Genomic DNA, 144,179 nt, shown 5'->3' with positions numbered 1-144,179 from the left:
CAGACAGACTCTTAAACAAAAAACAAGGGAATGAAGCCAAATAACTTTTGGCTATTTGTTGTATTGGCTTTTTGTGAATGTTTCTTCAGGCAAACTACACAAAACAACATTCATCGTCTGTTTTTATACCCTCCACCATAGGATGGGGGGTATACTAATTTCGTCATTCTGTTTGTAACTACTCGAAATATTCGTCTGAAACCCCATAAAGTACATATATTCTTGATCGTCGCAACATTTTATGTCGATCTAGCCATGTCCGTCCGTCCGTCTGTCTGTCTGTCGAAAGCACGCTAACTTCCGAAGGAGTAAAGCTAGCCGCTTGAAATTTTACACACATACTCCTTATTAGCGTAGGTTGGTATTGTAAATGGACCATATCGGTCCATGTTTTGATATAGCTGCCATATAAACCGATTATCCGATTGGCATGAAAATTTGCTCGTCGTGTTTTGTTATGATATCCAATATCCAATGTGCCAAATATGGTTCAAATCGGTCCATAACCTGATATAGCTGCCATATAAACCGATCTTGGGTCTTGATTTCTTGAGCCTCTAGAGAGCCCAATTCTTATCCGATTTGAATGCATTTTTGCACGAAGTATTTCGCTATGATATCCAACAACTGCGCCAAGTATGGTTCCAATCGGACAATAACCTGATATAGCTGTCATATAAACAGATCTGGGGACTTGACTTCTTGAGCCTCTAGAGGGCGCAATTCTTATCCGATTGGAATGAAATTTTGCACAACGTGTTTTGTTATCATATCCAATAACTGTGCCAAGTATGGTTCAAATCGGTTCATAACCTGATATAGCTGCCATATAAACCGATCTTGGGTCTTGACTTCTTGAGCCACTAGAGTGCGCAATTCTTATCCGATTTGGCTGAAATTTTGTACGATAATCCCTCTCATGACCATCAATATACGTGTTTATTATGGTCTGAATCGGTCTATAGCCCGATACAGCCCCCATATAAATCGATCTCTCTATTTAACTTCTTGAGCCCCCAAACGGCCGATCAGAATCTGAACCGATCTAGGCCAAGTTTCAGAAAAATGTCGAGAGCACAATTCTCTGTTCCAAATTTCGGCGAAATCGGGCAAACCTTAAATTGAGAGATCGGTCTATATGGCAGCTATATGCAAGTCTTCATGGATCTAGTTCAAATTGCAAACATATGTCGAGGGGCATAATTCACTGTAACTCACTGTCCCAAATTTCGGAAACAATAAATACAATAAATAAATGCACCCTTTATGGGCCCAAAACCTTAAATCGACAGATCAGTGTATATGGCAGCTAAATCCAAATCTGGATCGATCTGGTCCAGAAGAATGACTTCGAAAGGCCTAACACAACTCACTGTCCCAAATTTCAGCAATATTGGATAATAAATGTGGCTTTTATGGGCCTAAGACCATAAATCGGCGAGTCGGTCTATATGGGAGCTATAGGAAGATATAATCCGATATAGCCCATCTTCGAACTTACCCTGATTATGGACAAAAAAGTATCTGTGCAAAGTTTCAGCTCAATATCTCTATTTTTAAAGGCTGTAGCATGAATTCAGCAGACGGATGGACATGACTAGATCGTCTTAGATTTTTACGCTGATCAAGAATATATGTACCTTCTATGCACAGTTGTTGGAATTCTTAATAGAATACTATCTGCAAAATCGGACAAAAATTGCGGTTTCCAGAAGCTCAAGAATTTATATCGCGATATCGGTTTATATAGAAGCTGTAACAGGTTAAATACCGATTTAGACCATACTTTTCTCCGTTATTGGAAATCATAACAGAATACTATGTGCAAAATTTCAGACATATCAGACATAAATTTAGGTTTCCAGTGGCTCAAGAGTCACATCGGGAGATCGGATTATATGGGAGCTATATCAGGTTCTTGACCGATTTAAAACGTACTTGGCGCAGTTAATGGAAGCCATAACAGAACACTATGTGCAAAATTTTAGCCAAATCGGACAAAAATTGGGGCTTCCATGGGCTCAAGAAGTCATATCGGGAGATCGGTTTATATGGTAGCTATATCCAAATCTGAACCGATAGAGCCCATTTACAATCCCCAATGACCTACATCAATATAAAGTTTCTGTGCAAAATTTTAAGCGGCTAGCTGTACGTGTTCCACCGATATCGTGATTTCGGCAAACGGACGGACGGACATGGCTAGTTCGAATCACAATTTCGAGACGATCAAGAATATATATACTTTATGGAGTCGCAATATTTATCTAATTGCGAGGTATTACAGAGGGAATGACTAGATTAGCTTACGCCCATACTAGTATGGTGGGTATAAAAAGTATTCTCTTTTACTAATTGCAGACATTGCCATTTCCAAAGTTCGGTATCTGTATGGTCCCTAAAGAATCATATGGAAAATTCCATATAATACCCAAATGTAATACCCAAAACGCACACACACACACATATGCCTAACTGTCATAAGTGTTTCCATGTGTCTCGAACTAATTGAAGGCCTCCTACCAATACCAAAAAAAAAAAAAAAAAAAAAACAGGAGCCTATCTGCTAATATGGCCAATTAGTCAATGGCAGGTGTGACAAAGACACTTAGACTGATTGCAGTTATTTTCGCATTTAGAATTCGTCACACCATCCACATATATGGCTTACAGGGCCATGTGTTGTTACTGGTGTTCTATTTAGCCACACAAAAAAAAAAAAAACTCACAAACTTGATTCACTACAATACAAAACAATTAAGGATAGGTTTAATTCGGGCAAAGCCGACATTTTAGAAGTTAAATTTGCTTTAATTTGATATGTAAAATTTCGACCGAAATCCGTTCACTTTGTAGGAGTCATTGAGGAAATCGTGAAAACATTGAGAGGGTCGTTTGATAAATGCGTTTGCAAGTCGGGACATACATGTAATGGGAGCTATATATCTGAAACTAAACCGATTGATTTGCAGTTCACCAATGATCTGAAGAGTCATAATGAAAACCTTCGTGGCAAATTTCGTCATGATCTGTTAACAATTCAACAAATTATTTCAGTTTTATTCAATATCGGATGAACAATTATATGGAAGCTATGTGTACATCCAAAGCGATTTCGATGAAAATTCGAGCCAAATTTTGTGTGGATCGGTTAAAATATTAACAAATTTTTATAGTATTAGCCAAAATCAGTCAAAAACGTATTGACAGCTATACCTAAATCAATTTCAACCAAAATCGGCACTCATAGTACAAGTCTTTAAAGAAGATATTGTGAACAAATTTGAGAAACTCTGTTATGATATACGTTGAAATCTGAAATCGCTGAAAAATCGATTGACATATATGGTACATGGTACCTTTATCTAATTCTGAACCGATTTTTTAAGAAATTCAACAGCAGTGCCGGGAAATCTAAGGGAAATCAGCCAAATTTTTTAGAATCGGTTAGCAAATGGCCACAAGATTGCAACATTAGCCCAAACCCGAAGAATATATGTTCTTCCTCTATATTGGGAGCTATATCCAAATCTGAGCTGATTTCGGCCAAAATCCGTATGGTATGTGGTAGTTGTAGAAGAAAACGTATTGCAATCATAGGCCTGCACAAGACCATTCAATTCTGCTTTCAAGACACACTAACAATCATAGAATATTTCAATAACTGAACTCCTCGTTAAAAAATACAAAATTTTATGAGACTAAGTAAAACAGATAACAAGACACCAAACCAACCAGGCAACATGGATGATGTGGCAAAAGCATGGGTAAACACACACACACACGTATTTTTTATAAGAGAAAACAAAGGTTACAAACGATTTGTGCGATCAGTTCATCTTTTGAAAATGATAGCGAAACAGTTTCATATACAGCGAGTAATTTCTCATATCTTAGTGAGGCATCGATAAATTCGAGATAAAAATAATGCATATACAAATTAACGTGGACAGACAAACAGACGCACAGACAAACAGACGTACATAGCAAAATTTAATCAATAAGAAGTACCTGTTAAAAAATGCATGGCAACGTTAACTTAGAACTCCAAAACAATCCATATTTCTAGATGTTATAAACGCAATATCTAGCTAAAACCCCTATTCTATGGTAGTGGGTAGAAAAATTGGACCATAAACAAGTAAAAAGGCGATACCCACCACCTCGGGTATATATGTAAACCCCCTTTCGTCAAAATCCGGTGAAAAATGCATACCTTATGCCCCATAGCAGCTATAATGAAATATGTTCCGATCTGGACCAAATACTAATAACTACAAGTAATTGTTCAATTGTGTATAACAAAATATTAGTCTTTTAAGTAGCTATATCTAAAAATAAACCGATTTGAATCATGTACTACACGGATGTCGAAATGGTTAACATAAGTCACTGTGTAAAATTTCAGTGAAATCGTATTATAAATGCGACTTTTATGGGATCAAGACTATAAATCGAGATATCGGTCTATATGGCGGATCTGAACGGATCGGGGTCAAATTTGAAAAAATTGTCGAAGGGCCTAACACAACTCACCGTCCCAAATTTCGGCGTCATCGGAAAATAAACGCGCCTTTTATGACCCCAAAACCTTAGATCGAGAGATCGGGCTATATGGCAGCTATATCGAAATCTGAACCGATCTGTTTCATATTGCATAAGTATGTCGTGGTGCTTAATTTAACCCACTGTCCCCAATTTCGGCCACATTGGACAATAAATGCGCCTTTTATGGACCCAAAACCTTTAATCGAGAGATCGGTCTATATGGCAGCTATATCCAAATCAGGACCGATCTGGATCAAATTAACGAAGGATGTCGAAGGGTTTATCGCAACCAACTGTCCCAAATTTCAGCAAAATCGGGTAATAAATGTGGTTTTTATGGGCCTAAAACCCTAAATCAGGTGATCGGTCTATATGGCAGATATATCCAAATCAGGACCGGATTATTATAATCCGGATTAATCGGATTATAAATGTGGCTTTTATGGGCCTAGGACCCTAAATCGGAGGATCGGTCTATATGGCAGCTATATCCAAATCTGAACCGATCTGGTCCACATTGACGAAGGAAGTCGAAAGACCTTACACAACTCACTGTCACAAATTTCAGCAAAATCGGATAATAAATGTGGCTTTTATGGGCCTAAGACCCTAAATCGGAGGATCGGTCTATATGGCAGCTGTATCCAAATCTGAACCGATCTGACGAACCGACCAAATTGACGAAGGTGGTCGAGGGGCCTAACATAAATCACTTTTTCAAATTTCAGCAAAATCGGATAATAAATGTGGCTTTTATGGGCCTAAGACCCTAAATCGGCGGATCGGTCTATATGGGGGCTATATCAAGATATAGTCCGATATAGCCCATCTTCGAGCTTAACCTGCTTATGGATAAAAAAAGACTCTGTGAAAAGTTTCAGCTCAATATCTCCATTTTTAAAGACTGTAGCGTGATTTCAACAGACAGACGGACAGACGGACGGACATGTCTAGATCGTCCTAGATTTTTACGCTGATCAAGAATATATATACTTTATAGGGTCGGAAATGGATATTTCGATGTATTGCAAACGGAATGACAAAATTAATATACCCCCATCCTTCGGTGGTGGGTATAATAAATGTACTTTATTGAGTCACAGAACAATATTTCGAGGTGTTAAAAACAGTGGTCATTCCGTTGTTCGTAAGTTATACCAAAAAACCCTGTTTTTTTTAAAACCTACACCACCACTGTGGTGCAGGGTATTATAAGAATGTGAATTTTTTTGCAACGTAAAGAAGGAGAAGAACTGCACCCATTAATAACTATACCGATCGGCTTAGAATCACTTACTGATTTTAGCTATGTCTGTCTGTCCGCTGTCCGTCTGTCCATTTATTCTTATGATCAAGGTTTAGGTCGCATTATTTGCCTGATTGTCCAAAAACGAACGTTATTGATTTTGAAAAAATGGGATCAGGTTTAGTTATAGCTCCCATATAGTATATATTTCATCCAATATTGCCTTTTAAGATTTTAAAAGCCACAATTTTGGTTCGATCTCAACAAAATTTAGCCAAATCGGAAAAAATTAATGCTTCCAGGGGCTCAAGACGGAAGATCGGTTTATATGGGAGCTATATTAGGTTATAAACAAATTTCAACCGTACTTGCTACAGTTATTGGAAGTCATAACACAACTATATGTGCAAAGGTTCAGCCAAATCGGATGAAAATTGAGGCTTCCAGGGGCTCAAGAAGTCATATCGGGTGATCGGTTTATATGGGAGACATATCAGTTTATGGACCGATTTGGACTGTACTTGACACAGTTGTTGAAAATCATAACAGAACACAATGTACCAAAATTTAGTCAAATCGAACAAACAATGCGGCTTCCAGGACCTATATCAGGATCATGACCGATTTGGACCGTACTTGGCAGAGTTGTTTGAAATCATGACACATCACAATGTGCAAAATTTCAGCTTAATTGAATGCAAATTTCGGCATCCAGGGGCTCAAGAAATCAAATTGGGAGATCGGTTTATATGGGAGATATATCAGGTTTATAACCGATTTGGACCGTACTAAGAATAGCTGTTGGAAGTCATAAAAGAACACTATGCCCAAAATAGATGAAAATTGAGGCTTCCAGGGTCTCAAGAAGTCAAATCGGGATATCGGTTTGTATAAAAGCTATATCCAAATCTGTACCGATATGGTTTAGATTTGGAGATTGCACCAACGACATATATCAATGTAAAGTATATTTGCAAAATTTTAAGCGGCTAGCTTTACGCGTTCGACCGCTATCGTGATTTCGACGGACGGACGAACATGGCTAGTTCCACTCAGAATGTCGATACGATCAAGAATGTATACATTTTATGGGGTCCTAGATCAATATTTCAGGGTACTACAAACGGAATGACTAGATACGTATACCCCTATCCTATGGTGGTGGGTATAAAAAGTTGCTAAAATACCTTAACTTTTTCTATTTGCTTTGTAACGAAGACAGGCAATTTTTATACCCACCACCGAAGGAGGGGCTGTATTAATTTTGTCATTCCGTTTGCAACACATCGAAATATCCATTTTCGACCCAAAAAAGTTTATATATTCTTGATCAGCGTAAAAATCTAAGACGATCTAGCCATGTCCGTCCGTCTGTCTGTTGAAATCACGCTATAGTCTTTAAAAATAGAGATATTGAGCTAAAAGATTGCACAGATTCTTTTTTTGGCTATAAGCAGGTTAGGTTCGAGGATGGGCTATATCGGACTTTATCTCGATATAGCCCCCATATAGACATATTCGCCGATCTGCCCTTGGACATCCCTCTTCAATTTGGCCCAATTCGGTCCAGATTTTGATATAGCTGCCATATAGACCGATCCGCCGATTTAGAGTCTTAGGCTATGGGCCTAAAAGCCACATTTATTAGCCGATTTTATTGAAATTTAGGACAGTGAGTTGTGTTAGACCCTTCGGTATCCTTTTTCAATTTCGCCCAGATGAGTTCAGATTTGGATATAGCTGCCATATAGACCGATCTTGGTTTTTGTTTGTCCTCTAAATACACAACGCAAGAAATTGTTTGTACAAAACAGTATTTTACAAAAAATTCAGCTTTTCATCGTCATCGTTTCCCGATATGGTTTTTTTGGATTTTTGTGAAAAAATTCGGCAGAAATTATTTTTAAATTTTGTACCCTTCGTCATTGTATGGGGCTATACTAATCTGGTCTTTCCGTTTGTAACACTTCGAAATGTTGATCTAGGACCCCATAAAGTATATAAATTCTTGAACGCCTCGACACTCTGAGTCGATTTATCCATGTCCGTCCGTCCGTCTGTCGAAATCACGATAGAGGCCGAACGCGTAAAGCTAGCCGCTTGAAATTTTCCACAGATACTTAATATTGATTTAGATCATTGGGGATTCCAAATGGACTATGTCGGTTCATATTTAGATATAGCTCCCGTATAAACCAATCTCCCGATTGGACTTCTTGAGCCCCAGGAACCCGCAATTTGCATCATATTTGGCTGAAATTTGGCATATAATGTTCTGTTATGACTTCCAACAACTGTGCCAAGTGCGATTAAAATCGAACAAGAACCTGATAAAACGCCCATATAAACCGATCTCCCAGTTTGAATTGCTAAGCTCTTAAAAGTCACGATTTTCATCCGATTTGGCTGGCATTTTGCATATAATATTCTGTTATGACTTTCAACAACTTTGCTAAGTACGGTCTAAATCGGTCGATAACCTCATATAGCTATATATATAAAACCGATTTGACTTCTTGAGCCCTTACAATGGATTACAATAGATGGATTTATGTGGGAGCTATATCAGGTTAGAGACCGGTTTGAATCGTACTTAGCACAGTTGTGATAACTTAGAACAAAAGACCACATGCACAATTTCAGCCAAATCGGACAAAAATTGCGGCTTGCACGGACTCAAGAACTCAAATCGGAAAATCGGTTTATATGGTAGCTATATCAGGTTACAGACCGATTTCGACCGTATTTGATACAGTTGTTGGAAGTCTTAGCAAAACATCGCATGCAAAATGTCAGCCGAAACGGGCAGAAGTAAATTTTGTTGGGAATCATACCAAAACACTTCTTGCAAAATTTCAGCTAAATCAGTTAAGAGTTGCGCCCTATAGAAGAACAAGAATTCAAGACCCAAGATCGGTTTAAATTCCAGCTATATCAAAACATGAACCGTTTTGGCCCATTTACAATCCCAACTGAAATAAAAAGTATTTGTGCAAAATTGCAAGCGCCTAGCTTTACTCCTTCAAAAGTTAGCGTGCTTTCGACAGATGGACGGACGGACATGGCAAGATCGACTTAAAATCTCATGATAATCAAGAACCTGATTTAGCTCTCATATAAACCGATCTCAAGAAAAGTATGGTCCAATTCGGTCTATAACCAGATATAGCTCCCATATTTTAGCAGAATCTATAGTGGTGGGTTCCAAAGATTCGGCCCGGCCGAACTTAGCATGATTTTACTTGTTTTCTCTCAATCACCTTTCGCTTGAGCTCTTACTATCGTGATTGGTTGGAAAGACGGTTTTTGGACGGCCCTGAAGTACCCGGTCCCAACCATAGAAGCCATGTTTTGTTTTGACTGTGAAAGTGCAAAAAAAATTTCGAACAAATTTCATTACCAATCTCCAAGATCTCGTGTTTTTGAAAATTAGGGTAATGAGAAGTGCTTTTCAGGCGTTTCGAATCAAATATGGATATCATATTCGTGCTCCCCTCAGAAATCCCTTTAATTTGAGCCCCATATTGCCATGGTCGAAAAATATGAATCGTTTGGAGGGTGTTTTGGGGCTGGGGCGGCCACCGGCACTTTGCCCTGAACACTTGGCTCCAGTATTGAATATCAAATTCGTTTTCTACTCTCAAATACCTTTCATTTGAGTCCCATATTATCATAATTGGTCAATCAACCTATTTGACTTATGTATAGAAGGAAAAGCATCACCTAGACATGAACCCAAATTTTATTGTCATATTCGAAATCTGGGGGTGCGGCGACCTTCCATTACATGGACCTATTGTATTTTTATACCCACCACCGAAGGATGGGGGTATATTCATTTTTTCATTCCGTTTGCAACACATCGAAATATCCATTTCCGACCCTATAAAGTATACATATTCTTGATCAGCGTAAAAATCTAAGACGATCTAGACATGTCCGTCCGTCTGTCTGTTGAAATCACGCTACAGTCTTTAAAAATAGAGATATTGAGCTGAAATTTTGCACAGATTCTTTTCTTGTCCATAAGCAGGTTAAGGTCGAAGATGGGCTATACCGGACTATATCTTGATATAGCCCCCATATAGACCGATCCGCCGATATTTAGGGTCTTAGGCCCAAAAAAGCCACATTTATTGTCCGATTTTGTTGAAATTTGGGACAGCAAGTTGTGTTAGGCCCTTCTACGTCCTTCGTCAATTTGGCTAAGATCGGTTCAGATTTGGAAATAGCTGCCATATAGACGGATCCTCCGATTTAGGGTCTTAGCCACAAAAGCCATATTTATTATCAGATTTTGCTGAAATTCGGAACAGTGAATTGCGTTAGGTCCATCGACATCCTTCGTCAATTTGGCCCACATCGGTCCAGATTTGGATATAGCTGCCATATAGACCGATCCTCCAATTTAGGGTAATAGACCCATAACAGCCACATTTATTATCGGATTTTGCTGAAGTTTGGGACAGTGAGTTGCGTTAGGCCGTTCGACATCTTTCTTCAATTTGGCCAAGATCGGTTCAGATTTGTATATAGCTGCCATATAGACCGATTTCTTTATTTAAGGTTTTTGGCCCATAAAATGCTCATTTATTGTCCGATGTCGCCGAAATTCGGGACAGTGAGTTAAGCCCCTATACATACTTCTGCAATATCGCACAGATCGGTCCAGATTTGGATGTAGCGCCATATAGACCGATATCTAGGTTTTAGGTTTTGGGGCCATAAAAGACGCATTTATTGTCCGATGTCGCTGAAATTTGTGACCGTGAGTTTAGTTAGGCTCTTCGACGTCCTTCTTCAACTTTGCCCAGATCGGTCCAGATTTGAATATAGCTGCCATATAGACCGATCTCTCGATTTAAGGTTTTGGGCCCATAAAAGAGGCATTTATTGTCCGATTTCGCTGAAATTTTAAACTGATACTTAAAAAGGTTTCTCGTCATCTAAACTAAATATTATTGGATATTCCTATAGATATAGTACTGGATAATATACTTATCTAAAAGTAAATCCACTAAATCCGGATTTATAGCCTTTTCGAGATTCAAGTGCTAAATCCTGTGTTTTTTACAGATTTTATGATACAAAAATTAATCATATTAAATTAATACACTTAAATCCCCAAAAACGCAGTGTAAACGGACAAGATTTGTAAACGTGCTATAAGGTTATGGGTGTGATCTTTGAATCTGCAACGCTGAACTTAATGCGTATACGTATAAGGTCGCTATTCCGTTCCCCATAAAGTATATATTGGGTTGCCCAAAAAGTAATTGTCGGTAATATAGTAGTAATATAGTCGGCGTTGACAAATTTTGTTTACATTTGTTTGTTTGGCGTCAATTTTAATATGGGTACCACATGTATTGAAAGAAATTCATTTAACAAACCGAATCAACGCTTGTGATATGCACCTTAAACGCAATGAATTCGATCCGTTTTTAAAACGAATCATAACTGGAGATGAAAAATGGATTGTTTACAACAACGTTAGTCGAAAACGATCATGGTCCAAGCATGGTGAACCAGCTCAAACCACTTCAAAGGCTGATATCCACCAAAAGAAGGTTATGCTGTCTGTTTGGTGGGATTGGAAGGGTGTGGTATATTTTGAGCTGCTTCCAAAGAACCAAACGATTAATTCGGATGTTTACTGTCAACCATTGGACAAATTGAATACAGCCATAAAGGAGAAGCGACCAGAATTGGTCAATCGTAAAGGTGTCATATTCCACCAGGACAACGCTAGACCGCACACATCTTTGGTCACTCGCCAAAAACTGACTGAGCTTGGCTGGGAACTTTTGATGCATCCACCATATAGCCCTGACCTTGCACCATCAGACTACCATTTATTTCGATCTTTGCAGAACTCCTTAAATGGTAAAACTTTCGGCAATGATGAGGCTATAAAATCGCACTTGGTTCAGTTTTTTGCAAATAAAGGCCAGAATTTCTATGAGCGTGGAATACTAAATTTGCCAGGCAGATGGCAAAAGGTTATCGAACAAAATGGCAATTATATATTTGATTAAAGTTCATTCTAAATTTTATTAAAAATGCATTTACTTTCTTTTAAAAAATCCGCAATTTCTTTTTAGGCAACCCAATATGTTATTGATCGTCATGACATTTTAAGTCGATCGAGCCATGCCCGTCCGTCTGTCTGTCTGTGGAAAGCACGCTAACACATCGCAATATCAATTTCCGACCCTACAAGGTATATATATTTCGGATCGTCGTAAAAAAAAAGACGATTTAACGATGTCCGTGTGTCTGTCCGTCTATCCGAATGTCCGTCCGTCTGTTGTAATCACTCTACAGCCTTCAAAAATAAAGATATTGAGCTCAAATTTGGCACAGATACGACTGCACGCTGGATAAGTTCCTGAACGGGCCAAATCGGACCATATTTGGATATAGCTGATATAGACCGATTTTCCTATAAAGGGTCAAATCCCATAAATGCTTTATTTTTCATCCGATTTCGCTGAAATTTGACACAGTGAGTAGTTTTAGGTCTCCCGACATCTAACTCAAATATGATCGATATCAGACTTTATTTATATATAGCTGCCCATAAAAGCTTTATCTATTACCCGATTTCGCTGAAATTTGAAACAGAGGATAGCCTGATATCCGACCTAAATATGGTCTAGATCGGACTATATTTAGGTATTGCTGCCACATAGACCGATCTCTAGATCCATAAAAACTATATTTTTTAACCAATATCCAGTGAATAGTTTTGGGCCTCCTAACATATAACCTAAATATGGTCTAGATCGGACTATATTTAGGTATAGCTGCCATAAAGAACGATCTCCCGATTGAGGGTCTGAAGCCCATTAAAGCTTTATTTTTTAACCGATTTCGCTGAAATTTAAAACAGTAAGTAGTTTTACGCCTCCTAACATAGGGCCCAAATATGATTAAGATCGGACCTTATTTAGATATAGCTGCCATATAGACCGATCTCCAGATAATGGGTCTAAAACCCATTATAACGTTTTCTTTTTAACCGATTTCGCTGAAATTTGAAACATTGAGTAGTTGTACGCCTCCTAACATAGGACCCAAATGTGGTTTAGATTTGACTATATTTGGATATAGCTGGAATATAGACCGATGTGCTGATAAAGGGTCTGAAGCCCATAAAAGCTCTAATTATTACCCGATTTCACTGTAACAGTGGGTATTCTTAGTTCTCCTGACATCCGTCCAAAATATGGTTCGGATCGGACTATATTTAGATATAACTGCCATACAGACCGATATCCCGATAAAGGGCTGAAGCGAATAAAAGCTTTAATTTTTATCCAATTTCGCTGAAATTTGAAACAGCAAGTAATTTTAGGCCATCCGCTATCCGACGCAAATATCGTAAAAATCGGGCTGTATTTAGATATAGCTGTCATATAGATCGATGTGCCGATTAAGGATCTGAAGCTCATAAAAGCTTTATTTATTACCCGATTTTGTTGAAATTTGAAATACAAAATTCAACAGTGACTTCTATTTATTAGCCAACTCAATATCCGTGTCGAATTTTGGTGCATAAGTTATCCAATTTTCACCGGATAGTGCCGAAAGGGGGTTTTCATATATTCCCGAGATGGTGGGTATACAAAGTTCGGCCCCGTCGAATTTAGTGCCTTTTTACTTGTTTTTAGCGTATGTCAGTTGCGATTGTAAATGGGCCATATCGGTCCATATTTAGAAATATATCCCATATAAACCGACCTCCCGATTTTACTTCTTGAGCCTCTAGAGGGAGTAATTCTTATCCTAATTTTTGCTGAAATTTGGCACAGTCACTGTATCTACGAACTGTAACAAATTTTTGTTAGAAAATTTTGCATAGTGTGATCTACTATTGTCTTATTTTAACTTAACAAATACGATCCATGGTGGATGGTGTAAAAGATTCGGCCCGACCGAATTTAGCACGCTTTTGCTTGATTTCTCTTCATATGGGGGCGTGAGACGCTTCTCTTTCTTCTTCTTTCCTGAATGCCAACTGATTAAAGACCTTAGGACCTATATATGGCTGAATTCATAATCGTCCCGTGGCTCTTCTTAATTAGGTTTTATGTCTTCCTTTTCCAGCTGCCTCAGCTTGTTTTTAAGTTAAATGTTGTTCTTTTACTGAGTTAAGGGCGTTTCTGTTTTGTTTTTTTTTTTTTTTTGTTTTTTTTTTTTTTTTTTGGGCATGTGTCCTTTCAACCATAGCAGCTACACATTTTAAGTGGCCCCACACGTGTGTTGTTTTGGCTCTTACTCCTCCTACTTCTCTGACAGACAAAATTAATATGGGCACATGAGTGGCCGACGACAGATATCCCTTAGGAGGAAAATTTAATAGCTACAGAAAAACATGAGAAATTGTAGTGGCTTCATCCTGACAGTTCCTTCTTTTTGGCCTTATTACTTCCTGTAGCAATGGTATGCGATATTATTGACAAACAATGTTTGCAACAACATCCGGTCCAAGAAAAAAATGTCTGGTATTAGAGGGCATTTGTAAAGGACACATCAAAAAACACCACACTAGTACAAATGTTAGGAAGTGGTCGCCATGTTCTTTTTTGTTTGTGTCTCATAAACATGTTTTATTACTAAAATGTCATCCTCTTGTCCTGTATTCCTAAAATATTTATTCGATTAATGATCATTAGATAGATAGGAGTAGTAGTCTTTTACAGATCTAAATTTTATCTCTAGATTCATATATCTTTAAAACTTTTACATATGTATTGGTGCATACAAGCATGTCTAATAATGTTGAAGTTACCAAACATGGAAAAAAAAATTGGGGAAATTAACTATTCTCGTCCACAAACAAAATTTCAAATTGCGACCTAATTTAAGCCTTCTAAAGGCCTACAAATCAAATATTGGTTTCGGTTTATATTCAACTATATATGAATCTACAATCGACATTTGCAGTTATATCCAAATGGTTAGGGTAGGTTGAAAAGAGGGTGCAGATATTAATCCGCCCCATGCCACTATGGACATACGCCTAAGCCAGTAATCGGCTTGTTGTGCGCTCTATATAATAAAAAGTAACCTCGGAAAAGAAAATCTTGGTTAGGAGTTCCGTGCTACTTCCAAAATCCTTAGTTGTTTTCCATGCCACACCCCTAAGTTGGTTCGTGTCTGGTATTGTGTCCCCACCTAAGAGCCGGTATCTGTTAAACGCCTCATCATCTTCCCCGCATGCCCTACACATGCTATCACTTGCCTCAGTGATTTTACATAAGTGAGCCCGTAGTCCTTTGTGTCCCGTTATGACACCGAAATCTATTCTGACTTCATTCGTACTTCCTTTCAGTAATATCCTCCACTTCTCACGATCTAGACCCCCCATAGGATCTTCGTCGTCCTACCAACCGTTTCGCTGTTCTGTAGAGAGAATTCGTTGCTCACGCCCAACGACCCTAAAGGCTTCGGGTTAACCAAGTTTATTGACGGCAGTTCTCTGGCCGTCACTGCCCATTCGTCTTTCTCATTACCAGTTATTCCGCTATGGCCCGGCACCTTAACGATGCGGATAGTGCTATCTTCAGAGATGGTGTAAATCAGAAGGAGATTAACGAGTTCTCTGAGGCTGTTCGTGATCTTATCGTCCAGGTTGTTACTTATTGCCCTTATGGCCTATTTATTGTCCATAAAGATGTTCATACTCGACGTCCTCGCGTTAGCACTACACCACTTCACACATTCCATGATCGCCCGGATCTCCGCCTGCAGGAGCGTATTATGGTCAGGCAGACTAAAGCAGAGCTCAGCCTCCGGGTTCTCAATATGGGAGCCCACCTTGCCCTCTATCTTTGATCATTCGATATAACATGGCAATACTAGGGTTTCGTCAATCTTAGACTGTGCCGCAGGCAGCAGTGCCTCGCACTCGACCTCAAGTGTCATCTCAGGTATGCGATCAGAAACCTAATCCATTCCTTCCAGGTTTCCTATCGTCGCCTCGATTATACCGCGATGGTATGAGCTGCTCCTGTCCTCAATCCATTCTTAATCTGTATGTCTATGGGTCGGATATCTAGAATAGTCTCCAGTGCTCTAGTGGGCGTGATTCTCATTGCTCCGCCTATGCCAAGACAACAAGTCCTCTGAAACTATTGTATTAACCTTACGAAGCACTTTTTCTCCATCGCAATCCACCAAACTACTGAGGAATAAGTAAGCATCGGTCTAAGGACGCTCCTGTAGAGCCAGTAGACAATCCTCGGATTCAGGACTCATTTCGAGCCTATGGCCCGTCTATATAGAACCCAAATATCTGTTAGCCTTCTCAGTACGCTCCTGAATATGACACTTCCAATTCAGTTTCCTGTCCAAGATCAACCCTAAGTATTTGGCCTTGTCAAATATCAAAATCGTTCTATTGAGGAAACGTGGTGTGTCAAATTGGCTCACCTTTGTCTTCTTCCTGAACAGGCAGATATCAGTCTTTTCTGGGTTAACATTGAGACCCGTAGGTCTAGCCCAGTCATATGCCATATGCAAGACCCTTTCGGCCCTTCTGCATAGCTGTTTCGGATCCTTGTCTCGGAGAAGTATTATAACATCGTCTGCGTAGCAAAAGGGTCAAAATCCCTCCTCAGTCAGCATACGTAATAGGTCATTTATGGTTGTCACCCATGGAAGTGGCGATAAAATGCCCCACTGTGACGTTTATGTTCCATGGCTTTGAGTTGAAAGAACGTACGGCTTAAAGGTCGGTACGCCTTTGGTGTCGCATAACTTGCCTTGCCGGGCTTGGGTATAAAAACCACCCTTGTGCGATATGAAAATAGTGGACAGATGAGGTAGTCGGTCTCCTTTTGTAGTAACGCCGGAAATATTCCATCCGGTCCGGGAGACTTAAATGGTTTGAAGCTCCTCATGGTTCCATCAATATCATAATTCCAAAATTCCGGTGTCTCCGTGAGTCCCGTCGTATCCTGTATCCCTTTTCATCTTGGCGGCGGCATTAATGCTATCGACCTGTTCACAGAAAAGCTTTCAGGAAGCACGTTTTGCCGCTCTGGTAATCTTATTGTATTCCTTGAACCGTGTGTAATACTCATCCCAATAAACTTCCGCTTTTTTTAACGACCTGCTCTGTTATAAAGTCTGCGGACCTCTTTCCCAATATTACGAATCTTCCCGGTCATTCATGGTTTTTCTTGGGCTGATTTCCTTTCTCGAAGAGGGCAACTATCTTCAAAAGGCTCCCATAGTGCAGTCGTAATCCTACAGACATTGTCGTCAATGTCTTCTATGCTTAGATAATCAAAATTCTTCTTCTGAGTAGTCTTTCGGATTTTGGCCACTTGGTTTTCAACTTATTAGGGAAGCTTATCGGATTCGGCCATGCTGGCCGTGCTATTCTAAACCTAATGTAGCGATGGTCTGAGAAGTAATGCTCCATGGAGACTCTCCAATCTTAAACATATTGTCACATCGGGGGGGATTGTGGGAGGTGGGGAGGGGTGCTGGCATGGTCTTCCCAGAGTACTTGAAAGTAAGGAGCTCTTTTTCTTCCTCAGCGTCTTAGCAGCGTCTTGCTCTCCGGAAGATCGGATTTTCTTTCCAGCTTCCGAAGAAGTGCCTACAATGTATGTTCTATCCCTTCCTGCATCCTCCATTTTCGCCTGTTTGTACTGCCTGTACATACTCCTCTATCTCGTGAACCGGATCGCTTTCTCAATCTGCTTGTGAGCTTAGCAAAGCCATCGCTCACTTCTGCCGTCATCCCGTTATCCTCATCTCTCGATTCGGCTGCGATGACTGTTTCGTTGAAACTGTCGCTGTCTGAATCTGAATCCGAAACACCACCTTTACTTAAAGGCTGGGGACGAACTATGTATTCTTCTGGTTTATTGGTCTCTTTCTCATTTGTTAGTCTGACTACAGGTTGTCCGCTTGAATCATTACTTAGGAGGCACCCACACCACCCATCCTATGGTGGTAAATATAATAAAAAGTAAAATCTAATTAAAAAAATTGAATACGGAATACATATTTTTTTATTCCGAATTTTCTAAAATAATCTGACTAAAAGATCGTACCATATATGGCTGTCATATATACCAATCTACCGATTTATGATCTTTCACTCATAAATTGCGTTTTTATTCCCCGATTTCGCTGAACTTAGGCACTGTGAGTTTTATTAAACCCCCACACATCCCTACCGCATATGGAGCTGATCGGATATATATAACTGCCATATACACCGATCTCCTGATTTACGGTGTTTCACCCATAACTTGCGTATTTCTTCGCTTAAATTTAGTACAGTGAGTTGTACACATCCTTCTCGAATACGGTGTTGATAGAATCAAATTTGGATATAACTGCCATATGCAACGAACTCCCCGAATTGCAAGACATCAGATGTATGGGTTACAGTTAATTCGAGGCTTGGTTAGTGCCCTTCACAAATACAAATACAAATTCGATTTGATATACGAGTACATATGAATTGCCAACTATTTTGTTTATGCAGATTTTTATCAAATCTTCATTACTCAATTAAAATATGAAGATATGCAATTCTTGCAGCACAAACCAACAATCAAAAGGCAAATTTTATTGAACCTGCGAATTATTTTGGGAAAACATAACCATCATTTCCAAGATAGGACTATTTATTAAATGGAACAAGTAAAAAGGCATTAAGTTAGGCCGGGCCGAACTTTAAATACCCACCGCATCGGGTATATATGTAATCCTCCTTTCGTCACAATCCGGCTAAAATTGGATAGCTTATGCACCCAAATTCGGCACGGACATTGAGTGGTCTAATAAATAAATAAATAAAAGTCACTGTTCAATTTTGTAGAACAAAATATTGATCTTTTTGGTAGGTATATTCAAATATAAACCGATCCGAAGCACATAGGACACGGATGTCGTAAAGCCTAACATAAGTTACTGAGTCAAATTTCAACGAAATCGGATAATAAATGCGCTTTTTATAGGGACAAGACTTTAAACCGAGAGATCGTTCAATATGGCATTTTTAACCAAATCTGGACCAAATCAAACAAGGATATAAAAATCATCGAATTTTATTTTAACACCACTACTATATCTGTAGTTATATCTTGATAGGTGTTGGTCTCGATCACATTTTTTTCAGGTCCTGTGAACTCTATATGAGTTACCATTTTCAAGACAATAAATCTACTGGTTATAGGTTTAGAAGATCGGTCTATATGACAGTTATATCTATATAGTCTGATCTGACTCATATGTGGGTCGGATGTCGGGAGGTTTAAACCAACTCTTTATTTCAAACTTCGACAAAATAGGGTAATAAATAAAACTTTTATGGGCTTCAGACCCTTAATCGGCATATCGGACTATATGATAGCTATATCTAAATACATTCCGATCTGTACCAAATTTGGGTCAGTTGGCGGGTGGCTTAAGAGAAATCAATGATTAAAATTTCAGCGAAATTGGGTAATAAATGCAACTATTATGGGTTCCAGACCCTTAAACGGCAAATCGGTCTATGTGGCAGCTATATCTTAATATAGTTCGATCTGAAACATATTTAGGGCGGATGTCGGGAGGCTAAAAACCACCCACTGTTTCAAATTTCAGGGAATAAATAAAGCTTTTATGGGCTTCAGACCCCTTGTCGGCAGATCGGTGTATATGGCAGCTATATCTAAATATAGTCCGATCTAAACCATATTAATATCACATCTCGGGAGGTCTAAAACTACTTACTGTTTCAAATTTCAGCGAAATCGGGAAATAAAAGCAGCTTTTATAGGTTGCAGACCCTTAATCGACACATCGGTCTACATGGCAGCTTTATCTAGACCATCCGATCTGAACTATATTAAGGTCTGGAGATTAGGAAGCCTGAAACTACTCACTGTTTCAAATTTCAGCGAAATAGGATAACAATTTAAGCTTTTACGGGCTTCAGACCCTTTATAGGGAGATCGGTATATATGGCAGCTATATATCAATACAGTCCGATCTAATCCATATTTGGGTCAGATTTCGGGAAGCCTTAAAAAACTCAATGTTTTAAATTTCAACAAAATCGGATTAAAAATAAAGCATTTATGGGCATTAGACCCTTTATCGGTAGATCGATCCATATAGCAGCTATAACCAAATATGGTCCGATTTGACCCGTTCATGAACTTAACCAGCGTGCATCAAAAAGACATATCTGTGCCAAATTTCAGCTCAATATCTTAATTTTTGAAGGCATAAGAGTGATTACAACAGACGAACAGATACATGGACATCATTAAATCGTCTTAGAATTTTACGACGATTCAAAATATATATACTTTGTAGGGTCGGAAATTGATATTTCGAAGTGTTGCAAACGGAATGAAAAACAGAATATACCCCCTATCCTACGATGGTGGGTACAAAAATGCATATACAAACACAAATCCCATTCAACATTTTTGTAAAAAGCACTGCTGAATTCAATCATTTCCATAAGCATATAATAATTTTCCCAAATCTTGTGCTTTCCAGTCAGATTTTTACAGATAATGATAATAATAACTTTGAATGAATTGAATTGAATTCTTATGCTATGTTACACTTGTAGGAATTTATTTATTATACCCACCATCATAGGATTAAGGGTTTATTCATTTAGCCATTCCGTTTGCAATACATCGAAATATTCATTTCCCACCCTACAATGTAAGAATATTCGACCCTAAAAATATATATACTATATATACCAAATACTGTCCAAATCAGTCTATAGCTGCCATGTAAACCGGTATCTCAATCATCCTTGTTCGGTTCCTTTTGGTAGTTTGACAGAAGTTTGGTATGTAGAAAAAAATTATGCCCTTCAACTAATTTTTTTATTGCAAAAATATTTTAGCAGAATCCATGGTGTTGGGTTCCCAAGATTCGACCTGGCCGAACTTAGCACGCTTTTACTTTTTTTCAAGAATTTATTTTTCGGTAAAACCCTATAATTACTTTCACTTTTATTAAAACGGAAAATGTGTCATTTCATCTTTTTTTATCATTTTAGGGTCTACCACTGTTACACATTTTATTCCTTTTCATGAATAACCTTTTCGAAGCCTTACAAGTTGTGCTTTAATTAAAAAGGAATTTCAGATACTTTCTGGTTTTTGAGCATGTAATTATTTTCATATCTCTTTCAGATATCTTCATTTTATGTGATTTTTCTCCCAAGGTGGTTTATTCTATAGATCCGGACTGGCAGTATGGTATATGGGAATTCTTTGATTTCTCACTGGAGCGAGATGTTCAATGCCAATTGGTTGCTGTAATACATGAGTTGGTATATGTTGAAATGACAAAGATTGATATCAGTGAATGAATGGGAGTACAGCATGGTATTCATAACATTTGAAAATCGTTTGCAGTAGTTCTAGGCAAAAAAGCGGCCATTGATTGTGAGTCATGTTCAATACGAGCCGTTTGTTATTCAAATAACTATGGTTTTCATTACGGTGGAAGGCATTCACAAAGAGCTTCATCAACCAAATGCTCAAAAATATGTGGAATTTCATACGGAAATAAAAGCCAGCAAGGAAAGGCTAAAGCCCGGCGGAGCCGACTACATAATACCCTACACCTACCCTACAATTATATATTCGAGCAAAATCCATGACAAATTTTGTGCATATCGGTTGAAAATTGTGTTTACTACGGCCTTAGAAGTGAAAATCTGGCGAAATATATATAGGAGTTATACCCAAATGTCAACCGATTTAAATGAAATCTTGCAGATATGCTAAGATCAGTAACAAAACAATCCGACCAGTAGCTTGATTACAAGAACACATGGACTCACAGACGAATAGACGGACGGACAGGCGGACACGGCTAAATCGAATCCGAAAGTGCATCTGAGTAGATCGGTACAGTTATCAATGGGTATAGCTCTTCTCTTTCTTAGCGTTGCAAACAAATACAAATGCAAATGCAAATTTTGCCCATGAACATTCCACTAAGGAACCGGGGCAAACTTCTCACATATCAATGTGTGCAGTCCGATTCAAGTTTAAGCTCAATGATAAGGGGCCTCCTTTTTATAGCCGAGTCCGAAAGGCGTGCCGCAGTGCGACACCTCTTTGGAGAGAAGTTTTACATGGCATAGTACCTCACAAATGTTGCCAGCATTAGGAGGGGAAAACCGCCGCTGAAATAGGAATAGGATACTTAGTTTTTTTTTTTCTTTCAGACACTTGATCAGAGGCGTTAACCCAGTTAAACACCAGGGCTTCATCGAAGCGGCAAAGTGGTACGAGAAAGTCCATTGAAGCCTATCTTCCAGGCATTTCTAACTGCTGAGAAGAGTAATAGTTCATGAGGAATCACAATGGGTCACAAGATGGCGTACGCTGATGCTAAGATAAAAATCTTGGCGTTATGCTCTTCCAACATAACCTAACCTTTCGGTCCATATCGGTCTATAATCTGATATAGCTCCTTAATAAACCGATCGCCCTATTTTACTTCTTGAGCCCCTGGAAGTCTCAAATTTTGTCCTATTTAGCTTAAATCTTGCATTCGATGTTCTGTTTTGATTTTCAACAACTGTGCAAAGTACGATCTAAATCGGTCTATAACCTGATATAGCTCCCATATAAACCAATCTCTCGATTTGACTTCTTGGGCACTTACAAGACGCAATTTTTCTCCGATTTGGCAAAAATTGTGCCTGTAGTGTTTTCTTATGACTTTCAACAATTGTACCAAGTACGGTCCGAATCGGTCTATAACCTGATATAGCTTCCATATAAACAGATCTCCCGATTCGATTTCTTGAGCCCCAGGAAGCCGCAATTTTGCATGTAGTGTTTTCTTATGAATTCCAAAAACTTTACCAAATCATTCCATAGCTCCCATGTAAACGGGTATCTGAATCATCCTTGTTCGGTTCCTAGAAGCTTTAATTTTTGGTTGTTTGACAGAAGTTTGGTATGTATAGAATAAAATTATACCCGTCACCTAATTTTATTTTGTAAAAATTTTTAGCAGAATCCATGGTGATGGGTTTCCAAATTCGGCCCGGCCGAACTTAGCACCTTTTTACTTGTTTTTTATACCCGCCACCTAAGGATAAGCGTATATTCATTTTGTTATTCCATTTGCAACACTTCGAAATATCAATTTCCGACCCTATAAAGTATATATATTCTTGATCAGCGTAAAAATCTAAGACGATCTAGCCATGCCTGTCCTTCTGTGTGATGAAACCACGCCATGTGGGGAGCATACGGCGGAATAAATGACCAGCTAAATCCATGAGTTGCATATTTCTCCGCGAGGAACCTTCCAGCAACTTGTAAAAACTTTTGGTGCTCTTTGAGGAGTTAATAACTTGCCCCGACGAAGTTGCGACCACTGTTCGAAAACATTGTCTTGGGGAGATCGCGCCTTCCAGGGATCCGAGCAAAGGTGGCTAAAAACCCTTCTGCCGACATGTTGGAATAAGCTTCAAAATGTAAGGCCTTCGTGGCAAAGCACACGAAAACCGCTGGGTAACTTTTTAATATTTTGGCATTCCGAATGGTTGAGGCTCGTATATTAAACGGCCCAGCAAAATCAACACCGGTGTAAGTGAAGGGTAACGAGAACGAGACACTTTCGGGTGGTAGTGATGCCATTAGTTGATTTTGAAAACGATGTTTAAATATTGTACATGATTTACAACTTCCATACATACATTTCCGTATTAGATTTTTTACGCGTGGCATATCATATCCCTGCCAGATTGCACGAAGCATAATATGATGCTCGGGATGGAGAAGAATCTGATGCGTAAATTGAATCAAAAGCTCTGTGAATTTAGACTTTCCTGGTGATTCCTATGATTGGGTGCATTTCATTGTATCTTAAGCCGGAGTTCGTTAGTCTTCCCCTGACTCTTAATAGACCGTTTTTATCCAAAACAAGTAAGAGCGTGCTAAGTTCGGCCGGGCCGAATCTTATATACCCTCCACCATTGATCGCATTTGTCGAGTTCTATGCGCGGTATCTCTTTTTAGACAAACATAGAATATTGAATAAGAACTGTTATCCTATTGGAGCTATATCAAGTTATAGTCCGATTCGGACCATAATTGAATGCTGATTGACATTGTAGAAGTCATTGTGTAATATTTCAGTTCATTCGGATAAGAATTGCGCCTTGTAAGGGCTCAAGAAGCAAAATCGGGAGATAGGTTTATATGGGAGCTGTATCAAGCTATTGATCGATTCATACCATACTAGACACGTATGTTGAAGGTCATGAGAGATGGCCTTATACAAAATTTCAGCCAAATCGGATGAGAATTGCGCCCTCTAGAGGTTCGAGACGTCAAGATCCTAGATCAGTTTATATGACAGCTATACCAGATTGTGAACCGATTTGAATCATATTTAGCACAGTTGTTGAAAGTAATACCAAAACACTACGTGCAAAATTTTAGTTAAATCGGACGATAATTGCGCACTCTAGGGGCTCAAGAAGTCAAGACCCAAGATCGGTTTATATGTCAGCTATATCAGGTTATGGACCGATTTAAACCATACTTGGCACAATTGTTGCACATCATAACAAAATACGTCGTGCAAAATTCCATTCCAATCGGATATGATTTGCGCCTTCTAGAGGTTCAAGAAGTCAAGACCCAAGATCGGTTTATACGGCAGCTATATCAAAACATGGACCGATATGGCCCATTTACAATACTAACCGACCTACACTGATAAGAAGTATTTGTGCAAAATTTCAAGCGGCTAGCTTAACTCCTTCGGAAGTTAGCGTGCTTTCGACAGACAGACGGACGGACGGACAGACGGACGGACATGGCTTAATCGACATAAAATTTCACGACGATCAAGAATATATACACTTTATGGGGTCTCAAACGAATATTTCATGTAGTTACAAACAGAATGACGAAATTAGTATACCCCCATCCTATGGTGGAGGGTATAAAAAGGGCTCACGGTTAGAAGTTTTCTTTTCCGGCTGATTCTCTGATAAGTTTTGTATTTCCTTCCGATAAAATCTTTGTTGGGCCAAGTGAATAATCCGTACTTTTGCAAATTCTATCTCTTCTGATCTTAACGTTAGACCATCAGGTATGGATTCTTTTTTGCAGGACTTACAAAACCGAAACGCGTAGCAAAAGACGCGCAAATAACGAGTGTAAGATGAAAATCGGTTAAGAATATCATCCCCATTTACTTCGATATGAAAGTTGGCGACTCGTTTACGTTCATGTTCAGTGGGTGTCTGTGGTTCAGGCCAATTCTGTGTTGGCTGCGAATGCCAAGATGGGCCGTGCCACCATAGTTCGGACTGTGCTAGTTCCAGAGGAGCGCATCCTCGAGAGTTCAGATCAGCAGGTTTATCGTCGGTATTAACGTACCTCCATTGATTGATTGGGGATTTCTGCTGCCACCCCAACACAATTGACGAGTCCGTCCACAGAAAAAGTTCATAGTCGAACTTAAAGTCCTCAACTACTGATCCTAATAACTTCGTGAGAAATCGTGCTCCGCATAACTTCAACTTTGGGATGGTCAACCTTTTCAATGGAGCAACTTTGGTCCTCGCGATAAGCAGGTGAGAACTTATAGAATCTTCAAGGTCGATTGTTCGGGTATAAAGTGCGTCACAATAGGCTTTCTCCGACGAGTCACAAAAGCCGTGTACTTGGACTGACGCTCGGGCCGAAAATTTGATCCAACGATCTATTTTGATGGTTGGGATAGACAATAGGCCTAGGGTGAATAAATCCCATCTAATTTTCACACGAGGTGCAACAATTTCATCCCTTCCGACTTTTTCCTTCCATAAATCCTGCATAATAATTTTGGCCACAACTATTGTGGGGGGTCAAATAATTTCGTGATTGTTGAGAAGATTTTCCTTTTCGTCGGTTGATTCTCCTGTGTAAGGGAGTCCATTGTATAAAAGAAGGAATCTGTGATGGCGTTCCATCGTATTCCTAATGTTCTCATGGAGCAGTATTTCTCTATTCTCAGAAATTCTTCGTTCAGAAGATGTTCCCGGGGCCAATTTTCAATGAGCGCATCATCGTTTGCCGTAAGTTTTCTCAGAAGAAATCCTGCAACAGAAAGATCTTTTAAAATTTGATCCTGTTTCTCCTTGGTTTCTTCGAGAGTATGGCCTCCCGATAGTATGTCGTCTACGTATATCTCATTTTGCAAGATATCCGTGGCTTTAGAATAAATCTCTCGGCTTTCATCACCGAGTCTTAAAAGCGTTCGAATCGCGAGGAGTGGTGCTGCGACGTGGAATGTCCGCGCTTGCTGGTCCAAACAAATACCATCCAAAGTGAGATTCACGGGCTTCGATGCCATTTCGTATTGATAAGACCACCCCTTGTTTGTGTATGAAAGGAAGGTAATCACTGCCGACAATGAGATCGATTTGTGCAGGCTTGTAAAAGAATGGATCCGCCGGATTCAAATTTGTAACCTCCTCCAAAATATTATCGTGTACTGCCCTCAATGGCAGTAGTTTTGCTAGACTAGGCACATGACTGCTTTGATATAAATTTTGAATTCTGATTTTTGAGAGCGGAGCGTTAGAATGTGTGGAGGCATTTTCATTATCGCGAAGATCGGAGGCATTTTCGCGTTGGCCTGGATTGATTTGGGCCTAGGGTACCACAGAGAACACAGCAGTACCTGTACTCACATTGTCTTTATTGCGTGAACATACGTGAAGCATGACCTTCTCCTTACAAGTCTGGTACCGCTTGCTTGCTTCCTTAAACTTCAAACCATTCACGTCCCCAAAATAGTGCTCATCCTTCTCATCTCCTAAAACTACTGTCTCGTAACTGGCAACCAAATTAGGCCATCTTCGTTCTAGTTCCAAATCCTTTATTTCTAACAATGGGGTAGCAGTGCTGTCTCCTAGCGCTTCTATCTCTTCGCACAATGATATCAGATAGTGAAAGTTAAATTAAAGTGGCTTTAATGGGCCTAAGGCAGGCCACCGTAGCGCGTAGGTTAGCATGTCCGCCTATGACGCTGAACGCCTGGGTTCGAATCCGGGCGAGGCCACCAGGGAAAATTTCCAGCGGTGGTTTTCCCCCTCCTAATGCTGGCAACATTTGTGAGGTACTATGCCATGTAAAACTTCTCTCCAAAGAAGGTGTCGCACTGCAGCAAGCCGTTCGGACTCGGCTATAAAAAAAGAGCCACCTTATCATTGAACTTAAACTTGAATCGGACTGCACTCATTGATATATGAGAACTTTGCCCCTGTTCCTTAGTGGAATGTTAATAGACAAAATTTGGATAGCATTGGCAAAAATTTCCTTTTTTTATGGGCCTAAGACCCTAAATCGGCGGATCGGTCTATATGGGGGCTATATCAAGATATAGTCCGATATAGACATATCTTCGAACTTAACCTGCGTATGGGCAAAAAAAGAACCTGTGCGAAGTATCAGCTCAATATCTCTATTTTTAAAGACTGTAACGTGATTTCAACAGACAGACAAACATAGACAAACATAGATCGTCTTAGATGTTTACGCTGATCAAGAATATATATACTTTATAGGGTCGGAATATTTCGATGTGTTGCCAACAGAATGACAAAATGAATATACCCCATCCTTCGGTGGTGGGTATAATTATATATTTGAGAGTAGAGTACGAACCTGATATCAACTTTTAGCACCAAGTGTCTGGATGACCCCCCAAAACACCCCTAATAATGGATACATTTACCAACCATGGCAATATGGGAATCAAATGAAAGGTAATTGAAACGAATTGCAAATCTGATAATTCCTTTCGGACCGAAGTACTACAACAAAAATGCACATGTCAGTATACATTTTATCGTTCTAGGACTAAATTTGCACTTATATAAAAACACAAGCTGAACAGGGCCCACTCCGCTGCGCCTTCCTTCACTCTCTTAATTTATCTGAGCCCTATACTGGCATGGTCAGGGAATAAGTCCTGTTTTGGGGTGCTGGTACGGCCTTTCAGATATTTCACCCCAATGTGGATATCTTTTTCGTGCTCTATTCCCAAACACCTTTCATTTAAGCCCTATATTGCTGAGGTAGGTAAATACATCGGGTATGGGAGTATTTTCGCAGGTGAGGTGGACGCCCATATATCAGATTCGAGCAATTTTTTGTTTTATTACCCCATTTGGAGGGTATTGGAGGTGGCGCGGCCCCCTAGATATCCCACCCTAAATAAGGATGCCAAATTTCTGTTTTTGAATTATTATAAACAAACTAAATTAGCCCTACTCTAATATACCATACCATATATAAAAGCCCCATATTGATATTGGTTTAAGGAGAGTTTATAGGATGAGGCCCAAATTTGTTTTCTAATCTCAAATACCTTTCATTTGAGCCACATATTGTCATGGTCGGTAAATTTGTGCTTTTTGTGGGGTGTTTTGGGAAAGGGGCCGTGCGCTAAGTACATAGTCTCACATTTGGATATCAGATTCGCATTCTACTCCCAAATACGTTTATTTAAGCCCCATATTGGTATGGCAAGTAAATAATTTCTGTTTGTTTTGGGGAAAATTGGTTTCGAATGTGGGTATAAAATTCATGCTAAATTCGTTTTCTAATCTCAAATACCTTTCATTTAAACCTCTTATTGCAAAAGTCAGCAAATATGTCCGGTTTGGGGTATGGGCCCTAAAACATCGAGCTCCACTATGTTTGAGACCCAAATGATCATGGCGAGCAAATACGTATTATTTGGGGTTTGTTATGGGGGTGGGACGTCACCTAGGTCTACTTCCAAATACCTTTCATTTGAGCCCCATATTTCCATAGTCGCCAGACATGTTGGGTTTGGGGCTGTTTTGGGGGATGGGGCGGCTACTCAGTGACATGGCTCTGAAATTGAGCCCCATATTGCAAGTGTCAGCAAACACGTCCTATTTAGGTGGTGTTATGCGGGTGGGGTGATCCCATTGACACTTTTTCCTAAAGATTGATATCAGATTCCTGCTTTAGTCCCTAATACCTCTAATTTGAGACCCATATTGCTATGGTCGTAAGTTTGTCCTGTTAGGGGGTTATGTTGGGAGGGCCACCCTCCCAAACTCTTGGATCCACATTTGGATATCAGGTTTGTGTTCTACATTCAAATACCTTTTATTTGAGACCCATTTTGCCATGGTCGGTGTATATGTCCGATTTAGGGGTGTTTTCAGGTTTGGGGTGGTCCACCAAACACTTGGTCGGATAATTGGTTATCAGACAAGTTTTCCGATCTAAAATACCTTTCATTTGATTCCCATATTGTCTTGATTGGTGTATATATATATTTGGTAGGTATTGGGGGTGGGGCGCCTAAAATTACATACCTTATGTCCCTTAGCAGTTATATCGAAATGTTATCCGATTTGGACCAAATAATAATAAGTACAGTAGCTATATCTAAAAATAAACAAATCGGAACTTTATACGACGCGGATGTCGAAAAGCCTAACATAAAACACTGCGTCAAATTTCAGTGAAATCGGATTATAAATGCGCCTTTTATGGGGCCAAGACTTTAAACCGAGATATCGGTCTACATGGCAGCTTTATCCAAATCTGGACAGATCTGGGCCAAAATGAAGAAGGACGTCGAACAAACAAACAACAAGTAAAAGCGTGCTAAGTTCGGCCGGGCCGAATCTTATATACCCTCCACCATGGATCGCATTTGTCAAGTTCTTTTCCCGACATCTCTTCTTAGGCAAAAAAGGATATAAGAAAAGATTTGCTCTGCTATTACAGCGATATCAAGATATGGTCCGGTTTGGACCACAATTAAATTATATGTTGGAGACCTGTGTAAAATGTCAGCCAATTCGAATAAGAATTGCGCCTTTTGGGGGCTCAAGAAGTAAAATAGAGAGATCGATTTATATGGGAGCAGTATCGGGCTATAAACCGATTCAGACAATAATAAACACGTATGTTGATGATCATGAGAGAATGCGTCGTACAAAATTTCAGGCAAATCGGATAATAATTGCGATGAAGTCATGAAGTCAAGTCCCAAGATCTGTTTATATAACAGCTATATCAGGTTATTAACCTATTTGAACCATAGTTGGCACAAATGTTAAAGGTATCATAACAAAATACTATGTGCAAAAATTCATTCCAATCGGATAAGAATTGCGCACTCTAGAGGCTCAAGAAGTCAAGACCCAAGATCGGTTTATATGGCAGCTATATCAGGTTATGAACCGATTTGAACCATACTTGGCACAGTTATTGGATATCATAACAAAACACGTCGTGCAAAATTTCATTCCCATCGGATAGGAATTGCGCCTTCTAGAGGCTCAAGAAGTCAAGACCCAAGATCGGTTTATTTGGCAGCTATATCAGGTTATGGACCGATTTGAACCATACTCGGCATAGTTGTTGGATATCATAACAAAACACGTCGTGCAAAATTTCATTCCAATCGGATAAGAATTGCGTCTTCTAGAAGCTCAAGAAGTCAAGACCCAAGATCGGTTTATATGGCAGCTATATCAAAACATGGACCGATATGGCCCATTTACAATACCAACTGACCTACACTAATAAGAAGTATTTGTGCAAAATTTCAAGCGGCTAGCTTTACTCCTTCGGAAGTTAGCGTGCTTTCGACAGACACACGTACGGACGGATGGACAGACGGACAGACATGGCTAGATCGACATAAAATGTCGCGACGATCAAGAATATATACACTTTATGGGGTCTCAGACGAATATTTCGAGTAGTTACAAACAGAATGACGAAATTAGTATACCCCCCATCCTATGGTGGAGGGTATAAAAAACAGACGCGTAAAGCTAGCCGCTTTAAATTTTGCACAGATACTTAATATTGATGTACAATACGTTGTCGCGAAGTGCAAATAGGCCATATCGGTTCAGATTAAGGTATAGCTCCCATATAAGCCGATCTCCTGATTCGACTTCTTGAGCCCCTGGAAGCCGAAATTTTCGTCCGATTTGGCGGAAATTTCGCACATAGTATTTTTCTATGACTTGCAACAACTGTGCCAAAGCACGTCAAAATCACTCTATAACCTGATATAGCTCCCATTTAAACCGATCTCGAGATTGGAATAATTGAGCCCCTGCAAGCCGCAATTTTCATCCGATTTGGATGAAATTTGCAGATTAAGGTATAGCTCCCATATAGGCCGATCTCCTGATTCGACTTCTTGAGCCCCTGGAAGCCGCAATTTTCGTCCGATTTTGCGGAAATTTAGCACATAGTATTTTTCTATGACTTGCAACAACTGTGCCAAAGCACGTCAAAATCACTCTATAACCTGATATAGCTCCCATATAAACCGATCTCGAGATTGGAATAATTGAGCCCCTGCAAGCCGCAATTTTCATCCGATTTGGATGAACTTTGCACATGGTGTTTTGTTAAGACTTCCAATAACTGTGCTAAGTACGGATCAGGTCGGCCAAGAACCTTATATAGCTCGCATAAAAACCGATTTACCAATATGACTTCTTGAGTCCTTCAAATCCTCAATTTTCATCCGATTTGGCTGAAATTTTGCACATAGTGTTCTGTTACGAATTCCAACAACTGATTTGCTCCCATGAGAACCGGTCTCTCAACCATCCGTGTTTAGTTCCCAGAGCTTCAATTTTTGCTAGTTTGACAGAAGTTTGGTATGTAGGATAAATTTATTCAACTCAATTTATTTTGCATACATTTTTAGCTGAACCCATGGTAGTGGGTTCCTAAGATTCGGCCCTGCCGAACTTAGCACGATTTTACTGGTTATTTTCAGGACACAAATCGTCTTAAGAAAATTCACGTAGTTGATCACGGTATCACCCTTTCTAATTTGAAACCAATTTGTGCATAATTTCTCTGACAACTGTCACCCAGGTTTTTCCGCTCCATACCATTGCAGATAAGCAAAAAATTCTGATCTATATTCATAAGAATGATTCCATTCAGGTTGGGTATTTGCATTTTGTTAATAAAACAAGATTTTGTGGTGCACTGCAAACTACAATTCCAGGAAAATGAATACAAACAATCATTTGAATAATTGTCAATGGATTGTGTGAGTCCTTCGATAGTAGATTTGAAAGCCTATACCAGCTTGTGGATAAACTGTGTATTCTGAAAATACCTGCTCAGTTGCTTATCAAGACTTGTGTTCATGTAGCAGCCACACATGTAAAAATAGATCGAAATTGTACATCGGATGCCATACCAATAGAAAATAAATATGGTCTAATAAGTATAAACAAAGGATGTTGAAATAAAAAAATAAAATCAACCTGACAGCATGGAGAAATGACCCAAGACAAATAGTTGATAACATTTTTTGACTTTGAAACCATATTTTGCATCTTAATTAGAGGCAAATTCATGTAGTAGAAATTGGAAAATTCACATTACACGGGGGAGGTGGAGGTGTGATTTCATATGCATATGAAACATGTTGTGACATACAGATATGAAACAACATAATCACTTCGGGAAATGTTGGGCTTATTAAGCCCTAATGTATCTTTCAATTCCTGGCGGACCAATTGAGCCGATGTTACATCATTAGCCTCATGCAGATGCAATTCTGAAATTCTTACCGTAGTATTCTGTTACGACTTGTTTGTGCCAAATATAGTCAAAATCGCTGTATAACCTTATATAACTTTCAAATAAACCGAAAATTTGAATTATTGATTCCTAAGAAGCTGCTTTGGCTGGCCGTTGGCTGAAATTTTTACACATAATCTTTGGTATTCTCCAAATCGGCCTTTAGCCCTATATAACTCCCATATAAACTAATCTCCCGATTAGTCTTCTATGAACCATAGGAGCTTCAAATTTTTTTTTAAAATTGATGGTGTTTGATGGGTATCCACCACCATATGATCGGGGGTATATTCATTTAGTCATACCGTTTGCAACACATCGAAATATACATATACGACCCTACAAAGTATATATATTTTGAATAGTCGTAAAATTGTAAGACGATTTAACGATGTCCGTGAGTTTGTCCGTCCGTCTGTAGTTATCACTCTACAGCTTTCAACAATTGAGTTATTGAGCTGAAATTTGGTACAGATATTTCTTCTTGATGCACTCAGGTTAATTTCTTGAACGATCCAAATCGGACCATATTTGGGTATTGCTGCTTTATAGACTGATGTGTCGATATTGGGGCCCATGAATTATTGAAACAGTGAGTAGTTTTAGGCCTCCCAATATCTGCCCAAATGTGGTTAAGATCGAACTATATTTGGATATAGCTGTCATATAGACCGATCTACCGATTAAGGGTCTGAAGCCCATAAATGCTTTATTTATTGCCGGATTTCGCTGAAATTTGAAATAGTGAGTTATTTTAAGCCTCCCGACATATAACCTGAATATGGTTTAGATCGGACTATATATAGATATAGCTGCCATATAGACCGATCTCCCCATAAAGGGTCTGAAGCCCATAAAAGCTTTATTTTTTAGCCGATTTCACTGAAATTTGAAACCGCATATAGTTCATATCGGATTATATTTAGTTATAGCTGTCATGTAGACCGATATTCAGATTAAGGGTCTGACGCCCATAAAAGCTTTAATTATTACCCGATTTCACTGAAATGTGAATCAGTGAATTGTTTTAAGCCTCCCGACAAACTACCCAAATATAATTCAGATCATATTATATAGATATATCTCTCATATCGACCGATCTTCCAATTTAGGGATTTCGCTGAAACTGCTACTTGTATATGAGTTCTCGGGACTTGAATAAAATATTTGTGGACATTTAACAAAACAACATATCTCGAAAATAGGCATTTTACAGCAGACCGATAAAACACATAAAATAGCACACAAAACTTTTTGTGTATGAATTTAAGCAAATGTGAACAGCTAATAAGATAGACTAGTCTTTGATGGTTCTTTTACGCCAAGTTTCAAATTTACAGCACTAACCGCTTTTGAAAAAAACTTAGAAATACTAAAATATACTGTTTTGTAAAATTTACTTTAAGCAAAACAAGTAAGAGCGTGCTAAGTTCGGCCGGGCTGAATCTTATATACCCTCCACCATTGATCGCATTTGTCGAGTTCTATGCGCAGTATCTCTTTTTAGACAAGACATACAAGACATACAAGACAGACAAGACAGACAAGACAGACAAGACAGACAAGACAGACAAGACAGACAAGACAGACAAGACAGACAAGACAGACAAGACAGACAAGACAGACAAGACAGACAAGACAGACAAGACAGACAAGACAGACAAGACAGACAAGACAGACAAGACAGACAAGACAGACAAGACAGACAAGACAGACAAGACAGACAAGACAGACAAGACAGACAAGACAGTCAAGACAGACAAGACAGACAAGACAGACAAGACAGACAAGACAGACAAGACAGACAAGACAGACAAGACAGACAAGACAGACAAGACAGACAAGACAGACAAGACAGACAAGACAGACAAGACAGACAAGACAGACAAGACAGACAAGACAGACAAGACAGACAAGACAGACAAGACAGACAAGACAGACAAGACAGACAAGACAGACAAGACAGACAAGACAGACAAGACAGACAAGACAGACAAGACAGACAAGACAGACAAGACAGACAAGACAGACAAGACAGACAAGACAGACAAGACAGACAAGACAGACAAGACAGACAAGACAGACAAGACAGACAAGACAGACAAGACAGACAAGACAGACAAGGCAGACAAGACAGACAAGACAGACAAGACAAACGAGACAGACAAGATCGTCTTCACATTCTGCATGACCTACAGATGTAGCGTATTAACAATGAACAAGTAAAAGCGTGCTAAGTTCGGCCGGGCCGAATCTTATATACCCTCCACCATGGATCGCATTTGTCGAATTTTTTTTCCCGGCATCTCTTCTTAGGCAAAACGGGATATAAGAAAAGATTTGCTCTGCTATTAGAGCGATATCAAGATATGGTCAGGTTTGGACCACAATTAAATTATATGTTGGAGGCCTGTGTAAAATTTCAGCCAATTCGAATAAGAATTGCGGCCTTTGGGGGCTCAAGAAGTCAAGATCCCAGATCGGTTTATATGGCAGCTATATCAGGTTATAAACCGATTTGAACCATACTTGGCACAGTTGTTGGATATCATAACAAAACACGTCGTGCAAAAATTCATTCAAATCGGATAAGAATTGCGCCCTCTAGAGGCTCTAGAAGTCAAGACCCATGATCGGTTTATATGGCAGCTATATCAGGTTATGAACCGATTTGAACCATACTTGGCACAGTTGTTGGATATCATAACTAAACACGTATTGCCAAAATTCATTCAAATCGGATAAGAATTGCGCTCTCTAGAGGCTCATGAAGTCAAGACCCAAGATCGGTTTATATAACAGCTATATCATATATGGACCGATATGGCCCATTTACAATGACGTTAATTTAAATGTTAGTTCTACTCGCTTAGAGTGGATGATATGGTATGGTGGTTGTCTATGAATGACTATTTACCATATGACTACCTATTAAATAGACATCATTTAGTCTTTTTTTATACCCACCACAGAAGGATGGGCTCCTAGTACAACTTCCTGTTTCAAATTTCATTAAAATCAGGCAAAAAATTAGGCTTTTATGGTCTTAAGACCCTAAATCGCCAGATCGGTCTATATGGCCGCTATATCCAAATACAGTCCAATTTGCCCATTCAAGAACTTGAATAGCGTACAGAAGAAATAGAACTATCTGCAAAATTTCAACTCAATACCTCAATTTTAGAAGACTGTAGCGTGATTACAACTGACGGACATACGGAAATACGGACAACGTAAAATCCTCTTAGAATTTTACGACAATCAGAAATATATATTCTTTGTAGGGTCGGAAATGGATATTCCGATGTGTTGTAAACGTAATGACTAAATAAACATACCCCCCATACTTAGTTGGTGCTTTACCTCCTAAAATTGTCTCGAATAGGTCATTTGACAATGGGGCATCAAGTGATAGATATTTTTAAGTGGAGTTCCTTATTCAAATTTGTGCTCAAGTGGCAGATGGAGTGAGGCGCACAATTGCCCTACGCCCAATGTTTTAGGCGCTAAGCCGCTCCAAGCGAGTAGCAACAAGTGAAAAGGCGTTAAGTTCGGCCGGGCCGAACTTTGGATACCCACCACCTCGGATATATAAGTAAACCGCCTTTCATCAAAATTCGGTGAAAATTGCATACCTTATGCCCCATAGCAGCTATATCAATATATGTTCCGATTTAGACCAAATACTAATAAGTACAAGTTATTGTTCAATTGTATATAACAAAATATTGGTCTTTTTAGAAGTTATATCTAACAAGTAAAAGCGTCCTAAGTTCGGCCGGGCCGAATCTTATATACCCTCCACCATGGATCGCATTTGTCGAGTTCTTTTCCCGGCATCTCTTCTTAGGCAAAAAAACGGATATAAGAAAAGATTTGTTCTGCTATTAGAGCGATATCAAGATATGGTCCGGTTTGGACCACAATTAAATTATATGTTGGAGACCTGTGTAAAATGTCAGCCAATTCGAATAAGAATTGCGCCCTTTGTGGGCTCAAGAAGTAAAATAGAGAGATCGATTTATATGGAAGCTGTATCGCCTACAGACCGATTCAAACCATAATAAACACGTATGTTAATGGTCATGAGAGAATCCGTCGTACAAAATTTCAGGCAAATCGGATAGAAGTCGCTACAGGCTCAAGAAGTCAAGATCCCAGCTCGGTTTATATGTGGTCTTGTACTTGTACTTTATTTGACATAGTTGTTGAAAGTAACAATAAAAAACGTCTTGCGAAATTTCAGCCAAATCGGATAGAAATTGAGTCCTCTCAGAAGCTCAAGAAGTCAAGTCCCCAGATCTGTTTATATGACAGCTATATCAGGTTATGAACCGATTTGATCCATATTTGGCACAGTTGTTGGATATCATAACAAAATACTACGTGCCAAAATTCATTCAATTTGGATAAGAATTGCGCCCTCTAGAGGCTCAAGAATTCAAGACCCAAGATCGGTTTATATGACAGCTATATAAGGTTATGGACCGATTTCAACCATACTTGGCACAGTTGTTGGATATCGTAACAAAACACGTCGCGCAAAATTTCATTCCAATCGGATAGGAATTACGCACTCTAGAGGCTCAAGAAGTCAAGACCCAAGATCGGTTTATATGGCAGCTATATCAGGTTATGAACCGATTTGAACCATACTTGACACAGTTGTTGGATATCGTAACAAAACACGTCGTTCAAAATTTCATTCCAATCGGATGAGAATTGCGCACCCTAGAGGTTCAAGAAGTCAAGACCCAAGATCGGTTTATATGGCAGCTATATAAGGTTATGGACCGATTTGAACCATACTTAGCACAGTTGTTGGATGTCATAACAAAACACGTCGTGCAAAATTTCATCCTAATCGGATAAGAATTGCGCACTCTAGAGGTTCAAGAAGTTAAGACCCAAGATCGGTTTATATGGCAGCTATATCAAAACATGGACCGATATGGCCCATTTACAATACCAACCGACCTACACTAATAAGAAGTATTTGTGCAAAATTTCAAGCGGCTAGCTTTACTCCTTCGGAAGTTAGCGTGCTTTCGACAGACAGACGGACGGACGGACGGACAGACGGACGAACATGGCTAGATCGACATAAAATTTCATGACGATCAAGAATATATACACTTTATGGGGTCTCAGACGAATATTTCGAGTAGTTACAATCAGAATGACGAAATTAGTATACCCCCCATCTTATGGTGGAGGGTATAAAAATAAACCGATCTGAAATATATACGACACGGATGTCGAAAAGCATAATATCAGTGTGTCAAATTTCAGTGCAATCGGAGTAAAAATGTGCCTTTTATGGGGCCAAGACTTTAAATCGAGAGATCGGTCTATATGGCAGCTATATGCAAATCTTGATTTGTTCCAAATTTCGGCAACATCGGACAATTAATGCATTTTTTATGGCTTAAAACCTAAAACCGAGAGATCGGTCTATATGGAAGCTATATCCAAATCTGGACCGATCTGGGCCAAATTGACGGAGAATGTTGAAGGGCCTAACACAACTCACTGCCCCAAATTTCAGCAAAATCGAATAGTAAATGTGGCTTTTATGGGCCTAAGACCCTAAATTGGAGGATTGGTCTATATGGCAGCTATATCCAAATCTGAACCGATCTGAGCCATATTGACGGAGGATGTCAAAGGGCCTAAGGCAACTCACTGCCCCGAATTTCAGCAAAATCGGTTAATAAATGTGGCTTTTATGGGCCTAAGACCCTAAATCGGAGGATAGGCCTAAAGTATGTTTACGCAACTTGGCCCAAATCGGTCCAGATTTGGATATAGCTGCCATGTAGACCGAAATCTCGATTTAAAGTCTTGGCCCCATAAAAGACGCATTTATAATCCGATTTCACTGAAATTTGACACAGTGGCTTATGTTCGACTTTTCGACATCCGTGTCGTATATAGTTCAGATCGGTATGAGGTATATGAGTATAAGGTATGAAATTTTCACCGAATTTTGATAAAAGGTGGTTTACATATATACCCGAGGTGGTGGGTATTCAAAGTTCGGCCCGGCCGAATTTAACACCTTTTTACTTGTTCCACATTCAGTTGAGGGTTGTGCATCGAATTGTCTGTCTGGTAATTTTAACGTGTTGCTCTGTTTATTTGTCGTTTATCTACCCTTGCCATTTGTATTACCATTTGTCATATGTCAATGAACCAAAAAGATAAATGCTTTTTTAAAAAATTGTTATACCATACAAATTATTAAAAATATATCATATTGTAAGTACTGCAATGGCCAAAAATATCTTTTGTCAATCTTGATTAGGTGTTTTCTGGTTGCAATAGCACTTTTGGCGTCCAAAACATCAGTTGTTGACGGTTAAACCCTAAACAATGTCGCACAACACAGAGTGGTTATTCGTGGTGCTTGTTGTGGTTCAGGCAAATTGGGCAATAAAAATTAAGTTCACCAATTTGCAGTGTGACGAGTACGACAAGCCATTCGCCAACTTTGAGAAATGTCGGCTTAAGGCAATAGATCGCCATAGAGTGGCCTTAAATGTTACCGTCGCCTTGCATCAGATACCTGTAAATAATGTTTCAGTGAGTAGAAAAGCCTCTGTATTGGTTTTCTTTAAAAAAAAAAATTAATTCCAGCTTAATGTACAACTACTGAAGAAAGGCAATGGTTACAGGCCCTTCATGTATAACAACACCATGGATTTTTGTCAGTTCTTAAAAACACCATCGCGTTATATGTTTTGGAAAATTGTATTCTTACGTATGGTGAGACCAGCCTCGAATATTAATCACACCTGTCCATTCGATGTAAGTGAGCTCTGAGATACATATAATGCTCTATGTCATATACGAAAACAAGTAAAAGCGTGCTAAGTTCGGCCGGGCCGAATCTTGGGAACCCACCACCAGGGAAAGGGAGCTATATCTAATTATACAGGGTGGCTGATGAATATTGCTACAATGATGAATATTGCTACATTTTTTTTTCGGTGTATGGAATACATTTTTCTTTTATTCATGTTAAATTAAATTATTAAATTAATTATTAAATTATTATTAATTAAATTAATTAATTAATTAATTAAATTAATTATTAAATTATTATTATTAAATAGAAAAAAAGTTATTACATTTTTTTTTGGTAGCGGCTTTCATCAGCCACCCTGTAGAACACTATGTGCACAATTTCAACCAAATCGGACAAAAATTGTGGCTTCCATGAGCTCAAGAAGTCAAATCGGGAGATCGGTTAATATGGGAGCTATATCAAGTTATAGACCGATTTAGACCGTACTTAGCTCAGTTGTTAAAAATCATAACAGAACACCATGTTCAAAATTTCAGCCAAATCGGACAAAAATTGTGGCTTCCATGTGCTCAAGAAGTCAAATCGGGAGATTGGTTACTATGGGAGCTACAGGGTGGCTGATGAAAGCCGCTACCAAAAAAAAATGTAATAACTTTTTTTCTATTTAATAATAATAATTTAATAATTAATTTAATTAATTAATTAATTAATTTAATTAATAATAATTTAATAATTAATTTAATAATTTAATTTAACATGAATAAAAGAAAAATGTATTCCATACACCGAAAAAAAAATGTAGCAATATTCATCATTGTAGCAATATTCATCAGCCACCCTGTATATCCAAATCTAAAGCTATATGGGCCATTTGCAATTCCCGATGACCTACATCAATATAAGGTATCTGTGAAAAATTTTAAACATCTAGCTATACGCGTTCTTACACTATCGTGATTTCGATAGACGGACTGACGGACGGACGGGCATGGCTAGTTTAGAAAGTCGAGACGATCAAGAATATATATACTTTATGGGGTCCTAGATCAATGATCCTGTGGTGGTGGGTATAATTAAGGTTATACTTGATGTTTAATTAAGGATTAAAATAATTTTTTTTCTTTTGCATAGCATAACATCATTGTCCAAAATTTAATTTTGGATAGCTCCATGTTGGACCTTATACCATTTCCTGCAGACGATTACATGATGCGCTTTAAAGTTGGTGCCTACAATCACTACAAGGCCGAAGTTCGTGCTTTTATTCAAATTTATAATTGAACATAATAAGTTGACTTGTATAGAAGTTAAAAAACTTTATTAAAAATAGAAAAAGACAAAGTCAACATAAGAAGGGCAATGTTAACTTTTCTTCTTAAACATTTGTGTTTGTATGTTGGTTTGTTTATTTGAGGGTATGTTAGTATGATCGTTCCTTTTAGGCTCAAAAACGGCTGAACCTATTTTCTTAAATTTCACAGAGGTACTCAATAAACCGGCTTTTTCCTAAAACCGTTTTTCAAACATTTCAAACAAATGACCTTTTTTAAAAAAATTTATTTAAGTTCTTTAATTTTTTTTTTATTTTTTATTTTTAAAAACCCGTTTAAACCGGTTAATTCTTTATTCACGAAACATTTTTTACATTTTATAAATAAACTTTGAGATTAGGTCAACCAGCATCTCCTTTTTCAGTTTCTGAGACAACATTGAAGTAGTGATCGAGCACATATTGGGTTACCTAAAGTATTGCGGATTTTTTAAAAGAAAGTAAATTCATTTTTAATAAAACTTAGAATGAACTTTAATCAAATATGTAATTGCTATTTTGTTCGATAACCTTTTGCCATCTTCCTGGCAAATTTAGTATTCCACGCTCATAGAACTTCTGGCCTTTATCTGCAAAAAACTGAACCAAGTGCGATTTTATAGCCTCATCATTGCCGAAAGTTTTACCATTAAAGGAGTTCTGCAAAGATCGAAATAAATGGTAGTCTGATGGTGCAAGTTCAGGGCTATATGGTGGATGCATCAAAAGTTCCCAGCCAAGCTCACTCAGTTTTTGGCGTTGTCCTGGTGGAATATGACACCTTTACGATTGACCAATTCTGGTCGCTTCTCCTTGATGGCTGTATTCAATTTGTCCAATTGTTGACAGTAAACATCCGAATTAATCGTTTGGTTCCTTGGAAGCAGCTCAAAATATACCACACCCTTCCAATCCCACCAAACAGACAGCTTAACCTTGTTTTGGTGGATATCAGCCTTTGAAGTGGTTTGAGCTGGTTCACCATGCTTGGACCATGATCGTTTTCGACTAACGTTGTTGTAAACAATCCATTTTTCATCTCCAATTATGATTCGTTTTAAAAACGGATCGAATTCATTGCGTTTAAGGTGCGTTGATTCGGTTTGTTAAATGAATTTCTTTCAATACATGTGGTACCCAAATATCAAGCTTTTTCACCTGTCCAAGACTTTTTATGTGTCGATAACGCGCACTGGACCGCCCTATGTATTAAGCTCCGACATTTTCTTCTCCATGTCCAGAAATTTCTTATCATACGTCAGGAACTTCTTATTCAGTTTCTTAATTTGGCCTTCTACATTTTCAACACTTTTTTCCATAATTTTAAGTTTCTGAAACAGAAGTGAGGAAGTTTCGCTTAACTTCGCATCCACTTCATCTAGTTTTTTCCAATTTTTCTTCCATCCTACGAGATTTTTTTTCCAACTTTCTTGAAGTGTCTTCCATCATTTTCTACCATCTTAGAGAGATTTTCTTCCATCTTACGAGAGTTTTCTTCCTTTTTTCCGGAAGTGTCTTCCATACTCTTATCGATATATCGAGAACACCCTTACTGATGTCAATTTTACGGCGCTCAAATTCCACTAATAGTTTTGTAGTTCCTCTAATAACCGCTTTTGTAGTTTGTGCAATTTGCACAAATTTTTACTGAAAGTCGTTAGCGTTCTTTATTTACCAGCAGAAGAGAGTGCGAGAAAGAGCAAATCCGAACGGCGTGCCACAGTGCGAAACCTCTTTGGAGAGAAGTTTTACATGGCATAGCACCCCACAAATGTTTCCAGCATTAGGAGGGGAAAACCACCGCTGAAAATTTTTTCTGATGGTCTCGCTAGGATTCGAAACCAGGCGTTCAGCGCCATAGTCGGACAAGCTAACCTCTGCGCAACGGTGGCCTCGGTAGCAGAGGTAAGTAAAAAATATATAAAATACAGTTTATTAGTACGTAATAATTAAATTTTTTAAATTTATATTTACTTTTAATGAAGATTCAACTCGCCAAATGATGTTGTAATTTTACCTCAAGTCGTTTATTCTACATTAGAAGGAAATTGTAAAATTTGCAGAATTATTTGGAAAATCTTGAAAAATAAATACATTGTACTATCCTTCCAGACACCGGATTCTAAAGTGTTTTAATAGAATCATTCTCATTGTTGAGCTACGATGAAACCAAAACCGTTCCTTTGAATTTGTTAAGGATGGAAGATGCTGCTATGGGATTAAGTGGGTCTGGCTGGGCAGTTAAAAGTGACGCATAATTGGGTTGGAAAAAATTAGTACAAATTAGACTGTCAATTGTGAACGGATACAGACAGATATCTTCAATCATAAAACAGTGTCGGTAGCCGCCACATCATCAAATAGAAAGGTCACTTAGTCTCACATCAGTGGTCGCAGCAATTTGTCTAGCCACAATATCCAGAAGCATAAGGTGGTTAGTCCAAGGTTTCTTTGTCAGCACATCAAGTGCAGCCGACAAGGGACTTGAGAACTCTGTTTCTATTTTTGTGTACGGTGATGTTACGTGAAGCAGTTGTAGTCCTATACAGACTTCGAAATGCATGATGATGCTCGGTGTATGGAAATTGATCAACGGGAGGACCAGGAGAAGTAGACCCTCATACTGATGAGAGAAGGCAGATCGGTCTATACGACTTCACCTTGCTCGTGTCCTTTCCAGGTTTTTCAGGGACCACACTGCCCATCTTCAAAACATCGGATTCTATTATAGTGTTCAGACAGGCTGAGTACAATTGGTTTCCTAAGCAACTAAATACAAAACCAACCAAAACAAAAATCAGCTGTTGTTCTGCAAATTTTCACTGGAAGTCGTTCGCATACTTTTGCTTGCAAATTTTTTAAAGAGAGTAAAATGGTTCTCACTCTCCTGCAAAGTTTTACTGCAAAACTACGAAAACGGACCTAATATAAACCAATCTTTCTTAAGGGAGAATATCAAGATGGTATATCGCATTAAGTATAAGCTATATAAACTCTTTAAGCTATGCGCCATAATGCCAATAATTCTTATCAGAAGTTAGTGGACATTTTCAATTAAAAAACAAGTAAAAGCGTGCTAAGTTCGGCCGGGCCGAATCTTATATACCCTCCATCATGGATCGCATTTGTCGAGTTCTTTTCCCGGCATCTCTTCTTAGGCAAAAAAGGATATAAGAAAAGATTTGCTCTGCTATTAGAGCGATATCAAGATATGGTCCGGTTCGGACCACAATTAAATTATATGTTGGAGACCTATGTAAAATGTCAGCCAATTCGAATAAGAATTGCGCCCATTGGGGGCTCACGAAGTGAAATAGAGAGAACGATTTATAAGGGAGCTGTATCGGGCAATAGACCGATTCAGACCATAATAAACACGTTTGTTGATGGTCATGAGAGGATCCGTCGTACAAAATTTCAGGCATATCGGATAATAATTGCGACCTCTAGGGATCAAGAAGTCAAGATCCCAGATCGGTTTATATGGCAGCTATATCAGTTTATGGACCGATTTGAACGTTATTTGACACAGTTGTTGATAGTAAGAATAAAATACGTCATGCAAAATTTCAGCCAAATCGGATAGGAATTGGGCCCTGTAGAAGCTCAAGAAGTCAAATCCCCAGATCTGTTGTTGGATATCTAACGAAATACTTCGTGCAAAAATTCATTCAAATCGGATAAGAATTGCGCACTCTAGAGGCTCAAGAAGTCAAGACCCAATATCGGTTTATATGGCAGCTATATCAGGTTATAGACCGATTTGAACCATACTTGGCACATTTGTTGGGTATCATAAGAAAACACGTCGTGCAAAATTCCATTCCAATCGGATAAGAATTGCGCACTCTAGAGGCTCAAGAAGTCAAGACCCAGATCGGTTTATATGGCAGCTATATCAGGTTATAAACCGATTTGAAGCATACTTGACACAGTTGTTGGATGTCATAACAAAACACGTCGTGCAAAATTTCATCCCAATCGGATAAGAATTGCGCACTCTAGAGGCTCATGAAGTCAAGACCCAAGATCGGTTTATATGGCAGCTATATCAAAACATGAACCGATATGGCCCATTTGCAATACCAACCGACCTACACTAATAAGAAGTATTTGTGCAAAATTTCAAGCGGCTAGCTTTACTCTTTCGGAAGTTAGCGTGCTTTCGACAGACAGACGGACGGACATGGCTAGATCGACATAAAATATCGCGACGATCAAGAATATATATACTTTATGGGGTCTCAGACGAATATTTCGAGTAGCTACAAACAGAATGACGAAATTAGTATACCCCCCATCTTATGGTGGAGGGTATAAAAAATCAAGTCAGCATGGCTACAACAGCATATCAAAACGCAATAAATTCAAATTTTTGCACTTTTGTATACATTCGATACCCGATATTCAGCCAGTCGCAAGTTTACTATGACGCAATTATCGATATTGTTGTTGATGTGCATTTTAATTCTCCCCAGTGAAATAAAAGGCCTGAAGATTAAGATTACAAACCTGCAATGTGAGGAATTTGACAAGCCATTTGCCAATTCAGATACAGATCTACTTCCTATATATATCTTTCATCCGATATGGACTTTTAAAGCTGTAGCAGCCACAGTTTTGGTCCGATCTTCAAAAATTTTGCATGACGTCCCAATATGTGTGCGATATTTCTGCAAAATCTGTCCAGATTTAGATATAGCTCCTATATGTATTGGACGCTACAGATGCAGCATGAATCAAAAGCTGGATATTGTGTTCGTGTTTTGACGACACTTTCGAAGCAATCTTTTTCTTTTGTCGCTAAGTTTCCTCGCTATAACTAACATATGGACGACCTCTTTTCCTTAAAACATCGCTATTTATTAGTTTAACGATGGTCTCAGTATATAATCACACTCTTTTATTTTTGAGAAAAGGACTTTCTTTCCTGCCATTTTCATACCCACCACCGAAAGATGGGGTTATATTCATTTTGTCATTCCGTTTGCAACACATCGAAATATCCATTTCCAGCCCTATAAAGTATATATAAATTCTTGATCTTCGTAAAAATCTAAGACGATCTAACCATGTCCGTCCGTCTGTCTGTTTAAATCACGCTACAATCCTTAAAAGTAGAGATATTGAGCTGAAACTTTGCACAGATTCTTTTCTGTGCAAAGTCTCCTCTTGATTTCCTTCTTCAATTTGGCACAGATGGGTCCAGATTTTGATATAGCTACCATATAGACCGATTAGCCGATTTAGGGTCTTAGGCCCATAAAAACCACATTTATTGTCCAAAATTTGGGACGGTGAGTTGTGTTAGTCCCTATTTGATTTCTTGATTTTTGTACGATTTGGTTGAAATTTTGCATGTAATGTTCTGTATGGACTTTCAACTGTGCCGCGTATGATTTAAATCAATCTATAACCTAATATAGCTCCCATATATACCGATCTTTCGATTTGAAATTTGGCAATTTTTTCACAGAATGAAAGTACACATTAATACATTTCAACACATATCTATTTTTTCACGGATACACCCCGATACCGAAAGTTCTACTCCAAGCAACACACGGACAACGATACAAACTACACCAAAAAGATATCACATGCTAACTCAAAATTATATATTGAAAAATTTACTTTTGGCCTCGAAAACCTGTCCTACAGTGCATAGCATGACATTATAATTAATTGAGAATCTTATCATAGATGGCTCCATTTTGGAATTGAAACCTTTCTCCTTAGACGATTACATGACACGGATCAAAGTTGGCGCTTATAATCATTATAAAGCGGAGGTTAAGACTTATATAACAAACTACGATTGAAAAAATATGACGAATTTTTAAAAAATGTTTTCTTAAATTTGGCAAATTATATACATTTGATTAAAAACTGGGGGAGACGTCCAGCACGAAAGGGGGCCGCTTCAATGAGATAAGAGTATGTCGATGGTTTGGATGTTATCCAAGCTATTTCATCAACTGGTTGTGGACTGTATTGTGGGATCACAGACTCACAGCTCTCACCAATATACCAAGGTGAAAGAGGTTACCCTTAGCGCGGAATAAAAAAAGGGGGAAAGTTAGGCTGATTTTACCAATTTATTGGCGACTCGAATGCTGCTGCTGACGAAGTGGCCGAGTTTAGCTATTTAAGCCCGCCAAGAAGCCTTCGAGTATCGGCATTTGTATCTTTTTTTAGTAAATTTTCATGACATTTACATTTCGTTACGTTAATTTCAGTGCCTTTGTGTTTTTAGACTACGAATTCATGATTTTAAAACTAATAATTCATAAGCATATACAAAAATAAGTATAAACTTTGAGCTTATACAACATTTAAATTATGGTTTTTGGTAATGAAAATATTGTTTGTCAATACTCGTTTCTTAGTAAGTAATGTAAGACATAGCCCTGCCCATGCGAACGTCTGCGTGTTTTTTTAAATTCGCGAAATTACACTCACAAATCAATGAGTGCAGTATCTAAGAAGTTTGGGCGAAATTGGTTCATTTCACATATATATGTTGTTCAGATTTTGGGAAATTTGCAGTAATGTTGTCATTTGTCAACCGAAATTGTTACAATTTGAACATATTTGCTCGAAAAATTATAAAAATTGTTTAATAACACATCTGAAAACATCCGGCGAGATCCATTGAAATTAGTTCAGTAGGGTATTATACAGTCGGCACCGCCAAACTTTTGCCTTTTCTTACTGGTTTGTTATTAAAAAAAGGATGTTGAAAATGTCTGACATATTTGCATATGCCATTGCTACACGCTCCAAAGAGATATTGTATCTTTCTTGGTAATTTCGTAGCTTGATGAACGCAGACTTTAACAGGGAAAAAATCAACAATCACATATGTATGCTTTCAGCTAATATTTGCCTACCGTTCCCGGTAAGGGGGTGGTTATTAAAAACCAGACAAATATATACAAATGTTGAATCGAATAAGCATACATATGACAATATGAGTCATTTCAGCCATTATAGGAATTTTCCAAACGAATTATTGAAAATTATAAAAAAGAACAATTAAAAGCGTGCTAAGTTCGGCCGGGCCGAATCTTATATACCCTCCACCATGGACCGCATTTGTCGAGTTCTTTTCCCGGCTTCTCTTCTTAGGCAAAAAAAGGATATAAGAAAAGATTTGCTCTGCTATTAGAGCGATATCAAGATATGGTCCGGTTTGGACCACAATTAAATTATATGTTGGAGGCCTGTGTAAAGTGTCAGACAATTCGAATAAGAATTGCGCCCTTTGGGGGCTCAAGAAGAACAATAGAGAGATCGATTTATATGGGAGCTGTATCGGGCTATAGACCGATTCAGACCATAATAACCACGTATGTTGATGGTCATGACATAATTCGTCGTACAAAATTTCAGGCAAATCGGATAATAATTGAGCCTCTAGAGGCTCAAGAAGTCAAGATCCCAGATCGGTTTATATGGCAGCTATCTCAGGTAATGAACCTTATTTGGCATACTTATTGAAAGTAAGAAAAAAATACGTTTTGCAAAATTTCAGCCAAATCGGATAGGAATTCCGGCCTCTAGAAGCTCAAGAAGTCAAGTCCCCAGATCTGTTTATATGGCAGCTATATCAAAACATGGATCGATATGGCCCATTTACAATACCAACCGACCTACACTAATAAGAAGTATTTGTGCAAAATTTCAAGCGGCTAGCTTTACTCCTTCGGAAGTTGGCGTGCTTTCGACAGACAGACGGACGGACATGACTAGATCGACATAAAATGTCGCGACGATCAAGAATATATATATACTTTATGGGGTCTCAAACAAATATTTCGAGTAGTTATAAACAGAATGACGAAATTAGTATACCACCCGTCCTATGGTGGAGGGTATAAAAATGTTTTAATTGAATTGAATTGATTTGTTTTTGATTTGATTTGATTTGATTTGAATTTAATTTTATTCAATTTTTTGTGTGTAGATATTAATATTTGATATTGCTTCAATTTATTTACCATACCCTACACCCCTACCGTGGCACAAGCCAAATTAATATATTTGTTTTTAATGTGTTTGTATTATTTGTACCTACGAGCAGTTTTGGTTTTTGCTAAAACCCCCAATGCAAATTGTTTTAGTGTTTTATACAGCAAATGAATTTAATACAAATAAAATGAATTGTTGATATAAATTAAAATTTATTTTAATATTATACTTACTACAATTTTAAGTTAATTTAATGTCACTCTAGCTTTCTATCTATATGTTTAGTTGTATTTTGAATCTTGCGTCGCTTACAATGAATATTCGCTTAATATGGTGGACGGTTATAGCCACTTTGGCTTCTAAAAGACTTTGTGGTTTTAAAACAAAATTTACGAACTTACAATGTGACGAATTCGATAAACCATTTGCCACGTTCAAGACATGTCGACTTAAAGCCCTTTCCCGTCACCAAGTTTCTCTCAATGTGCACGTTCAATTACATCAGGTTCCGGTCAATAACGTAACAGTAAGTAAGCAAATGCTATCAAAGTTGAATTGAGAAAAACACTTTCTCATTGATTGACTATCTTTTATCAGATCAATGCCCAATTATTGAGAAAGGGCTATGACAACGGCTACAAGCCTTTTATGTACAACAACACAGCCGATTTTTGCCAGTTTTTGAAATCATCTTCACGGTATATGTTTTGGAAAATTATATTTTTCAAAATAGTTCGACCGATATCGAATATTAATCACAGCTGTCCGTTTGATGTAAGTGCAATATAAAGAATTACATAACACAATGGCCATACAAAACACATACATTTCTTTTTTTATAATTTCTGTTTTTTTTTTTTTTATCCATCATGATATAATTGTCAAAGATCTTATTTTGGATAGTTCTATGCTTGAGTTAATGCCATTTCCCACAAATGAATACATGGTGCGCCTAAAAGTTGCCGCCTACAATCACTATAAGGCAGAAGTTAGAGTCTATCTCTCAATCTATGACTAAAAACAATAAATATTAAACTTCAATATGTAAATGCGGTAAAAGTGTTGTAATTGAAGTCATGATCATGCACCATTTAAAAGACAATTAAATGTGTTTATAAAGCACTTTGTTTTAATAATTAAAATTATTTTTGATTCAAGCTTTTAGATAATGTTAGTTATACGTACCATTGGTGCATAGTAGTTTTCATACGGTATAAGCTAACATACAAAAATAATAGAAAATAGTATAAAATAAAATAAATTAAATAATAAATAGTATAAAATTAAATACAATAAAATAAATTAAATTAAATTAAATTAAATTAAATTAAATTAAATTAAATTAAATTAAATTAAATTAAATTAAATTAAATTAAATTAAATTAAATTAAATTAAATTAAATTAAATTAAAATAAATTAAATTAAATTAAATTAAATTAAATTAAATTAAATTAAATTAAATTAAATTAAATTAAATTAAATTAAATTAAATTAAATTAAATTAAATTAAACTAAATTAAATTAAATTAAATTAAATTAAATTAAATTAAATTAAATTAAATTAAATTAAATTAAATTAAATTAAATTAAATTAAATTAAATTAAATTAAATTAAATTAAATTAAATTAAATTAAATTAAATTAAATTAAATTAAATTAAATTAAATTAAATTAAATTAAATTAAATTAAATTAAATTAAATTAAATTAAATTAAATTAAATTAAATTAAATTAAATTAAATTAAATTAAATTAAATTAAATTAAATTAAATTAAATTAAATTAAATTAAATTAAATTAAATTAAATTAAATTAAATTAAATTAAATTAAATTAAATTAAATTAAATTAAATTAAATTAAATTAAATTAAATTAAATTAAATTAAATTAAATTAAATTAAATTAAATTAAATTAAATTAAATTAAATTAAATTAAATTAAATTAAATTAAATTAAATTAAATTAAATTAAATTAAATTAAATTAAATTAAATTAAATTAAATTAAATTAAATTAAATTAAATTAAATTAAATTAAATTAAATTAAATTAAATTAAATTAAATTAAATTAAATTAAATTAAATTAAATTAAATTAAATTAAATTAAATTAAATTAAATTAAATTAAATTAAATTAAATTAAATTAAATTAAATTAAATTAAATTAAATTAAATTAAATTAAATTAAATTAAATTAAATTAAATTAAATTAAATTAAATTAAATTAAATTAAATTAAATTAAATTAAATTAAATTAAATTAAATTAAATTAAATTAAATTAAATTAAATTAAATTAAATTAAATTAAATTAAATTAAATTAAATTAAATTAAATTAAATTAAATTAAATTAAATTAAATTAAATTAAATTAAATTAAATTAAATTAAATTAAATTAAATTAAATTAAATTAAATTAAATTAAATTAAATTAAATTAAATTAAATTAAATTAAATTAAATTAAATTAAATTAAATTAAATTAAATTAAATTAAATTAAATTAAATTAAATTAAATTAAATTAAATTAAATTAAATTAAATTAAATTAAATTAAATTAAATTAAATTAAATTAAATTAAATTAAATTAAATTAAATTAAATTAAATTAAATTAAATTAAATTAAATTAAATTAAATTAAATTAAATTAAATTAAATTAAATTAAATTAAATTAAATTAAATTAAATTAAATTAAATTAAATTAAATTAAATTAAATTAAATTAAATTAAATTAAATTAAATTAAATTAAATTAAATTAAATTAAATTAAATTAAATTAAATTAAATTAAATTAAATTAAATTAAATTAAATTAAATTAAATTAAATTAAATTAAATTAAATTAAATTAAATTAAATTAAATTAAATTAAATTAAATTAAATTAAATTAAATTAAATTAAATTAAATTAAATTAAATTAAATTAAATTAAATTAAATTAAATTAAATTAAATTAAATTAAATTAAATTAAATTAAATTAAATTAAATTAAATTAAATTAAATTAAATTAAATTAAATTAAATTAAATTAAATTAAATTAAATTAAATTAAATTAAATTAAATTAAATTAAATTAAATTAAATTAAATTAAATTAAATTAAATTAAATTAAATTAAATTAAATTAAATTAAATTAAATTAAATTAAATTAAATTAAATTAAATTAAATTAAATTAAATTAAATTAAATTAAATTAAATTAAATTAAATTAAATTAAATTAAATTAAATTAAATTAAATTAAATTAAATTAAATTAAATTAAATTAAATTAAATTAAATTAAATTAAATTAAATTAAATTAAATTAAATTAAATTAAATTAAATTAAATTAAATTAAATTAAATTAAATTAAATAAATAAAAGTTTGATACAAATTATGTTGAAACAAAATTATTTTTCTTACAAAATGACTCATATATTAATTTATCCATAGACCTTCGAGTATTTGTTATTCTAAACATATAAATACATACAAGTGTCTGTGTAAATTGGTTGACATATTATTTTATGAGTGCTTAGGCAACAATCATTTTGATTGTGTTTTTAATTAAGACAAATACTGACAACGACAAATAAAAATGTTTTATCATGATAATGTTTTGTCATTAACTTAAGAGGGGAGTCCTTTTAATTATAATCAAGTGGAAAAATTCCATAGCGAAACAGCTAAGATGTACGAGTATATGCGTGGTTATGGAAATTGGAATGGTTTAACATATTAAGAAAAAATCAAATTTAATGTTGACAAAAATTGCTGTCTAAAATTCGGGAGTGAAAGTGGGCCATATCGGTTCTGATTTTGATATAGTTCCCATAAAAAAGTTTCTTTCGATTAGACTTCTTGGGTCCTTAGAAGCCGCAATTGCTAAATGAATTAAAATTGATTACTTTTGAACAAAGTTGAACTTCAAATGGCGCTTAAGAAATTTTTATTCGTTTTTACTTAATGTACATAGATCTAAAATATAATTACATCAAATGAACTTCGTTATGGTTCAACGTTAAATAAATGGAATTAAATTATTCTTTACTCAGTGCATACGATGAACAATCGTGAAAGATATTTTGAACTGAAATCAACACAATTGATGGAATAAAATATCCGAAATATTTACTGTGTGGTAATCCATTTGAAAAAAAATTTGGCAAAATCTGGGTTTCTATTCCGTTCAGATTTAAATAAATGTTTACCAATACGGTAATATGGGGCTCAAAAGAAAGGAGTAGAGTAAAAATTTGCCCAGGAACCGAGCAGGGGCAAACTTTGCATATGTCAATGAGTGGTTTTCGATTCAAGTTGAGTTTATCAACAATAAGGGACGTTTTTTATAGCCGAGTCCGTACGGTATACGGCAGTGCAACACCTTGCATGGTATGGTACCTTGCAAATGTCGCCAGCATTAAGAGGGGATAACCACCGCTTTAAATTTTGTCCGAAGTTCCGTCAGGATTCGAACGCAGGCGTTCGGCGTCATAGGCGGACATAGACTACAGTAGCACGATATCCACATTCACGGCGAAGTATCCCTACCCTAAATAAATATTAGAGAGTTAAAGAGGGCGCAGCGGAGCGGCTCCTGTCCAGCTAGTACACAATATTTTATAGACTGAAAGAAATGAATGTGTTGAGTATAGATACGTTATTTTATTTTCAATCTAATACTTATCATCAAAGGTGTATGTCCGTCTGCAATTAGTAGTATAAAGCGATTAGAACTAATTTCTGCTATGCTACTGCAGCATATTAAATTTCCTCCTGTAAATATATTCTGAGACAAGAATGGAAAACATTATTTTAACAGAAAGAAGAGATGAATATCGTGACTCACTAATTTTACCTTTGTCATTTATTTCATATTTGTGCATTTTGAATTTTTTCTTGCTTCCGTCCACGACATTTCTTGGAAAATGCGTACATCATACTGAGCGTTTCTGCGTCACGGGAATGGTTTGCAAGGTTTTCAGCAGCAATCTGAGTGTGTGTCGCTGACGCCTTTTTGTCGGCGGCACATGCGCATGATGCTTAACTGCACAGCCCAGGTAAGTAGAGGAAAATGTAAAAGACTGATTTCGTTTTTAAATAAGAATTTCTGTAAGTAATAAACCTGTAAAGGTTTCTAAGGGCATTTTATTTAGAGTTTCTTACATGGATCTATTTATACAAAGTGAAGTCACTAATCAAACGTTCTTGTGTTATAATATTCTATGTTTTAAATTATTCGATTATTACATGACTGACAAACAACGTGTTTAAAAAGCACCTTTATAATTGCATTAAGGCCATATTTGGTATTACTGAGACGGAAACTAATTTGAACGATTATTTATTCAAATTGTGGAATATAGGTTTATAGGAAGCGTTGAACTTTATATAATTACATGTTTTTATTTGGTAAATAAAAACGTTGTTTGCTATAGAATTATTGAACTTGTTGAGAAGATACTTGAACTATAATAATGAATGATAATGAACTATATGCCACTAATTACAGCTGAGTAAAACTTTCTAAAAATGTTGCTTTTTTTCCATGTTTTTATCAAAATTTAACCAAATTAGATTAAAATTGCTAACTCATTTAGAATAAGTGTTTTACTTTATTTTATGCGGACCATTTTACTGCGTGTAGTGTTCTGTTACGACTTCAAACAACTGTGTCAAGTACGGACCAAATGGGTTTATAATTTAATATCATTTTGAGTCACCGGAAAGCGCAATTGGTTTCCGATTTGCATGTGATATTTTGCTATGACTTTCAACATCCACAGTGAGTTTTGTCAAAATCGGTCTATTACCTGATGTAGCTTCTATATGAACCAATCTCCCGATTAGTCTTCTACAGTACCTTAAAATTGCAATTTTCGCCTGATTTCACAGAAATTTGGTACGTAAGGGGAAACATGCCTTTCAACTAAGTTTATTTATGTACATTTTTAGCAGAATCCGTGGTGGTAGGTTCCCAAGATACCATCCGGCTTCACTTGCTTCTATACAATTTTCTGATATAATTCGTTAGGTTATTACGATAACATAAAGAAAATTCTTTAAAATTCTTTAAAATTTTCTTTATCCATTGTATGTATATGAAGATGAATTCCCCTGAGGTGTAGAAAAACTTTCTTGCCTTTTTTCATCAACTTAAAAAAAATTATTGACATTTCTTTATCTGGGCAAATAAAGGTTTCACAAAATTGAATTTTTTACACATGTGTACTGTGTAAACATGTATGCGGCTGAATAATACCAAAGCAAATTAACGCACACAGAATCACAACACAACACATCTAAACTCAACACAAGTAATAAAAAAAGTCACAAGGAATTGAATTTTGTTGTTTTGCCAGCTTAATAATATTTATTTATTGGGTTTTGGATATGTATTTAAGACAATCTAAGCATCATTTGAATGCCACCTACAAAACAGAAACAGAAAGTAAAAACGTGTTAGGTTCGGCCGTGACGAACTTTGGATACCCACCACCATGGATAAAATAACCATCCTCTTTTATAACAACTCTGCTACCGTGTCCATTGGGCAACAAACCTGCTCTTTATGGGGCTAAGTCCCGAAATTGAAAGATCGGTCTGTATGGCAACTATATCTAAATATATTCTGATCTGGACCATATGCTAGTCGGATGACGCACAGTGGGATGCAAAAAAAATAATTGGAAATAAGTCTGCCATTTTGGAACGGATAGAGATGTCTTCATGAAGTTTCACACGGTTATAGCTGAGGTATTATCTAGTTTATGTGCAAAATTTCAGGGCCCTAGAAGTCCCAAGGGCCCATTGGAGGGCCTTCAAAGTCGGTCGCCCTACAAAATTTTATTGGGGTTGGGAAAATCACACTTATGGTCTGATTTCTTTAAATTTTTTGGATTATCAGAGGTTACAGACATGTCCTTGGGATTACCTGGAACATTTACGAGAATGGAACCGTTGGAAGTGTTGAAAATCAATATTTCTTGTCTCTTGGGGTTCTTCTGTGAGAATGAGGATATTTTAAACATCTATTGTTATCTTCGCAACCTTTGCCATCAGCGTGTAGGGACCGATGGATTTTACAGGCCTTTAACCTGTATTAATCCAAAAAATTTAAAGAATTTAATCTACATTTTAGATCTGGTTTCCAACACAGACGATTACTTTATTGAAATCAAATAATTTAGAGTTACATTTTTCATAATTAAAAAATAGAACTGCCTTCGATACTCCTTTACGTTCAAAGGTACCTCACGTCATGTCTGAGTTTGGTATCCCTGCAGAAATAATAAGACACTGCAGGATGACATTTGCTGATACGCGTTCCTCAATAAGAATAGGAAGGAATCTCTCCGAACCATTTAATACCAAACGAGGTTTCAGACAAGGAGACAGCCTATCGTGTGATCTCTATAATATCCTGGTGGAGAAGATTATACGAGATTTCAGATGTGAATAGAACACATGCTACTCGCCTATGCCGACGACATCGATATCATAGGTCGGTCACCAGAAGTAGTAACTGCAGTCTTTGAAAGAATCGAAAGAGAATCAGTGGAAATGGGTCTGGCAGTAAATGGAGATAATACGAAATGGATGGTTTCCACTCCCAAAAAGCCTTGCACAACCGAGCAGATAAAGAACATGGAAAAAGTTGGGAACCACAACTTTGAGATAGTCTGTAACTCTATCTACCTCGGCGCCGCCGTAACCCAAACGAATGACACCAGTTTTAAGATAAAGCGAAGAATAATACTGGCAAACAGATGCTACTTTGGACTAAGTAAGCAGCTTAGAAACAAGGCCGTCTCTCGACAGACGAAGACTACACTTTACAATACACTGATACTACCCGTGTTGTTCTATGGTTCTGAAGCATGGGTACTTGTGGAAGCAGATGAGGCAGTGCTTGGAGTATTTGAGAGAAAGATTCTTCGTAAAATATATGGACCAGTTTGCGTTAACGGAGAATATAGGCGACGTATCAACCACGAGCTGTATGAACTGTATGACGACGATAGCATAGTTACACGCATCGAAATACAACGGCTGCGTTGGCTAGGTCATGTTGTCAGAATGGATGAAGAAGCTCCAGCAAAGAAGTCTTTTGAAGGCAAACACGGTGGTACACGCAAACCGGGAAAGATCAAGTTGTGGGAGACACAAAATATGTTATAAAGTTGGGGGTCTCAGCTTTGCGTTTTGAGAAGGGGTTTCGCATTTTTTTTTGTTGAAAAACGCCAATATTGTACTTCACAGATCTCCTATTAGAGTTAACACAATTTATAACAAGTAAAAGCGTGCTAAGTTCGACCGTGTCGAACCGTACAAAAATTGCGGCTAGTAAGGGCTCAATAAGTCAAATCGGGATATCGGTTTATATGGGAGCTATATGAGGTTATAGACCTATTTGAACCCTACTTGGCACAGTTATTGGAAGTCACAACAGAACATAACGTGCAAAATACTAGCCAAATTGGAAAAAGTTGCGGCTTCCAGAGGCCTAAAACTCAAATCGGGAGATCGGCCAATATGACAGCTATATCTAAATATAGTCCGATCTGAACCCTATTTGAGTCGGATGTCTGGAGACTTAAAACAATTCACTTATTTCAAATTTCAGCGAAATCGGATAATAATTGCAGCTTTTATGAGCTCAAGACCTTTAATCGGCAAATCGGTCTATATGGTAGCTATATCTAAATACAAAGATAATCGAGAGATCGGTTTATATGGGAGCTATATCAGGTTATAAGCCGATTCGGAGCACTTTTGTTAGAAGTTATAACAGAGCACTACATGCGGAATTTCAGCCAACTCAAACAAAAATTGCTGCTTCCAGGGGCTCAGGAATTCAAATCGGGAGACCGGTTTATATGGGAGCTATATTTAAATCTTTTGCAATCCCCAACGACCTTCATCAATAGTAAGTATCTGTGCAAAATTTCAAGCGGCTAGCTTTACGCGTTCAAACGCTATCGTGATTTCGAACGACGGACGGACGGACAGGGCTAAATTGACTAAGAAAGTCGAGACGATCAAGAATATATACACTTTACGGGGTCTTAGACAAATATTTCAAGGTGTTACAAACGGAATGACTATATTAGCATGCCCCCATCCTATGGTGGTGGGTATAAAATTGAAAAGCAACGCTAAATCCTTCAATATGTAGACACATTCATGGCAATAAGAACCGTTGGAATATTCTTACATTTACACATACAAGGATGGCAATGGTGTTTTTTGTTATGCCACACCATGTACTCACCCACAAGTGAGTTAACCTACAACAACCATCAATTCCTTGAAATCCCTTCCTGATAGACAGACACCAATGAAATGTGTAACTCCTAGGCAAGAAGGCATAGGACATCTTTCTCCTTTGCCATCAAGTGTACACTCATGTGTGCGGCAGAGAGAAAACAAAGAAACATTCTGTTGTATTTAATTCGGCCTATTATTTCCTGGTATTCATTCGCTTGGGTATTTGGTATGGGCTTTGCAATGTAAATACACTCGCATTTTAATGTATGAGTTTAAGGACCCTGGGGTGTATAGGTCCCATTTCTATGAAATAAGCCAAGAAAAAACCGAAAATAAAAATTCTAAAATTATTTCCCTTAAGAAAATTTGTTTAGAAAATTTCATCAAAATTGAATTTCTATAAAAAAATTTTTACAAATTTCTTTTTTTATTGACAAATATTTTCAAATTTTATATCCACCACCATAGGATGGCGGTATACTAATCTAGTCTAGTCACCTAAAAATATTGAGCTGCGAATTGTCTGATCTGGGATTTGTGTTATGACTTCCAGCATCCATGCCGAGTATGATTCGAATCGGTCTTTAAACAGTATAGCCAATATCAAAATTGATCCACGGATTTGACTTCTTAAGCGCCTCGAAGCCTCAATTTTCAACCGATTTGGATGAAATTTGGAACAAAAATTTGAGTTATGCCATGTATAATCCGAATCAATAAACAGATATAGCCCCCATATATACCCCGGATTTTACTTCTTGAGCCCCTAGAAGCCTGAACTTTCATCCGATTTGTCTGAAATTTGGAACTAGGACTTGAGTTATGACTTTCAAGCCAAGTATGACCTAAATCGGGATATAAAAAGACATAGCCTTTATATAAACCCATCCCCGGATTTTAATTCTTAAGTCCATAGAAGCCTAAAGTTTTACCTGGTTTGGCTGAAATTTGGCCCAAAGCCCTATTTTATGATTTGCAGCATCAGTGCTAAGTTTTATCCAAATCGGTCAATATGGAAATAAAGGCCTACCTAAGTACCGATATCCGGATATGACTTCTTAAGACCAAAATAATTTACATACCAATTCAGGTTATAAGGTTAAATTTTTAGTGGAATCCATGGTGATGGGTACCCAAGATTCGGCTCTATAGAAAATTTCAAAAAATTTTACATTTCAATAGACAATTTTGTTGAAATTTTATTTTGTAGAATTTGCAGAATTCTACAAAAATCATTTGTAGAATTATAGAATTTTGTAATTAGTATACCCCCCATAAGATGGGGGGTATACTAATTTCGTCATTCTGATTGTAACTACTCGAAATGTTCGTCTGAGACCCCATAAAGTATATATATTCTTGATGGTCGCGACATTTTATGTCGATCTCCTGCGCAGTTTGGGTTCAGAAAGGAACATAGTGCAGTCCACCAAAATTATGCAAAATTATTTTGGACTTCTTGGAATCAAGATCTTTTATTGTAACCGTAAACCAATCCCGATCATGAATACAGGCTTACCCCAAGGATCAGTGCTATCTCCCTGGCTCTATTCCATCTACACTGCTGACTTTAAACCGCCTTCTTTCGTGAAAACAGCATACTACGCAGATGATACGGCGTTAATAACTAAAGGGTGATTTTTTTGAGGTTAGGATTTTCATGCATTAGTATTTGACAGATCACGTGGGATTTCAGACATGGTGTCAAAGAGAAAGATGCTCAGTATGCTTTGACATTTCATCATGAATAGACTTACTAACGAGCAACGCTTGCAAATCATTGAATTTTATTACCAAAATCAGTGTTCGGTTCGAAATGTGTTCAAATTTTGACAAATTTTGTTCAGCGATGAGGCTCATTTCTGGTTGAATGGCTACGTAAATAAGCAAAATTGCCGCATTTGGAGTGAAGAGCAACCAGAAGCCGTTCAAGAACTGCCCATGCATCCCGAAAAATGCACTGTTTGGTGTGGTTTGTACGCTGGTGGAATCATTGGACCGTATTTTTTCAAAGATGCTGTTGGACGCAACGTTACGGTGAATGAACACATTTCGAACCGAACACTGATTTTGGTAATAAAATTCAATGATTTGCAAGCGTTGCTCGTTAGTAAGTCTATTCATGATGAAATGTCAAAGCATACTGAGCATCTTTCTCTTTGACACCATGTCTGAAATCCCACGTGATCTGTCAAATACTAATGCATGAAAATCCTAACCTCAAAAAAATCACCCTTTACAAGCAAGTTAACAACTGCACTTTTTAAAAAAATGGAAACCGGGTTGCTGGCTTGTAATAAATACTTTTCAAAATGGAAAATTAAGATTAACCCGAATAAAACCCAGGCCATTATTTTTCCTTTTAACAAGTCTCCTAAAAGATTGCCTATCAGAAAACTTAACTTCGGTACTGAAAGAATTGATATTGCTGACAGCGTTAAATATTTGGGAGTTACGCTCGATAAAAAACTTAACTTTGGAAAGCACATCGATGAAGTCTGCAAAAAAAACATTAAGAACGATTCGTTCACTATGGCCTTTAATCCACAAGAAGTCCACACTCAACTATGCTAACAAAAATCTTTTATTCAAGAGTGTAATAAGGCCCTCTCTTACTTACGGATGTCCTGTTTGGTATAGGACTGCAAAATCACACTGGAAAAAACTTCAAATTTTGCAAAACAAATGTTTAAAAATCATAAAAAGGAGGCACTGGAGGTACTCTACGGCGCTACTTCATGACGAAACTGGATACATTTGTCGATAGACTTAATGATAATTATTTCAACAAAGTAAAATATTCGACTTATCAATTGATAAGGTCATGCAACGAATTAACATAAATTTACGGTCTTTTCTTATTTCTCCCTTTTAATCATCACATGGAAATCGTATGCTTACCTTGAGTATTTTTATTATATTTTTGAGTATGTATATATTTTCTTCCAATTGTGTGAATTTCATAGAAAGGTTTTTCCCCTTTATTTTTCCTTTAAACTCATTATCTTAACTGTGCTTTTGTAATTTAATATCTTTAATCCTAAGTCTTATATGCAGTAATATCCAAAAGATAAGATCTCATAACTCTGCTTTGTAAATATGAACATAATAATGAACCAATAAAGATGAAATTGAAAATTGATTATGTTGATCTAGCCATGTCCGTCTGTCCGTCCGTCCGTCTGTCTGTCGAAAGCACGCTTACTTCCGAAGGAGTAAAGCTAGCCGCTTGAAATTTTGCATAAATACTTCCTATCAGTGTAGGTCGGTTGGTATTGTAAATGGGCCATATAGGTCCATGTTTTGATATAGCTGCCATATAAACCGATCTTGGGTCTTGACATCTTGAGCCTCTAGAGTGCGCAATTCTTATCCGATTGGGATGAAATTTTGCACAACGTGTTTTGTTATAATATGCAACAACTGTGCCAAGTATGGTTCAAATCGGTTTATAACCTGATATAGCAGCCATATAAACCGATCTTGGGTCTTGACTTCTTGAGCCTCTAGAGTGCGCAATTCTTATCCGATTGGAATGAAATTTTGCACGACGTGTTTTGTTATTATATCCAACAACTGTGCCAAGTATGGTTCAAATCGGTCTATAACCTTATATAGCTGTCATATTAACCGATCTTGGGTATTGACTTCTTGAGCCTCTAGAGGGCGCAATTCTTGTCCACCTGATATAGCTGTCATATAAACAGATCTGGGGACTTGACTTCTTGAGCTTCTAGAGGGCTCAATTTCTATCCGATTTGGCTGAAATTTCGCAAGACGTTTTTTATTGTTACTTTCAACAACTATGTCAAATAAAGTACAAGTCGGGTCATAAACTGATATAGCTGCCATATAAACCGATCTGGGATCTTGACTTTTTGAGCGTCTAGAGGTCGCAATTATTATCCGATTTGCCTGAAATTTTGTACGACGGATTCTCTCATGACCATTAACATACGTGTTTATTATGGTCTGAATCGGTCTATAGCCCGATATAGCTTCCATATAAATCGATCTCTCTATTTTACTTCTTGAGCCCACAAAGGGCGCAATTCATATTCGAATTGGCTGACATTTTACACAGGTCTCCAACATATAATTTAATTGTGGTCCAAACCGGACCATATCTTAATATCGCTCTAATAGCAGAGCAAATCTTTTCTTATATCCTGTTATGCCTAAGAAGAGATGCCGGGAAAAGAACTCGACAAATGCGATCCATGGTGGAGGGTATAAAAGATTCGGCCCGGCCGAACTTAGCACGCTTTTACTTGTTTCTGCCTAAAAGAGGAACTGTCCAAACAAGATAAGATTCCGCTCAGACGAATTTGTTATGCTTTTACTTTAATTGCAATTTTTTTTCTTCAAACATTTATCCTTGTAGATGAGGATTAACAACAAGCTATCGTTACACTCTGTTATACGCTCCAGCTCGAGCATATAGCAGTACTTAACATTTGCATGATTTTCAACAGTTGCTTGTAAGCAAATATTCATAAACGAATAAATATTTAAAGAAAAACAGAACAACAACCTAAAGAACTGAGGAAGAAGAGGCAAAAAACGTAGAAAATAAACAGGCAGGCAAACCATTGTTTTTGTTGAGAATTGTCAAGAAAGGTAAATCTGCGGAGACATTAATAGCACGGTTAATATTGCAGGATTGTTCTTCAAGGTAAAACCGATTATACTTTGATGGTAAAAAGAATTTAGTTACAATATATTTTGACAACATTTTCTAAAACTAAAATTTGGAAAAAAAACATTTTGAGATATACAGAAGCACTGGAGAACCTTACTTTTTTGGAAGTCACTAAAAACAAATGTACTTCAGTTATTGTATCAATTCCTATTATACCCAAAACCTAAGGATGGGGGTATACTAATCTAGCCAAAGGATGGGGATATACTAATCTAGCCATTACGTTTGTAATACCTCAAAATATTCGTCAGAGACTCCATAAAGTATATATATTCTTGATGTCTCGACGTTCTGAATCGATCTAGCCATTTCCGTCCGTTCGTTTGTCGAAATCACGATAGCGGTCGAAGACAAACAAATTCCGCACCGGTGCTTTATATTGATGTAGGTCCGTGGGGATTGCAAATGGACCGTATAGATAAAGCTTCTATATAAACCGATCTCCAGATTTGAGCCCCTGGAATCCGCAATTTATTTCCGATTTGGATGAAATTGGGCATGTCGTGTTCTGCTGGGACTTCCCACAACTGTGCCTAGTACGGTTCGAATCGGTCTATAATCCAATATAGCTCTCATATAAACCGATCTCCCTATTTGACTTCTTGAGCCCTTACAAGTCCCAATTTTTGTCCGATTTGGCTTAAATTTGGCATTAAGCGTTCTATTATGATTTCCAACAACTGCGCTAAAAGGGGTCAAATCAGTCTATAACTTGATATAGCCCCCATGCAAACCGGTCTCTTGAATATCCCTGTTCGGTTCCTAGAAGCTTTATTTTTTGCTGGTTTGACAGAAATTTGGTATGTAAAATAAAATTACCATACACCACTACTGTGGTGAATTATAACTTAGTGCATTTGTTTGTTAAACCCAGAAGAGAGATAGACCCATTGATAGTAAGTATACCGATCGACTCAGATTCACTTTGTTATTCGATTTAGCTATGTCCGCCTGTGTGTCTGTCTGTCCATGTTAATTTGTGTACAAACTACAGATCGCAACTTTCATCCGATTGTCTTAACATTTTCATCCGATAGTTTTAAAATGGTCATTTGTTATCCGATTCTCTCGAAATTTGGCACGAAGGATTTTCTAGTGACTTTTGATATTACTCTTGAATTTCATAGAAATCGATTCAATATCTAAGAAGCTTGCTAGAAATCGATTGAGATTAGTGTAGGTCGGTTGGGATTGCAAATGGGCCAAATCGGTCCATGTTTTGATATAGCTGCCATATAAACCGATCTTGGGTCTTGGTTCTTGAGCCTCTAGAAGGCGCAATTCCCATCCGATTAGGCAGAAATTTTGTACAACGGCTTCTCCCATGACCTTCAACATACGAGTCTGAATCTATCAATGGCTTCATACAACTCCCATATAAACTGATCTCCCGACTTTGCTTCAAGGCGCAATTCTTATCCGAATGAACTGAAATATAACACAATGACTTATACAATGTTCAGCATTAATTTATGGTCCGAATCGGACTATAACTTGATATAGCTCCAATAACATAACAGTTCTCATTCAATGTTCTTTGTTTGCCTAAAAAGAGATACCGCGCATAGAGTGGTGGACGGTTCAACCTTGTGTCCAGATGGGGATGGAGCCGCGAATTGGAAAAAATTAACCAGAAGGCATGTGCGGATTTACTTTTGTCGATTACGCCTTCAGAATTGGGGTTGATTGCCGAATGTTCAACATCGAGAGGAATATGGCTGAAGCTAGAAGATACATTGAAATCAAAAGGTCCAGCAAGGAAGGCTATATTGTTGAAACGGGTTGCTCTAGTGCGTGTGAAGGATGGTGATAATGTTGGAGACATAGAAGGAAATAAAAGTTGCCATAGTAGACGCTATATTGCTGTTACACAGTTTGCCTTATTCGTTCGAGACTTTCTGTTGTTCCCTGGAGACCAGGGACGAATTACGGAAACCAGAAATTCTATGGGTGAAAATTTTGGAGCAAGACCAGTCTCGTCGTGCAGAAGTGCAGAGAGAAGAACAAAACGCACTGTATGCAAAGCCAAAAAGAAATGGGGTCAGTTCAAAATTCTCCAACCGGTCAACAGAAAATAGGACACACAGAGGTAAGCAAAAGGAAGGCTGTTTCAAATGCGGAAAATCCGGAAATTACGCCCGGAATTATCGGTGAAAGCAGAATGCAAATTTGGTTCAAGAAGGAAAACAAAAAATTTTAATGTTCAATTGCTTCGATTCTTTGTTTTTGACATTTCGCATGAGTGGTGTCTGGATAGTGCTTGTACCGCCCACATGTCATCGCATAAAGAAGGATTCTCAACAATGAAGAAAATGGATAAGAATTTGTGCTTAGCCAATGGTGAACTGAGCAAGATAACAGCCGTGGGTGACGTGAGAATTAAAGTTGTTGGAGATAGACAAGAGGAAAGCTTTATTGTTAGAGATGTAATGTACGTCAAGGACTTGCGAACAAATTTATTCTCTATTTCGAAGCTGGCAGACAAGGGCTATAAGGTAAAATTTAACAATGATCATACACGTATCCTAAAAGAAAATAAAGTAATGTACAAAGCTGAACGAAGAAGTAATCATCAGTTGTCACAGTGCAAGGTATGTTTGAGCGAAAAGAAAACTCGAGGATGTTTTGAAAATGGACGTGAAAATCGCACTAGTAAATGTTGGAGGTGGTCCACAGTGATGTTTGTGGTCCTATAAAAGTTAACTCACTATCCAATTCAAGATATTTCATCACATTTATTGAGGACTATTCAAGATATTGCGAGGTTTATTTTCTCAAAAAGAAATCCGAGGTTTTCGACGCATTTAAGAAGTATAAGAATTCAGCTGAGCTTTTCACGGGTAAGAAAATCAAACATTTGCAATCAGACAATGGAACAGAGTATATCAACGAGGACTTTAACAAGTATTTGGAACAAGCTGGCATAAAAAGAAGATTAACAGCACCTCATACAGCTCAGAAAAACCTTATACACCTTCCTTGCAGAAAGGAAGAACAGAACTCTTATTGAAGTGGCTCGGTGTGTATGATAAAGCAGGCCGGTATTCCAGAATCTTTTTGGGCTGCCGTATTTATAAATACGGCATGTTACTTGCGGAGCAGATGCCCACCTAGATCTCTTAACGGACAATTGCCCACAAAAATTTGGACTGAAAGAAGAAGACGAGCAAGTGGAAGATGTGCAACAGGAAATAGATCAACGGTCGCGAAGTGATGAAAACATTTTACCACAACAACAAATATGCAATAGAGGAAGAAAACGGATTCTTAGAACTGGCGGGCTAGGTCGACCACGGAAGTTAACAAAAATGAGTACTGAAATTGTTCATAATAATGAACCAGAGAAGTCTGTGGATGATAATGAAAAAGAGGATTTTTTCATGGATTGTGAACACAGCAATGTTGCTTTTACAGATGAATATGTTGCCCAAATTTTGAACGGAACTTGGAACGGATGAATATGTTGCCCAAATTTTGAACGGAACTTGGAAAATAACGGAAAGACCTCAAGGAAAAAATGTTATTGATAATGGTTTCGTGCTTCCAACCAAAGCAAACAACAAACGGAAGGCACGCCTAGTGGCAAAAGGGTGCTCCCAATGGCCAGGGGAGGATTTTTCCGAAACATATTCTCCAGTAGTAAGATCTGGCACTATTCGTATGGTAGCAGCTTTGACAGTCGAGAAAGATTTTCAAATTCATTATCATCAAATGATGGAAATTCCTGATTATCTGGAAGACGTAATGCAGAATTTGAAAAATGGCGAGATTGTTGGGACATGTGAACGAAAAAACAAACTGACTAAAGAAATAGCGAACAAATGGATGAAAAGTTTACACAAATTTCGAAACCCAGTATGCAAAACTCCAAAAGGCTCTTTATGGGTTGCGCCAGTATGATCTGAAATGGTATCAGAAGCTTAGTCAAAAGCTAAAGGGAATGGAAATGGGACCATCGAAGTTAGACCAATGTTTGTTTTTAAGCAGTAATAAAAGTATTTTGGTAACAGTTTATGTGGATGATCTGCTTATAGCAACGAATGATAAAAAGCTATTGAATCAAATAAAGAAGTCATTGGCAGAAAAGTTTGAAATGAAAGACCTTGCAAAGGTTATCAAATATGTTGGAATTGAGTTCAAGCTAGATTTGAAACAAGGGAAAATAACGATAAATCAAAAGGAGTACATTGAATCAGTTGAGATGCAAAATTGTAAGCCGACTACGATAACAATGGAGTTACAAATTAAATTGGAGTACCCATATAAAAGTTAAATCGGCGCACTTATGTATTTAGCGGTTAATACAAGGCCAGATATAGCTTATCCAGTGAATTTTTTGCATGAATTTATTTCTATAATGCTAAACACTGGGAAGCGGCTAAAATAATTTTGCGATACTTAAAAGGAACAATCAATCCAGGGCTTCAATACAAGAAAAGCAACGTTCCCCTGTATGGGGTAGTAGATGCTGATTGGGGATCAAATTTAACAGATAGACGATCGTATTCTGGATTTTCCTTTATCATGTCTGGAGCGGCAATCACATGGGAAGCTCGTGAGCAGAGAACAGTGCCTCTTTCTAGTACCCAGGCTGAACTTCTAGCAATAACAGACGCTGTTAAAGAAGCATTGTATTTAAAACTGTTTTTCGAAGAATTAGGAGCAACAAAAACACCAATACATATTTTCAATGATAGTGAAAAACTAATGCTCAAAAACTAATTCAAAGTATTGGCCACCACTCGCGAACAAAACATATCGACGTTCGGTACCAATTTATACAAGAAATTATACACGGTAATGAAATCGAATTGGAATATCGAAGATCAGAAGACATGGCGGCTGATGTACTAACAAAAGCGCTTGGATTTACCAAACACCGTCAACACATTCAAGAGCTAGGTGTTGCTGAAGTCGTATAGTCGTCGTACTTCGAAGGGAGGTGTTGAAGTATTCGAAGTACTCTGCATTAATTGTACTGCATTTACTTTTGAACATATTTATGTTCATATAGTATGCTTTGATTGTTATGTATGTAGTTCAACTATTTTCTTGCCTGCACACATACATTTATTATTTGTACATTTAAGTCTTTAATAAAATCTCTCGAAACTAACAAGAAAAACCTTAGTTGAGTTAATTGTGAAAATATTTCAGCCAAATCGGAGAAAAATTTCGACCTATATCGTTTTACGAATTAAAACCGGGAGATTGGTTTATATGGGGGCTATAACAGGTTATAGACCGATTCCGATAATGCTTGGCAAGTATGTTGCAGGCCATAGATGTAGTTATTGTGCAACATTTCAGTCGAATCAGATAAATATTGCGCCCTTTAAGAGCTCAAGAAATAAAATCGGGAAATCGGAATATATGGGAGCTATCGCAGGTTATAAACCTATACAGACCATCCTTGGTGCGTATGTTGAAAATCATAAGAGGCTTATATCGACAGGGCCTCTAATTTGGTTAGTGTCGTACTAACATCACAATAGCGTTTTCGCAATGAATTTGATGGAAATATAACCGGGAATTGGTTTATATGGAAGCTATATCTGCACATGTACCGATTTCGCCCTATTTATAATCCCAAGCGACCTATATTTATAAGAAATATTTGTGCAAATTTGTCAAAAGGCTAGCTTTACTCCTTCGCTTTCGCAGACGCGCTTTCACCAGACGGACAGACATGGCTAGAGACCGACTTAAAATGTCATGAATTTAAAATTTATGGGGCCTTAGACCAAAGTTTTTAAGTGTTGCAAGCAGAATGACGTAATTAGTATACTCCCATACTGTGGTGAAGGGTACAAAATCTGCTCCGCAATCCTTATGTTCAGCTTAAACCTTGTAGCTACAAAATCTTTATTTACACATTCATGCATAACCACTCTAATGAAACAAGAAAAAAATACAATGATTTCGTTTTCATCATTTTATGTTATTAGAAACGTTTATGGCTAAGCCCAGCCCACAAAAAGAAATAAAAGATGAACTCTTTAAGTTTTAAAAACATTTAAAGACTTGTAATACAGAATGAAAACAACAACAAAAAGAATTCCAAATAACATGCACAGACTAAGGCAAGTACAAGTATCTGTGAGTTTATGAATACCCTGCAAACATTTTTGATCGCTAAATAATCTTCCGCCAATCTTTTAGATAAGTGATGAGCACACTAACACAGTTGGAAATCATTAATTGCGCTTGTATGAGGGGCAGTAAATCCCGACCAATCAACCAAGTGTAAAATAACAATAATGATATGTAAAATAACAACAATGAGTCGATCGAACGAACACTGCAAACATTTTTGATCGCTAAACAACCTTCCGCGAATGTTCTAAAAGAAGGTTACGTTATCGGGCGAGCTCGTTCAAAAATCGTAGACGTGAAAACTTGTGTCCTCAAGACGAATCTTCTGGAAGAGTGTTCTGCGAATCTTCCACATGAGTTACTAAATAGTATGTCAGAAGAGTCTTGGAAGATCTTAGAACCGCGCAAGAATCGTGTGGACGAGTAACAAGCTTTATAAAATACTCTTCTGTAAGAGTTGCGCTTTACTCTCCTGGACGAGTAACAAATAAGTGTTTTAGAATATTTATTAAATATGGTTCTAAAAGAGTTGCGCATTATTCGGTTGGAAGATCTCAAAGTGCATATCAAGACTAGTTGTTCGTCAAAAACGTAGCAACTACGAAACAGCTTAATTTTTATACCCACCACCGAAGAAAAGGTGTATATTCATTTTGTCATTCCGCTTGCAACACATCGAAATATCCATTTCCAACCCTATAAAGTATACATATTCTTGATCACCGAACAATTTAAGGTGATCTAGCCATGTCCGTCCGTCTGTTTGTTGAAATTACGATACAGTCCTTAAAAATAGAGATATTGAGGTGATACTGATTATTTTTTTGTCCATAAGCATGTTAAGTTCAAAGTTGGGCTATATCGGACTTCATCTTGGTATGGTCCCCATATAGACCGATCTCTCGTCGGATTTCGCCGAAATTTGGGATAGTGAGTTATGCTAGGCTCTTCCACATTCTACTATAATTTGACTTAGATCGGTTCAGATTTGAATATAGCTGCCATATATACCGATCTCCCGATTTAAAGTCTTGGTCCCATAAAAGAAACATTTATAATCCGATTTCGCTCAAATTTTACACAATAACTTATGTTAGGCTTTTCGACATCCTTGTCCTTTATGGTTCAGATCGGTCAATATATGGATATGGCTACCAAAAACACCAATATTTTGTTCAAAAAAATTGAACAGTGACTTGTACTTATTAGACCACGCAATATCTGTATCAAATTTGGTCCAAATCAGACCATATTGCGATATAGCTGCTATGGGGGCAAACATTTTATATATTTTTCACCGGATTATGACGAAAGGTGGTTTGCATATATACCCGAGGTGGTGGGTATACAAAATTCGGCCCAGCCGAGCTTAACGACTTTTTAATTGTTTTTTATTAGTCGTCATATTTGTCATACTAATCGTCATATAAACCAAGTGAGAATTCTGTTTGGTGTTGTGGAAGATGTCTGCTCAAAACAAAACATCGAATAACACAATTCAATACAAATCATAAACACACGAGGTATGAAAACAAAAACCAGCGCCAAAAGTTAACTAAGGCGATTTACAAAAAAATCTTCTGGACTATTATAATGCAATGGTTTGCGCAATAATGGTCGCGAAGAGTTGCTAAAATTCCGCACACGCAATGGATTGTCTAGTGATAACCCAGAAGAGGGTTTCACGACTCATACGGAAAATTATAACGCAGAAGGGTCTTGGAAGATCAAAGAATCGTGTGGACGAGTAAAAAATTTGTGTTTTGGAAGATTAATAAAATGCTGTTGTGATTACTCGCCTAGACGAGTAACAAATAAGTGTTTTGTAATATTTTCTAAATATTCTTCTGCAAGAGTTTCACGTTATTTGTTTGGAAAACATAAAAATGCATTCGTTTTTTAATCAAAAACTCCGAAAAAAACTTTTCAAAAATATTTTGGTTTTACTTGTCATATTCGCCATACGAAGTACCAATTGTCGTATTAACCAAGTGAGAATTTTGTTTGGTGCTGCTGATTTCTAAAAATTACTACAAATGTTTGCAGTGTATGTATCTATGCCATAGGCATTTGTGGTTTTGGTTTGAACACAGCTGTTATGTTGAAATTGTTCTCTCCTTCTCTCACTCTCATTTCACTTCAAAGAGTTCTTACAGCAGAGTGTCTGTTCATTGAGGATTTCTTTGCATTCCGCTTACTCCATTTATTTGCTTCCTCATATGGCAACAGCCGTAGTCTTTAGTGTGTGTACATGTGTAAATAATCATAAATATTCAATTTTGTTTGAAATTGGACGTTCAGATGTATCAGTTGGACATGAGTTACTTTTTCTGGCGTTTCACATATGGTAGTGTTTTTATACCCTCGACATTCTGTTTGCAACTCCTCGAAATATTCGTCTACGACCCCATAAAGTGTATATTGGGTTGCCCAAAAGTAATTGTGGATTTTTCATATAGTCGGCGTTGACAAATTTTTTCACAGCTTGTGACTCTGTAATTGCATTCTTTCTTCTGTCAGTTATTATATTCTTGATCGACATGACATTTTAAGACGATCTAGCCATGTACGTCCGTCTGTCTGTCGAAAGCACGCTAACTTTTGAAGGAGTGAAGCTAGCCATATGAAATTTTGCACAAATACTTGTTGTTAGTGTAGGTAGGTTGGAATTGTAAATGGGCCATTTCGGTCCATGTTTTGATATAGCTTCCATATAGAGGGCGCAATTCTCATCCGTTTTGGCTGAAACTTTGCATGAGGTGTTTCGTTATGATTGCCAACAACTGTGTTAAGTATGGTTCAAATAGGTTCATAACCTAACATAAACCGATCTGGGGTCTTGACTTCTTGAGCCCCTAGAGGGCGCAATTCGGTTTGACTGAAGTTAAGCATGAAATGTTGTGTTATGTCTTTCAAAAACTGTCTTAAGTATGGTTCAACTCGGTTCATATCATGAAATAGCTGCCATATAAACCGATCTGGGATCTTAATTTCCTAAGCCTCTAGATGGCGCAATTCTTATCTGATTTTGCAAACATTTTGTAAAACGGCTTCTCCCATGACCGTCAATAGACATGTTCAATATGATCTGAATCGATCTATAGCCTGATACAGCTCCCATATAAATCGATCTCCCGAAAATGCTTCTTTAGCCCCTCCAAGGCGCAATTCTTATCCGAATGTACTGAAATATTACACAATGACTTCTACTATGGTCTTCAACAATCAATTCAATTATGGTCCAAATCGGACTATAGTTTGATATATCTCCAATAGCATAACAATTCTTAACCATTATTCTTTGTTAGCTTAAAAAGAGATACCGCGCAAAGAACTCGACAAATGCGATCCATGGTGATACCCTCCACCATAAGATTCGACGAACTCAGCACGATCTTACTTGTTTTTTTTACACCCTACCCCACCACTGTGTTACAGGGTATTATAAGTTTGTGTATTTGTTTGCAACGCTAAGAAGGAGAAGAGCTACACCCATTGATAAGTATAGCGATCGACTCAGATCTTCTTCTGATTAGTAACTAAAATTTTCAACCGATCTGCACAAAATTTGGCATGGATTGTTTTGTTTATGATCTGAACATATCTCCAAGTTTCATAAAAATTGGTTAAGAATCGGATATAGCTCTCTTATATATATATATTTTTCGCCTGGTTGCACTTATATGGCCGTAGCGACAACAATTTTCGACTGATCTGTTATTGTTACTCATTTCATCACAATCGGTTCCAATAGATCCCATATATATTTATCGCCGGATTTGCACTTCTATGGCCGTAGTAACAACATTTGCCAGAATTTATAATTGAAGGGTAGGTGTATTGTACTACAATATATAGTCGGTTCCGCCCGACTTTAGCCTTTCCTTACTGTTTTTATACCCTCCACCATAAGATGGGGGGTATACTAATTTCGTCATTCTGTTTGTAACTACTCGAAATATTCGTCTGAGACCCCATAAAGTATATATATTCTTGATCGTCGTGACATTTTATGTCGATCTAGCCATGTCCGTCCGTCTGTCCGTCCGTCCGTCCGTCCGTCCGTCCGTCTGTCTGTCGAAAGCACGCTAACTTCCGAAGGAGTAAAGCTAGCCGCTTGAAATTTTGCACAAATACTTCTTATTAGTGTAGGTCGGTTGGTATTGTAAATGGGCCATATCGGTCCATGTTTTGATATAGCTGCCATATAAACCGATCTTGGGTCTTGACTTCTTGAGCCTCTAGAGTGCGCAATTCTTATCCGATTGGAATGGAATTTTGCACGACGTGTTTTGTTACGATATCCAACAACTGTGCCACGTATGCTTCAAATCGGTCCATAACCGGATATAGCTGCCATATAAACCGATCTTGGGTCTTGACATCTTGAGCCTCTGGAGGGCGCAATTCTTATCCAATTTGAATGAATTTTGGCACGTAGTATTTTGTTACGATATCCAACAACTGTGCCAAGTATGGTTCAAATCGGTTCATAACCTGATATAGCTTTCATATAAACCGATCTGGGATCTTGACTTCTTGAGCCTCTAGAGGTCGCAATTATTATCCGATTTGCTGAAATTTTGTTCGACGGATTCTCTCATGACCTTCAACACACGTGTTTATTATGGTCTGAATCGGTCTATAGCCCGATACAGCTCCCCTATTAATCGATCTCTCTATTTTACTTCTTGAGCCCCCAAAGGGCGCAATTCTTATTCGAATTGGCTGACATTTTACACAGGTCTCCAACATATAATTTCATTGAGGTCCAAACCGGGCCATATCTTGATATCGCTCTAATAGCAGAGCAAATCTTTTCTTATATCCCGTTTTGAATAAGAAGAGATGCCGGGAAATAAAACTCGACAAATGCGATCCATGGTGGAGGGTATATAAGATTCGGCCCGGCCGAACTTAGCACACTTTTACTTGTTTTAATAATCGTTTATCTATCTATCTATCTTCTATCTATATTTATATATATATATATATAAATTAACAAACCCCACAAAGGGTTTGTAATTTTGTTGGTTCCGTATAGACTCAAAAACGGCTGAACCGATTTCTTCGAAATTTTCACAGTTTGTGGGGAGTGGTCCAGAAGGAGCAATAGGCCATATAATTTTCTGATATCGCAAGTGAGCGAAACCACGATTGACGATAATGACAATATGGGGCTCGAACGAAAGTTATTCGGGAGTAGATTACGAATATGATCAGGAAGGAGAAGAAGGCTATATAATTTGTTTATATTGGAAGGGGTGGACCCTCCACCGTTATCCCAAAAACACCACCGAAAATCAAGGTTGACCGATCGGGACAATATAGGTATCAAGTGAAAGGTATAGGAGAGTAGAATACGAATATGGGTCCAAGGAACCCAGGGGCAACTTCAACCCCAAAAATTCCACAAACAAACATATTGTACGTATATATCAATATGGGACTCAAATGAAAGGCATTAGGGACAAGATTACGAATATGAAAAAAAATTATGTCTAAATTTTGCGGTCTCCCCACCCCCAAATGAGAATTTTACTTGAAAATAGTTATATAAGGCTCTAATGAAAGGTATTCGGGAGTTGATTACGAATATGACATTAAACTTTGTGTCCAAGAATTTAGGCGGCGCTTAACCTCCAATAGGTTCTTTAACCTATTAAAACAATGGGGGATCAAACGATAGATATTTTTGAGTATACACCAGTCACGACAATATGGGGTTAAATGAAAGGTATAAGGTTCTAAACTGCGAATCTGATATCATATTTATGCTCATATATCTAGCGGACCACCTCACCCTAAACCAGTGGATCAATCATATTGACCTTACAGAACACTGTGTGATTTAATTAATGTGAGGAGGCACAAATAAATGTAGGCCGCCATACTCCAAAAATTATGACTTTCAGCGTGATAGGAGTGGTCGCAAACCTTAACGTTAAGATTGCAAAATTTTTTAGCTCATTGATAGACAAGACCAAACAACGTGCTGCTGGGCAACACTTTTTGTTCAAAAGTTTTACATGATTTAATAGTAAGAACTATCACCATCGCACCAAATATATAGACTAACAGATAAGTTTTTAACCATGGAAAATCGTTTGACATGGCGATTTGATTTGATTTAAAATAAGTAAAAGTGTGAAAAGTTCGGCCGGGCCGAATCTGGTATACTCTCCACCATGGATCGCATTTGTCGAGTTCTTTTCCCGGCATCTCTTCTTGGGCAAAAAAAGGATATAAGAAAAAATTTGCTCTGCTATTAGAGCGATATCAAGATATGATCCGGTTTAGACCACAATTAAATTATATGTTGGAGACCTGTGTAAAATGTCAGCCAATTCGAATAAGAATTGCGCCCTTTGGGGGCTCAAGAAGTAAAAAATAGAGATCGCTTTATACGGGAGCTGTATCGGGCTATAGATCGATTCAGACCATAATAAACATGAGAGGATCCGTCGTACAAAATTTCAGGCAAATCGAATAATAATTGCGACCTCTAGAGGCTCAAGAAGTCAAGATCCCAGATCGGTTTATATGGCAGCTATATCAGGTTATGAACCGATTTAAAACTAATTTGACACAAATCGGATAGGAATTGCGCCCTCTAGAAGCTCAAAAAGTCAAGTCCTCAGATCTGTTTATATGACAGCTATATCAGGTTATGAACCGATTTAAATCTTATTCTACACAGTTGTTGAAAGTAAGTATAAAATACGTCATGCAAAATTTCAGCCAAATCGGATAGGAACTGGGCCCTCTAGAAGCTCAAGAAGTCAAATCCCCAGATCTGTTTATATGACAGCTATATCAGGTTATGAACCGATTTGAACCATACTTGGCACAGATGTTGGATATCATAACAAAACACGTAGTGCAAAATTTCATTCCAATCGGATAAGAATTGCGCACTCTAGAGGCTCAAGAAGTCAAGACCCAAGATCTGTGTATATGGCAGCTATATCAAAACATGAACCGATATGGCCCATTTTCAATACCAACCGACCTACACTAATAAGAAGTATTTGTGCAAAATTTCAGATCTTTCAGATTTAGATCGACATAAAATGTCGCGACGATCAAGAATATATATACTTTATGGGGTCTCAGACGAATATTTCGAGTAGTTACAAACAGAATGACGTAATTAGTATACCCCTCATCCTATGGTGGAGGGTATAAAAAAAATTCAAAGAAATCTTATTAGTTAAAATGTTATCAAAATTGTAGAGTAAGAATAGGAAATATATTTTTCGCGTGGTGAAAATGAAGGTACAGCGATGCGGACCGGGCTCAGCTATCTACATATATATAAATGAATTTTTGTTTGCTTCATTTGGCTCAAAAACGGCTGGACAGATTTTCGTGAAATTTTCACAAAAGGTGCATTATGGACTCGTGGTGAAAATAGGGTACTTAATTTTTTGTTATATGTTATGTGTCAAACGGATTTATAGACCAATCAGTACAACATAGAACTTAAATCAAAGATATTTGAGAGTAAAGAAGTAAAAGCGTGCTAAGTTCGGCCGGGCCGAATCTTATATACCCTCCACCATGGATCGCATTTGTCGAGTTCTTTTCCCGGCATCTCTTCTTAGGCAAAAATAAAGGATATAAGAAAAGATTTGCTCTGCTATTAGAGCGATATCAAGATATGGTCCGGTTTGGACCACAATTAAATTATATGTTGGAGACCTGTGTAAAAAAGTATTTGTGCAAAATTTCAAGAGGCTAGCTTTACTCCTTCGGAAGTTAGCATGCTTTCGACAGACGGACGGACGGAAGGACGGACGGACGGACAGACGGACGGACATGGCTAAATCGACATAAAATTTCACGACGATCAAGAATATATATACTTTATGGGGTCTCAGACGAATATTTCGGGTAGTTACAATCAGAATGACGAAATTAGTATACCCCCCATCTTATGGTGGAGGATATAAAAACGAATCTGATATCCAATTATGGAACGAAGTGTTTCGTGGGTTACCCCACCCCCATAAAACCCCTCAAATCGAACATATTTATGGACTATGGCAATATGTATTTTAAATGGGAAATAGGTCTTTGGGAATAGAGCAAGAAATTGACTTTCACTTTTGGGACCAAGTTTCTGGGGGTCCACCACACCCCAATATGGGACTCAAATGAAAGGTATTTGGGAGTAAACTACAAATCTGATATCAAAATGTGGGACCAAGTTTCTGGGGTGCTCCCCTTCCCCAAAACACCCCCAAATAAGACTTTTTTACTGACTATGGCAATATGGGACTCAAAAGGTATTTGAGTGTAGAATACGAATCAGATATCCAAATGTGGAACCAAGTGTTTGGGAGGCAGTCCCTCTCCCAAAATAACCCCCAAACAGGACAAATTTACGACCATAGCAATATGGGTCTCCAATGAAAGGTCTTTGGGATTAAAGCACGAATCTGATATCAATATTAAGGAAAAAGTGTCTATGGGGCCATCCCATCCACATAACACCACCTAAATAGGTCGTGTGTGCTGACAATTGCAATATGGGGCTCAATTTTAGAGCCAGGTCACTAAGTGGCCGCCCCATCCCCAAAACAACCCCAAACCGGTAATATCTGGCGACTATGGGATTGTGGGGCTCAAATGAGAGGTATTTGGAAGTAGACGTCGAACCTGAAGTCAACATTCAGGACCAACTGTCTAGGGGACGTCCCACCCCCATAACAACCCCCAAATAATACGTATTTGCTCTCATTGGGTCTTAAATAAAGTGGAGCTCGATATTTAGAGTTTTTAGGGCCCACTCTACAAACCGGACATATTTGCTGACTAGAAAACGAATTTAATAACCAATTTTGAGGCCAATGGCAATATAGGGTTCAAATAAATGATATTTGAGAGAAAAGCGCGATGCTAATTTATTTTCAAGGCTAAGTGTTTGGGGGACTACCCCACTTCCCAAAACCCACCTAAATCGGACATATTTACGGACCAAGTCAGTGTTGGGCTCAAATGAAAGGAATTGAGAAGCATAGCATGAATTTTGTACCCACTTTCGAAATCAATTTTCAGGGGGTCTACCCCTTGCTATAGCAATATGGGGCTTAAATAATCTTATTTGTGAGTTGAATGCAAAGTTGGATGAATTAAGGGCACGACCCGTTTCCCAAAATACCCCACATAGAATACAAATTTACCGACCATGATTCCTATGTGGCTCAAATGAAAGGTATTTGAGATTAGAAAACGAATTTGGGCCTCATCCTATAAACTCCCCCTAAACCACACACATATACCGACTATAGCAATATGTAGCTCAAATGTGATTTTTTCGAGAAGGATATGAATCTGATATCCACTTTCGGGGCAAAGGGTTTGGACACTCCAATCCACCACCAAAACCAAGAGAATGGAGTAGATTTAACATCCAAACTTTGATGCGCGGACCCTCCCCTTACCCTTTTTTCTAAAATGCCTCGGAGATGAGTGAGGCAATTTAAAATAAATTTAGTTTGTTTATAATAATTCAAAGACAGAAATTTGGTATCCTTATTTAGGGTGGGATATCTAGGAAGCCACGCCAACTCCAAACCCGTCAAACGAAAATATAGAACAAAAATCACGGATCTGATATATGGACGTCCACTTCACCACCAAAAATACTCCCATACCGGATATATTTACATACCTCAGCAATATAAGGCTTAAATGAAAGGTGTTTGGGAATAGAGCACGAAAATGATTCCACATTGGCGCAAAATATATGAAAGGCCGTACCAGCAACCCCTAACAGGACTTATTTCCTGACGTGACCGTATAGGGCTCAGATAAAATAAGAGAGTGAAAGAAGACGCAGCGGAGCGGGACCTGTCCAGCTAGTTTATCATAATATAAGGAAGGGCAAAAGTCGCGCGATTCCGACTGTATAATACCCTACACCTACCCTATAAGTATAGTGTGGGACCTATATCCAATTCTGAACCAATTTTGATGGACGTCGGCGAGCAAATATGTTCAAACAATAAAAAGTATCTGAGGAGTTTGCCTGACAAATGACATCATTATGGCAAATTACCCAAAATCTGGCGAACATATATATGGGTGCTATATCTAATTCTTAACCGATTTCGAGCAAACTTCTCAGATGTGGTATTCGTCGAGGAAAGCGTTGTGCAAAATTTTGGCAAGATTGGTCAAACAATACGCTTGTAGTGTCTCTTGGTGTGAAAATCTGGCGATATACATATATGACAGCTGTATCTAAATCTGGGCCGTTTTCTATGAAATTCACCAGTAATATTGAGGGTCATAAGAAAAGCCTTCCTGAAAAATTTCGACAGAATCGGTTAATAAATGAGCACTTTTTTGGAAATATTTCTCAAAATCGGACTAACATATATATGAGAGCTATACTTAAATCTGAATGTATTTCGAACGAACTCCTCAGATACTGTGGCAGTCGTCGAGGAAAGCGTTTTGAAAAATTTTTGCAAGGTGGGTCTATAAATGCGCTTGCTGTGACTCTAGAAGTTAAAATCGAGCGATATATATATATATGAGAGCTATATCTAAATCTGAACCGATTTCGAGGAAATCCACCAGTAATGTTCAGAGTCAAAAGGAAATCCTTCCTGTCAAATTTCTAGAGAATCGGTTTACAAATGACTATTTTATTGAATTATTACTGAAAATCGGACGAACATAAATATGGGAGCTATATCCAGATCTGAACCGATTTTTTCCAATTTCAATAGGATTCGTTTCTAGGCCAAAAAACATGTCTGTACCAAATTTGAAGACGATCGGATGAAAACTGCAACCTGAATCAGAATCACTTTCTGATTCGATTTAGCTATGTCCGTCTGTCCGTCTGTTTGTCCGTCTGTCTGTCCGTCTGTCCATGTTATTTTGTGTACAAAGACAGAAAGTGATTCTGAGTCGATCGGTATACTTATCAATGGGTCTATCTCTCTTCCTTTTGGGTGTTAAAAACTAATTCACTGTACCACAGTAGTGGTGTAGGGTATAAAAAATTATACCATGAGTTGCTAGTGACCCCGAGGGACAAAATGATTGTAGGATGGAAAATAAAAAGAATAATGAAAAAAAAAAAACACGAAGCAAAATGAGGGAAATAAGCTGAAATGAGAAATGGACTCACATTAAGTGCAAAGACTAGCCAGAACAAGGCATATTGCTGTAGTTTTTGTTCTGGAAACCTTTTAATTTTATAACAGAAAAGAACCAAAAGGCTTACAGTTGCGAGTGGATGGTCATACAGGAAATGAAATGGAATGGTTTTCTGTTTGCAAAGTAAGAAAAAAGTTTTTCTTTTAAAGTGCTCATGCTTTCCTTTTTATACCCACCACCATAGGATAGAGGGTCCACGTGTCTGTCGGTCCGTGTGTCCGTCAGTTGTAATCACTCTCTCGAATTTCGTGTTTTACGCAGTATAAGTTCTTGAATGGTCCAAATCGGACTATATTTGGATATAGCTGCCATATAAACCGTTCTGCCGATTAAGGGGTTTGAGCCCATAAAAGCCGCCATTTTTTTCCGATTTTTGAGATATCCGACACAAATATGGTTCAGATCTTTCAATTTAGGGTCTTAATCCTATAAAAAGAGGATTTTTTGTCCGATATCGCTGAAACTGTGACTTGTATAAGAGTTCTTAAGTCCTGATTCATATATGATCCAGACCAGCCCCCATTTTCATATTGCTATGGTTATGGAAGTGGAGTTGTTATAAAAGAGAATGGTAAATTTATACATAGTGGTGGGTATCCGAAGTTCGGCACGGCCTATAGGCCAAACAAATTGCTGCGAACAAACACAAAATAGAGGTACTGAACGAAAGCTGTCAACGAGTGCTGATGCCGATGTACACAGAAACAAAAAATCGAAAAAATGTCAATTAAAAATTTAAATGAAAATAAATAGTTTTCAATTAAAAATTTAACCGATTCAATAATTTTTTAATTGAATTTAGATTTTTTTTTTTAGAATTTTTACAGTCGTGGTTGAAATTTCTGTAATTTTGAATTCAAAAATTCAATTAATTTTTTAATCGAATCTGAGTTTTCAATCACAATCGTGATTAAAATTTTTTATACCCACTACCATAGGATTGGGGTATACTTATCTAGTCACTCCGTTTGTAACACCTCGAGATATTCGTCTAAGACCCCATAAAGTATATACTCTTAATCGTATAGACGTTCTGAGTCTGTCGAAATCACGATAGAGGTCGAACGCGTAAATATAGCCGCTTGAAATTTTGCACAGATACTAAACATCGATGTAGGTCGTTGGGGATTCCAAATGGGCCATATCGGTTCTGATTTGGGCATAGCTCCCATATGAATCGATCTCCCGATTTGAGTTCTTGAGCCCCTGGAAGTCGAAATTTTTGGTTGGTCACCTCACATTTTTACAAAATCGAAAATTGCCAATTAATTCAGTTACTGTAAAATTGAAAATTGTGAGTGCTTTTTTGCGCAGGAGCTGACCCATCGGCGGTGAAATTTGGTCATAAAATCAGAGGTGTGGCCGAATTACCGCATATGTGAACGATTAAATATGTTCGAAAAATTTGGCCTTACCGCATTCGTTACCGAATAAGCACTTTCCATATTCGTTAACGAGAGCATATTGAGTATCAGCTTTTCGAAATCCACTCGTGAGCAATCGAATAAAGTTGTTACTTGATATAAATAGTTGTAACAAAAGTAAAAATGTTAGCTTTTTTAAGTTTTTTGAAATGATTCAATTCGTGGCCATCCGAATTTGGCAAAAAAAAAAAAAAAAACAGTATGGAAAGGCAAAAGTCGGGCGGTGCCGACTGAATGATACCCTACACCTACCCTATAAGTACAATGTGGGACCTATATCCAATTCTGAACCAATTTTGATGGACCTCGGCGAGCAAATATGTTCAAACTATAAAAACTACGATTGACAAATGACAACATTATGGCAAATAACCCAAAATCTAACGAGCATATATGTGGTTGCTATATCTAATTCTAAACCGATTTCGAGCAAACTTTTTAGATAATGTGGTAGTCGTCGAGGAAAGCGTTGTGCAAAATTTTACCAAGATTGGTCAAACAATGCGCTTGCAGTGTCTCTTGGTGTGAAAATCTGGCGATATACACATATGACAGCTATATCTAAATCTTGACCGTTTTCTATGAAATTCACCAGTAATATTGAGAGTCATAAGAAAAGTCTTCCTGCAAAATTTCGACATAATCGGTTAACAAATGAGCACTTTTTTGCAATATTTCTCAAAATCGGACGAAAATATATATGAGAGCTATACCTAAATCTGAACCGATTTCTAGCAAACTCTTCGGATGCTGTGGCAGTCGTCGAGGAAAGCGTTTTGAAAAATTTTGGGAAGATGGATCAATAAATGCGCTTGCTATAACTCTAGAAGTTAAAATCGGGCGATATATATATTGGGTTGCCCAAAAAGTAATTGTGGATTTTTCATATAGTCGGCGTTGACAAATTTTTTCACAGCTTGTGACTCTGTAATTGCATTCTTTCTTCTGTCAGTTATCAGCTGTTACTTTTAGCTTGCTTTAGAAAAAAAGTGTAAAAAAAGTATATTTGATTAAAATTCATTCTAAGTTTTATTAAATATGCATTTACATTCTTTTAAAAAATCCGCAATTACTTTTTGGGCAACCCAGTTGAGAGCTATATCTAAATCTGAACCGATTTCGATGAAATCCACCAGTAATGTGTAGAATCCTTCCTGTCAAATTTCGAGAGAATCGGTTTACAAATGACTATTTTATTGAATTATTACTGAAAATCGGACGAACATAAATATGGGAGCTATATCCAGATCTGAACCGATTTTTTCCAATTTCAATAGGCTTCGTCTCTAGGCCAAAAAACATGTCTGTATCAAATTTGAAGACGATCGGATGAAAACTGTGACCTGCACTTTGTACACAAATTAACATGGACAGACGGACAAACAGACGGACATAGCCAAATTTAATCGAAAATGATTCTGAGTCGTTCGGTATACTTATCAATTGGTCTATCTCTCTTCCTTTTGGGTGTTACAAACTAATTCACTAAGTTATAATTCCCTGTACCACAGTAGTGGTGTAGGGTATAAATAGCAAATTGTGTGAAGGCATCATTTAAAGAACAAATGATGCCAAATCATGGAAAAATATAAAAATCCACCAATTGCAGCTGTTGTGGTACCGCGGTAGACATGATCCCTTTGATGTTTAGCTGAAATCGCTGTTTTGGAGCTGTGTGCTTTATCATGTGTAAACCAAGAATGGCAAAAAAATCAAGTTCCGTACTTCATTTGGCCCACAGAGTGGCTTTCCAATTCGTCGTATGCCAATCCGAAGGACTTTTTTATATTTAGGCCACATTTGAGAGTAGGGTAAGGACTTCAAAATATTCCAATATGGATGTGCTGAAGAAATACATTGTACAGAAATGGACCATCGTACCGGCAGATTACATCCGTCGTGCTTGCAATTCATTTCTTCAACGACTCAGAACAAAACTTAATGCAAAATGTAGTAGTATCGCGCAAAAATTATTGGATTTAAAAATATCTCCACACGTTCTCGTACTTTGAATCAATAAAAAATATTTTCACACAAAACAATGTGGTCGTTTGTCATCTACCCTGTAAATCTAAATAACATGCATTTGTTGTTAATAATTTAAATGTTTTATTTAGATTATTTATGTACGCTTTATTCGGCAATGACATTGGGTCACTTTTATCTATCATATCTCTGCGAATACGCACAAAGTTATTGTGCTCTTCAGAATCAAAGGACGACTAGCACAACAGAAGCGATGCAAACATGTTTTTTTATACCCACCACCGAAGGATGGGGTATATTCATTTTGTCATTCCCTTTGCAACACATCGAAATGTCCATTGTTAAGAATAAATTTAATTTAAATTTTGCCTTAACGCAAAATCATTTTGTTTGGGGCTCGGGCCCGATCTGCCGATTTAACTTCTAGAGTCCTTACAAGCCGCAATTTTTGTCCTATTATGCTTAAATTTTGCATGTCGTGTTCTGTTACAACTTCCAACAACTGTGCAAATATGGGCAAAATGAGTCTATAACCTGATAAAGCTCCCATGTAAACCGGTCGCTCGATCATCCTTGTTCGGTTCCTAGAGGCTTTAAGTTTTGCTGGTTCGACAGAAATTCGGTATGTAGAATAAAATTATGCATTACAAAAAATTATTTGAGTCAATTACTTTTTAATTGAATCGTAAAATGTTTGAATTACAAATCACACCTTCATTTGCAATATCTGCAATGTAGCCTTCAATTGATTTTACTTGAGCACCGCTGATATATTCCCCGATTTGGCTGAAATTTAGAAAGTGTTTTGGACCATCAACAACTGAGCCAAGTATAGTTAAAAATCGGTTCATAACTTGATATAGCTCCCATATAAACCTATTTCGCATGTTGACTTTTCTTATCCGATTTAGCTGAAAGTTTGTACATTGAGTCTAATATTCGTCTGAATCGGTCAATAACCTGATAGCTCCATGCAAACCAATATCCCTATTTTACTTCTTAGATCCCTCTAAGGCGCAATTCTTATCCGATTTGGTTGAAATTTTGCACAATGGGATCTACTATTGTCTTAAACATCCAAGCCAAGTATATATATAGAGGCTCAAGAAGTCTAGATCCGCGATCGGTTTATATAATAGCTATAACAAGTTATGAAACGATTTAGACCATATTTGGGTCGTCTGTTTGAGATCATAACAAAAAACCTCAAAAAATTCAAGAAATCGAGATCCAAGATCGGTTTATACGGGAGTTATATCAAAAATCGACCTATATGGCCCATGTACAATTCCAACGGACCTACACTGCTAGGAAGTATTTATGAAAATTTTTAAGCGCCTTGCTATACACTTCGAAAGTTAGCGTGCTTTCGACAGGCTGACAGACGGACGGACATGGCTAAATCAACTCAGAATGTGAAGACAGTCAAGAGTATATATACTTTGTCTGTTCTCAGATCAATATTTCGATGTGTTATAAGCGGAATTACGAAATTAGTATACCCCCATCCTACGGTGGAGGGTATACAAATGATATTCTTACCAACTTTATTTTGACAAAAATTAGATTCTTTTGAAAGTGTCATCGATATATTGTATAGCTTGAACATTTTGGCTGAAATTTTGCATGTGGTATTGTAAATTCCCACAACTGCATTAAGTACGGTCCAGATCGGTCTATAACCTGATAGAGTTCCCATATAAACCGATCTCCAGATTTGACTTCTGCAGCCCGATTTTCATCCTATTTGGCTGAAATTTTGCACATGGTGTTTTGTTATGACTTCCAACATCTGTGCTAAGTACGGTCCAAATCGGTTTATAACCTGATATAGCTCCCATATAAACCGATCTCCCGATTTGAATTCTTGAGCTTGTTTGATTAGGCTAAAATTTTGCATAAGGTCTCCTGTTGCAATTCCAAAAAACTGTTCTAAGTACAGTCCTGATCGATGTATAACGCGATATATCCCCACATAAACCGATCCCCGATTTGACTTCTTGAGTCCTTACTAGCTGTTCCGTTGTAACTTCGAACAATTGTGTTAAGTACGATCCAAATCGGTTTATAATCTGATATAGCTCCCTTATAAACCGCTCTCCCGATTTGAATTCTTGAGCCCTTACAAGCCGCAATTTTTTTTCGATTTGGCTGAAATTTTGCACAAAGTTTTCTGTTGCAGTTTTCAAAAACTGTTCTAAGTACAGTCTTGCCGAAGAACTTTTGCCACTTTGATTAAGGAATCTCCAAAAAATGCATTCTGAACGCATCAACAGCTTCTTTAGGTATCGAAAAACGTGGACCTCTAATTTATTTTTTATGTACGGAAATAAAAAGAAGTCATTCGGTTTTGAGTGCTCAAAAATTCAGTCGAGCGTTTTTTTTAGCGATTGACATGTTATGTGGGATCCAACAAATTTTTTTTGACGGACGACCAAATGTTTATGCAATATTGAATGTATGCTTGTCCCACTAATGCCAAAGGTTGTCTCAATCTCGTGATAGGTCACATGAAGATCATGCAAGATCAGTTGGCGCACAGCATCAATGGTTTTTGGAACAACAACTGATTTTGTATGACCTTCTCGAAATTCGTCTTGAAGTGAACCACGACCTGCGTTAAATTCACCATACCATTGATAAACACTGGTGCTTGATGGTGTTTCATCGCCAAAAATTGGATTAAGTTCATCGATGCACTGTTGTTGAGTTAATCCACGTCGAAAGTTTAAATAATAATCGCACAAAAAAGGTTCACGATTAAATTCCATTTTTTATGCGAGATGTATCTTTTAAGTTACTGTAAACAAAACAAATAGCGCTCATATGTCAAAACGTTCTGAGTATGTATAACCTCAAAAATTTCAAGCTTTGCGATAGAGCTGTCAGTTGGCATATTGAAACACAAGCGTTGTCCAATCCTGAAATATAAAAGGCAAGGCTCGAATTCATTTAGTCATTCCGTTTGCAACCCATCGAAATATCAATATCCGTTCCTACAATGTAAATATATTTCAGACCGTCATAAAATTGTAAGACGATTGAACGATGTCCGTGTGTCTATTCTTCCGTTTGTACGTCAGATGTATGCGCTCTACAGCCTTCAAAAACTGAGATATTGAGCTGAAATTTGGCACAGATACGTGTTTTTGCTGTACGCAGGTTAAGTTTTTGAATGGGCCAAATCGGACCATATTTGGATATAGGTGCTATATAGACCGATCTGCCGATACAGGGTCTAATACCCATAAATGCTTATTTTTTTATTCGATTTTAGTTTTAGGCCTCCCAACACCCGACCTAAATATGGTTCAGATCAGACTATGTTTAGATACAGCTGCCGTATGGAGCAATCTCCCGATAAAGGGTCTAAAGCCCATAAAAGTTTTTTGTTTTATCCGATTTCTCTGAAACTTGACTCAGTGAGTAGTTTCATTACCCGATTTCACTGAAATTTTAAACAGTGAGTTGTTTTAAGCCTCTCGACCTCTATCATAAATATGGTTCAGATCGGATTATATTTAGAAATGGCTGCCATATATTCAATATATTGTAAAATTTCAATACATCCACCCCATCCCTTTTTTATCGCATTGTAATAGTCAAATTGCTTAATTTCCCCAACATGCAGAAGGGCTGCTAACAATATTATAATATTCTATGTTATGTTAAGGAATAACATTAGAGAGTAACAGCTCCTTCCTCTTTCTATTTTTCTCAATCTCAATCTCACTCTCTCTCGAATTATGTAGTTCCTAATTCCCTCACAATCTCTCAATTGCTGTAGTCATAGTAATTCTCCTAAAATGTTTCTCAATTCGCCGCATAATTCCTCGTATAACCTGTTGTTGTATGGCAAAACACACAATCACATGCATTCACTCACTCACAATGGACGAGGAGAATGCGAAGTACGACAGTGTTGTACTGACACAAAAGACGAATTGTGAGAGCAAAACAAATGAACGCCCCCACAGACAAACGAACCAGGCTGAATGCAAGAACACACCGACAGACACACCCACACACAGATATGGGAGAATACGCCTGCAAGCATTACACAGATGTAAGTTGACTTTTTCCTTTTAGAGCCGGAACAACATCTTTCTAGCACAAACACACCCAAGCATTGAAACGAAGGTCCGACACGGGCATCGTATAGACATTAACAGAATCTCACCCACACTATGATACACAGACGAAAAGCACTTATGTGCACACATTTAGCAAAAGCCATTCCGCCACCTATCCATCCATTCAGCCAGACACAGACAAACCAAAAATGACTTGGGATTATGGCAGGGAAAGTCGCTAAACATGCAAGAATTTCGTTTGCACGAAAATTCAGTTGATAACGAAACTTCAACGGTAACGGTTGTCGCAGGCGGAAAAAATCATTCTTAATGGTGCAAAGCGAATGTAACCAACAAAAATAAATAAAGGAAAAGCAAAAATTTAAAAAATAAATCAGCTTATAAAATATACTGAAAAAAAATTCTATAATAGCAAAATATGTTTTGTTAAAAAAAAAAATACTCAAAAATATTTTCAATCTAAGATTTTTTCCAGTGTCTCTATGTAACGAATTCGTAAAGAAAACAAAGGCTAGAGCTAAAAAAAAAATCAGCAATTAAGCCATTATAAATTTGGCTAAAGGAAATATTATTACCCATACGTCAAGCTGTGCGCGCTGTGAGTTGCCAACTGTTAGCTGTGCGCTGCATTTACTGCTGTCTTTCTGCTTAGCTAAGTAAGCGCCAGTAAGTGTTGAATGGTGTGCGATAAGAGGTGCGAAAAGTAGTCAATTAAAAATCACTTATACGCAACAATGTCTGACTTCCTCCAATATCAAGGTGTGGGTGGCAAAGAAAAGTAAAAGAGAAACAAAAAGAAACGGAAATTAAAAAATGTATATGGCCCCATGTGAGCCAGCCAACAAACACAGAGTCAATGTTGCATGGATGAAACGATTAAATTCCGCTCTGTTCTATACGTGTGTGTACAAGTGCTTGTAGAAATCTAAGACGAAATTAACTTCCGGCCCATGTAATTTATTACAATTGTCGCTCGCTTTCGGCATTATACCAGGATTGCAATAATTTTCACTCAGCAGGTGATTTTAAAATTTACAGGAAGTAATTTTAATATCTTTACATGGTGCTAAAGAAGGGGGTAGATATTCAAGGGTCTTTTTTACATATAAATAATTATGAGTTGTAATTAAAATTTTTAATAGTACACATAAGAGCTGTTTGAACAGGTTTATGAAAGTATAAATAAGAAAGTTAAAAAGAAATAAACTTTGGAAAACATTTTTTAGCTTGCTAACATATTTTTTAGGAAATAATTGCAATATCTTCAAAAGTAATAAATAATAGTGTTTATTTCTGAAAAGAGCTATGTAACAACAAGTGTAACAAGTGAGGAAACGCAACAGTTGCGAGTCTATCAACTACTTTTAAGCATATACAAAAGCATTTTAAAGGGATTGACCAATTCTAGTTTTTTCATACCTATTGAGATTGTACGATCGGACCTGAATTGTGGCGCATAGACTAAAAGTTAAATAAGTGGTAGTAACATCGAAAACTGAGCTGGATTTGATGGAATTTTGCACACGAATTGAGGCATCAAAAGAAATACTCCTCGTACCGTATGCTAAGTTTTATAAAGAGGTGGTCAAAATTGTGTTTATTACTGCCAAAGGCATATAGGATGATAGATGTGCACTGATTCGATGTCAAATAAAACACCTATTGCAAATTGAAGTAAAGATTGGACAAAAATGTATTGCTACTTCAGGCATAAAACATTGTGTCTAAAACTGTAGCGTTTTTGATGATGAGTCTTCAAACTAAACACTTTAAGAAAATTTTTAAGCAAAACAAGTAAAAACGTGCTGAGTTCGGCCGTGCCAAATCCCACCACCATGGATTCTGTTAAAATATGGGAGCTATATCTGATTTGGACCGAACTTGGCACAGTTGATGGAAGTTATAATGGAACACCTTATGCAAAATCCAACATCTAATTCTGAACCAATTTTAATGGACCTCGGCAAGCAAATATGTTCAAACTATAAAAACTACGGTTGGCAAATGACAACATTATGGCAAATTACCCAAAGTCTGACGAACATAGGCGTTGTGCAAAATTTTGGCAAGATTGGTCAAACAATGCGCTTGCAGTGGCTCTTGCTGTGAAAATCTGGCGATATACATATACGACAACTAACAAATGATCACTTTTTTGCAATGTTTCTTAAAATCGGACGAACGAGAGCTATACCTATATCTGAACCGATTTCAAGTAAACTCCTCAAATACTGTGGCAGTCGTCGAGGAAAGCGTTTTACAAAATTTTGGCAAGATGGGTCAATAAATGCGCTTGCTATGACTCTAGAAGTTAAAATCGGGCGATATATATATATGAGAGCTATATCTAAATCTGAACCAGTAATGTCGAGAGTCAAAGAGAAATCCTTCCTGCCAAATTTCAAGAGAATCGGTTTACAAATGACTGTTTTATTGAATTATTACCGAAAATCGGACGAACATATATATGGGAGCCAAAAAACATGCCTATACCAAATTTGAAGACGATCGGATGAAAACTGCGACCTGTACTTTGTACACAAATTAACCTGGACAGACGGACAGACAGACAGACGGACATAGCTAAATCGAACCAGATAGTGAATCTGAGTCGATCGGTATACTTATCAATGGGTCTATCTCTCTTCCTTTTCAGTGTTACAAACTAATTAACTAAGTTATAATACCCTGTACCACAGTAGTGATGTAGGGTATAAAAACAGCAAAAATAATAAGTAAAGGAGTGCTAAACTCTGCCAGACCGAATCAGGGGAACCCACCACCATGAATTTAGCTAAATATACAAAGTAAATATAGATGAAGGGCATACTTTTATTTTCCATACCAAACTTCTGTCAAACCAGCAAAATTTAAAGTTTCTAGGAAGCGAACAAGGATTATCGAGAGACCGGTTTACATGGCAGCTATATCAGGTTATAGACCGATTGGGACCGTATTTGGCACAATTACTAGAAGTGGTAGCAGTACACCACATGCAAAATTTCAGCCAAATCGGCCAAAAACTGCGACTTGTAAGGACTCAAAGAATTGAAATCAGGAGATCGTTTTATATGGGGTCAATATCAGGTTATTGACCGATTCGCACCGTACTTAACACAGTTGTTGAATGAAAGTCATAACGAAACACTACGAGCAAAATTTCAGCTAAATCGTGCAAAGATTGCAGCTTGTAAAAACTCAAGAAGTCTAATCGGGAGATCGGCTTATATGGGAGCTATATCCAAATCTGAACCGATATAGACCATTTGCAATCTCCAATGACCTATGTCAATGATAATTTTCTGTGCAAAATTTCGAGGCGCTAGCCTTATGCGTTCGACCGCTATAGTGATGTCGACAGAAGGACGGACATGGCTAGATCGACTGAGAATGTCGAGACGATCAAGAATCCAATCCATATGGTCATTATTCGTCTATGAATTCGCTCGGAGGGTTTATGGTCATTTAAGTTTGAATGTTAAAGACTTATTTCTGCTTAAAAGACTTTATTGGAGCCCGATATTCTCATATAGATTTTGGTAGTAGGAAGTGCCCCAGGGTGGTGGTTGCTGGGTTAAGGGGGTGGTGTGGAGCCCCAGAAACGTGGTCCCGTAAGTGGGTATGCATTTCGTGCCCTACTCCCAAATACAAGGTTAGACACCCACAAAATTGGTTTCGAAAGTGGGTACCAATTTCGTGCTCTACTCCCCAATACCTTCACTTTAGCCCCACATTGACATGGTCGGTAAATATTTCCGATTTAGGGGTGTTTTGGGGGGTGAGGTGGTCGCCCAAACACTTAGCCCTAGAAATATATCATCATCTTGCTCTACCCCAAATATGATTCATATAAACCCCATATTGCCATTGGCCTCAAAATTGGATATCAAATACATTTGCTAATCTCAAATACATTTTATTTAAACCCCCTACTGCAAAATTCAGCAAATATGTCCGGTTTGGGGTATGGGCCCTAAAAACTATCAATATCGAGCTCCACTCTCTATAAAACCCAAATTGTCATGGTGAGCAAATACATCCTATTTGCGGGTGGGACGTCGGTTAGACAGTTGGTCCCGAATGTTCATATCACATTGGTAGTCCACCCCCAATTACCTATAATTTGAGCCCCATATTTCCATATTCGAGAAACATCATCGTTTTGGGGGCTGTTTTGAGGGATGGGCCGGCCACTCAGTTACTTGGCCCGGAAAATACATATCAGATTCCTGTTCTACTCCAAAATACCTCTTATTTGAGCCCCATATTGCAATGGTCAGCAAATACGTCCTATTTGGGTGGTTTTATGGGGTTAGGGTGGCCCATAAACACTTATCCTTATATTGATATCAGATTCGTGCTTTACTTCCAAAGACTTTTCATTTGAGCCCCATATTGCTATGGCCGTAAATTGGTCCCCTTTGGGGGGTGTTTTGGGGATGGGGTGTACCCCCAGAAACTTGGTCCCACATTTGGATATCAGATTCGTAATCTACTCGCAAATACCATTCATTTGAGTCCCATATTGCCATTGTCAGGAATATGTCCGATTTAGGGGGGTTTTAGGGTTGGGGTGGTCCCTCAAACACTTGGTTCGACAATTGGTTACCAGATACGTTTTCTACCCTTAAATATTTTTCATTTGAGTCCCATATTGTCGTGATTGGACTATATATATATTTGGTAGGTTTTGGGGGTGGGGTACCCCATCCGAAATTTGGATACCAAATTTTTTTTGTAGGTTACTATTAGAGAGCACAAAAAATTTCGCTTAATTCACACCACCCATCTCCAAGATCTGGCGTTTCTGAAAATTAGGGTAAGGGGGAGGGTTCGCTCCCCTTCAGATATCAAAAAATGTGGTACCCAATTTTCACCACGGGGTCATTATGCACCATCTGTGAAAATTTCAAGAAAATCGGTTCAGCTATTTCTGAGTCTATAAGGAACACACAAACAAACTGACAAACAAATTGATTTTTATGTATAAGAAGAAGATATGTCAATCGTCGTTATGACATTATATCTTAGCCACTCCACCACTTCCTTAATTGCAAGGATCTCTGCTTGATACACACCATGACCAGTTTTAGATCTTTAAAGTACACCCCAAAGTCCAAATGGTCGTCTAGTATAGAAGCCTATGTAACTTTTGTTACCAGGGATATCGTAGTTCCAATCGGTTCTATCAGGAATAGTGGCACAGTACTTTTTATCAAAAAGAGGCTCAGGTAGGGTGTAATCCTCACTACCTGAAACATCGGACATCAAGGATAACACAGTGTCCGTAGCCGCCACATGACCAAAGAGAAGGCTCCCTTGGCCTCACGGCAGTGTTCGCTGCAATTTTTCTAGCCACAATGTCCAGAAGCATTAAATTAAATGCACCCGAAGGTGTCGTCCTCGGTGCGGCTGTGATGCACAAACAAGCCATCCTTTGGATCCGGTTAAGTACTGAGCAGTAGGTGGACTTTTGAAGCGCCGTTCACCAGACCACAACATTATATAGCATTTTAGGTTTGACAACTGCAGTATATACCCAATGCATGACACGATGTCTAAACCCCCAACATGTGCCAATAGCTATCTTCAGATGTATAGGGCAGCTGTTGCCTTTCCTGCCCGTTCCAAAATGTTGGATTTGAAGTTCAATTTCCTGCTTAACCCCATACGCGACCACTTTTACACCATTTTCAGCAAATTTCTGAATGTTTTTTTCTAAAAACAAACTTTTGCCCAGTGTTGGGCCTACCCCTAAAATTATTTTTTTAAACCCAAAATTTGATTAATTTTTTGGTTCCGACTCAATGCGTTTTGCGACACTACATTTTGCCTCAACTTTTTTAAAAACTTTTTTTTTCTTTTCTGTTCTATACAGAAACAAAATCCATTGGTCTAATGCGGACACAATTACTTTAAAAAAATTTCATTTTTTTTTATGTAAAAACCAGGAACGAAATTTCGGGTGGTGCCGACTGTATAATACCCTACACCTACCCTATAAGTACAATGTGGGGCCTATATCCAACTCTGAACCGATTTTGATGGACCTCGGCGAGCAAATATGTTCAAACTATAACAAGTAAAAAGGCGTTAAGTTCGGCCGGGCCGAACTTTGGATACCCACCACCTCGGGTATATATGTAAACCACCTTTCATCAAAATTCGGTGAAAATTTCATACCTTATACTCATATACCTCATACCGACATGAAATATATACGACAGGGATGTCGAAAAGCCGAACATAAGTCACTGTGTCAAATTTCAGTGAAATCGGATTATAAATGCGCCTTTTATGGGGCCAAGACTTTAAATCGAGATATCGGTCTACATGGCAGCTATATCCAAATCTGGACCGATTTGGGCCAAATTGCATAAAAATGTCGAAGAGCCTAACACTAAGCACTGTCCCAAATTTCGGCGAAATCGGACAATAAATGCCTCTTTTATGGGCCCTAAACCTTAAATCCAGAGATCGGTCTATATGGCAGCTATATTCAAATCTGGACCGATCTGGGCAAAATTGAAGAAGGACGTCGAAGAGCCTAACCAAACTCACTGTGTAAAATTTCAGCGACATCGGACAATAAATGCGTCTTTTATGGCCCCAAAACCTAAAACCTAGATATCGGTCTATATGGCAGCTATATCCAAATTTGAACCGATCTGGACCAAATTGAAAAAATATGTCAAAGGGTCTAACACATCACACTGTCCCAAATTTCAGCAAAATTGGATAATGAATGTGGCTATTATGGGCCTTACACCATAAATCGGAGGATCGATCTATATGGCAGCTATATCCAAATCTGGACCGATCTGAGCCAAATTAACGAAGGATGTCGATGGGCCTTACAAAATTCACTGCCCCGAATTTCATCAAAATCGGATAATAAATGTGGCTTTTGTGGGCCTAAGACCCTAAACCGGAGGATCGGTCTATATGGCAGCTATATCCAAATCTGAACCGATCTGGACCAAATTCAAGAAACATGTCAAAGGGCCTAAGACAACTCACTGTCCCAAATTTCAGCGAAATCGGACCATAAATGTGGCTTTTATGGGCCTTAGACCCCAAATCGGAGGATCGGTGTATATGGCAGCTATATCCAAATTTGGACCGATCTGAGCCAAATTGACAAAGGATGTCGAAGGGCCTAACACAACTCACTGTCCCAAATTTCAACAAAATCGGATAATAAATGTGGCCTTTATTGGCCTAAGACCCTAAATCGGCGGATCGGTCTATATGGCAGCTATATCCAAATCTTAACCGATCTGAGCCATATTGACGGAGGACGTCGAAGGGCCTAAGACAACTCACTGTCCCGAATTTCAGCAAAATCGGGTAATAAATGTGGCTTTTATGAGCCTAAGACCCTAAATCGGCGGATCGGTCTATATGGCAGCTATATCCAAATTTGGACCGATCTGAGCCAAATTGACAAAGGATGTCGAAGGGCCTAACATAACTCACTGTCCCAAATTTCAACAAAATCGGATAATAAATGTGGCTTTTATGGGCCTAAGACCCTAAATTGGCGGATCGGTCTATATGGGGGCTATATCAAGATATAGTCCGATATAGCCCATCTTCGAACTTAACCTGCTTATGGACAAAAAAAGAATCTGTGCAAAATTTCAGCTCAATATCTCTATTTTTAAAGACTGTAGCGTGATTTCAACAGACAGACGGACAGACGGACAGACGGACGGACATGGCTAGATCGTCTTAGATTTTTACGCTGATCAAGAATATATATACTTTATAGGGTCGGAAATGGATATTTCGATGTGTTGCAAACGGAATGACAAAATGAATATACCCCCATCCTTCGGTGGTGGGTATAAAAACTACGGTTGACAAATGACAACATTATGGCAAATTACCCAAAATCTAACGAGCATATATATGGGTGCTATATCTAATTCTAAACCGATTTCGAGCAAACTTCTCAGATAATGTGGTAGTCGTCGAGGAAAGCGTTGTGCAAAATGTTACCAAGATTGGTCAAACAATGCGCTTGCAGCGGCTCTTGGTGTGAAAGTCTGGCGATATACATATACGACAGCTAAATATATCTAAATCTGGGCCGTTTTCTATGAAATTCACCAGCAATATTGAGAGTCATTAGAAATCCTTCCTGCAAAATTTCGACAAAATCGGTTAACAAATGAGCACTTTTTTGCAATATTTCTCAAAATCGGACGAACAAATATTCGGAGGCCACCGTAGCGCAGAGATTAGCATGTCCGCCGATGACGCTGAACGCCTGGGTTCGAATCCTGGCGAGACCATCAGAAAAAATTTTCAGCGATGGTTTTCCCCTCCTAATGCTGGCAACATTTGTGAGGTACTATGCCATGTAAAACTTCTCTCCAAAAAGGTGTCGCACTGCGGCACGCCGTTCGGACTCGGCTATAAAAAGGAGGCCCTTTATCATTGGGCTTAAACTTGAATCGGACTGCACTCATTGAGATGTGAGAAGTTTGCCCCTGTTCCTTAGTGGAATGTTCATGGGCAAAATTTGCATTTGCATATATATGAGAGCTATACCTAAATCTGAACCGATTTCGAACAAACTCCTCAGATACTATGACAGTTGTCGTTTTACAAAATTAAATGGGGCGATATATATATATATGTGAGAGCTATATCAAAATCTGATCCGATTTCGATGAAATCCACCAGTAATGTCGAGAGTCAAAAGGAAATCCTTCCTGCCAAATTTCGATCGGCTTACAAATGACTATTTTATTGAATTATTACTGAAAATCGGACGAACAAACATATGGGAGCTCTGGGCCAAAAATCATGCCTATACCAAATTTAAAGACGATCGGATGAAAACTGGAACCTGTACTTTGTAGACAAATTAACATGAACAGACGGACAGACAGACGGACATAGCTAAATCGAATCAGAATCGAAAGTTTTTTTCTAAGAAAAAAATATAAATGAATTATTATATAGAGACATAATGTCGCTAGGCCTGGGGCCCTTTGAAATTATTTTTCTGAAAGAAAACTTTGAATAAAATCTTGTCAAACGACATTTTTCAAACGGCATTTTCCAAATATTGCGGCTTGTAACAACTCAACAAGTCAAATTTGGCAGATCGGTTTATATGAGAGCTATTTCAGGTTATAGACCGATTTAGACTTTACTTTGTAGAGTTGTTGAAAGTCATAACAGAATACTACATGCAAAATTTCAGGCAAATCGGAAAAAATTGCGGCGTGTACGGGCTTAAGAATTCGAATCGGAAGATCTATATCAGATTATAGATAAATTTAGACCGTACTTGGTGTAGTTTTTGGAAGCCATAACACAACACTATGTGCAAAATTTCAGCCAAATCTGTTAAAAATGCGTCTTCCAGGGGCTCAAGAAGACAAATCGGGAGTAAGGTTTATACGGGTGCTATATTAGGTTATAGACTAATTTGAAGCGCACTTTAAACAGCCTGTGCAGAACGCTATCTGGAAAGTTTTTGCCAAATCGGATTAAAATTGTGGTTTTCAGAGGTTCAAAAATTCAAATCGGGAGATCGGTATATATGGGAGCTATATCAGGTTATAGACCGATTTAGACCGTACTTGACACAGTTGTCGAAAGCCATTTTAAAACACTATCTGCAAAATTTTGTGTTAAATCGGACAAGTTTTGCGGCCGTCAGGGGCTCAAGAATTCAAATCGGGAGATCGGTTATGGGAGCTATATCCAAATATGAACCGATAATGCCCATTTGCAATCTCCAATGCCCTTTATCAATTACAAGTACCTGTGCAAATTTTCAAGCGGCTAGCTTTACGCGTTCATTCGCTATCGTGATTTCGACAGACGGATCGATTGACTCAGAATGTCAAGGTGTTTCAAACTGAATGACTAGATCAATATACCTACATCCTATGGTGGTGGATATCAACAGTGTTTGTGCAAAATTTCAAATGACTTGCTTCAATCCTGGGAAAAATAGCGTGCTTTCGACAAAATGTCAAAATTTAGATCAATCTTAGAATAAAAGCTTCAATGGGCTACGCTGTTCTTTCAACAAATTAAAGCAAACTTCTTAAAAACCTCCATAACCACACCAATATAGAGTAAAACTGATATTATAACCTTATTACAGTATCGTTTAAATTACCTTTTATTTGAACTCGCTAAACTCCGCTCCTGAAAAGGGTTTGTAATAAATTTTATCTTAAAGGTTTATTACAACAATTTCTGGGAAAGACATTTCAACAATTGTCATTAGTGTCTTCTTAATGAACTTCTACATTGTGTTTATTTGGGCCGCTGCCCTCTTCATCCGACTTTAACCACATAGACCACAGAGAACGTGCTCAAGTGGTTGCTTATAAGGCCACACCATCTTAAATTGTAGCACGCCTTCTTGCAATAATGATGGGTAACGTCTGCTTTGAACAAGAAACGTGAAAAAGTAAAAGCCACACTTACACATAACGCAACAACTAAGGATGGGATTAAGTGGGGCAAAGCCGACCATTTGATAAATTACACCTTATTGGGTGTTCAACCTAATTTAACCAGATTAAAATTTGCTTTAATTTGATTTGTAGAATTTTGACCACAATCGGTACATATTGTTGCGAGTTGCAAGAGAAACTATGTTGCGAGTTGCAAGAGAAACCTTCTCCCAAATTTAAGAATCTGTTGACAAATTATGGGATTATTGCAGTACTACTCCAAACCGAACGAACATATTTATGGCAACTTTATCCAAATCTCAATAGATTTCTTGCAAATTCAATAAGCTTCGTTTCTAGGCAAAAAAAAAAAAAAAAAATCTGTACAAGCAAATGTACTTAGTTATATTACCCTGTACCACAGTAGTGGTGTAGGGTATAACATAAAGGAAACAGACAATAAATGTACCACTACTCATAAACACACTTCTAATACACAGACTGTTAGACCGCAATGCCAAGAGCAGGGCCGGTATCTTCATCTGCAACTCTTATTATGAGAGTTCTTGTTTGTGTGCATGGCTTTAATTCATCCATGATGAAAAAACCTACATTGAACGACAAAATAATTGCTGTAATAGCTACATACACCCCCAATGCGGAATCACGGCTAACCTTTGTGGTGAATTACAAAAGATATGCTTTCATGACCAAGCTACTTCATCGGAGAGCCAGTTGCTCTGCCTGTCTGTTTGAGATGCTCACAGCTTTTTCCTCTACCTTCTTTGTACAGTGAAGTTCTTGCTTGTTTGCAAAAAAAAGCAAAACGAGACAATGAACCATAAAAGTTCAAGTCAGTACTTAAAGATGCCAGTGGAAGAGTATCAGCACTAAAGAAGGTACTGCTGTTGTTGTTACACTTGAATTTCCTGCAAACAGCATTGAGGAAATCTCAATTTCACTGGATCACCATAGGAAAATTCCATCAATAAAACAAAGTAAGTACTTTAAGTACTTATAAAAATTAATAACCAACCAACCATGAATATGGAGGATAAACCTTACAACTACAACGGGCAAGAAACCAGATTGGAAATATTAAAATAAATTTTTTAAATTAATTTAATTTAATTTAATTTAATTTAATTTAATTTAATTTAATTTAATTTAATTTAATTTAATTTAATTTAATTTAATTTAATTTAATTTAATTTAATTTAATTTAATTTAATTTAATTTAATTTAATTTAATTTAATTTAATTTAATTTAATTTAATTTAATTTAATTTAATTTAATTTAATTTAATTTAATTTAATTTAATTTAATTTAATTTAATTTAATTTAATTTAATTTAATTTAATTTAATTTAATTTAATTTAATTTAATTTAATTTAATTTAATTTAATTTAATTTAATTTAATTTAATTTAATTTAATTTAATTTAATTTAATTTAATTTAATTTAATTTAATTTAATTTAATTTAATTTAATTTAATTTAATTTAATTTAATTTAATTTAATTTAATTTAATTTAATTTAATTTAATTTAATTTAATTTAATTTAATTTAATTTAATTTAATTTAATTTAATTTAATTTAATTTAATTTAATTTAATTTAATTTAATTTAATTTAATTTAATTTAATTTAATTTAATTTAATTTAATTTAATTTAATTTAATTTAATTTAATTTAATTTAATTTAATTTAATTTAATTTAATTTAATTTAATTTAATTTAATTTAATTTAATTTAATTTAATTTAATTTAATTTAATTTAATTTAATTTAATTTAATTTAATTTAATTTAATTTAATTTAATTTAATTTAATTTAATTTAATTTAATTTAATTTAATTTAATTTAATTTAATTTAATTTAATTTAATTTAATTTAATTTAATTTAATTTAAATTAATTTAATTTAATTTAATTTAAATTAATTTAATTTAATTTAATTTAATTTAATTTAATTAATTTAATTTAATTTAATTTAATTTAATTTAATTTAATTTAATTTAATTTAATTTAATTTAATTTAGTTTAATTTAATTTAATTTAATTTAATTTAATTTAATTTAATTTAGTTTAATTTAATTTAATTTAATTTAATTTAATTTAATTTAATTTAATTTAATTTAGTTTAATTTAATTTAACTCGTGTTTTAGTCCCAAAGACTCTTCATTTGTGCTCCATATTGCTATGGTGGTTAATTTGTCTAGTTTGGGGGGTGTTTTTGGGAAGAGAAACTTGGTCCAACATTTGTTGTCAAATTCGTAATCTACTCGCAAATACCATTCATTTGAGTCCCATATTGCCATTGTCAGTGAATATGTCCGATTTAGGGTGGTTTTCGGGGTTGGGGTGGTCCCCCGAACACTTGATCCGACAATTGGATATCAGATAAGTTTTCTACTCTTAAATACCTTTCATGTGAGTCCCATATTGTCGTGCTAGGACTATATATATATATAATTGGTAGGCTTTGAAGGTGGAGCGGCCCCCTAGGTACCCCATTCGAAATTTGGATACGAAAGTTTGGTTTGTAGGATACTATAAGAGAGCACAAAAAATTTCGCATAAATCGCACCACCCATCTCCGAGATCTGACGTTTCTGAAAATTAGGGTAAGGGGGAGGGTCCGCCCCCCCTTCAGATATCAAAAAATGTAGTACCATATTTTCACCACGGGATTATCATGCACCATCTGTGAAAATTTTAAGATAATCGGTTTAGCCGTTACTGAGTCTATAAGGAACACACAAACAAACAAACAGACTGACAAACAAACACAAATTGATTTTTATATATGAGATATAGATTTTATTTTGTTTTAGTTTAGTTCAGTTTATTTTATATTATTTTCGTTTTCTTTAAGTATGCACAATTGTAGGGTAGGGTAGTTTTACAAATTAATAAATAACTCGCTATAGTAACCCCCAACTAACCATGGCATCAAAAGCTTTTAATTAAAGTGGACAAGCTGAAGGCTTTGCAGAACGCCCTCCATTTTGACATAAAAAACACATTCAAAGTTATTGTATACTCCCTATAGTAGAACTCTTTCTGCTTCTGCTTAGTCTCATCAACTGACACAGCTTGAATGGCAACAAAGTTATGCTGCAGAGATTTGCCTTCTTGTTTCATGTTTTGTTTTATTTCCTTCCAATTTATCTTTTAATAACATCTCTTGGGCTCGAAACATCCTTTTCCCAGACCCCTTCCCTCTCTGGACACTATTCATTTTTGGTAATTGAATGAGCAGAATCAGCCTTCAAACTCTTTGTATACAACCTTTGGCCGTGAACAATGGCAAAACCTTAATCAACGAAATTTGTGTGGGCCCAAGTGTTGAACTCAATGGAATGGCAATTTGAAATGTCTTCAATAAGATAAAAGTCTAATTTGCTTTATATTCAAATTTGGGCGAGTGCGCAAGAGTAAGGGTGCCATAAATTCATCGAATTGAATTTATTTAACGTAGAACATAGCCTTTAGTGCAATGGACCAGACTAATTTGGCAGCTTAAATGAGTTAATGAACTATAAATAATTACCTTGTTTAGGGGGAAAAGAAAAACAATTAGAAAAGGTTGGTACTGAGGCACAAAGACAACTTTTAAAGCGAAAAATCTAATTATGAAGATAAATGTCTTTTTATGTACGAGAAAAAGAGTTAGAGGGAATATCTCACAAATAAATCCAAAACAAATAGGTTAAGCAAGGTCCAACATTGGATAACGATGCCATTAAAAGAACAAGGTCAAGGGCTTATATACCAAACTTTATCCTCCAAAGACAAATTTAAAATTAATCAGGTTCTTAACCGATGTGGACGGTACATGACACAGTTGTTGAAAGTTATAACAGAACAAAACATGCAAAATTTCAGCCAAATCGGACACAGGTTGCGGCTTCCAGGGTCTCAAGAAGTCAAATCGGGAGATCGGTTTATATGGGAGCTATATCCAAATCTGAACCGATATTTCCAAACGACCTACATCAATATTAAGTATCTGTGCAAAATTCCAAGCGGCTAGCTTTACGCGTTCGACCGCTATTCTGATTTCGATAGACGGACGGACGGACATGACAAATGACAACATTATACCAAATTACACAAAATCTGACGAACATATATATAGTAGCTATATCCAAATCTAAACCGATTTCGAGCAACCTTCTCAGATATTGTGGTAGTAGTTGAGAAAAGCGTTGAAAGCAAAAATTTTGGTAAGATTGGTCCATAAATGCGCTTGCAGTGGTTTTTATACCCACCATAGAAGGATGGGGTTATATTCATTTTGTCACTCCGTTTGCAACACACCAAAATATCCATTTCCGACCCCATAAAGAATATATATTCTTGATCAGAGTAAAAATCTATAAAATAGAGATATTGAGCTGAAACTTTGCAGATTCCTTTTTGTCCATATGCAGGTAAAGTTCGAAGATGGGTTATATCGGACTATATCTTGACATAGCCCCCATATATTGTAGATCGATCTACCGATTTAGGGTCTTAGGCCCATAAAAGCCACATTTATAATCCGATTTTGCTGAAATTTGGGACAGTGAGTTGTGTTAGGCCCCTCGACATTCTTCTGCCATATAGCTGCCATATAGACCGAGCTCTCGATTTAAGGTTTTGGGCCCATAAAAGGCGCATTTATTGTCCGATGTCGCCGAAATTTAGGACAGTGAGTTGAGTTAGGGGCTTCGATATTCTTCTTAAATTTGGCTCAGATCGGTCAAGATTTAAATATAGCTGCCATATAGACCGATCCGTCGATTTAAGTATTTGAGGCCATAGAAGGCGCATTTATTGTCCGATGGGACAGTGGGTTAAGTTAAGCTCCTTGACACGTTTCTGCAATTTGGCCTAGATCGATCTAGATTTGGATATAGCTGTCATATAGACCGATCTCTCAATTTAAGGTTTTGGGCCTCAATTTAAGGTTTTGGGCCCATAAAAGGCTCATTTATTGTCCGATGTCGCCATCCGTGTCGTATATGGTTCAGATCGATATATTTTTAGAAATAGGTACTAAAAACGCCAATATTTTCTTATACACAATTGAACAATGACTTGTATTTGGTATTTGGTTCAAATCTTGTACCAAATGACTTGTATTTGGTATTTGGTTCATATCAGAACATATTTCAATATAACTGCTATGGGGCATAAGGTAAGCATTTTTCTTCGGATTTTGACGAAAGATGGTTCACACTTAAACCCAAGGTGGTGGGTATCCGGCCCGGCCGAACTTAACGCCTTTGTTGTTATTTGTGGGTCTATTTTAAAATGTTGTCTATACAGACAAGCCCGCTTCAATTGACGTATTGGACGACCATATTGAAGCATTCATTGGTGAGATACCAGCCGATATGTTGGAAAGAGTATGCCAAAATTGAACTAAGTGGACCATTTGGGGCGCAGTCTCGGTCATTATTTGCATGAACTAATCTCCAAACATTAATATAGGGGCCGTACTATCGATTAAAATAAAGTATATATATTCTTGATCGTCGTGACATTTTATGTCGATCTAGCCATGTCCGTCCGTCTGTCCGTCCGTCCGTCCGTCTGTCTGTCGAAAGCACGCTAACTTCCGAAGGAGTAAAGCTAGCCGCTTGAAATTTTGCACAAATACTTCTTATTAGTGTAGGTCGGTTGGTATTGTAAATGGGCCATATCGGTCCATGTTTTGATATAGCTGCCATATAAACCGATCTTGGGTCTTGACTTCTTGAGCCTCTAGAGTGCGCAATTCTTATCCGATTGGAATGAAATATTGCACGACGTGTTTTGTTTTGATACCCAACAACTGTGCCAAGTATAGTTCAAATCGGTCTATAACCTGATATAGCTGCCATATAAACCGATCTTGGGTCTTGACTTCTTGAGCCTCTAGCGTGCGCAATTCTTATCCGATCAGAATGAAATTTTGCACGACGTGTTTTGTTATGATATCCAACAACTGTGCCAAGTATGGTTCAAATCGGTCCATAACCTGATATAGCTGCCATATAAACCGATCTTGGGTCTTGACTTCTTGAGCCTCTAGAGTGCGCAATTCTTTTCCGATTGAAATGAAATTTTGCACGACGTGTTTTGTTATTTTATCCAACAACTGTGCCAAGTATGGTTCAAATCGGTTCATAACCTGATATAGCTGCCATATAAACCGATCTTGGGTCTTGACTTCTTGAGCCTCTAGAGGGCGTAATTCTTATCCGATTTGAATGAATTTTTGCACAAAGTATTTCGTTATGATATCCAACAACTGTGTTAATTATGGTTTAAATCGGTCCATAACATGATATAGCTGTCATATAAACAGATCTGGGGATTTGACTTCTTGAGCTTCTAGAGGGCGCAATTCCTATCCGATTTGGCTGAAATTTTGCATGACGTATTTTATTTTTACTTTCAACAACTGTGTCAAATAAGGTTTAAATCGGTTCATAACCTGATATAGCTGCCATATAAACCGATCTGGGATCTTGACTTCTTGACCCCTAGAGGTCGCAATTATTATCCGATATGCCTTAAATTTTGTACGACGGATTCTCTCATGACCATTAACATACGTGTTTATTATAGTCTGAATCGGTCTATAGCCCGATACAGCTCCCATATAAATCGATCTCTCTATTTTACTTCTTGAGCCCACAAAGAGCGCAATTCTTATTCGAATTGGCTGACATTTTACACAGGTCTCCAGCATATAATTTAATTGTGGTCCAAACCGGACCATATCTTGATATCGCTCTAATAGCAGAGCAAATCTTGTCTTATATCCTTTTTTTTTGCCTAAGAAGAGATGCCGGGAAAAGAACTCGACAAATGCGATCCATGGTGGAGGGTATATAAGATTCGGCCCGGCCGAACTTAGCACGCTTTTACTTGTTTTTCAAAAATTTTGTTTCTATAGACATTTTTGTAGCAAATTTATTTTCTTAATAAAATTGTTTGTCAAATATTTATTTTAGAACAAATTTTGAAAATTTGTTATATATATCCGCAAAAAAAAACCTTTTTTTCAAGTTATGCAAAAATAAATGTTTCTATACGTCAACATGAGGTTTTTGCATGGAGCATTACAAACGTCATGTCGACAAGCGCAAATTTATGGCCACGGAAAAATGTTGACTGCAAATGAACTTTAACCGAACAACAACATAAAAACCGCACACATTTTTATAGCAAATAAATGGAGTATTTGCTGGCAACTGTCGCTTGCAAACCCGTTTTGAATGGCATCTGATGAATTTCCGCCCCACTTGATGGCAAACTCCAACTTAAATGATAACATGGCCAACAGAAGCGTAAAACATATAAAAAGAGGCTATTCATACAAAAATGAACAAAAAAGGACAAAATGAAGGATTGGTGACAGCTCAGCATGCCAGACAGTAGATTACTTAATTTAAATGTACACACACAGCCTCTGTTTACTGCTCGGAAGGATGAAAAATATTGCCCAAAAATGTCTACCATAGTAAAAAATTCAGCCACTCATCTCTTCTGTTAGTCCTTTTTTGGAAGGACGTGATGAGAATGTAATATGACAACGAAAGTGTATTAAACTTTGACAATGTCACAAACAAAAAATCACTTAAACTTAAGTCAATTTTAAAGCATTTTTGAGATTGATTGTTTTTAAAGCTTTGGGCATATTGATTTGATAAATTGTGTCATTTTGGTGACAAGATTTGAAAAGATCTTAAATAAATTAGACATGTAGAAGCGTGCTAAGCGCGGCCGGGCCGAATTTTGGGAACCCACCACCATGGATACTGCTGAAACATAGGAGCTATATCTGATTATAGACCGAACAGAAAACTCAATGCAAAATTTCAGCCAAATCGGATAAAAATCGCGGCTTGTAAGGGCTCAAAAAATCAAATCGGGAAATCGGTTGTACGGGAGCTATTTCATGTACTTGACAGATTTGCACCGTACTTAACTCAGTTGCTGCTAGTCAAAAAAAAACACCATGTACAGCTGAATCGGATGAAAATTGAGGCTTCCAGGGGCTTAAGAAGACAAATCGGGAGATCGGTTGGTGTGGGAGCTATATCAGGTTATTGGAAGTTATTACAAAACACTACACGCAAAATTTCAGCCAAATCAGATAAAAATTGCGGCTTATAGGGGCTCAGAAAGTCAAATCGGGAGATCGGTTTATATGGGAGCTATATCAGGTTTTTGACCGATTTAAATCGTACTTCGCAAAGTTGATAGGAGTCACAACAGAACATCACATGGAAATTTTCAGCCATATCGGAAAAAAATTGGGGCTTCCAGGGGCTCAAAAAGTCAAATCTGGAGATCGGTTTATATAGGAGCTATATCAGATTATAGACCGTTTTAAACCGTACTTCGCACAGTTCATAGGAGTCATAATATAACACCACATGCGAAATTGCGGCTTCAAGGGCTCAAGAAGTCAAATCGGGAGATCGGCTTATATGGGAGCAATGTCCAAATCTGAACCGATATGGCCCATTTGCAATCCAAAACGAACTAAATCAAGATTTAGATCTGAAATTTGGCACAGAAGCCTCCCGACATTCAACTCAAATATGATTCAGAACGGACCATATTTAGATATAGCTGCCATATAGACCGATATGCCGGTTAATGGTCTGAAGCCCATTAAAACTGCATTTAGTACCCGATTTCGTTGAAATTTGAATTAGTGAGTTGTTTTACTTCTTTCCGATATCCGACTCAAATATGGTTCCGATCGGACTGTATTTATATGTAGCTGCCATATACACCGATCTACCTATTAAGGGTCTGAAACCTTTAAAAGTTAAGATCAAGATTTGTGTCTTAATCCCATGAGATGAGGATTTGTTGTCAGGTTTCGTTGAAACTGTGACTTGTATAAGAGTTCTCGGGACGGATAACTATGGACGTAGTAGTTGAGTTATAATAAAATAGGATGATTATTATATCCTTGGTGGTGGGTATCCAAAGATGGGCACGGCCGAACTTAAGATATTTTTACTTGTTTTGGTTAAAAAGTTTATTTAGCTATCCCTGTTTCCTATTTAGCATTATGGTTGCACAGTGCTTTGTGATACACCATTCACGTTCTGTAGCAACAATCTAAAACCTCGGAGATGAAATTTTCCCGTGTATTCATAGCATAACACAGCTACCGCCTTCCTATACTCATTTATAACATGGGCTTAGCAAGCCGCTCTATTCCGAAAATGTCACCTTGTTAGCTAACAGCCGTTAACTTTTTCATTCCATATTAAGCTTTCAACAGTTCACAATTGGAAAAACCTGTTTCATTGTATACGAATAACTCCCACTGAAGGAACTTATTTAATTAAGTGGCATTTATTAATAGACTAACTTTTGCAATGATGACATTTGGTAGCATATAAGAGCAGAGATTTTAGTAAAGTAACTATGGAGCACATTAAAGTGCAATGAAAACTAAAAATAAACAAGTAAAAGCGTGCTAAGTTCGGCCGGGCCGAATCTTATATACCCTCCACCATGGATCGCATTTGTCGAGTTCTTTTCCCGGCATCTCTTCTTAGGCAAAAAAAAAGGATATAAAAAAAGATTTGCTCTGCTATTAGAGCGATATCAAGATATGGTCCAGTTTGGACCACAATTAAATTATATGTTGGAGACCTGTGTAAAATTTCAGCCAATTCGTATAAGAATTGCGCCCATTGGGGCACACGAAGTAAAATAGAGAGAACGATTTTTATGGGATCTGTATCGGGCTATAGACCGATTCAGACCATAATAAACACGTTTGTTGATGGTCATGAGAGGATCCGTCGTACAAATTTTCATGCAAATCGGATAATAATTGCGACATCTAGAGGCTCAAGAAGTCAAGATCCCAGATCGGTTTATATGGCAGCTATATCAGGTTATGAACCGACTTGAACCATATTTGGCACAGTTGTTGGATATCATAACAAAATACTACGTGCCAAAATTCATTCAAATTGGATAAGAATTGCGCCCTCTAGAGGCTCAAGAAGTCAAGACCCAAGATCGGTTTATATGGCAGCTATATCAGGTTACGAACCGACTTGTACTTTATTTGACATAGTTGTTGAAAGTAACAATAAAAACGTCTTGCGAAATTTCAGCCAAATCGGATAGAAATTGAGCCCTCTAGAAGTTCAAGAAGTCAAATCCCCAGATCTGTTTATATGACAGCTATATCAGGTTATGAACCGATTTGAACCATATTTGGCACAGTTGTTGGATATCATAACAAAATACTACGTGCCAAAATTCATTCAAATTGGATAAGAATTGCGCCCTCTAGAGGCTCAAGAAGTCAAGACCCAAGATCGGTTTATATGGCAGCTATATCAGGTTATGAACCGATTTGAACCATACTTGGCATAGTTGTTGGATATCGTAACAAAACATGTCGTGCAGAATTTCATTCCAATCGGATAAGAATTGCGCACTCTAGAGGCTCAAGAAGTCAAGACCCAAGATCGGTTTATATGGCAGCTATATCAGGTTATGGACCGATTTAAACCATACTTGGCACAGTTGTTGGATATAATAACAAAACACGTTGTGCAAAATTTCATTTCAATCGGATAAGAATTGCGCACTCTAGAGGCTCAAGAAGTCAAGACCCAAGATCGGTTTATATGGCAGCTATATCAGGTTATGAACCCATTTGAACCATACTTGGCACAGTTGTTGGACATCATAACAAAACACGTCGTGCAAAATTTCATCCCAATCGGATAAGAATTGCGCACTCTAGAGGCTCAAGAAGTCAAGACCCAAGATCGGTTTATATGGCAGCTATATCAAAACATGGACCGATATGGCCCATTTACAATACCAACCGACCTACACTAATAAGAAGTGTTTGTGCAAAATTTCAAGCGGCTAGCTTTACTCCTTCGGAAGTTAGCGTGCTTTCGACAGACAGACGGACGGACGGACGGACGGACGGACGGACGGACGGACGGACGGACAGACGGACGGACATGGCTAGATCGACATAAAATTTCACGGCGATCAAGAATATATATACTTTATGGGGTCTCAGACGAATATTTCGAGTAGTTACAAACAGAATGACGAAATTAGTATACCCCCCATCTTATGGTGGAGGGTATAAAAATTTAAATGGTGTGGGCGAAAGAAAATTTAATCTACACATGAGCTGTCATTCAAAAATAAGTAAAAGCGTGCTATGTTCGGCCGCGCCGAATCTTGGGTACCCACCACCATAGATCCCGCTAAATATGTACCCTTATTGACTGAGTTTGTATTTTAATTAATTTGGCCTCAAGAAGTCATATCGGGATATCGGTACTTGACCAATTCAAATAAAACTTGGCACTGATGTTGTAAGTCATGAGATAGGCTTTTGGGCCACATCTAAGCCAAATCAGGTGAATATTTAGGCTTCTAAGGGCTCAAAAAGTAAAACCAGGGATCGGTTTATATGTGTTTATAGACCGAATTGGATCATCCTTAACATGGATAATGAAAGTCATAACCCAAAACTTAGTTAAAATTTTTGCCAAATTTGATGAAAATTTTGGCTTCTAGGCGATCAAGAAGTCAAATCCGGAGATCGGTTTATATGGGAGCTATATCCAAATCTGAACCAATATGGCCCATTTGCAATCCCCATCTATTAGACGTATCTGTGCAAAATTTCAAGCGGCTTAACGCGTTCGAACGCTATCGTTATTTCGACGGACGGACGGACATGGCTAGATCGACTCAGAATGTCGAAACGATCCAGAATATATGTACTATATAGGGTCGCAGATCAATATTTCTAGGTGTTACTAACGGAATAACTAGATTAGTATACCCCCATCCTATGGTAGTGGGTATAATTTAATCAACGCATGAGCTGTCATAAAAAAACAAGTAAAAAGGCGTTAAGTTCGGCCGGGCCGAACTTTGAATACCCACCACCTCGGGCATATATGTAAACCACCTTTCATCAAAATTCGGTGAAAATTTCATACCTTATACTGATATACCTCATACCGATCTGACCTATATACGACACGGAAGTCGAAAAGCCGAACATAAGTCGCTGTGTCAAATTTCAGTGAAATCGGATTATAAATGCGCCTTTTATGGGGCCAAGACTTTAAATCGAGATATCGGTCTACATGGCAGCTATATCCAAATCTGGACCGATTTGGGCCAAGTTGCATTAAAATGTCGAAAAGCCGAACACAAAGCACTGTCCCAAATTTCGGTGAAATCAGACAATAAATGCTTCTTTTATGGGCCCTAAACCTTAAATGGAGAGATCGGTCTATATGGCAGCTATATGGAAATCTATACCGATCTGGGCAAAATTGAAGAAAGATGTCGAAGAGCCTAACCAACCTCACTGTGTCAAATTTCAGCGACATCGGACAATAAATGCGTCTTTTATCGCCCCAAAACCTAAAACCTAGTTATCGGTCTATATGGCAGCTATATCCAAATCTGGACCGATCTGTGCTATATTGCAGAAGTATGTCAAGGGGCTTAACCTAACTCACTGTTCCAAATTTCGGCGACATCAGACAATAAGTGAGCATTTTATGGGCCCAAAACCATAAATCAAGAAATCGGTCTATATGGCAGCTATATCTAAATTTGAACCGATCTGGACCAAATTGAAGAAATATGTCAAAGGACCTAACACAACTCACTGTCCCAAATTTCAGCAAAATCGGATAATGAATGTGGCTTTTATGGGCCTTACACCATAAATCAGAAGATCGATCTATATGGCAGCTATATCCAAATCTGGGCCGATCTTAGCCAAATTGACGAAGGATGTAGAAGGGCCTAAGACAACTCACTGTGTCAAATTTCAACGAAATCGGATAATAAATGTGGTTTTTATGGGCCTAAGACCCTAAATCTGAGGATCGGTCTATATGTCAGCTATATCCAAATCTGAACCGATCTGGGCCAATTTAACGAAGGAAGTCGAAGGGCCTAACACAACTCACTGTCCCAAATTTCAGCAAAATCGGATAATAAATGTGGCTTTTATGGGCCTAAGACCCTAAATCGCAGGATCGGTCTATATGGCAGCTATATCCAAATCTGAACCCATCAGAGCCAAATTGATGAAGGGTGTCGATGGGCCCAACACAACTCACTGTCCCAAATTTCATCAAAATCGGATAATAAATGTGGCTTTTATTGGCCTAAGACCCTAAATCGGCGGATCGGTCTATATGGGGGCTATATCAAGATATAGTCCGATATAGCCCATCTTCGAACTTAACCTGCTTATGAACAAAAAAAGAATCTGTGCAAAATTTCAGCTCAATATCTCTATTTTTAAAGACTGTAGCGTGATTTCAACAGGCAGACGGATAGACGGACGGACATGTCTAGATCGTCTTAGATTTTTACACTGATCAAGAATATATATACTTTATAGGGTCGGAAATGGATATTTCGATGTGTTGCAAACGGAATGACCAAATGAATATACCCCCATCCTTCGGAGGTGGGTATAATAATCTTGTGGTAAGGTTGTCTTAAGTGACAAATTTGGTCCTAAAAAAATTTAATTAAAATTTAGTCTTTAAAAAAAAATTTATTTAATTTCTTTTGTAAATTTTGTCCTTAGAAAATGTTTAATTAGAATGTTACCTTTAGAAAAAATATTAAAGAAATTTTTTCTTAAAAAAAAAATTTCATGGAGAGTACAGCCCATTCTAAAGTTTTGTCATTAGAAAAATTGCATTGCAATTTGTTTAGAAAAAAATTCATTACGTGCCTAATGGGAGCTATATCTAAATCTGAACTGATATAGTCCACTTGCAATGCTTAATGACCTACATCAATATTAAATAGCTGTGGTAAATTTAAGGCGGCTAGCTTTACCCGTTCGACCCCTATTGTGATTTTGGCAGACGGACGGACGAACGGACATGGCTAGATAGCCCCAGAACAAAAACAAGTAAAGACGATATTTCGAGGTATTACAAACAGAATGAAGATTAGTATACCCTTATCCTATGGTGGTGTGTATAAAAAAAAAACAAACAAAAATTGTGAAGTTAAACGATCTTTGCCTTTACATACAAAAAACTTGAAAATGGAAAAATTCGGAGCAATAGCGAAAGCCGTTGCCGTTGTCTAGGGTTCGAAGTCATCAAAATAACTTCTAACAGATGCACAGAATCATGTGCCCCATGGAAGTAATGTAACTGTCGCTACCAAAAAATCTCTCGTTACACGAACACACATGCATTGGGAAAAGTACACCTTATAAACAGGGTTGTCGAACGTGGTTAATGTGCACCATAGCGGCGTTCCCGCAATAAATACGGTTCAAATACAACATAGCAACGAACGGCCCTTGAAGCCATCACACCTAATATGGTTGAAAAGTCTTCTAACCAAAGACGAAACGCGTCCCATAGTGGTTGGTGTGTGTTGCGATCTCTGGCTTTCCTTTTCCATTTGCAAAGAAAATCTCCGATCATTGAGCTCGTCTCTAAAGAGAAACAAACAATAATTGTGAAATTTAATGATCTTCTTCCAAAGTGGCAAACAACTTGAAAATGAAAATCGTGTTAAGTGCGGCAGTTCCGAACTTTGGGTACTCACCACCTTTGATATATTAATCAAGATATTTTATTGTAACTCCACTACCATATCTAAATAGGGGCTGGTCTGGTTCACATTTTACTCATGTCCCGAGAAGTAACAGTTTCTGTGAAATCAGGCAATAAATCCGCTTGTTATGGGACTAGGACCTTAAATTGGAAGATCGGTCCATTTGGCAGTTATATCTATTGGGTTGCCCAAAAAGTAATTGCGGATTTTTTAAAAGAAAGTAAATGCATTTTTAATAAAACTTTAATCAAATATACTTTTTTTACACCTTTTTTTCTAAAGCAAGCTAAAAGTAACAGCTGATAACTGATAGAAGAAAGAATGCAATAACAGAGTCACAAGCTGTGAAAAAATTTGTCAACGCCGACTATATGAAAAATCCGCAATTACTTTTTGGGCAACCCAATATATATTCTCATCTGTATCATATTTAGGTCGGATTTCGGGAGGCTAAAAACAACTCAACTTCAACCAAATCTGGTAATAAATATAGCTTCAATGCGCTTTAGCAGCTGTATCTAACTCTGAACCATACTAAGGTCGGATGTCGGGAGCTTTAAAACAACTCAATGTTGGAAATTTCAGCTAAATCGGGTTATAAATGCAGCTTTTATGGGCGTCATTGGCAGATCGGTCTATATGACAACTATATATAAAAATAGTACGATATACACCATATTTGGGTCAGATGTCGGAAGGCTTAAAACTACTCACTGTTTCAAATTTCAGCGACCCTTTATCGGAAAATTGGTCTCTATAGCAGCTATATCCAAATATGGTCCGATTTGGCTCGTTCAAGAGCATCAAAAAGACGTACCTGTGCAAAATTTCAGCTCAATGTCTCAATTTTTGAAGCCTGTAGAATGATTACAACAGAGGGGCGGACAGACGGACAGACACACGGACATTGTTAAATCGCCTTAGAATTTTACGACGATCCGAAATATATAGACTTTGTAGGGTCGGAAATTGATATTTCGATGTGTTGCAAACAGAATGACTAAATGAATATTTCCCCTATCCTACGGTGGTGGGTATAAAAACTGTCATCATATTTTACGCTTAGTTACACATTTCAAGTATTATTGTTGGCACAGTTTTGCTTTTCTTATATTCCTGTTTTCTCTATGTGTGTGTGTGTGTGTGTGTGTGCGTGGAATGGCAGAAAAGTTCCTATTGAAGTGTCCTTTATGTATAATCATAATACGATTCAATTTCAAGCACCCAAATCACTGATGTAAGTAAAATGATACCAGAAATGAAAATCAACATATAAAAATCGAGTTTTAGGATATACAAAAAACACAAAAACCAACAACACTCAAGGTAGCCCATGCTGAATATTTGCATTTTTATGAACTGTGTCACAGCAATATTTTCCTTATTGCGATTGACATAGAAATCGCATTATGGATATGTAAATGATGTTTTAGTTTCAAATAGAAATGTGAGTAATGAAACAAGTAAAAGCGTGCTAAGTTCGGCCGGGCCGAATTTTGGGAAGCCACCACCATGGATTCTGGGAGCTATTTCTGGTTATAGATCGATTTGGACCGCACCTGGCGCAGTTGTTGAGAACCATAACACTTTATGCAAAATTTCAGCTAAATCGGAAAACAAATTGCGGCTTGTAAGGGCTCAAAAAGTCAAATCGGGAGATCGGTTTATATGGGAGCTATATCCAAATCTAAACCGATGTGGCCCATTTGCAATCCCCAATGACCTAAATTAATATAAAGTATCTGTGCCAAATTTCAAGCTGCTAGCTTTTCGCGTTCGACGCCTATCGTGATTTCGACAGACGGACATGGCTAGATCGACTAAGATCGTCGAGAAGATCAAAAATATATAAACCTTATGGGTTTAAACGAATATTTCGAGGTGTTACAAATGGAATGACTAGATTAGTATACCTCCACCCAATGGTGGTGGGTATAAGAATGCGTTTTCTGTAACCCAAGAAAAGGAAGCAAAACCTTAAAGATATTCAAATAGATTTTTTTTGTTAAATTTTCCTATTTGTTTTCATTCCAAAAATATAATTGTTTAGCATTTGTTGAGATCTCTAGAAAGTGTCAATAACATTATGCTAAATAGGGTCGTTTCTCGGCATAAACTCAACGAAGCCTATAATCGATGGGGGTTCATGAAAACATATACAAATACAAATTTCCATATGCTTAAACTTAGCATTTAAGGCTTTTGTAAGCGACGACTACATGTTTGGCTCTGCTCTGCTGCTGCCCTTTTTTTTGGTTTTTGGGTCTTTGCTATTGTTGTTGTTTTTTTTTATAAAAATATACATATTTTTTGTGTACATAACGTTTTGCAGAAACGTTTATGGCAAACTTGTTTACAAAATTTGAGAATAAAGTCTGCTGTTTAGTTGGATGATGTACATGCTTTTGATGTTTTATGCAAATTTTCCTAAAATTTTCCTTTTTTTGTTGGTGTTACTTGGGTGTGACAACTCTGACAGATTTTGGTTACGAAATTTTAATGCCAAAATTAAACATCAAATATGGAAACTTGTGCTGTGATATGGAAGTCTAGGTAAAAAAACACCACAACCCATTTAGTCTTAATGTCCTTCGAAACTCAATTAAGGCATTAACAGGAAATCGAGGAAGAAAAGGATGAAGAAACCAAAAATTTTATAAAACAAGTAAAAGCGTGCTAAGTTCGGCCGGGCCGAATCTTTTATACCCTCCACCATGGATCGCATTTGTCGAGTTCTTTTCCCGGCATCTCTTCTTAGGCAAAAAAGGATATCAAGATATGGTCCGGTTTGGACCACAATTATATTATATGTTGGAGACCTGTGCAAAATGTCAGCCAATTCGAATAAGAATAGCGCTCTTTGTGAGCTCAAAAAGTAAAATAGAGAGAGATCGATTTATATGGGAGCTGTATTGGGCTAGAGACCGATTCAGACCATAATAAACACGTATGTTGATGGTCATGAGAGGATCCGTCGTACAAAATTTCAGGCAAATCGGATCATAATTGCGACCTCTAGAGGCTCAAGAAGTCAAGATCCCAGATCTGTTTATATGGCAGCTATATCAGGTTATGAATCGATTGGAACCTTATTTGACACAGTTGTTGAAAGTAAGAATAAAATACGTCATGCTAAATATCAGCCAAATATGACAGCTATATCACGTTATGAACCGATTTCAACCTTATTTGACACAGTTGTTGGATATTATAACAAAACACGTCGTGCAAAATTTCATTCCAATCGGACAAGAATTGCGCTCTCTAGAGGCTCAAGAAGTCAAGACCCAAGATCGGTTTATATGGCAGCTATATCAGGTTGTGGACCGATTTGAACCATACTTGGCACAGTTGTGGAATATCATAACAAAACACGTCGTGCAAAATTTCATTCCAATCGGATAAGAGTCACGCACTCTAGAGGCTCAAGAAGTCAAGACCCAAGATCGGTTTATATGACAGCTATATCAGGTTATGAACCGATTTGAACCATACTTGGCACAGTTGGTAGATATCATAACAAAACATGTCGTGCAAAATTTTATTCCAATCGAATAAGAATTGCGCTCTCTAGAGGCTCAAGAAGTCAAGACCCAAGATCGGTTTATATGGCAGCTATATCAGATTATAGACCGATTTAAACCATACTTGGCACAATTGTTGGATATAATAGGAAAATACGTCGTGCAAAATTTCATTCCTATCGGATAAGAATTGCGCACTCTAGAAGCTCAAGAAGTCAAGACCCAATATCGGTTTATATGGCAGCTATATCAAAACATGGACCGATATGGCCCTTTTACAATACCAACCGACCTACACTAATAGGAAGTATTTGTGCAAAATTTCAAGCGGCTAACTTTACTCCTACGAATGTTAGCCTGCTTTCGACAGACGGACGGACGGACAGACGGACGGACATGGCTAGATCGACATAAAATATCGCGACGATCAAGAATATATATACTTTATGGGGTCTCAGACGAATATTTCGAGTAGTTACAAACAGAATGACGAAATTAGTAATCCCCCCCATTCTATGGTGGAGGGTATAAAAATTACAAAAAAAAAGCATTTACTCTCATTATCCATTCCAGCCGTATCCAAATGGATTATTTTATTTCTCAATATCTAAATGTAAACATTAATATAGTGTACATTTCCATAAATTTATATTTATTTACAGCAAAATAAAGCTCACGTCAACAACATTGCATTTTTAGTCTTCTACTACTCCTCCCAATCGCCCGCCCACAAAACTAGCATCTATCCAAATTCCATCATGCCATATGAGCCTCGTGCTTCATCATTCTTATATTAAACAGATTATAAAAATTCCAAATCAGTTTGATTTTTATACAAACAAAAATCGATTTTGGATTTAATAATACAAACATGCAAGAATTTGGGCGAATCCGAAAAACACAAGCCTTGTTACTACTGTGCCTCGCTGGAGGTCCTAATAAAATCGTTAAAGAAATAAACAAAAAGCACTGGATAACATATTTCGTAGAAAATTAGAAAATATCATGAAATTATGACACTTGTGTTGAAAAGTTGCATTCCATAAAGTTTTATTATAAATTTATATTAAAAATAGAAATTTATGCAAATGTTTATAGTAAAACAAAAAAATAAAAAAAAACAACTGTAATGGTGGTATGGTTTCTTTGTCTTATGTTTTAGGCTTTTAATTTGTTCTGTTTAAATTTTCAATATGCAAATCGCTGACGATGATTGATTTATCATATATCAATCATCAGAAGCATTGAAATATAACATATAAAAAAAAATCAAAAAGATAAACGAGCATACATTCTTGTGATAAATTTAATTGAACAAGCTAAAAATTTCATGAAATAGAAATGAATAGCAATTCGCATGTAGAAAATAATTTATTTAGAAAACAAGCAAAAGCGTGTTAAGTTCGGCCGGGCCGAATCTTATATACCCTCCACCATGGATCGCATTTGTCGAGTTCTTTTCCCGGCATCTCTTCTTAGGCAAAAAAAGGATATAAGAAAAAATTTGCTCTGCTATTAGAGCGATATCAAGATATGGTCCGGTTTGGACCACAATTAAATTATTGGGTTGCTCAAAAGTAATTGCGGATTTTTCACTAGTCGGCGTTGACAAATTTTTTCACAGCTTGTGACTCTGTAATTGCATTCTTTCTTCTGTCAGTTATCATCTGTTACTTTTAGCATGCTTTAGAAAAAAAGTGTAAAAAAAGTATATTTGATTAGAGTTCATTCTAAGTTTTATTAAAAATGCATTTACTTTCTTTTAAAAAATCCGCAATTACTTTTTGGGCAACCCAATATATGTTGGAGACCTGTGTAAAATGTCAGCCAATTCGAATAAGAATTGCGCCCTTTGTGGGCTCAAGAAGTAAAATAGAAAGATCGATTTATATGGGAGCTGTATCGGGCTATATACCGATTCAGACCATAATAAACACGTATGTTAATGGTCATGAGAGAATCCGTCGTACAAAATTTCAGGCAAATCGGATAATTATTGCGACCTCTAGAGGCTCAAGAAGTCAAGATCCCAGATCGGTTTATATGGCAGCTATATCAGGTTATGAACCGATTTGAACCATATTTGGCACAGTTGTTGGATATCATAACAAAATAATTCATTCAAATTGGATAAGAATTGCGCCCTCTAGAGGCTCAAGAAGTAAAAATCCCAGATCGGTGTATATATTTACAATACCAACCGACCTACACTAATAAGAAGTATTTGTGCAAAATTTCAAGCGGCTAGCTTTACTCCTTGGGAAGTTAGCGAGCTTTCGACAGACAGACGGACGGACGGACGGACGGACATGGCTAGATCGACATAAAATTTCACGATGATCAAGGATATATATACTTTATGGGGTCTCAGACGAATATTTCGAGTAGTTACAATCAGAATGACGAAATTAGTATATCCCCATCTTATGGTGGAGGGTATAATAAATCTTTTATTCGCTTCAGACCCTTTATCGGGATATGGGGCTGTATGGCAGCTATATCTAAATATAGTCCGATCCGAACCATATTTGGGACGGATGTCAGGAGAACTAAGACTACACACTGTTTCAAATTTCAGCAAAATTGGGATATAAATAAGGCTTTTATGGGCTTCAAACCATTTATCGGCAGATCGGTCTTTATTGCAGCTATATCTGAATATAGACCGATCTGAACCAAATTTGGGTCCCATGTAAAGGTCGTGAAACTACTCAATCTTTAAAATTTCAGCGAAATCGGTTAAAAAATAAAGCTTGTATGGGCTTTAGACCCTTTATCTGGAGATCGGTCTATATGGGGCAGCTATACCTAAATACAGTCCGATCTAAAGCATATTTGGGTCCTATGCTAGGAGCTGTAAAACTACTCAATGTTTCAAATTTCGGCGAAATCAGTTAACAAATAAAGCTTTTATGGGCTTTAGACCCTTTATCTGGAGATCGGTCTATATGGCAGCTATACCCAAAATATAGTCCGATTTGATCCCTATTTAGGTCGGATGTCTTAAGATAATCCTCTGTTTAAAATTTCAGCGAAATCGGGTAATAAATGAAGCTTTTACGGGCTTCAGACCCTTTATTGGCAGATCGGTATATATGGCAGCTATATGTAAATATAGTCTGATATGAACCATATTTGGGTCAGATGTTGGGAGGCCTAAAACTACTCACTGTTTCAAGTTTCAGCGAAATCGGATGAAAAATAAAGCATTTATGGGCATTAGGCCATTTATCCGAAAATCGGTCTATATAGCAGCTATATCCAAATATATTCCGATTTTGCACATTCAAGAACATAGCCATCGTGCATCAAAAAGAAGTATCCGTGCCAAATTTCAGCTCAATATCTTAATTTTTGAAGGCTGTAGAGTGATTACAACAGACGGACGGAAAGACACACGGACATTGTTAAATCGTCTTAGAATTGTACGACGATCCGAAATATATATACTTTGTAGGGTCGGAAATTGATATTTCGTTGAGTGTCAAACTGAGTGACTAAATGTCTATACCCCCAATCCTACGGTGGTGGATAGGGGGTATATTCATAGGCGCAGAGATATGCATGTCCGCCTATAACGCTGAACGCCTGTGTTCGAATCCTGGCGGACCATCAGAAAAAAATTTCAGCAGCGGTTTTCCCCTCCGAATGCTGGCAATATTTGCGAGGTACAATGCCATGTAAAACTTCTCCCCAAGGAGGTGTAGCATGGCGGCACGCCGTTCGGACTCGGCTATAATAAGGAGGCCCCTTATCACTGAGCTGAAACTTGAATCGGACTGCACTCATAGATATGTGAGAAGTTTGCCCCTGTTCCTTAGTGGAATGTTCATGGGCAAAATTTGCTTTTACAGCCTTAAAAGTCCATATCGGATGAATGATATATACGGGAGCTATATCCATGTTAGGTTAGGTAAGGTTTAAGTGGCAGTTTGCCATCAGACTCACTTAGACGTTTCCGTTCATTGTGATACCAGGAACAGAAGAAGGAAGATGCTCCTAGCGTTGATCCATCCAGATTGCTTTAAAAAGCCGTATAACTTGCGAATGTTCACATTCGCTAAATCAGAGTGGTTCTCAAAGAAATGGGAACCTATAGTGGAACTCCCTCTGACTGCTAGTGCGGGACACATACACGGAAGGTATTCTATGGTCTCTTCTTCTTCGATGTCCTCACAGCTTCGTTGCTGACAACCTTCAGTCCTTTAGCATGTTTTCCGATTAGACAGTGACCTGTCATGACGGATACAATGACTGAGACGTCTTTTCTAGCCAATGACAGCAAAGCAGTAGACCTCTGCAAATCTAGATTAGGCCACATAGTTTTGGAATGCTCATAGCCCCCTCTTTGTGACCATCTATCATTCGAAGTCCTTCGGGCCTGTCCTGAAGACTTAGCTAACATGTCGCTAGCGGCATACCCACAGAATCCACTATCCCTAAATCCCTGTCTGAGAAGTTATTTATGCCAATCGTCTTAATCTTATATATAAAAATCAATTTGTGTTTGCTTGTAGGTTTGTTTGTTTATGTGTTCCATATAGACTCAGAAATGGCTGAACCAATTTTCTTGAAATTTTCACAGATGGTGCATAATGACTCCGTGGTGAAAATAGGGTACTACATTTTTTCATATCTGAGGTTCATATCTGACCCTCCCCCTTACCCAAATTTTCGATGGGTGGTGCGATTTAAGCGAAATTTTGTGTGCTCTCATATAGTACCCTCAATATTAAAATTTGATATCCAAATTTCGGATGGGGCACGTAGGGGGGCTACCCCACCCTAAAACCTACCAAACATATATTTAGACCAATCACGACAATATGGGACTCAAATGAAAGGTATTTAGGATAAGAAAACGTATCTGATATTCAATTGTCGGACCAAGTGCTAGGGGGACCACCCCAAGCCCCAAAACACCCCTAAAGCGGATATATTTACCGACCATGGCAATATGGGACTCAAATGAAAGGTATTTGCTAGTAGTATACGAATCCAAATCCAAATGTGGGACCACGTTTCTGGAGGTCCACCCCTTTCGCAAAACACCCCCCAAGCAGGACTTATTTACTGACCATGGGAATATGAGGCTTAAATAAAAGGTATTTGAATGTAGAATACGAAACTGATATCCAAATATGGGACCAAGTGTTGGGGGTGGCCGAACACGGTGGAACACGAATCCGATATATATTTTCAAGGCCAACTCACTGAGTGGCCGCCCAACCCCCAAAACGCCCTCCAAGCTGGTCATGTTTGCCGACGACCGAAATATGGGGCTTCAATTAAAGGTATGTGGGAGTAGACCACGTATCTGATATCAACATTAGGGGCCAACTGACTAGCAGGCGTCCCACCATTATAACAACCCCGAAATAGGACGTATTTGCTCACCAAGACAATTTGTGTCTTAAAGAGAGTGGAACTAAATATTCATAGTTTTTAGGACCAATACCCCAAACCGGACATATTTGCTAACTTTTGTAATAAGGAGATTAGAAAGCGAATTTGATAACGAATTTTGAGGGCAAGGGCAATATGGGGTTGAAATAAATGATAATATGAATATAAATGATATATAAAAAGTATATTTGATTTGAAGTTCATTCTAAGTTTTATTAAAAATGCATTTACTTTCTTTTAAAAAATCCGCAATTACTTTTTGGGCAACCTAATATATATATGAGAATTGAGTACGTTGCTGATATATTTTCCGGGCGTAGTGTTTGGGGGACTACCTTAATCGCCAAAACACCCCTAAATCGGTGATATTTACCCACCACGTCAATGTGGAGCTTAAATAAAAGGTATTGGGCGGTAGAGCAAGAACTGATACCCACTTTCGGCGTCAAATTTTTGGCAGCCTTTGCCAAAATACCCCACAAATAGCAATTTTTACTGGCCATCGCAATATGGGACTCAAATAAAGGTAGTTGGGAGTAGAATAGGTGGACTTTTGAAGAGCCGTCCACCAGACCACAACACCATATGGCATTATAGGTCTGACAACTGCAGTATATACCCAGTGCATGACACGCGGTCTAAACCCCAAACTTTTGTCAATGGTTCTCTTGCAGGTATATAGGGCAAAAGTTGCCTTTCTTGGCCTTTCCAAAATGTTGGATTTGAAGTTAAATCTCCTGTCCAGAAAAACACCCAGGTATTTTGCACTTTCTGTAAATGGAGCATTCTCTCCACCCAAGGAGACAGGTACCACTGTAGGCAACTTGTATCTCCTGCTGAAAAGAACTATTTCTGTCTTGCACGGATTTATACCTAGACCACTTTCGGTAGACCACTTTCGGTAGCCCACTTTGCTGTTGCACGTAGAGCTTTACGGTAGAGTTGATGCCTAGAAACTCCAACTCCTTCATGATTGCCGTTGGATTTACATTTTTGAAAGCACCTTCATTGTCAAGAAATGATTCCATTGTATATTCCATAACATCGAGAAAACTCTCTATATAGCCGACTAGGTCCTGAAGGGCTGTTTCAGTGGATTTGCCTTTATTATATGCATGCAGCTGCCGCGACAGGTATATATGACATTCTGATACAAGCAGAGTACATTTCCCTAAGCCAGGGAACCTGTCTATCAGATACAGCTTGTAATTCAACCGGTTACACATCATCAGGGCCTGACGACTTCTAGAAGTCGAAACTTATTGCCCCAAGGATTTTCGGCTTAGACACAATTTCCCTAATAGCCTCCGACGAATGCATACAGTGACAAACTAACCTGGCGCCATGTTGTCCGTTAAATAATTTCCCGGAAAATGTGTATCAGCGAGTAGTTCTAGTGTTTCCGCACTAGACATTGTCCATACATTGTCTGACTTCTGAATATACCCCACCGTAATAGGTCTCGAGGACAGAATATTCCTTAGCCTACAGAACTCAGATGTATAATCCACGTAGCTGTGGTGCCCTTGTGGCTTTTGCTTTGTTGAAGAGTTTTCTGCAGTCCTTCCTTAAACCAACCAGCTCTGGGGTCTACCATGGCGGTCGCTGTTTGCCCCTTGGCTTGGTACTAGGTCATGCTGACACAAGCGATTCATTCAGGGCCTTGTGCAAAATTTTATGAAAATAGAACAACAAATGCGACACGTACCTTGATCACAAGAATATATGGACAGACAGACAGAGGGACAAAGCTATATAGAATCAGGAAAGGATTCTAAGCCGATCGGTGTAATTATCGATGGGTCTAGCTCTTCTTTTTCTTAGCGTTGCAAACAAATGCACATAATACCCTGTACCACAGTGGTAGTGTAGCGTATAATTAAGATTGTTAGTCAGATTAATGAAAATTTGCAAAACCAATGCTTTTTACCCCCGTCACCATGGGAGGGGGGTATACTCATCTAGTCATTCTCTTTGTAACACCTCGAAATATTGATCTAAGACCCCGAAGGGCCCCGATCTCCCGATTTAACTTCTTGAGACCCTGGAAGCCCCAATTTTTGTTCGATTAGGCTGAATTTTGCATGTAGGGCGCTGTTATGACTTTCAACAACACAATACGGTCCAAATGGGTCTTTAACCTGATATAGCTCCCATATAAACCGATCTTCCGATTTGACTGCTTGAGTCCTTACAAGCCACAATTGTTAACCGATTTGACTGAAATTGTGCATGTAGTGTTCTATTATGACTTCCAACCACTGTGACAAGTGGTCCTTCATCATCCTTGTTCGATTCCTAGAAGCTTTAAGTTTTGCTGGTTTGACAGCAATTTTGTATGTAGAATAAAATTATGCGCTTCAACTAAATTTATTTTGTATAAATTTTAGCAGAATCCATGGTGGTGGGTTCTCAAGATTCGGCACTCTTTTACTTGTTTGAAAGAAATACTTTTCTGTAACATTTACCGGAATTTCAGTATTTGATGTTGGCTGCAACTTGGATACGCTATAAATATTGACTCATTGTTGTATCTCTTTTTTTTTTTTTTTTTTTTTTTTGATTTATAAAAATAATAAATGTTTTATAACACCCAAATGATACGTTAATAAATTTTCACACATTTTTATTTTATGCTTAATTGGTTCAAAGTCCCAGGCATTTTACCTTAAATAAAATCAATCCCCTAGTTTGAGTGTTAGCACGAATGTTTGCTCAACACTGATTCCATTGTTGTTATTTATGACGAGAATTGTTATTATGGCTCTTTACTTTATGGCACCCACAATAATTATGACAATTATAATGGTGACGAGTAATACATTTGATGGGGGTCGCTTAGAGCAAACAAAAGACGACGGCGACAACGAGGAAGCCACTGACAACCATGGTAATGGTAATGGTGATGATTATGGATACCATGGGATGGTGATGGTGATTGTGCGTATGTGCCAATGATGATTGCTACCCTGTTAGAGTTGGTGGTATTGTGTTGTCATCCATATTGAGTGTCATTATTGCGCCGTTGATATTTTTTCTCGTTTCTTTTGTGTTTAATGAAAATCTAATCAATATAACAAAAAATTAATGATTTTTTTTTAATTATTTCTCAGAAAGCGAAACAACAGCAAACAGAGACTGAAAATTGAGTGGGACAGACCGGTTTTGCAAGATTTTGAAGGTAGTGTATGAAAACATGCAAAAGCGTGCTAAGTTCTGCAGGGCCGAATCTTAAATACCGTTCACCATGGATCGCATTTGTCAATTTCTTTGGCCGATATCTTTTTTTTAGGTTAGGTTAGGTTGAAAAGAGGGTTCGGATATTAATCCACCCCATGCCACTATCGACATACACCTAAGCCAATAATCGGCATGTTGTGCGCTCTAATTGTTATACTAAAGGATGATTTTTTAGAGTTATAGGAAAGTTTTTCAAAAAAAAAAACACACACACACATAAAATTCTGAAAAATGGATGAAATATTTATTTGAATCGATAGATGGTCCATCCGCTTAGTCCAATTTTGGCATACTCTTTCCAACATTTCGGCCGGTATCTCACTGCTTCAATGCTTCAATGGTGTCATCCAATGCGAAAATTAAAGGGGGATTGTCTGTATAGACCGGGGCTGCCAAACGAACCAAACCAAATTCGGAGTTGGACTATTGAGCACGTTAGTTCCGACTCCGAACCGCTCTCCGACTCCAGCTTAATACTCTAACTCCGACTTAGACTCCGACCCTGGGTCGAATACAAACTCTTGTATTTTCGTTACGATTCGGTTCATCTTCGAAAAAGTACGGCCCAATGATGCCACCAGCCTATAAACCGCACCAAACTTTGACTTTTTCTAGATACATTGGTAGCTATTGCAATGCTTATGGTTGATCCTAACTCCAAAATCGACAATTCGGCTTATTAACGGAACCATTAAGTGGGATCGATTAAACTGACCATAAAATGGAAGAAGCTCGCGATGAATTTTCTTAACAGAGCACACATTTTGATAATAAAATTCAATAATTTGCAAGCGTTGTTCGTTACTATGTCAAATTATAGACCAAACTGAAGATGTATGACAGTGAAGCAAAACACCAAACGTGCGTGAGCTGTTTAAACAAGTGTTGCCAAAAAAATAATAGGTAAAAAAAACACTCTTTATTTCAGCTATACCAATTATGAAGACCAAAATGAAGTTCATTGTGCAAAATTTTAGCCAAATCGGATAGATTTGCTTCCTCTAGAGGCTCAAGAAATATAATCGGGAGATCGGTTTATACAGAAGCTAAATCAGGTTGGAAACCCATTTAGACCATACTTGGCGCAGTTATTGATGGTGAAACCAAAACACTTCACACAAAATTTCAGCCAAACGGATAATAATTGCGCGCTCTAGAGGCTCACTTATTCGAGATCCGAGATCAGACTATATAAGAGCTATATCATGTTATGAACCGATTTGGTCTATACCTGGCAGAGTGATTGGAAGTCAAAATAAAACACTTGGTGCAAAATATCAACCAAATCGGATAAGATATGCGCCCTCTAGAAGCTCAAGACCCAAGATCGGTTTATATGGCAGCTACATTAAAACATGAACCTATTTGGCCCATTTACAATCCCAAACGACCTGCACTAATAAGATGTAAAAACAAGTAAAAAGGCGTTAAGCTCGGCCGGGCCGAACTTTGGATACCCACCACCTCGGGTATATATGTAAACCACCTTTCATCAAAATTCGGTGAAAATTTTATACCTTATGTCCCATATCAGTTATATCCAAATATGTTCCGATTTGGACCAAATACTAATAAGTACATTAGCTATATCTAAAAATAAACCCATCTGAACTATATACGACACGGATGTCGAAAAGCCTAACATAAGTCACTGTGCCAAATTTCAGTGAAATCGGATTATAAATTCGCCTTTTATGGGGCCAAGACATTAAATCGAGATATCGGTCCACATGACAGCTATATCCAAATCGGGACCGATTTGGGCCAAGTTGCATAAAAATGTCGAAGAGCCTAGCACAAAGCACTGTCCCAAATTTCAGCGAAATCGGACAATTAATGTCGCTTTTATGGGCCCAAAACCTTAAGTCGAGAGATCGGTCTATATGGCAGCTATATTCAAATCTGGACCGATCTGGGTAAAATTAAGGAAGGACGTCGATGAGCCTAACCAAACTCACTGTCTCAAATTTCAGCGACATCGGACAATAAATCCGTCTTTTATGGCCCCAAAACCTAAAACCTATATATCGGTCTATATGGCAGCTATATCTAAATCTGGACCGATCTGTGCGATATTGCAGAAGTATGTCAAGGGGCTCAACTTAACTCACTGTCCCAAATTTCGGCGTCATCGGACAATAAATGAGCATTTTATGGGCCCAAAACCATAAATCAAGAAATCAGTCTATATGACAGCCATATCCAAATCTGAACCGATCTGGACCAAATTAAAGAAAGATGTCGAAGTGCCTAACACAACTCACTGTCCCAAATTTTAGCAAAATCGGACAACAAATGTGCCTTTTATGGGACTAGCACCATAAATCGGAGGATCGGTCTATATGGCAGCTATATCCAAATCTGGACCGATCTGAGCCAAATTAACGATGAAAGTCGAATTTCAGCGAAATCGGATAAAAAATGTGGCTTTTATGGGCCTAAGACCCTAAATCGGCGGATCGGTCTATATGGGGGCTATATCATGATATAGTCCGATATAGCCCATCTTCGAACTTAACCTGCTTATGGACAAAAAAAGAATCTGTGCAAAGTTTCAGCTCAATATCTCTATTCGATGTAGTTCCGCCGATTTAGGGTCTTAGGCCCATAAAAACCACATTTATTATCTGATTTTGCAGTAAGTTGTGCTCGGCCCTTCGACATCCTTCTTCAGTTTGGCCCAGATCGGTCCAGATTTGAGTATAGCTGCCTATAGGATCGATCCGTCGCTTTAAGGTTTTGGGCCATAAAAGGCACATTTATTGTCCGATTTCTCGACTTAAGGTTTGAATATAGCTGCCATATAGACCGATCTCTCGATTTAAGGTTATGGGCCCATAAAAGACGCATTTATTGTCCGATGTTGCCGAAATTTGGGACAGTCAGTTTTGTTGGGCGCTTCGATATTCTTCTTCAATTTGGTTCAGATCGGTCAAGATTTGAATATAGCTGCCATATTGATCGATCCGTCGATTTAAGGTTTTGGGCCATAAAAAGCGCATTTATTTCCTGAAGTCGCCGAAATTTGGGACAGTGAGTTAAGTTAAGCCCTTCGACATACTTCTGAAATATGGCACAGAGGGGTCCTGATTTGAATGTAACTGCCATGTAGACCCATATCTCGATTTAAGGTTTTAGGCATATAAAAGCCGCATTTATTGTCTGATGTCACCGTAATTTGGGACAGTGAGTTGCGTCAGGCCCTTCGACATCCTTCTTCAATTTGGTTCAAGTCGGTCCAGATTTGAATATAGCTGCCATTAGACCGATCTTTCGATTTAAAGTTTTGTGCCCATAAAAGGCGCATTTATTGTCCGATGCCGCCGAAATTTGGGCAGTGAGTTGTGTTTAGCCCTTCGATATTTTTCTTCAATTTGGTGCAGATCGGCGTAGATTTGGATTTAGCTGCCATATAAACCGATCTATCGATTTAAGGTTTTGGGCCATAAAAGGCGCATTTATTGTCCGATTTCGCCGAAATTTGGGACAGTGAGTTGAGTTAGGATCTTCGACATTTTTCTTAAGCTTGGCTTAAATCGGTCCAGATTTGGATATAGCTGCCATATAGACCGATATCTTGATTTAAGTGATGGTCCCATAAAAGTCGCATTTATAATCCGATTTCGCTGAAATTTGACACAGTGACTTATCTTAACTTTTCGACATCACATCAGTGTCGAATGTGGTTCAGATCTGTTTATTTTTAGATAAAGCTACTAGAAAGACCAATATTTTGTTATACACAATTGAACAATGACTTGTACTTTTTAGTATTTGGTCCAAATCGGTACATATTTCGATATAGCTGCTATGGGACATGAGGTATGCATTTTTGACCGGATTTTGACTAAGAGTGGGTAACCAAAGTTCGGCCCTGCCGAACTTAATGCCTTTTTATTCGTTTTCAAAAATTTTAGGCATATCCTATAAAAATTGACTCTTCTACGGGCTCAAGAAGTCAAATCCGGGGATCGGTTTACATGGGGGCTATATCTGTTTACAGACCGATTCGGATCATACAGACCAGTTTAGATGGGAATGTAGCTGCCATATACCCCGATGTCTTGATTTAAGGTCTTGGTCCCATTAAAGGCACATTTATTGTTCGATGTCTCCGAAGTTTGGCACAGTGAGTTGTGTAAGACTCTTCGACATCTTTCTTTTATTTGGCCCATATTAGGCTTTTCAACATATGTGTCGTTTAGGGTTCAGACCGGTCGATATTTGGATATAGTTACCAAAAGACCAATATCTTGTTCTATAAAATTGAACAGTGATTTCTATTTATTAGACCACTCATGTCGGGGAGAATTTGGTCCAAATCGGAACATATTTCGATATAGATGCTATGGGGGCATATTTGATGCATTTTTTATAGCGTTATGACGAAAGGTGAAAGGTTTACATATATAACACAGATGGTAGGTATCCAGAGTTCGGCCCGGCCGAAATATTATACCCTACACCACCACTGTGCTTCAGGGTATTATAAGTTAGTTCATTCGTTTGCAACGCTAATAAGGAGAAGAGTTTGACCCGATAAGTATACCGAATCACTTTCTGATTCGATTTAGCCATGTTCGTCTGTCCGTCTGTGAGTCCATGTATACTTGTAATCAAAGTGCAGGTCGTATTTGTTGTTCAATCATCACGAAATTTTGCACATGCCATTTTTTTGGCCCAAGGATAAACGCTATTGATTTTGGTTAAAATCGGTTCAGATTGAGATATAGCTCCCATATATATGTATCGGCCGATTTGCACTTAATTGGTCGTAATAGCTAGAAATTTCAACCGATCTGTTTGTAACCTCTCGAAATATTCGTCTAAGACCCCATAGATATGTATATATATAATTATATATATATATATATATATATATATATATATATATATATATATATATATATATATATATATATATATATATATATATATATATATATATACAAATGGGCCAAATCGGTTCAGATTTAGATATTGCTTCCATATAAACAGATCTACCGATTTAATTTCTTGACCCCCTTTAAGCCGTAATTTTTGTCCCATTTGGCTGAATGTGCATGTGGTGTTCTGTTATGACTTCCAACAACTGTGCCAAATACGGTCCCAGTCGATCTATAACCCGATATAGCTCCCATATAAACCGATCTTTCTAACTCTTAACATATCTATACGAATTCAATTGATTTTCCAAACAAATTCCCCAAATTCCTAAAATGATCCCTCACACAGTCTGGAATTTATTTTATCGCTTCAATCTTGCCATGTGCTTCAACTAATCCATAGCTTATTTTCGTAGTTTGGTGCGTTGAATTTGTGATTACATTTCAAACAGTTTAATGAAATGAATTTTCTTTTATCATTCTCCACAATCATAAGAGATAATACGAAATGCCATGTTTTCTCTCACCCGCCCCACAAAAGAACAAATCAACTCTAATGACTCTGGTAAACAACTGTGTATGCTTAAATTATAATAATACTAATAATCGTCCAACAAGTTAGGTTGGCAGACAAAGTACACAGAGACAAATAAGGGAGGGAAACACATTTGAACAGCTGCTTTTAATTCACTTACAACCAAAATGGAAGTTCGTAGTCTTCAACGACAGATAAACGTGTAACGAAAATGCGTTTTGTTTCATAAAAGCCCGAAGTGTGGAAAAAAGATATAGCGAACAAGCAAAAGCGTGCTAAGTTCGACCGCGTTGAATCCTATATGCCCTTCACCATGGACCGCATTTGTCAAGTTCTTTATAGACAAACAAAGGATAATGGATAAGAAAGGCTATACTATTTAAGCTATACCAAATTATGAACCAATTGGAGCCACACTTGGTTTGTCTGTTGGAGCCAAGGTGAAATTCATTGTGGAAAATTGCGGCCAAGTCGGATTAGAATTGCGAACCATAGTTGCTCAAGCAATAGAATCGGGAGATTTGTTTATATGGGAGATTTGCCACGTTTTGTACCGAATGAGGCCTTGTTTAAAATGTATGTTAAAGGTCATTCAAGAAGTCAGCCAAATCGGAGAAGCATTGGTCCCGCTAGAGGTTGAAGAAGTATAATCGGGAGATGGGTTTATATGAGAGCTATATCAGGCTGTGAACCGATTTGGGCCATAATTGACGAATCAAAACAAACCTCCTCATGCCAATTTTCAGCCAAATCGTATAATAAATGCGAGCTCAAACGGATCACGAAATCCGATTTTGAGAAATATTATGCATATCGCCCGATTTTCACTTCTAAAGCCACTGCAAGCGCATTTATTGACCAATCATGCCAAAATTGTGCACAACGCTTTCCTCGATGACTGCCACAATATCTAAGAAGTTTGGTCAAATTCGATTTAGATTTAGATGTAGCTCCCATATATGTGTTCGTCAGATTTTGTTTAATTTGATGAGAGCAATATCCAAATCTGAAGCGATTTCTATGAGGTGGTCCCCCAGGCACTTTTCCCTGAAAAAATATCAGCATCGTGCTCTTCTTTCAAATACTATTTATTAAAACCCCATATTGTCATTGATTTAGGGGAGTTTACACGATGAGGCGTCCCCAAACACATGGCCCCAAAATAGGTTATCAAATTTGTTTTCTAATCTCAAATACCTTTCATTTGAGTCACATATTGGCATGTTCGAAAAATTTGTATCCTTTAGGGGTGTTTTGGGGAAGGGGTGATGCCCTAAATACTTGGTCCTAGATTTGAATATTAAATTCGTATTCTACTCCCAAATACCTTTATTTGAGCCCCATATTGCGATGGTCAGAAAGAAATTGCTGTTTGTGGGGTATTTTGGGAAAAGGGTAAACCTCCAGAAAATTGGTCCCGAAAGTGGGTATTAATTCTTGCTCTACCGCCCAATATCTTTCATTTAAGCTTCGGATTGACATAATCGGTAAATATGCCCGATTTAGGGGTGTTTTGGCAATTGGGATGGTCCCCCAAACACGAAGTCAGCAACGAGCTCTATTCTCATATAACTATATATCATTTATTTAAACCCCATATTGCCATTGGCCTCAAAATTGGATATCAAATTCGATTTCTAATCTCATTTAAACTCCTTATTACAAAAGTTAGCAAATATGTCCGGTTTGGGGTATTGGCCCTAAACACAATAAATATTTAGTTGCACTCTCTTTAAGACCCAAATTGTTGAGCTGTACGTCCGCTAGACAGTTGGCCCCTAATGTTGATATCAGATACGTGGTCTACTCCCATATACCTTTAATTTGAGCCCCATATGACCCAAATATGACCAGCTTGGGGGGTGTTTTGTGGGATGGGCGGCCACTTAGTGAGTTGGCCTTGAAAATATATATCGAATTCGTGTTCCACTTTAAAAACCCTATTATTTGAGCCTCATAATGCAATAGTCAGCAAATACTTCCTATTTGCGTGCTGTGGGGGTGGAGTGGCCCCATAGACACTTTTCCCAAATATTGATATCAGATTCGTCCTTTACTCCCAAAGACCTCTCATTTGAGCCCCATATGGCTATGGTCGTAAATTTGTCCCCTTTGGGGGATGGTTCTGGGGAGAGGCGGCCCCCCAAACACTTGGTCCCAAACTTGGATATCAGATTCTTATTCTACACTCATATACCTTTTATTTAAACCCCATATTCTCATGGACAGTAAATAAGTCCTGTTTGGGGAAGGGGTGGACACCCAGAAACGTGGTCCCACATTTGGATATCAGATTCGTTTTCTTCTCGCAAATACCTTTCATTTGAGTCCCATATTGCCATGGTCGGTAAATATGTGCGATTTAGGGGTGTTTTGGGGGTTGGGTGGTGTGTGGGGTGGGCCCAAAGACACTTTTCCCGAATATTAATATCAGATTTGTGCTTTACTCCCAAAGACCTTTCATTTGAGCCCCATGTAGTTATGGTTGTAAAGGGTGATTTTTTTGAGGTTAGGATTTTCATGCATTAGTATTTGACAGATCACGTGGGATTTCAGACATGGTGTCAAAGAGAAAGATGCTCAGTATGCTTTGACATTTCATCATGAATAGACTTACTAACGAGCAACGCTTGCAAATCATTGAATTTTATTACCAAAATCAGTGTTCGGTTCGAAATGTGTTCATTCACCGTTCATCCGTCTGTCTGTCGAAAGCACGCTAACTTCCGAAGAAGTAAAGCTAGCCGCTTGAAATTTTGCACAAATACTTCTTATTAATGTAGGTCGGTTGGTATTGCAAATGAGCCATATCGGTCCATGTTTTGATATAGCTGCCATATAAACCGATCTTGGGTCTTGACTTCTTGAGCCTCTAGAGTGCGCCATTCTTATCCGATTAGGATGAAATTTTGCACGACATGTTTTGTTGTGATATCCAACAAATGTGCCAAGTATGGTTTAAATCGGTCCATAACCTGATATAGCTGCCATATAAACCGATCTTGGGTCTTGACTTCTTGAGCCTGTAGGGTGCGCAATTCTTATCAGATTGGAATGCAATTTTGCGCGACGTGTTTTGTTATGACATCCAACAACTGTGCCGGGTATGGTTTAAATCGGTCCATAACCTGATATAGCTGTCATATAAACCGATCTTGGGTCTTGACTTCTTGAGCCTCTAGAGGGCGCAATTCTTATCCGATTTGAATGAATTTTGGCATGTAGTGTTTTGTTATGATATCCAACAACTGTGCCAAATATGGTTCAAATCGGTTCATAACCTGATATAGCTGTCATATAAACCGATTTGGGATCTTGACTTCTTGAGCCTCTAGATGTCGCAATTATTATCCGATTTGCCTGAAATTTTGTACCACGGATTCTCTCATGACCATCAACATACGTGTTTATTATGATCTGAATCGGTCTATAGCCCGATACAGCTCCCATATAAATCGATCTCTCTATTTTACTTCTTGAGCCCACAAAGGGCGCAATTCTTATTCGAATTGGCAGACATTTTACACAGGTCTCCAACATATAATTTAATTGTAGTCCAAACCGGACCATATCATGATATCGCGCTAATTGCATAGCAAATCTTTTCTTATACCCTGTTTTACCTGTTTTGCACGCTTTTACTTGTTATATTTATGATTCGTAGTCTACTTCCGAATACTTTTCATTTGAGTCCTTTATTGATATATACGTCCAATATGCCTATTTTCAGCAGTTTTCGTGCTTGGGCTACCGCTTGGATACTTGTACCCAAGTTTTTATACCACATTTGCTTCCTACTCTCCAATATCTTTCATTTGATACCCTTATTGTCCCTATCGGCCAACTTTTGATTTTGGTTGGAGTTTTTGTGGTAACGGGGGAGGGTCCGCCCCCTTCCAACATCAACAAATTACATAGCATATACCTCCTTCCTGAACATATTCGTAATCTACTCGCGAATACCTTTCATTCGAGCCCCATATTGTCATTGGACTCAATTTTTAATATGGAAATCGTACCCTACTCTTGAATACATTTCATTTAAGTCCCATATTGTCCCAATCGTTCCACTTTTAGTTGTGGGTCATACTTTTGGGATAAGTAGGAGGGTCCGCCCCCCTTGCGATATCAAAAACTTATATAGCCTATTGCTCCTTCCGGACCACATTCGTAATCTACTCCCGAATACCTTTCATTCGATTCCCATTTTGTCATTATCGTCCAATAAACCTATTTTGGGGGGTTTTCGGTTCGGTTTCGGTCGGGGCGGCTTCCCAATTACTTGGACACAATTTTGAATATGGAATTTGCACTCTACTTTTGAATACCTTTCATTTAAGTCTCATATTGTCCCAATCGGTCCGTTTTTATTTTTGGCTGGTACTTTTGGGGTAAGGGGGAGGGTCCGCCCCCAATGCGATATCAAAAAATTATATTGTCTATTGCTTCTTCCGGACCACTCCCCACAATCTGTAAAGATTTCAAAGAAATCGGTTTAGCCTTTTATGAGTCTATACGGAACTAACAAATTTACAAACCCACAAACATACAAACAAACAAACAAACACACAAACAAACAGACAAACACAAATCCATTTTTATATAAATATATAGAAGATAAATATTCAATTTCACACTTCACACTCATCCTTATCCACCCACAGCTTTATGAAATCTTTAATAACATCAAGTGGCCACAATGCAAAGTCATTATTAACACTTTAAATATGAGCGCTTTTTGTTTTATTTTTTCTTTTGCTGTTTGCTTCTCAAAAAAACATCAATTTCGTATCATATTACGGATATAAAACCTCATCATCAATAGCCAATAATACAGAATCTACCCCATGGCGTGTAATATTCGTTTCTTTGTGGGAGGGAAGAAAAAAATGACCATAATTATCTGAAAAACGCTGTAATGGACCCGAATAGAGCACAAGTCATGGGAAAATATAAAACGCTAAGTTCGGCCAAGCCGAATCTTGTGAACCCACCACATGCAAACTGCTAAAAATTTATGCAAAATAAATTTAGTTGAGGGTTATAAATTTATTCTACATACCAAAGTTCTGCCAAACCAGCAAATATTAAAGCTTCTACGAACGGAACAAGGATAATCGAGAGAACGGTTTATATGGGAGCTATATCAGGTTATAGACTGATTTGGACCATACTTGGTACAGTTGTTGGAAGTCGTAACAGAACAACGCATTCAAATTTTCAGCCAAATCTGAAAAAATTACGGCTTTAAGAAGTCAAATCGGGAGATCAGTTTATATGGGAGCTATATCAGGTTAAAGCGTGATTTAGGCCGTACTTGGCACAGCTTTTGGAAGCCATAACAGAACATTTTGCATTATTTAAACCAAATCGGATGAAAATTGCGGCTTCCAGGACCTATATCCAAACTGAACCGATTTGCAATCCCCAACGACCTACATCATTTGTTGGTATATGTGCAAAATTCAAAATTCGACAAACGGGCGGACGTGTCTAGATCGACTCAGAACATCGAGACGATCAGGAATATATATACTTTATGGTGTCTTAGAGGAATATTTCGAGGTGTTACAAACAGAACGACCAGATTGGTATACCCTCATCTTATGGTGGTGTGTATAATAAGAAAACCATAGCCATTAGATGACCTTGTTCAATGGATGGAGCAAGCAGAGTTTTCTATTGAATTGTTTTTGGTTTTTTTTTTTTTTCATTCCGGCGGATATTAAAATTTTTTAATATTCCACAAGTGTGCCATCGAATATTAGCTGCTGTAAGGGCAAAGACCAAAATGAGTCAGAAAGTTTTAATGGCCCCCATTAACACAGACTGGCAGCAGGAGTGTGAAATTTTAGCCAAGTATTTTTTATACCCTCCACCATAGGATGGAGGTGTACTAATTTCGTCATACTGTTTGTTACTCTTCAAAATATTCGTCTCAGACCCCATAAAGTTTATATATAATGGAGCGACATAACATTTAATGTAGATCTAGCAATGTCCGTCCGTCTGTCTGTCAAAAGAACGCTAACTTTTGAAGGAGTAAAGCTAGCCACTTGAATTTTTGCACAAATACTTTTTATTGGTGTAGGTCGGTTGAGATTGTAAATGGGCCATATCGGTCTATGTTTTGATATAGGAGCCATATAAACCGATCTTGGATCTTGACTTCTTGAGCCACTACAGGGAGCAATTTCTATCCGATATGGCTAAAATTTTGCATAAGGTTTTTTGGTTTTTTGATTTTCAACAGCTGTGCTAAGTATGGTTGAAATCGGTCTATAACCTCTTATAGCTGTCATATAAACCGATCTGAGGTCTTGACTTCATGAGCCTCTAGAGGGCGCAATTCCTATTCGATTTGGCTGAAATTTTGCACAACGTGTTTCGTCGTGACAACTGTGCGAAGTATGGTATATAGCTGATATAGCTGCCATATAAACCGATCTTGAATCTTCACTTCTTGGGGAACTAGAGGACACAATTCTTATCCGTTTTGGCTCAAATTTTGCATGAGGTGTTATGTTACGATTTCCGACATCTGTGCAAAGTATGGGTGAAATAGATGCATAACCTGATATAGCTGTCAAATAAACCGATCTGGGGTCTTGACTTCTTGAGCCTTTAGAGAGCGCTTCTCCCTACAACGGCTTCTCCCATGCCCTTCAACATACGTGTCAAATATGGTCTGAATCGGTCTATAACCTAATACAGCTCCCCTATAAAACGATCTCCCTATTTTACTTTTTTAACTCCTGAAATCCTTATTCGATTTGGTTGAAATTTTATACAATGACCTCTACTGTGGTCTCCAACATTCATTCCAATAGCATAGCAATTCTTTCAGGGGCTGAAGAAGTCAAATCGGAAGATCGGTTTATATCAGAGCTACATCATATCCGAGCAAAATTTCAAGCCGCTAGCTTTACGTGTTCGACTGCTATCGTGATTTCGACAGACGCACGGAAGGACACGGCTAGATCGACTTAGAATGTCGAGACGATCAAGAATATATATACTTTATGGGGTCCTAGATCAATATTTCGAAGTATGGGTTTCAGACCCCTTATAGGCAGATCAGTTTATATGGCAGATGTATCTAAATATAGGCCGATCTGAACCATAATTTGGTCGGGTATTATGAGGCTAAAAATAACTTACTATTTCAAATTTTAGCGAAATCGGTTAAAAATAAAGGTTTTATTGGCTTCAGACCCTTTATCGGGAGATCGGTCTATATGGCAGCTATATCTAAATATGGACCGATCTTATCCATATTTAGGTCAGATGTCGGGAGCCCTAAAATAATACGCTGTTGCAAATTTCAGCGAAATCGGGTAATAAATGAAGCTTTTATGGTCTTCAGACCCTTTATCGAGAGATCGGTCTATATGGTAGCTACATCTAAATATAGTTCGATCTGAACAATATTTGGGTCAGTTATCGGGAAGCCTTAAACTACTTACTGTTTCAAATTTCAGCAATCGGATCGGATAAAAAATAAAGTTTAATGGGCATTAGACCCTTTATCGAAAAATCGGTCTGTATAGCAGCTATATCCAAATATGGACCGATTTGGCCCGTTCAAGAACTTAACCAGCGCGCATCAGAAAAACGTATCTGTGGCAAATTTCAACTCAATTTTTGAAGGCTCTAGAGTTATTACAACATATGGACGGACAGACGGACAGACACACGGACATTGTTAAATCGCCTTAGAATTTTACGACGATCCGAAATATATATAAAGGGTGATTTTTTTGAGGTTAGGATTTTCACGCATTAGTATTTGACAGATCACGTGGGATTTCAGACATGGTGTCAAAGAGAAAGATGCTCAGTATGCTTTGACATTTCATCATGAATAGACTTACTAACGAGCAACGCTTGCAAATCATTGAATTTTATTACCAAAATCAGTGTTCGGTTCGAAATGTGTTCAAATTTTGACAAATTTTGTTCAGCGATGAGGTTGAGGTTTCTGGTTGAATGGCTACGTAAATAAGCAAAATTGCCGCATTTGGAGTGAAGAGCAACCAGAAGCCGTTCAAGAACTGCCCATGCATCCCGAAAAATGCACTGTTTGGTGTGGTTTGTACGCTGGTGGAATCATTGGACCGTATTTTTTCAAAGATGCTGTTGGACGCAACGTTACGGTGAATGAACACATTTCGAACCGAACACTGATTTTGGTAATAAAATTCAATGATTTGCAAGGGTTGCTCGTTAGTAAGTCTATTCATGATGAAATGTCAAAGCATACTGAGCATCTTTCTCTTTGACACCATGTCTGAAATCCCACGTGATCTGTCAAATACTAATGCATGAAAATCCTAACCTCAAAAAAATCACCCTTTACTTTATAGGGTCGGAAATTGATATTTCGATGTGTTGCAAACGGAATGAGTAGATGAATATACCCCCTATCCTACGTTGGTGGGTATAAAATTATTAACAAAATAGACACATATAACCAAATTACTATGTGTCCTTTACCGAAATCCATTACTGGTCAATGAACCTCTTACTCCACATACATTATGGCGAGAACATTATCATCATAAACATTGAAAGTTGTGTTTTTTAGCTATATGAGGTTTATCACCATCTATGAGGCGTCAGCGAAAAACAATTCACTTCAATTTCAGTTCATTACTTAATATAATGGGGCACTATTTTTCTCTATGGCGCTATACTGCCACATATCAGCGAAGCAGACGAAAAACAAGCATGCCACAATATGGAAGTATTGACAGGCCAATGTATATGTTGTTTGGGAAGACAGGGAAAGAAGTAGGAAGGAAAAAAAAACAAAACAAGCGATCTTATCAAATCTGCTTTGTTTTTTGCTGATATTTTTATGTTATAGGAAAGTTTTCCTTTTTCCAAAAAAAAAAAAAACGATGTGCGTGAATGTGTTGTTTTTGTGCCCCAATCTTATCCATCAACATCATCAATTTGAATGTTAATTTCTATAGTTTCTTTTTTTTTGCGGTAAAACGTATGTTGCATTTTAGGTATATTTGTCTGGTATTGACGATACTATCTGTTACATCATCATTGTCATTATCATCATCATCCATTCATTCGCATTGGCACCATGGGTGCCCTCAAAAATTTCCATATGTTCCAGATAGAATTTTTGGTTTTTTTTTTGATTTTGTTTTTATCAAAACTAGCCAAGCCAAAATAATATTTTGAGTGCTGTTGGGTGTCATTGCTTTCATTGAATCGGAACGGAACAAAGCCTTGACCAAAAAAATAAAGCACTTAACGAACACTCACAGACCAAAGACAACTAATTGGATTTATACCGCATACCGTGCATTACATATGGACTTGAGGATTTTAATGCTCACTACTAAGAAGCAGCATGAAAAAAATTGCTATTAGGCTTAGGAGAACTGGAAATATTATTTAAGACCCCATGAAAAGATTATATCGAAGTCCGCCCGTTCGAAAGTAATGTAAAACAAGTCATCCGTTAAAAATTTATGCTCGAACCGGTAAGGAAAGGCAAAAGTCAGATCCAGCCGACTATATAATACTCTACACAACCTCGTCTTTTTGTTTAAATCTTGTCAGAATTTTTTTGGTGCGGCAGAGAAACTGACACAGAACACAGAACTACTTGAGTTATTGTTTTAATTGTTTTTTTATACCCACCACCGAATGACAAAATGAGTATAACCCCATATTCATTTTTTCATTCCGTTTGCAACACATCGAAATATTCATTTCCGACCCTATAAAGTACATATATTCTTGATCGTCGTAAAAATCTAAGACGTTGTAGCCATGTCCGTCTGTCTGTTGAAATCGCTCTACAGTCTTTAAAAATAGAGATATTGAGCTGAAACTTTGCACAGTTTCTTTTTTTTTTTGCCCATAAGCAGGTTAAGTTCGAAGATGGGCCATATCTTGATATAGCCCCCATATAGACCAATCTCTTGATTGTAAATCTCGACCCCATAAAAGGCGCATTTAGAATGCGATTTCGCTGAAATTTGGCACAGTGTCTTATGTTAGGCTTTTCGACATCCGTGTCGTTTATGGTTGGAATCGGTCTTTATTTGGATGTAGCTACCAAAAAGACCCATATTTGGTTTTACAAAATTGAACAATAACTTGTACTTATTTGATTACAAAATGTCTGTGCCGAATTTGGTCCAAATCGGACCATATTTCGATATAGCTGCTTTGGGGGCATAAATTATGCATCTTCACCGGATTAAGACGAAAGATGGTTTACATATTTAACCGAGTTGGTGAGTGAGTATCCCAAGTTCGGCCCGTCTGAACTTAACGTCTGATTATTTGTTTTTATTTGAGAATACAATGTCCCATTTTTGTCATGCAGTCTTGAATATGACATCCGGTAAATGGCGACTCCCGCGACGCATACTTTGATTAATTCGATTTTTATACACACCACCATAAGATGGGGTATAAATTTGCACGTGGTGTTATGTTAGCACTTCCAAATCAGTCTATAACCTAAAATAGCTTCTATGCAAAGGAATCTCTCGATCATTTTATTTGTTTTTTCAGTTTTTTTGCCTTGTAGGGCGAAGATCATTAAATTTTACAATTCTTGTTTGTTTCTCTTTCGAGACGAGCTCAATGATCGGAGATGCAAATGGAAAAGGAAAGCCTAAGATAGCAACACACACAAACGCATCTATGATACAATTACCACATTAACAACGCACGACAACCCTGTCTATTAGCTGTACTTTTCCCAATGCATGTATTTTTGTGTAATGACAGACATTCATTCTGTCGAGCGTTGTTAATGTGGTTATTGTATCATAGATGCGTTTTCGCTATTAATACGATTCAAATACAACATACCAACATACGGCCCTTGAAGCCATCACACCTAATATGGTTGGAAAGTCTTCAAACCAAATACGAAACGCGTCCCATATTGGTTGGTGTGTGTTGATATCTTTGGCTTTCCTTTTCCATTTGCATCTCCGATCATTGAGCTCATCTGCAAATAGAAACAAACAAGAATTATAAAATTTAATGATCTTCGCCCTAACAGGCAAAAAACTTGAAAATGGAAAATTCGGCAAAGCCCGACCGGGATTCGAACCTGGGCACACGGAGCAGCGGCGAGAGCCATTGCCGTTTTCTTAGTGTTCGAAGCCATCAATACAACTTCCGACAGATGCGCAATCATGTGTAGTACGAAAGAAATGTAATTTGTCACAGAAAGAATGTATGTCATTAAACATAAATACATGCATTGGGAAAAGTACAGCTAATAGACAGGGTTGTCGAGCGTTGTTAATGTGGTATTTATATCATAGATGCATTTTCGCTTTTATACGATTAAAATAGAACATATCAACGCACGGCTCTTGAAGCCATCACACCTAATATGATTGAAAAGTCTTCTAACCAAAAACGAAACGCGTCCCATAGGGGTTGGTGTGTGTTGCTACATTTGGCTTTCCTTTTCCATTTGCATCTTCGATTATTGAGCTCGTCTCGAAAGAGAAACAAACAAGAATTTAAAATTTTTTTTGTATAAATTTTTTGCAGAATCCATGGTGGTGGGTTCCCATGATTCGGCCCGGCCGAACCAAGCAAGATTTTACTTGTTGCAATTTGTGTCCACATTTTGCATCATATCAATCGGTATGTTGGCAATGGCGTCGCGAATGTTGTTCTTAATGTGTGGGGCAATAAAATCACGTTCAATTAATTCTTGCACAACAGCAAATTTATGGGTATGAAATTTAAGGTCTTGATGGAGAATTTGTTGAACAGTGGTGTCAGAAATTCTCATAGCAGCTGCCTGTCTGCGAGCTGACCGCAGGGGAGAACACACAACTGACTGCCAAAACCTTTCGATATTTTCCGGAGTTTTGATGATCCGTTGAAATCCATTTCTGGGTTTAGCGATACTTGCACACTCCCGAAATGAAATAATCCACGACAGAATCGAATTATGGCATTATGGAACGAGTCTGTGAGGAGGAATTTCGAAGTGAACTCGGATGGAACGTTGCGTAGCAACCAGTGAGCGACCTAAGATAAAAAGCTCTTGACGGCGAAGGCCCCTTGATCCCTAGACCAGAGCATGAAGGTAACTGACTGGAGAATGAAATATACTTATGGACTTCACCCTCCTCCAGATTGAGCCATATGTAAATCTGAACTGATTTTAATGATATTCAGCGAATTTATGGGGATATCAAATGAAACACCTCATATGGGAGCTGCATCTAAAACTGATCCGATTTTGACGAAATTTTGTACACATATTGGCACGTCATGTCAAATATTGAAGAGATTGGGCCGAAATTGTGGTTGCGGATGAAAGATCTTCATAGGAGCTATATCTAAATCTGAACCGATGTTGATAAAATTTGCAAACGTATTGAGAAGTCAAATATTGGGTTGCCCAAAAAGTAATTGCGGATTTTTTAAAAGAAAGTAAATTCATTTTTAATAAAACTTAGAATGAATCAATATACTTCAAATATACTTTTTTTACACTTTTTTTCTAAAGTAAGGAAGAAAGAATGCAATTACAGAGTCATAAGCTGTGAAAAAATTTGTCAACGCCGACTATGAAAAATCCGCAATTACTTTTTGGGCAACCTAATAAAATATCTCTTGCTGAATTTTGGAAAGATCCGACCGAAATTAGGCTTCAACCGCCTTAAACAACGATATCGCATGAAAGTCATGTATATGGGAGCTATATCTAAATCCGATATTTTTCACAATCATTGGCGTTTGTTCGTGAACCAAAAAAAAAGACTTTTTCAGAAGATTCTGCCTTTAGAAAACATGTCATAGATATTTTGTCTTTATAGAAAATTTCTTAGGAATTCTGTCTTTAGAGAAAATTTCTTAGTAATTTTGTCCTCAAAGAAAATTTCTTAAAAATCTTGTCTTTAGAGAAAATTGCTTAGAAATTTTGACTTTAGAGAAAATTTCATAGAAATTTTGTCTTTAGAGAAAATTTCATAGAAATTTTGTCTTTAGAGAAAATTTCATAGAAATTTTGTCTTAAGAGAAAATTTCATACAAATTTTGTCTTAAGAGAAAATCTCATAGAAATTTTGTCTTTAGAGAAAATTTCATAGAAATTTTCTCTTTAGAGAAAATTTCATAGAAATTTTGTCTTTAGAGAAAATTTCATAGAAATTTTGTCTTTAGAAAAAATTTCTTAGAAATTTTGTCTTTAGAGAAAATTTCATAGAAATTTTGTCTTTAGAGAAAATTTCATAGAAATTTTGTCTTTAGAGAAAATTTCATAGAAATTTTGTCTTTAGAGAAAATTTCATAGAAATTTTGTCTTTAGAGAAAATTTCATAGAAATTTTGTCTTTAGAGAAAATTTTATAGAAATTTTGTCTTTAGGGAAAATTTCATAGAAATTTTGTCTTTAGAGAAAATTTCATAGAAATTTTGTCTTTACAGAAAATTTCATAGAAATTTTGTCTTTAGAGAAAATTTCATAGAAATTTTGTCTTTAGAGAAAATATCATAGAAATTTTGTCTTTAGAGAAAATTTCATAGAAATTTTGTCTTTAGAGAAAATTTCATAGAAATTTTGTCTTTAGAGAAAATTTCATAGAAATTTTGTCTTTAGAGAAAATTTCATAGAAATTTTGTCTTTAGAGAAAATTTTATAGAAATTTTGTCTTTAGAGAAAATTTCATAGAAATTTTGTCTTTAGAGAAAATTTCTTAGAAAAAATTTAGAGAAAATTTTTTAGAAATTTTGTGCTTGGAGAAAGTCTCTTTGAAATTTTGTGCTAAGAGAAAATTTCTTAGAAATTTTTGTCCTTAGAGAAAATTTCTTATAAATTTTTAGAACAAATTTATTAGAAATTAAGGAAAAATTTCTTAGAAATTCTGTCTTCAGAGGAAATTTCATAGAAATTTTGTCTTTAGAGAAAATTTTTTAGAAATTTTGAGCTTAGAGAAATCTCTTAGAAATTTTGTGCTTAGAGAAAATTTCTTAGAAATTTTGTGCTTAGAGAAAATTTCTTAGAAATTTTGTATTAAAAGAAAATTTTTTAGAAATTTTGTGCTTAGAGAAAATTTCTTAGAAATTTTTGTCCTTAGAGAAAATTTCTTAAAAATTTTTAGAACAAATTTATTAGAAATTAAGTCTATAGGAAAAATTTCTTAGAAATTCTGTCTTTAGAGGAAATTTCATAGAAATTGTGTCAGTAAAAGATTTTTTTTTTTGAAATAAAGGTTTTTAATTTATAAAAAAAAATTTTTTTCTTGGAAAA

General features: G+C 37.1%; 2 protein-coding genes across 2 annotated transcripts; both read left to right on the top strand.

Moving 5' to 3' along the window:
* The first annotated feature begins 38,610 nt into the window (after window positions 1-38,610).
* On the top strand, window positions 38,611-40,604 carry LOC106095156 (uncharacterized). Its single transcript, XM_013262401.1, has 4 exons — window positions 38,611-38,700; window positions 38,767-39,024; window positions 39,079-39,249; window positions 40,382-40,604. The coding sequence occupies exons 2-4, from the start codon at window positions 38,815-38,817 to the stop codon at window positions 40,529-40,531; spliced, it is 531 nt and encodes a 176-aa protein (XP_013117855.1). The 5' UTR covers window positions 38,611-38,700; window positions 38,767-38,814; the 3' UTR covers window positions 40,532-40,604.
* An 8,242-nt stretch (window positions 40,605-48,846) lies between these two features.
* LOC106095155 (uncharacterized) lies at window positions 48,847-116,641 on the top strand. The gene is made up of 3 exons (XM_059364397.1): window positions 48,847-49,059; window positions 49,131-49,307; window positions 116,507-116,641. Exons 1-3 carry the CDS (start codon window positions 48,847-48,849, stop codon window positions 116,639-116,641), a joined length of 525 nt encoding a protein of 174 aa, XP_059220380.1.
* Window positions 116,642-144,179: the final 27,538 nt, after the last annotated feature.

Source organism: Stomoxys calcitrans, chromosome 1, assembly GCF_963082655.1.
Source record: "Stomoxys calcitrans chromosome 1, idStoCalc2.1, whole genome shotgun sequence".
Classification (NCBI taxonomy): domain Eukaryota; kingdom Metazoa; phylum Arthropoda; class Insecta; order Diptera; family Muscidae; genus Stomoxys; species Stomoxys calcitrans.
This window is presented reverse-complemented; position numbering and strand designations above follow the sequence as displayed.

Excerpts from the sequence above, each read along its gene's own strand:
- LOC106095156 (XM_013262401.1), top strand. The coding sequence starts at position 38,815 with ATGTCGCACAACACAGAGTGGTTATTCGTGGTGCTTGTTGTGGTTCAG. Across the intron at positions 39,025-39,078 it reads TACCTGTAAATAATGTTTCA|CTTAATGTACAACTACTGAA; the intron begins GTGAGTAGAAAA and ends AATTAATTCCAG. Across the intron at positions 39,250-40,381 it reads ATCACACCTGTCCATTCGAT|CATAACATCATTGTCCAAAA; the intron begins GTAAGTGAGCTC and ends TCTTTTGCATAG.
- LOC106095155 (XM_059364397.1), top strand. The coding sequence starts at position 48,847 with ATGAATATTCGCTTAATATGGTGGACGGTTATAGCCACTTTGGCTTCT. Across the intron at positions 49,060-49,130 it reads TTCCGGTCAATAACGTAACA|ATCAATGCCCAATTATTGAG; the intron begins GTAAGTAAGCAA and ends ATCTTTTATCAG. Across the intron at positions 49,308-116,506 it reads ATCACAGCTGTCCGTTTGAT|CAAAATAAAGCTCACGTCAA; the intron begins GTAAGTGCAATA and ends ATTTATTTACAG.